We start from the raw sequence: 131212 nt of genomic DNA, 5'->3' as shown, positions 1-131212 counted from the left end.
TGGCATCTGGTCCCATCACTTCATGGCAAATAGATGGAGAAACAATGAAAACAGTGACCGACTTTATTTTCTTGGGCTCCAAAATCACTGCAGATGGTGACTGCAGCCATGAAATTAAAACATGCTTGTTCCTTGGAAGAAAAGCTATGACCAACCTAGGCAGCATATTAAGAAGCAGAGACATTATTTTGCCACCAAAGTCCATCTAGTCAAAGCTATGGGTTTTCCAGTAGTCCTGTGTTGACATGAGAGTTGGACTAAAAGAAAGCTGAGCAACAAAGAATTGATGCTTTTGAACTATAATGTTGAAGACTCTTGAGCGTCTCTTGGGCTGCAAGGAGATCCAACCAGTCCATCCTAAAGGAAATCAGCTCTGAATATTCATTGAAAAGACTGATGCTGAAGCTGAAGCTCCAGTATTTTGACTACCTGATGTGAAGAGCTGACTCATTGGAAAAGACCCTGATGCTGGGAAAGATTGAAAGCAGGAGGAGACGGTGATGACAGAGGATGAGATAGTTGGATGGCATCACCGACTCGATGAATGGGAGTTTGACCAGGCTCTGGGAATTGGTGATGGACAGGGAAGCTTGGCATGCTGCAGTCCATGAGGTCACAAAGAGTTGGAAATGACTGAGCAACTGAACTGAACTGAACTTGTCCCTGCCCACCTGTGACTACAAGAGATTAGCACACCCCTTCCAAAGGCTGACCATTCCCTTGGAGATGTTTTACAAGACTGAAGACCCTTTCATTTTGCTTCCCCACTGCCTCGCTCTTTCTATTCTGCCTTTTGACTTTAGTTCCTCATTGCTTCTTTCTCTCTGATCTATAAAATAACCTGGCACTCAGACCCCAATAAGTTGGTTATTTTAAGGCACTAGCCTGCCATCTTCTGGGTCATTTGCGTCCCATGTAAAGCCTCTTCCTTGCCTCAACACTTCGTCTCTCAGATTCATTGGCCTGTTGTGTGGCAAGCAGAGTGAGCTTGGACTAGGTAACAATACGGCAGGAAATACCCCATTTCACAGTGCCGATTCCCAGCTCAAGGTCCCTGCCGGTGACCCAGGACCAGCAGAGGCCCCTCGGAGCAGCATGAGCCCCACACTGGTTAGAACCCTTGGACTTTTCCTCTACCAGGCTGACCACCTCCTCCACAAAAGCCAAACCCACTTGTCACTCCCCCTACCATCAAGCCCTTCGGAAGAGAAAACCCTCTCCCTTTTAACACAATGGTGTTTACTGTGTTCTGATGACCGAAGTCTCGAAAGGAAATCAGGAAACCCAGAATTTGGAAACCACAGTGCCTGGAATACTGAGCTGCACATAGTAGATAATTGAGTGAATGAACATAAAGAGGAAAAGTAAAGGGTTAAGGGCATGAACTCTGGGACCAGGTGGCCTGGGTTTGAATTGTGGCTCGACCACTAAGTGACCTTGGGTGGGATGACTCAGTTTCCTTATCTGTAGTTGGGCTTAGCCATGGGACAGCAGGGCAAGAGGTCAGAGGTCAGGAAGAAAGCGGGTCAGGGCACTTCTTCCTGCTCTTTCTTTGCTTTGGATCTCAGTCTGGCTATGGCTGCATCATTCCTGACATCCTCTCCCCCTCGACTCCAGCATCCCCCCTCGCGCTGGGACACCTCACCTCCTTTCTTTGCTGCTTCAAGCCTAGGGAGGCTAGTTCCTGGAGGCTTCCCATCCTTCATGGGTTTCTTTCAGCCTGTCCCCCAGCTCTATAAATAGCCCCTTCATTCGAATCCTAAGAACCGTCTGAGCTGGATTCTGTTTCCTGCCTGGAGCCTGATCGACACAGTTGGGACACTGAGTATTTCAAGCAAATGCGGAGAGCTGGGGATTCTTCTCCGAGGTCAGCACAGGTCTCATGTGGGGACAGTAGCCTGTCAACGACAGAAGAGGACACAGCAACTTTACTCTGCCACCAAGGATGTCTCTGGGGGCCACATTCTGCAGAGAGCTGACATCCTTTTGGGCCTTGAAGGTCACATGAGGTTTTGCAGAGGAGAGAGCCAAGAGCTGTCCAGGAGAAGGATGCAGCAGAAACACAGAGCCAAAACATGTGATGGGCTGGCAGCTAGGAAGCCTGGATCCCTGCCTACTCCTGATGGTCTGTGTGACACAGGGGAAAACCACGGCCTTCTCTGATCCTCACTTTGCCTCTGAAGGCAGGGAAAGGTGTTAGACTAGGACAGCATTTCTCAGATTCTGGGGATCTTGTTTATTGATCTATCTTATTTTAAAATGTATTTTCATTGAGATGTAATTGACAAATTTAAGGTGTACAGCGTGTTGACCTGACATATTTATATACTGTAATAGGATCGCCACTGTAACATCAGCTGACACTTCTACCAAGCATACAATTATCACTTCTTTTTTGTAGTGGGAACAATTAAGATCTAGTCTCTTAGCAACTCTGAAGTTTATGATAGAACATTGTTGTCTGTAATTCTATGCTGTGTGTTAGACCTACAGGACTTATTTTTCTATGAGTTCCAAGTTTGGAGCCTTAAACACTGTCTCCCTAATTTACTCCCACCCCCGGCTCCTGGTAATCACCATTCAACTCTGCTTTTACGAGCTTAACCTTTTTAGATTCCACATATAAATGGCATCACACAGTTATTTACTTATATTTTGCTTAGCATAATGTCTTCAAGGTCCATGTTGTTGCAAGTGGCAGGATTTCCTCCTTTCTTACGGCTGAATAATATATCATTGTGTATATATGTAAACTTCTGCATGTAGAGATAAGGGAATGCTTATAGACTGTTGGTGGGAATGCAAATTGGTATAGCCACTAGGGAAAGAATATGGATATCTCTCAAAAAATTTTAAAAAAGACCTACCAAAAAAAAAAGTAGACCTACCATATGATCCGGCAATTCCACTTCTGGATATACATGCAAAGGAAATGAAAACAGAATGTTGAAGCGGTATCTGCACCCTCATGTTTATTACCCCATTATTCACAATAGCCAGGACATGGAAACAACCCAAGAGCCTGTCAGCGGCTGAACAGATAAGGAGGTTGTGGAATGCATAGATACGCCAGGGGTCTTGTTAATGCAAATTCTGATTCATTAGTTTCTTTTGGGAGCCGAGACTTTGTATTTCTAACAAGCTCCCAGGTGGCACCCATCTTGAACCGTACTTTGCAAACAAGAGACTAACTGGGATCCAAGTTCCCTCCAAGCTCAGGGATTCTACATCTCTGTTCGTTCTTTATTTTCTGAGCAGTTTTCTATGATGGTGCCTGCACTCCTGAGCACATCGACTCTAGCTGAAGAGAAGGATGTTGTGAAGACCTGCCATTCTGGATCTCTGTAGGGCACTTCAGAGTTTGATATTAATATTTATGGCAGCCTCCTCCTCCAACCTGGTTACTTGCAAATCTGTGTGTGCATGGAAACACACACACACACTTACACACATACACATGAGCCCCGAGGCATGTGGATTTACCAAAAAAGAAAAGAAATAGTAGTCAGTGACGTTCAGTTTGGTTCAAGACTGTGTCCCCTACTTAGGATGTCAGGACACCTCTGGAGCAGGAAGGCATGAAGGCACACAACTCCCCCCCAGGAAACTATAAGGAACTCAAAGACCCTCCTGTGTCTCCCTCCACCCCTTCTCTGCCTCTGCAATTGGCAGCATCTGAAATCCAATCTAGCCTCATTTCACCGGGACTTAATAGCTTTGGGGACCCTAAGGAGCTTCTGTTAAAGTGAAAATGTCTCAGCAAGAAAAAATTCTGTAATATTTGCCGGAGCTCACTTTATTGGATTCTTCTCGTGAAGTCCAGAGGGCCCTTGCTTTTACAGATGGGGAGGCTGAGACCAAGAGAGGGAAGACCGGCCACACAGTGAATCCATCACTGAACCCAGATTTCCAACCAGGCCGTGGTTCTGATTCTTGGGGTCAGGCAGCCAGCCTTGGCTCATAATTTGAAAATCATCACAAACTGGCTTTGAGCCACGCAGAGGTGGATTCAGATCTGGACATTTTAAAAATAAATGCTTATTGACTGTCAACCATATGGCAGGCATTGAGAATATACTGTGGCAAGTCAGATATAGTCCTTACGGTAGAGTGAAAATTAGTGGTTTGTTAATGTTTAATGCTGACTTTGATTACCGTTTGTCAGATCCCATAATACAGATTTCACACAGATCTGATTCTCATAACAGCTCCCCGAGGTGGTTATCACTATTTGTTGTTGTTCAGTCGCTCAGTCGCTTCTGACTCTTTGTGACCCTGTGGACTGCAGCACGCCAGGTTTCCCTGTCCATCACTATCTCCCATTATTACTATGATCCTCATTTTACAGATGAGAAGACTGAAGGACAGGGATTTAATTGCTCAAAGTCACACAGCAGATAAATAGCGGAGCAGGGACTTGAACCCATGGTGTCTGGGACCACGGCCCCTGCTTTAATCACCACATCACGAGCTTATCATTCTTCCCAACAGCCTCACGCCAAAGAGGAGGGCAAGGTTTTATCTCTACTTTACAGAGGAGGAAATAGAGGATCAGAGAGATCCATTTGGAAAAGTTGTGCAGCTCAGGACGGCTTGGGTTGACACCTCCCCTTCTCTAGGGTACCCCTGCTTCATATTTAAGTCAGAATTGCTGGAAGGAACCCCAAGAGGGCAATGCTTAACCAGAAGTGAAGCTGCTCTGATGATGAGCTTTCAGGCAGTCCAGAGAGAGCAATTCTTTTTTTTTTCCTTCCTTTCCAACACCTTTGTTGACATTCATCTCACACTCCGTAACATTCACCCATTTCAAGGGTAAGTTGAGTGGTTTTTACCGTATTCACAGGGTTGTGCAAGCACCACCACAATCTAATTTTAAAAGATTTTCAGCATCCCCCAAAGAAACCCCGTACCCATTAGCCACCACTTGGAGCGAGCAGTGCTCAGCCTGAAGGGAGAAGCTGCTCCAGTAGTGGTTTTTCAGGCAGTGTGGCAGATAATTGGGAGTGTCCTGGGGGATGCTCTTCCACCAGACCTCCAAACAACTGCCTATTTCTCAGCCATTAGCGAGACCTCCCCAGGGCACACTGAGTTCCACTCAACAGTGTTTAGATACAAGAGATAATTGCACTTATTTCTATAGATAGTGGGGACAGGGGCTGCCTGAATGTCTTGGAAAGCAGAGGGCAGGAATGGGAGCGGGCTGACCATCTCCACAGAGAGTAATGGGAGAGGAAGTGCTGGTTTTGGTGGGGGGTAAGGGGAGGCTGGGTTATGTCCCCTACTTAGCAGCTGTGCTCCCACCCCAGGCAGAGGGGTCTTTAAAAAATGTGATATGGAGCGTGTCCTTCTCTTGCTCAGAACTCTCCAACGGCTTCCCTTACTTTTTGAAACAAAATTCAGAGCCCTTCACTTCAGTTCAGTTCAGTCGCTCAGTCGTGTCCGACTCTTTGTGACCCCATGAACCACAGCATGCCAGGCCTGCCTGTCCATCACCAACTCCCGGAGTCTACCCAAATCCATGTCCATCGAGTCAGTGATGCCATCCAACCATCTCATCCTCTGTCGTCCCCTTTTCCTCCTGCCCTCAATCTTTCCCAGCATTAGGGTCTTTTCCAATGAGTCAGCTCTTCACATCAGGTGGCCAAAGTATTGGAGTTTCAGCTTCAACATCGGTCCTTCCAATGAACACCTAGGACTGATCTCTTTTAGGATGGACTGCAAGGTTGGATCTCCTTGCAGTCCAAGGGACTCTCAAGAGTCTTCTCCAAAACTACAGTTCAAAAGCATCAATTTTTCGGCGCTCAGCTTTCTTTATAGTCCAACTCTCACATCCATACACGACCACTGGAAAAACCATAACCTTGACTAGATGGACCTTTGTTGGCAAAGTAATGTCTCTGCTTTTTAATATGCTGTCTAGGTTGGTCATAACTTTCCTTCTAAGGAGTAAGTGTCTTTTAATTTCATGGCTGCAATCACCATCTGCAATGATTTTGGAACCCAGAAAAATAAAGTCTGACACTGTTTCCACTGTTTCACCATCTATTTGCCATGAAGTGATGGGACAGGACGTCGTGATCTTAGTTTTCTGAATGTTGAGCTTTTTTTTTTTTAATTTTATTTTATTTTTAAACTTTACATAATTGTATTAGTTTTGCCAAATATCAAAATGAATCCACCACAGGTATACATGTGTTCCCCATCGTGAACCTTCCCCCCTCCTCCCTCCCCATACCATCCCTCTGGGTCGTCCCAGTGCACGAGCCCCAAGCATCCAGTATCGTGCATCGAACCTGGACTGGCTTCTCATTTCATACATGATATTTTACATGTTTCAATGCCATTCTCCCAAATCTTCCCACCCTCTCCCTCTCCCACAGAGTCCATAAGACTGTTCTATACATCAGTGTCTCTAATGAGGCTCCAGTTTCATCCACCTCATTAGAACTGATTCAAATGTATTCTTTTTAATGGCTGAGTAATACTCCATTGTGTATATGTACCATAGCTTTCTTATCCATTCATCTGCTGATGGACATCTAGGTTGCTTCCGTGTCCTGGCTATTATAAACAGTGCTGCGATGAACACTGGGGTACACGTGTCTCTTTCCCTTCTGGTTTCCTCAGTGTGTATGCCCAGCAGTGGGATTACTGGATCATACGGCAGTTCTATTTCCAGTTTTTTAAGGAATCTCCACACTGTTCTCCATAGTGGCTGTACTAGTTTGCATTCCCACCAACAGTGTAAGAGGGTTCCCTTTTCTCCACACCCTCTCTAGCATTTATTATTTGTAGACTTTTGGATCGCAGCCTGAATGTTGAGCTTTAAGCCAACTTTTTCACTCTCTTCTTTCACTTTCATTAAGAGGCTCTTTAGTTCTTCTTCACTTTCTGCCATAAGGGTGGTGTCATCTCAGTATCTGAGGTTATTGATATTTCTCCTGGCAATCTTGATTCCAGCTTGTGCTTCTTCCAGCCCAGCGTTTCTCATGATGTACTCTGCATAGAAGTTAAATAAGCAGGGTGAAAATATACAGCCTTGACATACTCCTTTTCCTATTTGGAACCAACCAGTCTGTTGTTCCATGTCCAGTTCTAACTTGCTTCCTGACCTGCATACAGGCTTCTCAAGAGGCAGGTCAGGTGGTCTGGTATGTCCATGTCTTTCAGAATTTTCCAGTTTATTGTGATCCACACAGTCAAAGGCTTTGGCATAATCAATAAAGCAGAAATAGATGTTTTTCTGGAACTCTCTTGCTTTTTCCATGATCCAGCAGATGTTGGCAATTTGATCTCTGGTTCCTCTGCCTTTTCTAAAACCAGCTTGAACATCTGGAAGTTCACAGTTCCCCTATTGCTGAAGCCTGGCTTGGAGAATTTTAAGCATTACTTTACTAGCATGTGAGATGAGTGCAATTGTGTGGTAGTTTGAGCATTCTTTGGCATTGCCTTTCTTTGGGATTGGAATGAAAACTGGCCTTTTCCAGTCCTGTGGCCACTGCTGAGTTTTCCAAATTTGCTGGCATATTGAGTGCAGCACTTTCACAGCATTGTCTTTCAGGATTTGAAAGAGCTCAACTGGAATTCCATCACCTCCACTAGCTTTGTTTGTAGTGATGCTTCCTAAGGCCCACTTGACTTCACATTCCAGGATGTCTGGCTCTAGATGAGTGATCACACCATCGTGATTATCTGGGTTGTGAAGATCTTTTTTGTACAGTTCTTCTGTGTATTCTTGCCACCTCTTCTTAATATCTTTTGCTTCTGTTAGGTCCATACCATTTCTGTCCTTTATTGAGCCCTTAACAGTCTTAAAAGCCTCCTGGCCTCATCCCATGCTGTGCTCCTACTTGTCCTCTTCTTCCAACCTAACACGCTGCTTTTTTCTGTTCCTATACGGTGCTTCCATTAAGTGTAAATAGAAAAAGGTGCACCTTCTTGGGGGATATATTAGAGAAAGGATTTTGTTCCTTCAGCCTGGTGTCTTTTTACAGTGCACGACCTAGGCCCCCGAGCCCAGGAGTCCTGCCTTTAACATGCCACGCCCCAAACAGTCAAGATTTGGACATCTGGGAGGAGTGGAAAGAGCCTGGGCTCTGATGGCAGAAAGGGCAGGGATCCCAGCTCTGCCACTTGCCAGATGTGTAAGCTGGGACATGACTCAATCGAAAAGGATTGAACAGGTCCCACTCTGGGGGATGGAAAGTGTTGTGAGGATTAAATGAAATCATTAGTGTGCTGTGCTTGATCAATATCCCTCCCTTCCGCTGTGTGGCCCCAGAGTGTCTACCTCTATTAACGGAGAATCAATGCTGTTAGCAGAAGCATGTACATTTTTCTTTTTAAATTAAAAAAAAAAAAACCAGAAAAACCTTTTATCTGCTTTTTTTCCAGTACAAATGCTTCTTTCTGTTTTTACTACCATCAGCCTGGAAGAAGTCTGCATGACAACAGACTCCTAATTTGTTCCCGCCCCCTTCTACTCTTGCCTTTCCAGTGCTTTCAGAAGTCACAACTTTATAACTAAATCTGGTCATGTCATGCTAAACCCTGCTACCTGTGTCAAACTCTTCCTCATCCTTCTGGTCTCAGACCAAATGTCAGCAGCTAAGGAGGACCGCTTTATCACTTTCAAGTTAGAATCCATCTAATGGCCTAAGACCGCCACACCTGGTGTCCCACAGCAGAAAATGGCCCATGGTTTCCAAGAAATTCACCAAGAGTCCAAGGATGGTCCGGGCTGGTGACCTTGCTTTCTCACCAGCCTGGAGAGTCATGCGTGCATGCCAAGTCGCTTCAGTCATGTCTGACTCTTTGTGACCCCATGGACTGTAGCCCGTCAGGCTCTTTTTCGGTCCATGGGATTCTCCGGGTAATAATACTGAAGTGGGCTGCCATGCCCTCCTCCAGGGAGCCTTCCCCACCCAGGACGACTCCCGCATTGGCAGGCGGGTTCTTTACCACTAGCACCACCTAGGTATCCCCATCTGGAGAGTCATGGGGAAATGTTAATTTTAGCTGAGGATGTGATGGACTAAAAACTCCAATGGCGTCTGTCTCCTAGCCTAGTGTTCTGCTTTAGGCACAACGGCTGGGCAGAAAGCATGGACTAAGGGAGCCATCAAGGTGGAGCCCAAGTATGGAGCAGAGAGAACAGTCTGTGGGGGCTAGCTGCTCAACAGCGTCACCATGTGGCGGTGAGAAGAGCAGCAGTCGCAGTAAATACACAGGACGGTGGACTGTGAGGAATCACTGCTCAACAGCGACACCATCTTGCAGTGGCAGGAACAACACCCCAATGAACAGACTACGGACCGCGGCCTGACATTAGAAAGCAAGACGCACTCCTTTTGGACTAAGTAAATCCCAATTATTCTTGGGCAGTGTGGAATGAGGGGTGTCCTCAAAAAGGGACAGTGGGGCTTTCTGCTCAGGAAGGCATGTGGGAGCTCAAAAGGTTTATTAGAGAACTAAAAAGAGATGATTGTATCTTGGCCACACCAGGTACAGGCAATAAATGAATGAATGAACATAAAACAAGAAGAAACAACATGATCACCAGAATTTCAAAGAAAAAAAAAGGTTTTTTTTTGTTTGTTTTTTTTTAATGTAGTATGAAGCACAGAGAGAAATATTGTGATTACCACTGAAATGCAATTCTTGGAGGAAATGTCCCTGCAGCCTTAGCCCTTGGAAGAAACAATTCCTAAAATACACACCTCTCAGTTTTCCAAAAGACCAAGTTTCATGTTTGGATCATTTCTGAATCTGAGTTCAGAGAAGTTTGCAAGAGTCTCTGAGTCCTGAGCTAGAGAGGGAAGCCTAGAGAGGGGGCAGCCTGTGCCCCAGGGGCGTGTCAGGAACGGGTGCTGACAACCCTGCACCTCCTGATTGACAGCCCCCGGCACCCATGGGGTCTTCAGCTGTAGTGGACATCTGCACCGAACAGCAGGAAATCCTGGGGGAGAGATGAGAACGCCGTCATCTGCCGGAACAGTATCCCTCATTTGTGAGGGTGGGAATGCTGGGGTTTTTAGAAGAAAACTTTGGGAGCTTGCCTGCTGGGAAAGAGAGAGCCTCTCTGCTGACAGAAAGGCAAGAGTGAGTTGGGGCAGGGGGCTGGCATCCCACCCCTACGGTCTGCACATTAGCGGCTGCCCATGCCCGAGAATCTGTCAGCAGTTTCCCTGGCAGCTGTTTTCCGCTCAGACGTGGAGACCCCCGGGCTGCCGTGAAGGCCTTCATTTGTCATCCCTGCCTCTTGGCAGCTCCAGGGAGCCCTCCTTGCCATCAAGGCTACAAAACCACTTCTCTTTTGCTCCTTCCTGCCCTTCACTCAAGAATGTTCAGAAAGGAATTCAGTTGTGCCCAGGGGGTCATTTTTTATTTTAAGGATGAACTGGGTTAGATGTGGGGGATGTGGGGGATGTGTTTCCTCTGCTCACTCAATTTACTTCTCTATTGTCTCTTAGCCCTGGGAGTTCTCCAGTTAGGTTGAAAGAACTGGGGACTGGTGGACTGGATGTTGGGGGTGAGGGAGAGTGAGGAATCTGGGTGGGGGTTTCCCATGAGGGTCATCAGAAAGCCCTGGACTGAGGTAAGGAATGCAAGAGTGGGTGATGGCTTCCTTGTAGAGTTATCAGCTCTTTAGGACATAGTGGGTGTAAGGAGCTTTAGAGTGGAGACACTGAAGAAGCCAGTATGTGTACTTTGGGCACATAGAAGAGACTGGAACCTCAGCCGGGTCACACGGAGATGACTGTTGTGCTTATGCTGATGAAAGTGACCAGGGAGGAACTTCTTTGGTGGCCCAGTGGCTGAAACTCCATGCTGGTCAGGGAAATAGATCCCACATGTCGTAACTAAAGAGTTCACACGAAGCAACTAAAGATCCTGCATACCGCAACTAAGACCCAGTGCAGCCAAATGAATAAATATTAAGAAAAAGAAGACGACAGTGACCAGGGAAAGCAATTGTGGGGGAAGGGCAGAGGCCGGGGCAGGAACCCTGGAGAACTCTCTCTGGGAGGGGAAGAAGGAACCAGTAAAGGAGACCAAATAACACAGTGAGAGGTGGCTGGAAAACCTGGAGAGGGAATCGTCAAAGCTAAGAGAAGAAAGTGTTCCAAGGATGGGGAAAATAGTGTCAGATGCTGTTGGGGTCAGACCAGGGAAAAGGGAAGAGAAGGCTGTCCATTCCGGTGTCTTAATCTGCCAGACACTGACCAAGGGCCTGGAAGGATGCTGGATGCAAAGGAAGGCATGCGTCACATATCTGTCAAATATTTAAATGCATCCACCTTATAAAGGAAGCTTGGGGCCACTAAGTGAGTTCCATTTCTACCAAGTATTGTGTGGGAGTGGTACAAGTCAGGGGTTAAAAACCGGGACCTGGCTTTGACTTTGGACTTCATTTAATGGCGGTGTGGCGTCCCTGAGTCTTATCCTCTCTTCTGTTTAGCAACATACCCTGTGGGAGTGTTGGAAGGGTCGACAGCGCTTGATCCAGAGCTGGAGGAAGGTGGCTATCGAAGTAGGAGATTTGGCGAAGGAGACCCTGGGGACTCACCTGGTAAGGCTGAAGGGTCAGGTTGAAGAGCTCAATGTAGGCGGGCAGCGGGAGAGGGAAGCCTTTCTGTAGCTTCTCTGCATTGGAGGTTAAGGCAGAGGTTAAGGTGAAGGTACCACCTCTGATGGGAGGGGCCGGGGGAGGGAGAGGGTGGGGCCGGGACTCAGGCAGCCAGTCCGCAGCCTCCCTGGACCCTCTGGGAAGAAACCTAGGCAGGAAGAGGCCGCCCAGAGTCTCCTCTTCTCTCTCCTCCACTAACCTCCGGACACTGCGGACACAGGAATTCCGGCCCCCTCAGCCCCAAGACCGCCCGCCCGAGGGTACCAGCAGTGCTGGTGCACCCCTGGCCCGAGTGACAGCCGGGGCAACTGCTTGCTGGGGCGTGGAGGCCTGGAGACACCTGACGGATATGCACATGTAGCCCCTCGATGTTTCGGATGAAACCAGAAATGGGTGGTAGCCAGGACCAGCTCCCCCATCCCACCACACTCTGGCATGGAACTCTGGAGAATTCTAAGCTCCAGCCTAGTCCCTCAGGTCATTATGAAGCTGCACTTGTGAAGGCAGGAGGAGAAGCCAGAGTCTATATGTAACAATTCGTTGTCTTCATTTATAATTTCTAAGTGGCCTAAATCAGGGGTCCCCAACCTCCGGTGATGTGAGGTGGAGCCGATGTAACAATAATAGAAATAAAGTGCACAATAAAAGTAATGCGCGTGAATCATTCTGAAACCATCCTCTCCCACCCCGTGCATGGAAAAACTGTCTTCCATGAAACCAGTCCCTGGTACCCAAAAGGGTGGGGGCCGCCGGCCTAAATGTTCTCATCGTAGGGTGGGTGGGCCTCTATTTGCACCCTTGCACCCGGCTCTGCAAAGGTCAGGGGTTTCACCAGTGAGTGAGCTGAGTGGAAGTGTTGTTAGCCCAGGTTAGCCCTTCTTCCTTAGCCCTTCTCTCTTGGAAAAAGACCAAAGATTCTGGCTTCAGAGCTGGGATCGAATTCCAGCTTCATCTCTTACCTTCTCTGGGACCTGAGAACCACTCATTCTCTGATCTCCCATTTCCTCCCATGAAAACTGGAGGTATTATTCTCCGTCTCAATGGACGGTCTCACAGTTCACGAAGGAGGAACTCAACCCTTTTCCCCTCCCTTTTCTGGGCCAGGTGTCACTTGAGGTTCATTTGAGGAGACCACCTCCAGCCTCCACACCGGGGGCCCGATAACCCATGGCTCTAAGATCCACCCCCCTCACTGGGACTGAAAATCACTCCTTTCTCTAAAACTCCTTACTGTTAATCACGGGAAGCACGATGGTGGGCATAACGTAGTTGATGACAGACTGCAGCGACTCAACCTGGGGATCGGGAGGACAGGACCCACGTCAGGGCACTGGGGCATCAGCCGTCCTCCGTCACCCGCCCTCCCACCCAGAACAACCTCAGGAAGAACCGCTGAGAGACAGACCAAGGGGTGACCTGGAAACACTGCAGCTCAAGGTCACCAAAGCACTCTTTTGCTTTAAAGGTTCCAGATGCAAACCACATTCTAGACTTGTAGGGGGTGAGGCGGAAGCAAGGAAGGTCATCACAGAGCACTGAAATGTGAAAACTTTTGTGCAAGAACATGCACTCTCTCAGGCTAGGGGGGCAAATTCATTCAACCTTTCAGAGGGCTATTTGGTGATGCTCATCAGAAGCCTTAACAATGTGTGTGCCAGGTGGGCCAGCAAACATGCCTCCAAGGCATTTATCCTAAAGAAATGAGGTAGTGCAATAAATAGAACCAAAATGATAAAAGCAACCTGCAGGTCCAGCAATTGTGGAATCATCTGGGGGGTGGCCGGTAGGGGGCGGGCGGGCATGGTAGCACTTGGATAATAAGAGATACTATGTAACTATTTAGGGCTTCCCTGGTGGCTTAGATGGTAAACAATCTGCCTGCGATGCAGAAGGTTCAGGTTAGATCCCTGTGTCAGGAAGATCCCTTGGAAAAGGGAATGGCTACCCACTCTAGTACTCTGGCCTAGAGAATTCCACAGACAGAGGAGCCTGGTCCATGGGGTTACAAAGAGTCAGACACCACTGAGCAACTAAAACTTTCACTTTTCATGTGTAATTATTAACAATGATCTGGCAGAAATATAGCATCAGGGACTCAATGGACATGACTTTGGGCAAACTCTGAGAGATAGTGGAAGACAGAGGAGCCTACAGTCCATGGGGTAGAAAAGTACTGGACACGACTTAGTGACTGAACCCACAACAACAACAGAAATATATTGGGTTGGCCAAAAAATTCATTTGGGTTTTTCCATAACATCTTACAGTAAAGCCTGAACAAACTTTTTGGCCCACCCGAGAATTATCAACATAGACTTTTTTGTGATCTATTTTTGAGTTTAAAAAAAGCAGGCTAATGTATAACTAATTCACTTTGCTCTACAGCAGAAACTAACACAACACTGTAAATAAACTGCACTCCAATAAAAATTTAAAAAAAAGAAAAATCAGGTTACAGAAACCACGTAATTCCATCCTGTTATTAAACATGCATCGAAAAAAGTCAGGAAGGATATACACCAAATTATTAAGTAAGTGGTGAAAACAGGAGTGATTTTTATGTTTTGTTTTGCAAATCTGTAGGTTCTGACTGTTCTATAATGTACATGTTTTGCTTTTGCAGTAATAAAAAAATTCAAAAATAACGTAACACCTTCAAGATGATGGCCTGTAGTGGTGACATTTACAACCTGTCAATATGTACATTTTTGTTTCTGGAACAATTGAGTTTCCTTCCCCGGGCTGTAATTCCTGGGGCTCATCAAACGTGGTGCCCTTCTTCCCATGAATCTGGGAACTTTAAATTTTTATTTTCTGCAGAAGCAGAAGTTAGTTATCGACTGAGTCCAGCTGCTGCCAGGAGAGCCCTGGCATCAGTAAATCCATGAAAATACAATGAGGTTGCTTTGGGTCTTTCTGTTTGTTGTAATCTTATCAGATGGGAACGGCTGGCTGGATTTCCATCGGATTTGGAGGGGATGTTGGGACTGACTTCAGGGTTGGGTGATGGGGCTGCATTTCAGAGATCTAAGGAAATATTCTCCAGAGGTTTGGCAAGAGGCTCTCTGGCAGATTCCGGCCGTGAGCAGTAAGACACTGTGGGCAGAATTAGCATCTTTTAATAGAGAAGGAAACAACCCACTCCAGTATTGTTGCCTGGAAAATCCCATAGACAGAGCAGCCTGGTGGGGTCGCTTAGAGTCAAACAGGACAGGACTTAGCAACTAAATAACAGCAACAGTGGAAGTCACAAGAGCAAGGCTCATTCAGGTCGGCTGTTGAAGAGCATCTGACCTGCTGTTTACAAGGGCAGCTCCCCATCAGGGCCAGAAGGTATGGTAGGAGGAGAAGGAGCAGTGAACCTCCTGTTTTTAAAAATAGATTTTGGGGGGATGTGGACCATTTTTAAGGCCTTTATTGGATTCGTTACAATATTGCTTCTGCTTTATATTTTGTTCTGCTTTGTTTTGGCTGTGAGGCACCTGAGATCTTAGCTCCCCGACCAGAAACTGAACCCGCATCCCCTGTATTGGAAGGTGAAGCTGTAACCACTGGACGGACCGCCTGGGAACTCCCAGTGGTGAGTCTATTTGATGACAATGATTCCATGTAGTGGAATCATCTCTGTGGGCTGGCGAGATACCTGTCATCTCCCTCCCATCTGCCCTACCGTTCATTCACTTAGCTGCTCAAGTCAAAAATCTGGGAGTCATTCTTCATTGCCTTTCCCCCGCACCATGCACAGAAAATCTCTCACCAAGTTCTAATTCTGCTTCCAAAGTTTGTCTCCCATCTGCCATCTTTCTCTTCCTTCCTGGCCTCGTCCCAGCCTCCATCATCTCTCACGTGGACAATGCACCAGCCTCCCCAAGACAAGGATCCTTATGCTCTGACTCATCCCCCATAGTCCATTCCCCTCATTTCTGCAGGGGCATCTTTTATAAAGTGGAAATGGATCATGTCCCTCCCTGCATGAAACAGTTCGCTGGCTTCTCACTGCCCTCTGAACACAAGCTACTCTAGCCTAGAAGGCTCAGGGTGGGCCCACCCCTGCCTGCCCGCCTGCCTCTCTCTGCCCCCAACTTCTCATCTTGTTTCTCCAGCCACACTGCTTGCCCCCACTGCCCAAACAAGCCAAGCGGTTCACCACAGGGCCTTCGCTCATGCTGCTCCCTCTGCCTGCCACACCTTCACCTTGTGGGCTCCTTCAGCCCAAATATCACCTCCCCAGAGAGGCTTCTCCTGATCACAGGCTCTAACTGTTAACCTGCCCCATCACTTTCTACCCCACCTCCACTTAGTTTTTCAAAGCATTGATCTTGACCAAAATGATCTTCATTTCTCATTGTCTGTTTCTCCCCTACAATGGAAGCTCTAGAGGAGTTGTTTTCTTTTCTAACTCATCAGCACATCCCCATCCGTGGAACAGGGCCTGCCACATAGTAGGTACTCAAGAAGGTAATTCACTTGTTCATTCAACACACATCTGTTGAGCAGATTCTCTGTACCTGATTGTGTACAATTAATCCCATTTAAAACTCACTGCACTAACTCAGGCAGAAATTATTATCCTTGATTTGTAGGGAAGGTATGAAATTTGTTGAGTGGAAGTGACTTGCTCAGGGCCCATAGTTAGTAGATTTGGAGCTGCAATTCTAGCTCAGGTCTCTGTGCCTGCAATTGTGTGTGTGTGTGTGTGTGTGCGTGTGTTCGTGCACGCGCTCAGTCATGTCCGATTCTTTGTGACCCTATGGACTGTAACCCACCTGGTCCTCTGTCCATGGAATTTCCCAGGCAAGAATATTGGAGTGGGTTGCCATTTCCTCCTCCAGGGGATCTTCCCAACCCAGAGGTCAGCACCCTATCTCCTGTGTTTCCTTAGTATAGGAAAAAGCATAGTATATGTAGAGTTCCCTTCTATCTGTGGTTTCAAGCAACCCCAAGGTCTTGGAATATATCTGCTGTGAATAAGGGGGACTACTGTATTCAGTTAAGCTGTTCAAGAGGAAATAAAGATTTCATCACACAATTCATTGTGACAAAACCCTAGACTATCCCACTTTGCTCAAAGGCAGTATGACAGTATATATCTTTTATGATGCTACGTCTCCAAATGTACTTGTCTCTACTTGGTCGTAGAGACATGGAAGGCAGTTGTACACAAAACCCACAGTGCTCCTCCCCTCATTATTTCACATGCAAATTATATGCAAACTAATCAGTAGTCTGTTGAAATGATGTTATGAGCCCAGGTGGCCCTCAGGACAGTTATCTCAAGATCAGAGGAAGGAAGGAGCCACCAAGGGCCTCAGACTCACCGAGAAGGGGCCGATGTCTGAGTGCTTCAGTTCCAGGAGCAGCCTGTGAGAAGGGGAGGGGAAAGTTGAGACCACCATTTGCCTGACCCATATTAGAATTCAGTTACTGGGGAGAAGGGCTTCCCAGATGGGGCTAGTGGTAAAGAACCTGTGTGCCAGTGCAGGAGACATAAGAGATGGGTTTGATCCCTGGGTTGGGAAGATCCCCTGGAGGAGGGCATGGCAACCCACTCCAGGATTCTTGCCTGGAGAATCTCCTGACAGAGGACCCTGGGTTGACAGAGTCAGACACAACCGAAGCAACTTAGCACAGCATTGAGGAGAAGGGACACTCACTGGTGGGTGTTGTCTGCTCTTCCCATCCTGTATCCATTCCTCCTTCCTCTGGTGACAGCTCCCTGATTTTTTCTTTGGGACAGTCATCTGTTCCCTACATTGTTAATTCTGGGTTCTGGGGTGGGCTGGCCAAAGGGCAGAGTCTACCTCCGCTGCCATGGTGATTGCTTCGAGAATTGACCACTAACCCATGCTGGTCCAAGGACTTCTGCTGGAAATATTGGGAGTGAGGTATTCTCTTTTCTCCAGCAAAATTAGCTGGTGACCATTTTTGCCACCACTCGGTGACAGCCTGCTGGGAAATGAAGCCAGTATTGGGGAGAGCAGAGCCAAGAAGAGAGTCAGAGCCCTAAGGATATCATTGGAGCACCTGGATCTACCTGTGTCTGAAACCCTCAGACTTTGAATAATTTGAGCCCATAAACAATCCCCTGAAACGAGTCGCCAGTCCAGGTTCGATGCACAATACTGGATGCTTGGGGCTGGTGCACTGGGACGACCCAGAGGGATGGTATGGGGAGGGGGAGGGAGGAGGGTTCAGGATGGGGAACACATGTATACCTGTGGTGGATTCATTTTGATATATGGCAAAACCAATACAATATTGTAAAGTTAAATAAAAATAAAATCCCCTATTTATGGACTTCATGACATCTTAACAATGATCCAGGAGAAAGGTAAATAAATGGCTATTTAATGAATCCCTTTTATTCACTATGTTGGATGCTATATCCTACTGAATTCCTGTAACACCCAAGAGGCAAGGGCCATCACACTCCCATTTTACAGATGATGTCCTTGACAATCAGAGAAGACAAGCAATCTGCCCAAGGGCACGCAGTTAACAATCAGCCAAGTAGAATTTCAACCAGGTCTCCCTGATGCCAAAGCTTCTGTTGTCTCCAGTACCCTGCAAAGCTTGAAAACTCTTGCCCCGTGGAGTCTCACCACCCCCTATTCCTGTATATTTTAGGAAGTCTGTGCTCAGCCATCACCCAGCTGTATTTTCTCCAGCTCCTCTACTTGAGAGGCCCACAGGTGTTTCCAGGAAAATGAAATCCACATGTTTCCAAAGCAGTAACACTTGTCAAAATGATGCCAGGAGAAATAAGCAGCATGCAAACCTCTGGAGCCAAGCTCAAGGTTAAGAAGGACAGCTCTGTGCCAGAGAGAAGGCAGAAACAGACAGGAATGTGGGTCAAGACTCAATTTAAGCAGAGTGAAAGTGAAGAAGAGGTAGACGCCAGGTTGGAATTCGGGGGTCATCACGTCTGCTCTGCTCATCTCCCTCTCTCTCCCTCTTGCCTCCTTTGGTGTCTTTCTGTCTCTCTGACGGTCTCCCTATTACTGTGTCTCTGCATGCATCTGTCTGTCTTGCTCTACTTTCTTTCTCAGTGTCTCTCCCTGCCTTACTGTGTCTCTCTGTGTTTCCCCATCTCTTTCTGTCTCTCCCCCATTTCTGTATTGCTCTTCTGTGTGCCCCTCTGTCTTTCTCTCTTCCTCTTGCTTGTTGAGCACTTATTATATCCTTCAAAGCGTTCTAAACATCACAACACATATTAATACAATGATTACGGCTGGCAAAGAACAGTAGTAATTGGACTTATTTTACCAGCCAGGGAAAACGGCTGAAGTCTGAAGAGTTCTGTGCTTGCCAAAGGTGAGCCGCACTTGAAAGGCAGCCGCCTCAGCCTCCGAGCCCATGTTCCTAACCCCCACCTCCTCTGCTGGGATTCAAACCCAGGCACGGGTTCCAGAATCTCCTGGCAGGAGGTGGCTGATGAAGCCCCAAGGATGGGGTGTGAAGAAGTTGAAGTGGGTTTCCAAATGTCAAGGAAGGCCAGGGACGTGGGGTGGCTGGAGGCTGGAGCAGATTTATCAACTGGCACTGCCCAGTCATGAATGGACTAGGATAGGGGCGTGACCTGGGATGTGGGGGTTTCAGTGCTAAAGCTGGGTCACTGCAGCCAAGCCGAGATGGCTGATCACCCTATGACGGGTGGTCTTGGGTGGGTCACTTCATCTTTGAGCACCAGTTTCACTATCTGCAAAATGGGGATATTGTACGTACTGTGCTCTGTCTGAGGTTTAAATGGGATGAATGAACACGAAAGCTTGGAACTTGGTAAGGTCATTGTGAACTCACAGGCACCAAGATTGGATGGGAAGGACTTCTCCAGTGGTCCAGTGGATAAGAATCTGTCTGCCAATGCAGGGGACATGAGTTTGATCTCCGGTCCAGGGAGATTCCACATGCCATGGGACAACTACTGAGCCTGAGCTCGAGCCACAACTACTGATTCACATGCCCTAGAGTCTGTGCTCCCAACAAGAGAAGCCCGAACACCGCAACTAGAGAGTAGCCCATGCTTGCCGCAATTAGAGAAAGCACACTCGCAGCAACAAAGCCAAAAAAAGAATGGATGGGCAGTCCCCTCCTCCCATGCCCATCGCCCCACTTACTTGTCCAATCTGAGCTCTCCAATAAGTCTGTTGGACTTGGCACCAACAACCACAGAAAGGTTCAAGTTCTGCAAAGCAACAAGCCAGGGAGTGAAGTCCACTGACCCAGAATCCTGGGGCTCTGCAAAGCCTCCAAGACCAGAAGGTCTGCTTCACGAAGACCCAGCAGAAGAGCCCACATTGCTGGGTCAGACCCACAGAACCCACAGAAGGGAGGAGTCTTCCTTTCGTCAACTTTGTGCTTGTTATGAGTCCTGGACTGTCAAACAATTACCATTTTTCTCCCCTTGCTTCTGGGACCAGTTCAGATTCGCAGGCCACTCCCATGGGCTGTAGGAGACAGGCTGTGAGGTAGGTGTCCAGGCCAGCTCTATTTCACATTCATTCATTGAGTCATTCAACAAATGAGGTTCCCAACCTCAGCTTTCCTGTCCACTGTCTGTGTGACCTTGGGCGACCCCCTCAGAACCCACTGAATCTGCAAAGTGAGGAAAATGGGTCTCAACTTGAGGCTGGACAGACCTGAGTACCTGCTGTTGGGGAGAGTCTGGCCCTCACCTCCAGTGGCCAGAGTGGGTGTCACCAATATTTGTGGAGTGACAGAGTGATCAGATGAATGAATGTACAAGTCAACAATGGGATGAAAACTTAAATAAGTGAAGGATTAAATGCACAAAGGAAGGAATAAATAAAGATAGGCATGGATGAATACATGATTAATGAATGAATGAACAAATACACAAAGGAATGATCCATTGAACAAAGATATAATAAATGAATAATGGAATAAATGCATGTATGAACCAGCAAAGATACAGTAGATTTCAAGTTAGCAGTTGAATGAATAATTGAATGACTAAATAAATGAATGAACAAACCCACAGGTGCATAATTGAATGGCCAAAGATATGCATGAACAGATTGGAAATAGTATACCTATTTCAAGCCAACCACAGAATGAATAATGGAATGAATGAAGAAATCAGAAGACAGTGGCTCTGGACACACACAATGCAGGTTTGAGTCTGGGTAGGCTTTACGCCAGTCCCCCTGGCTCTCAGGGCAGTGCTCTGAGCCCTGTCCAGGGCTGCCTGTCTGCTCAGACCTGGGATCAGCTTACCATCTCAAGCAGGAAGAGGGGGTCCAAGGAGGAGTTTGGGAGGATGGCAAAGGCCTGGGTGTCCAGGACAAAGATGAGGTCAAGGCCGCTGGGCTTCATGGTGAGTTTCGGAGGCAAAGAGGCCCAGATGAAGAGCTGCATCTGCATGTCAGGGAACATCTTGGCCACCTGCAACCCACAGGGGACGACCAACAAAAGAGGCCATTGATTAAAAAGTGTCTAAATCCTATCTTGTCCTGGTCCTGCAGAAGCACTTCCAATGTCTTCCCACTGTTGTTTTTTGGCAGTGCTGGATCTTCAATGCTGCAGGAACTACTCTCCTCTGGTTGTGGTGAGTCGGGGCTACTCCTCTTTGTGATGCACAGACTTCTCATTACAGTGGCTTCTCTTGTTGCAGAGCACAGGCTCAAGGGCACACGGGCTTCAGTACTGTGGCTCCCTGGCTCGACAGCACAGGCTCAATAGTTGTGGCGCACGGACTGAGCTGCTCCGTGGCGTGTAGGGTCTTCCCAGATCAGGGATCACTGAACCTGTGTCTCTTCCATTGGCAGGCAGATTCTTTGCCACTGAGTCACCAGGGAAGCCTCCCCATTGCTTTCAGAATAAATTGTAAAGACTGTATAATTCAGCACCTGGCACCCTGCCAGCCTCACCCCATGCCCACCCCCTCCATCGCTTCTACCACTTGCCCTCTAACTCCACCCACAAGGGACTTCTTTTCCTCAAATGTGACTTGCTGTCTTTGTATACATCAACTCAATTAATCAATTGCAGCTTTATGAGGTGAAGTTGTTATTACTGCATTTTATGTATGAGAATACTGAGATACAGGCAGAACATGCTCAGGAACATAAAACTAGTAAGTAAGGACCAGAGTTCAAACCCAGATAGATCCCAGGAAGAGATTTATAATTCAAAACATCTTTTTGGATGGAATAAAAGTATCCTGAAATTAACTAAAAAAATTGCACTCTACTCTCTTTCTGTCTAAAACTCCTTGCATTCTCTGTTCCCTCTCCCTGAGTGTTGATCCTGTATTCCTCCTTAGCTTGGCTCTTTCCCTTCCTTCAAGTCTAGAGAGCAGTGGTGGGTTCAAGGAGGATCAAAGGAGAGCTTTGACAACACCCCCATCTCAGCTAGCCTGCAGTCCTCCTCCAGGTAAACTCACAGTCTGAGTAAAAAGAATGCAATTGCTATGCAAATTAAGTTTCCCTTTCCCTTTCCCTGATCCCTCTACGCGTTGCAGCTCCTCCATACCAGTACTGCCTATATATAAATTTCTGGAAGTGTCACCATTAAAGAGGCTATTATGGACTGAATGTTTGTGTCCCGCCTGCTCAGCAAATTCATATACTTAAGCCCTAACCCCCAGCATGGGCATTCCAGGTGGCTCCGAGGTAGAGAATCTGTCTGCCAAAGCAGGAGCTGCAGGAGACACAGGTTTGATCCCTAGATTGGGAAGATCCCCTGGAAGAGGAAATGGCAACCCGCTCCAGTAGTCTTGCCTGGGAAATCTCATGGACAGAGGAGCCTGGAGGGCTACAATCCATGGAGTTGCAAAGAATATGACACAATTGAATGACTAACACTTTCACTTTTTCACTTATCACAGTCTGTTTTCTTTATTGTTTCGGGTGTCTGAACAATAATTTTCTCTCTCTCCACTGGACGGGAGCTCCAGGAGGGCTGGGATATGATCTGTTTTGCTGGATGCCCTGCACAGGGCCCCAGAAATGCAGTGGGCACTCAGAAACTATTTGTTGAATGGATGCGCCCTCAGGATCTACTCACACCTGGTCACATGAGTGCTTGGGGCCTTTCTCCGCACTGGGGATGAGCTGCACAAAGCTGTGTCCACAGGCTCAGGCTGGGTTGCCTCTTGATCTGGACAGGGGCAGCTCTCAGCAGAGCTGTTCTCAGCTCCCCCCAGGCCTCCTCACGAGATGACTAAAGGGGAACAAGTCCTTTCTCACCTGGGGTATCAGGATTCCAAAGAATTTGGTTGTCAGGCGGAACTTGGATTCCTTTGGAATCTGTAGCGAGGGAGGAAGAGAAAAGGATCTTGGAAGATTATGTTATAGATTGGGGGGCAAATTCTATATGAGGGGTGAGAGAATGAACACATAAACAAACCGTGGCCAGATCATGTATGACCGAAGAATGCTGACCCAGAATGGTCAGTGACTGCCAGCTTCCCTAACACTGGAAAAATCAAATATGCTTTTCAAACCAATCACATAAGATGTCTGGCTTCTGTTAGTCCCGCCTCCAGCTTGCCCACACCAACAACCTCTGTAAGAGCCTACCCAGCCCTTTCCCTTTATTTAATATAAAGCGTTCCCACCCTTCGCCCCCCCCCCCACCGTGTGCCTTTGAGTCTGCCAAAGGCAAGAGTTCTCATTGGGATGGTCTTTGTTTATCTCCACAGGGGGACAAGTCAGAGCTCAGCATCTCTTTGATACCTCTACAGAGGGGGAGGATCTGGCATCTCTTCTGAGAGCAGCAGAGGAGGAACCCCGTGTGGCTGGTGAGCAGGGTGGGTCCTGTTGCCCCTAGACTCTGGGGAGGATGGTCATTTGCTCATTCTATAGATGGGCAAACCGAGGCCCAGAGCAGGACTCAGCCACAGATACGGACACAAAGACATGGAGGATGATGACCATAATGTTGATATGATGGTAAGACTGGATTACAGACAGACACACAGCAGGGACACGGTCAATGTTAGCTGTTATCATTAGGATGCAGGGGACTTCCTCCACACTCATAAGCCTGTGCTGGGGCTGCCCAAGTAATCATATCTCATTCAACCTTCCTTACACCCTTTGGAGGAAGATACTATTATTGGTGTTTTACAGATGAGGTTCTTAGAGGCTGAATAACCAACCTAAGGTCACCAGGATGGAAAAGAGGGGATCTGGGGTTTGAACTCAGGTCTGGCTGACTCCAGAGTTCAGAACTCGATGTTCCTGGCTGTGAACCAAGACTCAGAACCAGACCATCTACTGCACTCTCTTCCCACATTCACTCCCATTTGGCCTTACCATGTCGTCTCTGAGGGTCAGATTCAGGGTTCCAGCCTTCTGATACACGAACCCGGCCGTGTTGAAAAAATACTCAGAGATGCCCAGGTACACCATGCGGTCGTGGTCTGAGGGAAAGGCCAGCGCTGGCGGGGCAAAGGGCGGGGGGCTGCGGTGGGCCAGACTGAAAAACTCCCCCTGCGGGCAGAGGCAGTAGAGTGAGCCTGGGCATCCTTCAAGAATTACAATTCAATGTCTCCATTCCAGGAAAAAAATGCGCTAAGGATACTAATCATGGATTCACAGAGGAGAAAGCCATGGCCTGAGACTAACAACAGCATTGCATGCCTCCTTGTGCTAATTTCTAAGTGCTTCTCCACCAAGGCTGTGTGGTAGACGAGATCACCCGCATTTTACAAGACAGGATGCTGGTTTCCCAGGTGGCTCAGTGGTAACGAATCTGCCTGCCAATGCAGGAGATGCAGGTTTGATTCCTGGGTTGGGAAGATTCCCCTGGAGAAGGAAATGGCAACCCACTCCAGTATTCTTGCCCGGAAAATTCCATGGAGGAGTCTGGTGAGCTACAGTCCACGAGGTCACAAAGAATCGGACACAACTGAGTGAGTGAGCACACAAACACACTCTGAGGCTTGGGAAGGTGAAGTGGCTTGCCCAAGCTCACTTAAAAGGGTGAGTGCCAGAGTCAGTGATTGAACCCAGACATCTGGATTCTGGCAAGCACATTCCTAACCATGCCATGGTCTCTGCCTCAACCTTGCAAATAAGTGCAGAAATTCTCCTAAAAGAACAAGGAGAATTCTGTTTGTTTTCACTTATCAAATTAGCAAAATATTCAAGAGAGAGGTAAATTGTTTTAAACGTATGTGTATTTTAAACTGATACTATCCAGTTTTTGGTGAGAGTATTCATGGGCTCCTGGGGAATATGTTTACATTTCTGAAGAGCAATTTGGCTACGCATTGCAAAAAACAGATCATTCACTTAGCTGAAAAACAATAATGTTGCGTTATAAAATAGCAAATTGTTGATGGATACATATGTTAGAATACCATTTATGTAAATTGTGCTTTAGTCACTAAGTCGTGTCTGGCTCTTTGTGACCCCATGTACTATAATCCACCAGGCTTCTCTGTCCATGGGATTCTCCAGGCAAGAATATTGGAGTGGGTTGCCATTTCCTTCTCCAGGGAATCTTCCCGACCCAGGGATTGAACCCGGGTCTCCTGCATTGCACGCAGATTCTTTACCGACTGAGCTATGAGGGAAGCCATTTATGTAAAATTAAAGGCCTAGAAAACATACTATATAAGAATTATTGACACCAGAGATAGATAGCAAAAGTATAAAAAGTCAGGCGAGGACACACAGGGACATCATCCACGTGATTCCCTGCGGGGTAGAGGGTCCCCAAGGGGGCCTCAGCTATTTACTTCTACAGTATTTCATCTCAAGAAATATTAAAGGTAAATACGACAAAGTAGTAACACTTCTAAAATCTGGGTAGTGGGTATGTGATAATGTGTAATATTCTCTGTACTTTCGGATCATTATTTGCCGTTAATGACCATGACACCCATCTTATAGAGTAAATATCATAAGCAACTCTTAAAAATAGCTGCAAAAAAGACAAAAAATAAAAATAACGGGTGGACTTATGTACCAACCAGGAACCATCTCTAATATATATCACTAGGTGAGAAAAGAAAGTGAAGAACAATGCAAACAGATTCTCAGTAAAACTAGATGGGCTTTCGTGTAAGTGTATATGAATGCTCAGGACCAGATTAATACCTGCCATGGCTGACAGCTATCACCTCTGGGCAGGAACCCCGAGTGGGGGTGGGGGGGGGGCCAGTAAACAGGACATTCTCATTCGCTAGGGATAATCAGGTATTGTTTTAATCCTTTGTTCCATCTTATCACTTAGATTTTTTTACAAGTATGCTATTTGGTCCAGCAATTTCACTTCCAGAAAGTAATCAAAGATGGGCAGAGACACAGCTACAAGGATACTCATGGCAGTTCTGGTTACACTGGTGGAAAAAATGGAAAGAGCTCAGACATCCCAAGAGGGGGCACTGTCTACGTAGCTTATCACAAGCTATCCACTCAAAGACCCAAGAGCCAGTGAAGGGACTAGGGGAGGACATTTCACTGATGGATGTATACCTTGCACCGTTCTGGTTTTAAAAGTTGTAAAACATGACTTGTATACATATATATGTTTATATATGTTGTTTCTGTGTGTATTTGTTTCCAGGCCTACATGTGTGTATTTTTGTTTCTGCCTCTTTTACATGTGTGCATGTGTGTGTGTGATTTTCTGTGTCTAAGCAGAGGAAAGGATTGGCGGGTTGGAGAAGTGTAATTTGTGTGTCAACATACAGGCCTCAGTCATATTATTAGGGTAATTTCTCTTTCCTTCTCCCCTTCTTTCCTCCCTATTTATTTCTTCTGCTCCTATGTGGTTTCTACATTTTCTTCCAGACTTTAAATGTGTTTTAGAGAAAACAAGCAAAAATAGTAAACAGACACACCAGTTGTGGAGGGATTGAGGTACATCCGGAGGGGATTCAGAAAGTGGGACTTATTCCAGCTGAGATGGGGGACGGCTGCTTGGGGAGTGACATCCCAGCCCAGACCCACTAGAGGATAAGAAGAAGATGGCTGGGAAGAGGAGGGGAAGGAGGAGAGGGGAGTCCAGGCAGAGGGAATGGACAGGATGAAGGCCCTAAGGCGGAAATTAGCTGGAAGTGTTGAGGAGGTACAAGGCCAGTGAGCCTGATTGGAGGGTAGACAGTGAGAGGGAAAGTGGCGTGAAATGAAACTCACTCACTCCATCCATCCATCCAACCATCTAACCATCCATCCATCCAATACACATTTACAGAACAGTTATTACACGCCAAGCATAGTTCTAGGTGCTGTGTATGGTAAAGAACAAAACAATCATAGCCCCTTCTCTTTCATCGTATTGAGGGAGACAGGCTTGTGACTGCGGTGTGTGTACATGAGTAATAAGTGTGGCTGAGAAAAATAAAGCAGGATATAGGGGAAGAGGAGGGTACTGTTTTAGCAATGCTGGTCTGGGAGGGCTTCTCTAGGGAGAGGATACTTGAGCAAAGACTTGAAGGAGGGAAGAGAGAGCTGCTGTCGATATCTGGGTGAGAGCCTCCTGGCTAGAAGGAGCAACAAGTGCAAAGGTCCTGGGGAGGCAGCAGTCATGGTGCATTTCAGGACTAGCAGGAAGGTCAGTGTGATTGGAGCCAGGAGAAGGCATGGAAGGTGGACTGGGGAGAGTGGTGAGGATGGATAGGAAGGGGGTGGGGTCATTGTAAGATTTGTTTCCAAGGACGATGGGAAGCCGCCAGGTGTGGGGGTTCTGAGGCAAAGGCGTGAGGGTGTATGATTCTTGATATGAGTCTCACCTTCAGCAGCCAATCCAGGTTATTGGCTGTGGCTCTTGGAGGTGCCACCAGTGAGTAATCGACCCCAGCCACTTTGTCTAGTTTGGTTGTCACTAAGGGAAAAGAAGATGGACCATGAGCTGGCTCCCCATGGCAGCATCTTTGGAGCCTGGGATGCAGACTCAGCATCTCCTAAAGTTAAATACAGACCTGCAGTGCTAATTCCATTCCCACTGCCTCCAAGGAGCCCTCCTCCCTGCATGCCCTTCAAAGGAAAATGAGCCCACACCCCACATTCCCAGAATCATCAGCTCCCTCCCTTCTTCCAACAGCCCTGAGACATGGCCAAAGCAGAGTCAAGGAACAGAATGACTTGGGCTTCAATTGAACTCTGTGTGACCTTGGACAAGTCCTTTCACTTCCTCTGAGCCACTTGTTTTCATTTGTAGGATGGGGTACTAACGACTTTGCAGATGCCCTGTACATGTTAGGGGCTCAAAAGCCAGAAAGAGTCATTATTGCAGTGATAACATCCCAGGCAGAGCCCAAACTGGCTTCAAGTCTGATTGGTTTCTCTGTTTCCAGCATTAATCAATGAGGATTAAATGAATATTGGTTTCTCCTTTAGCCCTGCTTTCCCATGTTAGAGGGAATAAACTGAGTCTCAGAATACGTAATTAGTCCTGGATGGCAAAGTTTGTGAGTGACAAGGCTGGGACTCAAACCAAAATCTTTTTCCTGCCCGGTGAGGATAAACCTGGGACCCTGAAACTGCGTTGAATACACCCAGGATGAGCTCTGCACCTGGAGGGGCTGGGACAGTGCCCGGAAGAAGGAAATGTATCTGAAATGGACAAGTACCACGTGCAGGCCACATTAGGCTCTGTGGGGAGGCAGCCCTGGTAGAAGTTTGGGGCACAGGCTCTGGAGTAGGAAAACCTGAATTTGGATCATATTTCTGCTTCTTACTGGCCCTGTGAATTTGGGCAAGTCATGGCTCCTGTTTCCTGGTGTAAATTTGGCAGAAAACAGTGATCTCAGTGTGGCATTGGGAGGCCAAGAGGAAACATTACTGCTGGGTACATGACACATGTTGACACTTGGCCAGATGGGTCTTCCTGCACCTTCTGCAACCCTTCACAATTTACTGAGCACTTGGGGAAAGAGAAGATTGTGTCCATTTTAAAGATATGGAAACTGAGTCCTTGAGAGGGCAAGTGACCAATCTCAGATCTCAGATCAGCTATGTATCTCTGGCTTCAGGGGGCTGTGGGTACTTGTTGTTTGTAGGGAAACCTTGTAGGGTTTCTCTTCCATTTAACTCCCAGACCTGCTACAAGGACCTGGCCCCAAGGGATCTGATACTAATTACCATTTGAAAATAACCTGCTCTACTCATTCCCACCCAAGCCTCGGCCTGCCTAGGAAACTTGCTGGCTCCATCACACTCTCCCTATCTCCCTTCTATCCCAACTTCCCCTTCCCCCTTCTACCCCAGGTTCCCCCTCCCCTTCCACCCCAGCCTTCTTAGCCCTGCCCATTTCTTACCTGGCAGCGTCTGGAAATAAGGCTGCAGCTTGGAGGACACGGTACTAGTCACCACCTCGCAGATCTTGGGAGAATAAAAGAAAAAATCAGCGAAGGCTTCCCATAGTGGACAGTGTCCTTTAGGAATAATTATCTGGACAGGTTTTGCTTGTCTTGAATGTTTCCTTGAAAATCATGTAGCTACTCAAGCTTCCCTTTTCTCTTTGGCCACCAGGAAGCTCAGAGTCCAACATATAGCTTGGAAATAGTAGCTGTATATGACTGTATGGGGGCTTCCCAGGTGGTGCTAGTGACAGAGAACCTGCCTACCAATGCAGGAGGTGCAAGAGACGTGGGTTCTATCCCTGGGTCGGGAAGATCCCCTGGAGAAGGAAGTAGCAACCCACTCCAGTTATCTTGCCTGGAAGACCTCATGGACAGAGGAGCCTGGCGGGCTGCAGTCCATGGGGTCACAAAGAGTCGGACGTGACTGAACAACTGAGCACACATATGACTGTATGAGATGCATATCTGTGTTTTATTTCCTACTCAGATTCTAAAACCCATTTTATAATCTACTATGCTGTGCATTTTGACCACCATGCATGGGTATTTTTTTCTCTTAATATTTGACAGAGTGCTTTCAGATAGATGGTTGATATCTCCTTACCCACATTGTCAGCGTCTTTGACTGGAAGACCAAGGTCTCCCATCTGGAAGACTGCACAAGCCTCCTTGGTTTCCCCAAGACTCCTGCCCTGCTCTTGGCCCCTCCAGCCATTCTCACGGCAGCTAGACTAATTGATCTAAAGCACAGATCTGGCCAGGTCATCCCCTTGCCTAATACCTTCAATGGCTCCCCACTACCCTCTGGAGAAAACCCAAGCTCACTTGGCTTGGAAGACAGGCTCTGGGGTTTCCTGGAAGCTGATGGTTTATTAATGGGAAGCTAGCTCAAGAAACTACCCCTTTTCTCAGCTGAAGAGGTTGGCTTGTAGGGGATGGGGGTTAGAGTGAAAGCAGAGCTGGGGGGACACACTGGTCTGTGTCTGTCCTTCATACCAGTTCCAGCCTCAGGACATAGCTTGGCTACACTCTAGTCTAGCAGCTTCATCAGCTGCACGTTTTCTGGGTGGGGCTTACCACCAAGGTGGAGAAGGCAATGGCACCCCACTCCAGTACTCTTGCCTGGAAAATCCCATGGACGGAGGAGCCTGGTAGGCTGCAGTCCATGGGGTCGCTAAAAGTCGGACCTGACCGAGAGACTTCACTTTCACTTTCGTGCACTGGAGAAGGCAGTGGCAACCCACACCAGTACTCTTGCCTGGAGTATCCCATGGACGGAGGAGCCTGGTGGGCTGCCGTCTATGGGGTCACACAGAGTTGGACACGACTGAAGCGACTTAGCAGCAGCAGCACCACCACCAAGGGGGTTCTGGGGTGGGGGATGAGAAAGGAGGCCGGAGGGATATGAGGGTTCAGCAGGAAAGAACAGTAGTTTCTCTGCAGGGAGGGACGACGTCAGGGAAGGCAGAGGTGACTCAAGTGTGGGGCAGTTTGCTGAGGGTGCGTGACATGAACCTTAGTCTCTTGCTAGATTCCCAGGAAAACTGACATGACACATTGTAGAGCTGGACTTGCGCTCCCTAAGGGCTGTAGGGGACTGCTGAAGAGGTCTGGATGAGAGCGAAAGTGTCCCGCGATGCGTGAGGTTTGCGGACACCGCGGGCCCCACCCACCGCGGGCCCCACCCACTTTGACGGGAGCGGGCTGAAACTCTAAGTCCCTCTTACCTTTCTGGTCATGGACTTTTGGAGCAAAGACTCGATTCGTTTGCGGAAGAGTTGGATCAGCCACCTGGATTGACATGTGGGGACAGGCGTGAGGCTTTCCAGGTACTCCCCAGGCTGTGTTCAGAAGGCTGCCTCATCTGGGAAGCCTTCCTCCCTCTCCTGAAGAGGCCTAACCGCCCTCATCCCTGGGCTCCGACTCTGTACACCCCCATCAGACCCTTCTTCTGCTGTATTCAGTGACTGGTCATGAGGTTATTTCTTACACAGGTGCACAGCGGGAACCCTGCCCCGTCCCAGCCTCATTCCTCACCACTCCCTCTCTCTCTGTCCTCCAGCCCCAGCTCGGCCATGTCCTCCTGTGTCCTCTGCTTCCTCCCACCACAGGACCTTTGCACACGCTGTTCGCTCTGCTCAAAACACCCACTGTCCCCAGTCTAATTAACTTCTTCTTCTTTTCATCTCAATTCAAATGTCATTTCATCAAAGAACTGGGCAACCGCCAGACTAGGTCAGAACCTTCTGTTCTGTGTGTTCATCACACGTTGTACCTCTTTTTCCTACTTCTAATATCCTTTTGTAATTCCTTGTGAGCCATTCATTAATGCAATGATTTGATTAATGTCTGTCTTCCCCACAGGCTGAAGCTTCAAGAGAACCGGGACTGTGAAGCTAAGAATCTGGGGGCTGGGAGTCCTGGATTGAATCCCTTCTCAATTCTCATTAGGTATGAAAACTCAGGCTACTTCCTATTCTTTCTGTGCCTTGATCTTCTTCTCTGAAAGTGGGGTAATAATAGACTAACCTCGTAGAGTCTTTGTGTGGACAGGATGGGATAAGGCTCATGTCTGAACAGTGCTAGGCATCCATCAACCCTCCAATCACTGTCAGCAAGGCCAGATTTTTAGTGACCACTGCTTTTTCTTGAACACAATGAACAAGCCTCATGCACAGCAGTTTCTTAGTTGATATTTGTTAGTTGGATGGAGAGATGAATGCCTACAGGCTTGTGATAAGGATTAATAACTTGGTGCACTGAAAGTGTTTAGTGCAGAGCCTGCAGCATAATAAGTGCTCAGTAAAAGTTTGCTGAATGAATATTGAATGAGCAAGGGACCCTTCAAGGCAGGGAGGGGGTGTTCCATCTGTGAACCTTTGTATCTTCCTTACATCTGAGACCTTTGGACAAGGCTGACATGGAAGTGGCATTTGGGATGTGCTTTCTGAATACAAGAATGATTAGGATAATCCTGTCCCTCCTCCCAGGACTTCCCAGGTGGCTCAGTGGTAAAGAATCCACCTGCAGTGCAGGAGATGTGGGTTCAATCCCTGAGTCGGGAAGATCCCCTGGAGGAGGAAATGGCAACCCACTCCAGTATTCTTGCCTGGAGAATCCCATGAACAGAGGAGCCTGGTGGGCTACAGTCCATAGGGTCTCAAAGAGTCGGACATGACTGAGTGATTGAGCATGCATACACATTCATCCCTCCTCCCATCCACAGCCCCAGGAGGTCATACCCCAGGCTGCTGCCAGAGATGTGTATGCGGACGGTGTTGATGCCACTGCTGCAGCTGGAGCAGGTAACAGTGGAGTGGCCCGAGGCAGGGTCATAGCCCAGATTCAGACCCGCCAAAATAGAGATGCCCTCCACACTCAGGTCAAAGTTGCCACCGAGTTTGCTGAAGGGAAACACAAAGACAAGACTTGGAGCAAGCATTTTCTCCCCTCTGCCAGTCAAACTTCACACCAATGCTGGAAGGTAGGTTTTGCTATTATCCCCACTCAGGATGAGGAGATGGAGTTCAGAGAGGGAAGGCCGCTTGCCCAATGTCACACAGCAGCTGAGTGAAAGAACCAGAATTCCAACTCAAAGTTTGAAGCCATGTCTGCCTGGCAGAACCTCCTCTTATCCACTGCCTCAGCCTCTGCTGTGTGGCACTGGGAGTGTTTCTCAACCTCTCTGAGCTTCAGTTTCCTTACTCAGACCTTGGACCAGCAGTGGGACACTGGTTTTGCCACTAGAAAGCTGAGTTTTGGGGAGGGACGTGTCTTTAATTAATTAATGACTTGGTTCATTAAATGGGGTTAATAACTACTCCCTCCTGAAGTGAGTTTGGGATAAGACAGTGGATGTGAATGTAATTTGTCAACTCTTCTAGAACGTGAGGAAGTATTGCTATTTATTTGTTTATGATCAGTAAGTGAAACGATAGATGTGAAAGAGCTCACATGAAAAATTAAGCAAGTCCCTCTGCTGTATAACACAGGGAACCCTGCTCAATGTTATGTGGTAGCCTGGAATGGGAGGGAAGTTTGGGGGCGAATGGATGCATGTATATGTATGGCTGAGTCCCTTTGCTGTCCACCTGAAACTATAACAGCATTGTTAATATAAAATAAAAAGCTAAAAAAAAAGAAAAATGAAGCAATGCTTATTGTGGGGAATGCCAGATCAGCAGTCCTTATAACGAAGGGCAGACCTACGCCTCTATCCTCATCAAAGGGTCTGTTTGCTCCCTGGATTCCCCACAAAGGAGAAGTTGCTAACGTGACAGGTCAGTCTGGGCCACTGTCACCACTGCACAGTCACCGCAGTGAGAGCCCAATATTTAGATTCACAGTTGTGGTTTGGATGATTGGCCCCAATTTTCACCCTCCCTGCGTCCATACCCTCTCCATTGCCTGTCTTGGGAGGATACATGTGTAATTCCATGTTCTTGACTTTGGACTTGGGCACGTGACTTGTTTTGGCCAATGGTATATGAGTAGTGACTATGGACCAGTTCAAAGTCTAGGGCTTAGCATGCTTCTGGTTACCCTTTTTGCGCCTCTGCTGTCACTAAGAACATGCTCTGTGTAGCTCATTCATTGGTCCAGGGAAGACGAGGAGATACATGTTGAACAGGGCCACCCCTAGCTGAGGCCAACCTATGGCAGGGAACCCCAGCCAACACATAGATACATAAGTGAAGATATATGACTTGCTTTAGGTCACTGAGTTTGGGATGGTTTGTAACACAGCAATTGCTAACTGATAAAGGGGTAAAGTAAAGGTCCCACTTAGCCTTCCCTCCTAAGCCATATGTACCAACTCAGCCTTGCTGGTGTCCTGCATTGAGATGTGGGAACATGCTCAGCTATTAACCAAGAGTTATGTTAAAACTTCGGAGAAGGCAGTGGCACCCCACTCCAGTACTCTTGCCTGGAAAATCCCAGGGACGGGGGAGCCTGGTGGGCTGCCGTCTATGGGGTTGCATAGAGTCGGACATGACTGAAGCTACTTAGCAGCAGCAGCAGCAGCATGTTAAAACTTCTTTTGTGAAAAATTTTCCCAGTAGCTCTGAGGGGGCAGATGGTATTTGGCCAGGCAAAAATTCGGCATGCTTGAGATCTTGGCTCTCCTCTCTTCCAAGTATCACCAAGAGCTTACCCCCACACTCAACAAACAACAAGCTTGGAAACTCACATGAAATTCTTTCGTGCCTTCCATTTTCCTCTGATCTTGATACTGGCATCTCTGATAGAGAGATCAAGGCCCTTATCTGGCAACGGTCTTATCTGGGAATTGGGAAGATTGAATCCTTGAATAACCATGCTGCAAGGAAGAAATGATCAGTTAGTCTCCTTGGGGTCCCCACAAGGACTCAGTCAATGGTCAGTGCAGACTCATTCCCCTCCAGCCTGGTCCTTTATCCCATCCATTTTAAGAGAGCCCAAAAGTTATGATGAGAGCAGCCTTGGGAACTCTGTGGCTAGGCTTTAAAGTCAGACAAATCTGCATTTGAATCCTGCTCTTCAATTTACTTTTGTGTGATCCTGGCCACATCGCTTAATCATCCTGAGTCTCAGTTTCCTCATTTGTAAAGTGGGCACAATAACTTCTGTCTTGCAGGGTGTGTGATAATCAGTGAAGATAACAAATGTAATTCCATTGACTACATGTTCTGTAAGGGGTGGAATGTGTCTGTCTTTTTTTCCCTATTGTACTATAGCAAAGCCTGCTGAATCAGACACATAGTAGGTGCTCAAAAATATCTGCTAAGTGAGTGAATAAAATTCGTTAGAGGACATTTATGGGTTTTCTCCCCAGCACCCACATCCCTCTCTTGTTGATAACAGAACTGCCATTTTTACTTTGGAGGAACTCTTCCCCACATCTAGCCCATGCTGCTCCCAAGAAAGTTGACTTCACAGGTCATCTTCAGGGGGTGGAGCTTGAGACTTCAGTACAAGCTCATTCGTGTTTTCTATTCCCTGGCCACAGTGATTGGCCCAGCAGTGTGTATGGACCTAAAATGGACCAATCAGAGTGAATCTTAGGAGTTTTGCTTGAGTGGTAAGAAGATGGTACCTTCCTCCTATAGGGCTGGAAGTGCTGAGAAGATGCTGATGGCCTCTTTATAGGGACATCCTACCCGAGAATTAGCCTTTCCAGAGGGAAGAGATGCTGAGAGATGGCAAGAGAAAAACAGGGTCCAGTGATGTTTGAGCCTTCCTCAAGCTGAACCTGAAGCCAGATGATCCCAGGGACATCTCAGTCCTCTGAGCCCCTACATTCTGGTTAAAGTAATTTCTGATTAGGTTTTCTGTCATAGAAACCTCACCTCTGCCCCTAATCCCAATTAACATAAGGGCTTGGCACAGAGTTTGGGGATTTATGACATCCCCTCGGGAGTCACAGTGAGTGTCTGAAAGACAGTTTGGGTGGTTTCTTCCACACGCAGCTTGGGGACTGTATCCCCTCGGAATGATGTGAACATTAGCTTTGGGATCCTCTAACCTCTCTTAGTTTAGGAATTTGTGGGTCTATGAATCTATGTCTTGGTGGCCCCAACACACGACAGTCCTGAACACGGAGGACTGAGCAGGACAGGGCTTACCTGAAGAAGCTGTATTGCCCTTTCCCGAGGTACTTTATCTTAAAGTTTCCTGAGAAATTGGGAATTGTTATCTTTTCCAACTCCTTCTGCAGAGTAAGCACTCCCTGCTGGCAGGCTGAGAGGAGAGAGAGGAGGCAGAGGTCAGAGGCATGTAGCTGGTTCATAGCAGAGACGATGGGATTGGAAAGGTCAGTTAAGGGCTCTTGTCAATGTCCCGATAATAAATATTTTCTGCTTTTTAGATCTTACTGTCTCCATCACAACCACTCAGCTCAGATGTTATTGTACAAAAGCAGCCATAGACAGTAAGTCAATGAATAGGTATGGCTTTGTTACAATAAAACTTTACTGATAGAAAATGAAATTTGAATTTCACATCAGTGTCACTAGTGGTAAAGAACCCGCCTGCCAATGCAAGACACATGAGAGACATGGGTTTGATCCCTGGGTCAGGAAGATCCTCTGGAGGAGGGCACGGCTACCCACCCCAGTATTCTTGCCTGGAGAAACCCATGGACAGAGGAGCCTGGCTAGCTGAAGTCCATGGGGTCGCAAAGAGTTGGACACTGAAGACTGAAGTGACTTAGCATACACAGCACACACATCATTTTCACACGGCCTGAGACCAGATTCTCCTTTTGATTTTTTTTTCCAGCCATTTAAAAATGTAAAAGCCATGCTTAGTCCCTGGGCCATACAAAAACGTGGTGACAGATTTGGCCTACGGGCTATTGTTTGCCAACACTTAGTTTGAAATATCACCCACTTCAAACACCCAGTCATGCATCCTATGGGTGTTTATTGATCATCTGCTCTGTGCTCTGCCTTCACAGATACTGCGTCTCTCCAGGTTTTGGACTCTCTTGCCACAGGATCTTTGCATGCACCTTTCCCACTGCCTGGGAAACCTTTTCCTCTCATCTTCACCTGGTCAGCTTCTAGTCATCATTTCTTCTAGGAACTTTCTCTGGTCTATCAGAAGAGTGCTATCCTTGTTATCATTCTCACGATGCTGTGGGTATCTCTTTTGGAGCTCGCATTACCTTTTGTAATTATGCAACTATTAATGTGATTTTCTGATTAATATCTCTCTCCCCTACTAGATGTAAGCCGCCCAAGGCCAGGGACGGATGTCACAGACATCCGCCACATTTACCACAGGGACTAGAACCTAATACCTGATGGATGACTAAATGAATGAATGTCCCCAGGGTCAGGAATTCTGCCATCTGTTATTACGTGGTTAACAGTGTCAGAGAACCAGTTAGATGGCAAACACGTTAAATGAGAAGAGTAAGCAGTAAAATGATGAATCCCAGGATTTGTGTTTTTCCAAGAGCCAGTTAAGCATACTAATAATAACAATAGTAATAATAATAGTAACAACAACAACATTTATCAGGTCCTTACTCTGTTCCTGGCACAGTTCTGGGCTCCATGCATGTATTAAGTTACATACGTGTAACTGAACATACGCGAATCTGAACAATCCTGGATAATAGGTCTTGTTGAAAAGAACTGATTTGGAACCCGGGTCTCCCACACTGCAGGAAGTCTTTACCAACTGAGCCACCAGGGAAGAAGCCCAGTGGGTCTTGTTACACCTCCCAATTCACAGACGAGGAAACAGACTCAGAAAGGTGACCACACAGCTGACAGGTGAGGGAGGCAGCATCTGAATTCAGGCCTTCTGTTCCCAGAGCCCATGCCCTGGGACAGGCCTTCTGGGGGTCCAAAAGTAAACCAAGCACAGACTGGCACTGCCCAGAGAGAAATGAAAATGTGGGATGGCCACGGTTTGTGGAGCTGCAGGGGCTGGGTCTCGAAGGGTCTCTAATGCCAAGCCCAGGACGCCTTCTGAAGGCACTCTGGAGCCACTGAATAGTGTCAGTAATGAGGGTCCTGAACCGATATGCTGCACCTCAGGACACTCACTGGTGGCTGAATGGGGTGTGAGTAGAAGGAGGGACTGAGGCTGCTCTGACAGAATGTGAAGACGTTTGGGCTTAAAGGCTGAGCCCAAGTATCTGCTCCCGGGAAGCAACCAGAGGCACCCCAGGTCTGGGTACAGGGCAGGGGCATAAACCTTTCTCCTAGCTCACGGGGAGCCTTCCGTCTGCAACCCTGGGATTCACAGGTGTCCTGCCTGGGCTGGGGCAGGAATTCAGGGATGGAATACCAGGTCTCCTTGGTCCTGTTTGGGGCTTCCCTGATAGCTCAATTGGTAAAGAATCCACCTGCAATCCAGGAGACCCTGATTCGACTCCTGGGTCAGGAGGATCCTCTGGAGAAGGGATAGGCTACCCACTCCAGTATTCTTTTTTTTTTTTTTTTCCACTCCAGTATTCTTTTTTTTTTTTTTTCCACTCCAGTATTCTTGGGCTTCCCTTGTGGCTCAGCTGGTAAAGAATCCACCTGTAATGCAGGAGTCCTGGGTTCGATCCCTGGGTTGGGAAGATCCTCTGGAGAAGGGAAAGGCTTCCCACTTCAATATTCTGGCCTAGAGAATTCCATGGACTGTATAGTCCATGGGGTTGTAAAGAGTTGGACATGACTGAGCGACTGTCACTTCACTTCGGTCATGTCCTGATTCCTCTGGGGGTCCACTGCCCCTGAGAGCCTGCCTTCTCCCGGGTCTGATGTCTCTGGCACCGGCTGTCCCCAACTGTTCTGCAGGTCATCTCTCTGCCACTAAGAGGCAGCATTGAGCAGCCCCACGCCGATACTTCACAGACCAGAGCTCAGATCCAGGCCACCCCCTTCCCCCTCCCTCCTTCCAGTCTGTCTGCTCATCTGTAAAGGTCACTAGTAACATTTTGTGCTTTTAGCATAGTGCCTAGACTGATATGAACAGGTCAGGAGGCTGCTTCATAACATTCTCTGCTGTGTCTGGGCCTGAGGGAATGGCCTGGGGGGATCCTCTCTGTGGCACCCGGGTGGCTACTGTGCAGAGTGTGGCTGCCAAGCACCACCGCTCCTCACGGAGCCTGAGCTCGGCCCACGCTGAGGACTGAGCCAGGGGCTGCCAGATGAGTATCAGGGCTGAGAACCAGCTAGGAAGGAAGTGAAGGGCCCAAGCCCGAATCGGTTATTGGGTAGAGGGAGGGGGACCCTGAGGGGCCTGAGCACTGGACTCAGAGTCCTCCAGACTAGGGTTCCATCCCCCCTGCTGCGGCCTCCCAACTCTGTGACCTTGGGTAACTCACCCTGGCCCAGCTTCTTGCTCTGTAAGACGGGGTGAGAGGGCCGCCCTGAAGGAGCAGTGAGCAGGCCATAGCCTGGATTTATGGGCTGTACACGGCAGGTGCTCAGTCAGTGATGGGAGAGAAGGAAAGGAAGGCAGCCAGTTACCGTAGTCCAGGCCCTTCTGGGTGATCCTGGCCACGATGCCAGGGTTGGTAGTCGTCACCGCCGTGCCCAGGGCGGCCAGCAGCACCAGGGTTGCCCACCTCCGTGCGGTGTCAGGGCCTCTGGCCATGTCTTCGTCCTGCAGAGCTGCCAAAACCTTGAGGTCTTGGAGGGGAACCAGGGACCTATAAAGGAGGCAGCTGTGGAAATGCAAGTCAGGAGAACGGAGAAAGGAGGAAGGAACACGAGCAGGGGCGGAAGAGGGGGTGGGCGGCTGCCTGCCTGCGGTTCCCCACCATATGGTGGGGCCACAGCCCCAGAACAGCCAGCAGTGGAGCCTGGGAGCCCTGTGTGTGTGTGTGTGCTGTGTATGTATGTATGTGTGGCATGTGTGTATGTATGTGTGTTGTGTGTGTGGTTGCGTTTGGTGTGTGTGGGGTGGTATGTTGTATGTATGTGTGATGCGTGTATGCATGTGTGGTGTGTTTGTGTGTGGGGTGTGTGTGTGTGTATGCTTGGGGTGTGTGTGGTATGGTATATGTGTACGTATTGTGGTGTGTGTGTGTATGCATGTGTGATGTGTGTATGATGTGTGGTGCATGTGTATGTATGTGTGGTCTATGTGTATGCATGTGTGGTGTGCGGTGTGCACGTATGTGTGTTATGTGATGTGTTTGTGTGTGGTGTGTGTGTATATGTTTAGGGTATGTTTGGTATGGTGTGTGTGTATGTATTGTGGTGTGTGTATGTATGTGTGGTGTATGTATGCATGCGTGATGTGTGTATGGTGTGGTGTGGTGTATGTGTATGTATGTGTGGTGTGTGGTTGTGTTTGTTGTGTGTGTATGTATGTGATGTGGTGTATTGTGTGTGGTGTGTGTGTATGTATGTGTGGTGTGTGGTTGTGTGTGGTGTGGTGTGTTTGTGTGTGGTGTGTGTGTATGCATGTGTGGTGTGTTTGTGTGTGGTGTGTGTGTATGTATGTGTGGTGTGTGTTTGTGTGTGGTATGTGTGTATCTATGTGTGGTGTGTGGTTGTGTGTGGTGTGGTGTGTGTATGTATATGTGGTGTGTGTGTGTGGTGTGTATGGTATGTGTAAGTCAAGACCTGGCTCTGAGCGTCATTCCCCTCCCCTTCCCCGCTCCCTGAACCCTCCACCCAAATCCCTCCATCCAAGGACTTCCTGGAAGCTGGGTGGCAGGTATAGCAGAGTTGATTATATTTTTGTCTCCTTTTTTTATGCTCTACTGAGGTATAATTGGCAAAATTGTGCACAGTTGCTCCTTGAACAGCGCAGGTCTGAACTGTGCAGGTGCGTTTGTATACGGATTTCCTTCAATAAGTACGTACTGCCGTCCTGCACCACCTGTGGGTGGTTGAATCCAGAGATGTGGGACCTCGGATATGATGGAACTGCATATATGGAGGTCTGACGCTAAATTATACTCGAGTTTTTGACTGCTTGGGATGTCAGCACCCCTCGCCCCTGCATTGTTTAAGGGTCAAGTGAACATTTAAAGTGTACAATGTGATAATTCGGTATACGCATACATTGTGAAGAGATTGCCACAACCAAACTAATTCGCTCATCTCTCTCTTCACGTGGTTATCATTTGGTGTGTGTAGGGAGAATGAAGATTTACTGTCTTAACAGATTCCAAGTATATAGTATTCTTAACTGCAATTATCATGCTATACATTAGATCCCCAGAACTTACTCATTTTGTAACTGAGAATTGTATTTTTCTTTCTACTTTTGATTTCTTTGGTATTTTCCACAGTAAAACCTTTAAGGAAACAGAGCCTGAAGCATTTTCTTGTCCTGAGAGGCAATAGTGGTAATAATTAAATGCTTGAATTTTGAGTCTGGTATTTTAACTGGTTTTAAAGCTTAGCTTTGCCACTCTGTGGTGGTTTGACCTTGGTCAAGCCCCGTAACCTCTCTGAACCTCAGTTCCTCTTTGTAAAGTGACAATAACCAGAGTACACCCCCCACCTCGAGTTATTGTGAAGACATAAAGGGCTTTAAATCATGTACAGCACTTAACACAATACCCCATGCATAATATGCTCACAAATGGTAGCTATTACTGTCACTCTGACTTTCAAAGCAATCCATGTTCACGGGCCAAAATTTGAGAAAGAACCAAAAAAAATATAAATAAAAATTACGTGCAATCCCCAGCTCCAGAGAGGACAAGCAGAAGTGTATTTTAGAGTATTTCTCTCCTCGCTCCCCACTTTTGGTAAGCGTAGATCAGGTGTGTCTTTCAACACAGAAATAAGTAATCAACGCCGGTTTTGTGAAGTTCCCTTTTTTAAGAACAGTATGTGCGGTTCTCTGTATTTCATTGCTTCCTTACCCTACAGTTTTTTTCACCAGGCTTTTGTTCTTATACCTTTTCCCCTTTCCTTTGACATATGTGAAGCCTGAGGCTTCGAGAGGGGAAGTGTTCTTTCCACAGTCACGCAGCTAGGCTGCTAGCAGAGCTGGGATTCAAGCGCAGACGCATCCCACACTAACCTGAGTCCTTCAGCATCTTGGGAGCTGGGGCGGGGTGGGGGTGGGGGTGGCATCAGCACACACACTCCCCACCCTCCCTCCAACTTTCCAGACGGAATTCTGTCTGCTAGGCCCCTGCCCCTCCCTTTGCAGCAGCCTCAGGCCCAGTGTGGGCGGGAACCCCACCAGGCAGCATGGCACCGTCTCCATGGTGATGAGAGGAGGGGTGGGGCTGCAGAGAGGGAGGCCAGCTTCTCTCCTGCTGGGTCCTCATCAGCCCCCTGACGCCCTGTCTCCCCGACTCTGATTTGATGAAAATCTAATGAAGCCCATTGAGCCTGGAGGACATGAGACTTTCTGAGTTTTTTTTCTTTCTTTTCTTTCCACTGTTTCTGAAAGGATCTCCCTTCCTGCCGCCACCCACCACAACCGAGAATCCTTCTGGCTTGCTGTAGAATGAAAACAGTGGCTATGGACAGAGCATCTACTATGACACTTTATTTATATTGTCTTCAAGCCTTTAAATAACCAGTGAAAAGTGAAGAAATTGTTAATCCCTCAGTGTGTCCCATGGATAGTAGCCTGCCAGGCTCTTCTGTCCATGGGATTTCTCAGCCAAGAACATTGGAGTGGGTTGCCATTCCCTGCTCCAGGGGATCTCCCCAACCCAGGGATCAAGCCCGAGTCTCCTGCATTGCAGGTGGATTCTTTACCGTCTGAGCTACCAGGGAAACCCCAAATAACCTGTGAGAGAGGAATAATTATCCTCCATTTTGAAGATAAGGAAACTGAGTCACAAGGCAGTTATGTCCCTGTCAAGGTCGCAGTGCCTTTCATGGAGAGAAATATTCTCCTCTCTTCTTGGGGTAGTTTCTAAGAGAACTTGTCACCCTGGGTCTTCACCCTAGCTCTGCGTTCCTGGGCCCCCAGATTCCCATGTCTGTATCCGTACAAGGAAGACACAGGCCAAAACACACAGACTAATGACTTGTCAGAAAATCCATTTTTTGAAAAGTTATCTTACACAGTTTGGAATACCTGCAGCTCTAACTGCCCCAAATTCCTGAGTCCCCTGGGTCCAGGCAGATATTGCCTCCCTGAGGATATCAGACAGGAAAGGGGTATTACAAGGAAACTCACAGAATGATAACTTAAATTGCCACAACGTAAGAATCTTAAAACCAACTGGCAATAAGCCAGCCCCACTGGCTTCTGATGCTTATGCTCAGTCAAATCCAGAAGCGTCCATCAGCAAACCTCTGACCTCCTTTTTGGTTCTGCCCCTGGCCATGGTGGGGCCCCACTGCTTCAGACCTGACTCTTTACTTGGTGTGAGCGACAGTGTCTTCAACCCAAGCAACAGAAATCCTCAGCTCACATTGGCTTCAACAGTCTACCCATATCTCAGAGATGAAGCCCAGAGAGAGAGCAGGTTTGAGGATCTGATTAATTCAACAGCTAACAAGACTTCCTGGCCATCCAGTGGTTAAGACTCTGCACTTTCACTATAAGAGCTGTGGATTTGATCCCTGGTTGGGGCACCTTTATGATCCCACATGCTGTTTGGCCAGGAAAAAAAAAAAAAAACCACCAAATTTGCAACAAAAATGCTAATTTAAAAAATTCATTAATTAACAGGCATTTACCATCTCTCCACACCTGTCTGCTCTGCCACCCTAGTATCTCAAATTTACCCTTACACTGGCTTCTTTCATAGTTGTGTGAAATAAAATTCATATTTTATGGCAAGACAAGAAAAATTTAAACATAAAAAACTTATTTCTGTCCTTTGGCTTCCTCTTTCCCTTCTACTGTGCATTGTGTATCTGCATTAGGCATCGACTAAATCTTCGCTGTTGGCAGAAATACCAGCTCAGCCCTAAAGAGAAGCATTCTCCCAGCATCAAGAAGACAACTCTTCTTGATGGAAAGGTAACATTCCTTCTTGATCTTGTAAGGGGATCACATCATCACCTTGTACTTGCATATCTGAATTGTGTAAAATGTCAGTGATTCATCATGTAATTTACAGTCCTCTGTCTCAAAAAACTTATGTAACTGTGTTTTGACTTCTCATGGTAGAACAGCCCTCAGAGCTTTCTGAGATGCTGTTCCTGTTTTTGTTTGAGATTGAAACAATACAAGTTTTATTCAGTGGCCAAAGAATGGAGAAGGGGAAACTAAGTTCACAGATTAATTTCTCATATTCCTGGGTTATAATCCTCAGTTTGGCTCAAATAAAAATCTTCATTTCTTTCTTAGATTGACTGAGTAATTTTTCATTGACAGTTGCAAGATGACTGCAGCAGCTCCAGCCATTGCACCTAAACAGGCTTTTTCCAGTGTCTCCTCCTTCTCCTCTTCTTTTTCTTCTTCCTCTTTTTTGGCCTTTTTGTTATTATTGTAAAATCTTTCAAATATAAAGGTAAGAACAGACTACCCAAATTTGTAAAATCTTAACATTATGCCATATTTACTTCATATAGTTTCTTTTAGCTCTATGAATCGTTAATACACGTACAGCTATGTATAACCAGGATCACCATAGAAATATAGAATATTTCTGTCATCCATTCAAACTCTCTCCTGTTGTCCCAACTCACAACATAGGAAAATACACTACCTCAGCAGAAATTTAGAGGTGGGATGGGTCAAGAGTGGATGATTCATGGGCTGGTTCTTTCCGTCTTTCTAATCCATGCTCCTTAGGATGTTGATTTTTTTTCCAAAAGAAAGTGCATTTGGCTTGGAGCCCTGAGTTTATAGTTCCAGCCAAGTTATTTGCTCTGGTCAAGTTATTTGACCCTTCTGAAATTTGGGTTCCTCATTTAAACATGGGGAAACAATGCCCAGCATGGGGGTTGTTCTGGGGGTTAAATAATAGGCGTGAATCGATTGGCATGGAGAAAGTGCTCAAGAAATAGTCCTAATTTAACCATCCTGGCCAGCTGGTTGGAGAGTCCTGGACTCCCCAGGAAAACACACTAGGGCACCACGCACTGAGCCCTCGCTTGTCAGGTCTTTGGGTCTGGGCTGGACCTGTGCAGAGGGAGAGGTCTAGTGCTCCCATGGCCTCTGTGAGCTGCCACTCAGCCAGGCACTGTGGGGAGAAACACCCCCTCCCAGCACAGCAAGGCAGTTAGGAGTGTGGGCTGAAACCTTATGGACCTGGGCACAGATCCCAGCTTGCCACTTACTTGCTTTGTGAGCTTGACTTTGTCGCTTAACCTTGCTGCACCTGTCTCCGTCCCCACACTCATCCTTGGGGGCAGCTGTTCTTCAGGCCCCTCCCAGTGTTAGGATGAGGCCATCCTGTGGTTAGTGGAAGTCCCGGAAACGACTCCCTCCCCCTCTGCCCCTGATCCTCCAGCTCTTTCCCTCCTGGCCCCACATCCTCTGGGTGTCTGGCTTCCCGTGTATGTTGTCAGTTATTTACTGACCCTGGATTTGGGATGCAGGAACAGGAAGGGGTTCGTGGAGGGTCCTGGGGGGTGGAGGGGAAGGGAGGAATAGGACTTCATGGAGATCAGGCCTCAGGGTGTGTAGTATCTAAAAGGCAATCATAGGACTTCCCTGGTGGCATAGTGGTCAAGAATCCACCTTCCAATGCAGACGACAGGGGTTTGATACCTGGTTAGGGAACTAAGATCCCATGTGCTGAGGGGCATCTAAAATCTGTGCACTGCAGCTACTGAGCCTGGGCTCTCTAGAGCCCGTGCTCCGCTAGAGAAAGCCCTTGCACCATGACGAACTAAGACCCAGAGCAGCCAAAAGAAAAAAAAGATGTTTTGTACTATGGCGATAACCTCTTGCTGGAGAAGGGCATGGCAACCCACTCCAGTATTCTTGCCTGGAGAATCCCACGGACAGAGGAGCCTGGCAGGCTACAGTCCATGGGGTTGCCAAGAATCGGACATGACTGAGCGACCGAACAACAACAACAACCTCTTGAGAGGGTGTCTCCCCTACCTTGTTAGCTAACAAAAGTCTCTTCCAGAGCCTTGAGTCTCATAAAAAGGCCCCTTTGGGTACCTTGTCTTAGAGGTGAATGTAAATCTTTCTCTTATTATTTTATTACTAGTGCAGTTCTTAGAGTAGATCACAAGATATATTCAGTAGTGAGTAAATGAATACAACAAACTAGTGAATATAATATAAAAGAAGCAGATTCATAGAGAACAAACTGGTGGTTACCAGTGGGAAGGGAGGAGGGGTAACAGAGAGTGGGGGAGTGGGGGGCATAAACTACTGGGTGTAAGATGGGTTCAAGGATGCACTGAACAACATGGGGAATCTAGCCAATATTTTGTCATAGCTGTAAATGGAAAGCAACTGAGAGGGTAACAGGCAGGAAGCCCAGGGGTCTCCAAACAGAGGACATAGGCTGCAAGTGTCAGACATTTTTTATCTCTCTCTCAGGCGGCAGGAGGAAAAAAACAAGTATCAGATTTTTTTTCCCCTTCTCTATACAAAATTAAAAGGAGGTTTCTCTTAAAATATGTGTTGCCATGATACCTGGCTCCACCTGAACTTAACTTTTCTCAAACCTTGAGCTAACCAGTGTGTGTCTTTCTTATGGAAATGTTTGTCTTAAATCTATGTTAATGAACTACTTATTTACCCTGCTGCTGCTAAGTCGCTTCAGTCGTGTCCGACTCTGTGTGACCCCATAGACGGCAGCCCACCAGGCTCCCCCGTCCCTGGGATTCTCCAGGCAAGAACACTGGAGTGGGCATGTATTTACCCTAGACTCTGTCTTTCTCCAAGTCAGTTCCGCTTAAGATGCAGAACCCATAAGTGAAGTGAAGTGAAAGTGGCTCAGAATACTGAGTGGGTAGCCTTTCCCTTCTCCAGGGTATCTTCTCAACCCAGGGATCGAACCCAGGTCTTCTGCATTGCAGGTGGATTCTTTACCAGCTGAGCCACAAGGGAAGCCACAGAACCGATAGTTCAGTCGCTCAGTCGTGTCTGACTCTTTGTGACCCCGTGGACTGAAGCACACCAGGTGTCCCTGTCCATTACCAACTCCCGGAGCTTACTCAAACTCACATCCATAACGTCGGTGATGCCATCCAACCATCTCATTCTCTGTTGTCCCCTTCTCCTTCTGCCTTCAGTCTTGCCCAGCATCAGGGTCTTTTCCAATGAGTCAGTTCTTCGCATCAGGTGGCCAAAATATTGGAGTTTCAGCTTCAGCATCAGTTCTTCCAATGAATATTCGGGACTGATTTCCTTTAGGATGGACTGGTTTGATCTCCTTGCAGTCCAAGGGACTCTCAAGAGCCTTCTCCAACACCACAGTTCAAAAGCATCAATTCTTTGGTGCTTAGCTTTCTTTATGGTCCAACTCTCACATCCATGCATGACTACTGGAAAAACCATAGCTTAAACTAGATGGACTTTTGTCTCTGTTTTTTAATATGCTGCCTAGGTTGGTCATAGCTTTTCTTCCAAGGAGTTAGCATCTTTTAATTTCATGGCTGCAGTCACCATCTGCAGTGATTTTGGAGCCCCAGAAAATAAAGTATGTCACTGTTTCCACTGTTTCCCCATCTATTTGCCATGAAGTGATGGGACTGGATGTCATGATCTTAGTTTTTTGAATGTTGAGTTTTAAGCCAACTTTTTCACTCTCCTCTTTCACGTTCATCAGGAGGCTCTTTAGTTCTTCTTCACTTTCTGCCATGAGGGTGGTGTCATCTGCATATCTGAGGTTATTGATATTTTTCCTGGCAATCTTGATTACAGCTTGGGCTTCATCCAGCCCAGCGTTTCTCATGATGTACTCTGCATAGAAGTTAAATAAGCAGGGTGACAATATACAGCCTTGACGTACTCCTTTTCCTATTTGGAACCAGTCTGTGGTTCCATGTCCAGTTCTAACTTTGCTTCTTGATCTGCATACAGAGTTCTCAGGAGGCAGGGCAGGTGGTCTGGTATTCCCATCTCTTAAAGAATTTTCCACAGTTTGTTGTGATCCACACAGCAAAGGCTTTGGCTTAGTCAATAAAGGAGAAGTAGATATTTTTCTGGAACTCTCCTTTTTCAATGATCCGACAGATATTGACAATTTGATCTCTGGTTTTTCTGCCTTTTCTGAATCCAGCTTGAACATCTGGAAGTTCACAGTTCACATACTGTTGAAGCCTGGATTGGAGAATTTTGAGCATTATTTTGCTAGCGTGTGAGATAAGTGCAATTGTGAGGTGGTTTGAACATTATTTGGCATTGCCTTTCTTTGGGATTGGAATGAAAACTGACCTTTTCCAGTCCTGTGGCCACTGCTGAGTTTTCCAAATTTGCTGGCATATTGAGTGCAGCACTTTCACAGCATCATCTTTCAGGATTTGAAATAGCTCAACTGGAATTCCATCACCTCCAATAGCTTTGTTCACAGTGATGCTTCCTAAAGCCCAACTGACTTTGCATTCCAGGATGTCTGGCTCTAGGTGAGTGATCACACCATCATAGTTATCTGGGTTGTGAAGATCTTTTTTGTATAGTTCTTCTGTGTATTCTTGCCACCTCCTCTTAATATCTTCTGCTTTTGATAGGTCAATACCATTTCTGCCCTTTATTATGCCCATCTTTGCATGAAATGTTCAACCGATAAGGGCCCAACAAACCTGTATGTTCTACTCATGCATTGTTCCCCTGATCTATGTTAATGAATCTCCATATTTACTTGGAAACCTGCCTTTCTTCAAGATTTATGTCAATCGTTTTAAGGCCGGGGATGACTCACCTGGTGCCGCTGTTATCTCAAAGTCCATGTTGTGGGTGAGGGGCCTGGTGCCCCTCTGAGTTTTGAGACCTCGCCTTTCTCTAATTAACAGCTTGCTGATAGGTATATAACATCCTGCTAAAGGAGAAATATCAATAACCTCAGATATGCAGATGATACCATCCTTATGGCAGAAAGTGAAGAGGAACTAAAAAGCCTCTTGATGAAAGTGAAAGAAGAGAGTGAAAAAGTTGGCTTAAAGCTCAACATTCAGAAAACTAAGATCATGGCATCTGGTCCCATCACTTCATGGTAGATAGATGGGGAAACAGTGGAAACAGTGGCTGACTTTATTTTTGGGGGCTCCAAAATCACTGCAGATGGTGATTGCAGCTATGAAATTAAAAGACACTTACTTCTTGGAAGGAAAGTTATGACCAACCTAGATAGCATATTCAAAAGCAGAGACATTACTTTGCCAACAAAGGTCCGTCTAGTCAAGGCTATGGTTTTTCCTGTGGTCATGTATGGATGTGAGAGTTGGACTGTGAAGAAAGCTGAGCGCCGAAGAATTGATGCTTTTGAACTGTGGTGTTGGAGGAGACTCTTGAGAGTCCCGTGGACTGCAAGGAGATCCAACCAGTCCATTCTGAAGGAGACCAGTCCTGGGTGTTCATTGGAAGGACTGATGCTGAGGCTAAAACTCCAGTACTTTAGCCACCTCATACGGAGAGTTGACTCATTGGAAAAGACCCTGATGCTGGGAGGGATTGGGGGCAGGAGGAGAAGGGACGACAGAGGATGAGATGACTGGATGGCATCACCAACTCGATGCACATGAGTTTGGGTGAACTCCGGGAGTTGGTGATGGACAGGGAGGCCTGGCGTGCTGAGATTTACGGGGTCCCAAAGAGTCGGACACAACTGAGCGACTGAACTGAACTGAACTGAAAGGCTAGCAGGGGGCACTCTTTCTGCCCCCTTCTGATGTCTATGTCTGAAGCTTTCTCTATCTCTTTTATACTTTGATAAAACTTTATTACACAAAAGCTCTGAGCAATCAAGCCTGGCCCCAGATTGAATTCCTCTGCTCTGGAGGCCAAGAATCCCAGCATCTTTCATGGCTCAGCAACAACCTTTCACAACCTTTAAAATTTTATAAAAATTGAAAGTTTAGGAGAATTCCCTGATGGTGCAGTAGTCAGGACTCAGCGTGGCAGTTTAAACTGCTGTAGGCCCAGTTCAAGCCTGGTAGAGGAACTAAGATCCTTGCAAGCAATTTTTAAAATTAAAATTAAAAAAAAATATATTGTCAGTAAATGAAAGAAGAGTCAGAGCCCAGAGAATAAATTCCAGACAATAAGTTGTTTGGAGCCTAAGGAGAACAAGTGCAGCCTGACAATCCTCAGAGGCTTCCTGGAGAAGGTGAAAATTGACCTTGGCCATGGAGGGGCAGCCTTGGGGTTGAGAGAAGCAGGCCACTTCTGAGCCTGAAGGTATTGGCTTTGCAGGAGGGACAGTTTCTGGAGAGAGCTGAAGGCTGTGGGAAAGGGAAACAGAAAGCAGAGAGGTTGTCCTAGGGAACAGAGGGGAGGGAGTGTGTCCCTCTCACTTCTCATTTCTCTCTGGAAGCTGAAACCCTTCGCCAGGGTTACAGTGTTGGCTCCAGCAGGCTGGGCCTCCTCCAGCCCCAGGGACAATCACAGGAAGTAATGCAACACATAGTTGCCAAATGTCCAAGGAACACCCAGAGCCATTTCCCCCCAGCCAGGTTGGGAAATAGGTGTGTACTCAGCCAGCTCTGGAGCCTGCTGCTGGTAAGGAAAAAACCATTGCCAGCCTGGCCCTGCTTGGTAGTGATGAGAGCATGGGGCTGGAGACCTGGGCAGGTGGGGATCAGGGGTGGCCAGTGAGGACCGGGGCCAGGCTTTTAGCCCTGGCTTTGCCTCTACACGGCTATGCGAACTTGAACGAGTCTTTGCACCTTTCTGGGTCTCAGAGTCCTCATCTGCAAGAGCAGCCCTGTCTTTGGAGGATGTAAACGAATCCCTCGGCAACAACCAAGCCACACCCTTGGCTAACATTCTCTTTTAATAATCCTCACCTGTCTCTGAAAGTAGGTATTATTGGCTCTATTTCACAGATGAGAAAATTGAGGCTCAGAGAAATTAAGTAGCTTCCCCAAGGCCACACAACTGAGAAGTGGCATGTGGATATAGAGGACCTCAAAAAGAGGGAAGGGAGCACGTCCTGTTAGGTTGCATGATGAAATTGACTCTGAAATGTCAGGACTCCTGCAGAAGCACATCCCCTTAGACCCCTGGGCATCCTCCATGGACTGTGTGGGGGAAGGGTAGGCCAGGTGGAGGTAAGCAAGGCATGTTGTGGTCTTGTTCTCAGAGCCCAGTGTCCCCTAAGTTTTTCAAGTATGAAGATCCTCATGTGATAATAATTAAGTTTGCATCCAGTAAGTTGAAAAAAAGCCACTGCAAATCTAGAGACTTTTTAAAATGAATTTGCATTTTTCAAACTCAGGGTTTAGAGACATTCGAGATGAAGAGGCAGGGGCACATTTGGATGATATTTAATAGTTAGGCTATGCTATGCTATGCTAAGTCACTTCAGTCGTGTCCGACTCTGTGTGACCCCATAGACAGCAGCCTACCAGGCTCCCCTGTCCCTGGGATTCTCCAGGCAAGAACACTGGAGTGTCCTTCTCCAATCCATGAAAGTGAAAAGTGAAAGTGAAGTCGCTCAGTCGTGTCCGACTCTCAGCGACCCCATGGACTGCAGCCTACCAGGCTCCTCAGTCCATGGGATTTTCCAGGCAAGAGTACTGGAGTGGGGTGCCATTGCCTTCTCCTATAGTTAGTCTAAGGGGCCTCTAAATGACTAAAACTTGCCTGACCAGTTCCCCACCCCCTGGCCCCCTCTGCACCTGGGGAACTGAACTCAGACTGTCACACTCGGAAGCAAAGTAGTGATTCATCGTCAGTTGGGCCAGTGGCCAGTGGCTGAGGCTGGCCTGGAACAGAGGTGGGGGTGGGGGTGCAGGTCTCATCCCCTCCCAGCCCTTGGCTGAATGCGTGGGGGTGAAACCCCAATGGCTGGCTTGGGTGGAGAGAGGGAGAGGGAGAAAACCAGAGTGAGCTTTGGTTAGGCTTACTGGTCACGTAGCACAGAGCAGAAGAACTGAAAATGGGCACCTGGATGTGTACCCTTTAGCCCCCGAAACTCCTGCCCACTATCAGACAAGAACCCATTAGTGTTCTAGAATCCAGCCAATTGGAGTAGCAATTCCAGATTCCTAGGGGGAGGGTCGGTACTCTTGCCTGGAAAATCCCATGGATGGAGGAGCCTGGTGGGCTGCAGTCCATGGGGTCGCTGAGTCGGATATGACTGAGGGACTTCACTTTCACTTTTCGCTTTCATGCATTGGAGAAGGAAATGGCAACCCACTCCAGTGTTCTTGCCTGGAGAATCCCAGGGATGGGGCAGCCTGATGGGCTGATGTCTATGGGGTCGCACAGAGTCAGACACGACTGAAGTGACTTACCAGCAGCAGCAGGAGGGGAGAAGGATGGTGAGAGCAGGGAAGCAGGTGGGGTTGAGAGCATTTCTTACCCTCCTGGGGAATGTGTGCTGGCTTCCAGACAAGCCTTCCTGAACTATTTGGATTCCTAGATCCTTTGAAAGAATTCAGATCCTCCACCCCACCCACCACAGCCTGAGGCCAGGACTACGTTGGTGACAGGAGCTATTAAAGGATTTTGAACAGAGGTGTCACATGAAAAGGTTATTCTTCTCTTAGCCATTATGGAGCACTGTGAGCGGCATAATACTGTGTGTGTGTGCTAAGTCGCTTCAGCTGTGTCTGACTCTTTGTGACCCCATGGATTGTAGCCCGCCAGGCTCCTCTGTCCATGGGCTTCTCCAGGCAAGAATATTGGAGTGGGCTGCCATGCCCTCCTCCAGGGGATCTTCCTGCCCAGGGATCAAACCTGCATCTTTTATGTCTCTTGCATTGGCAGGCGGGTTCTTTACCAGGCTTCCCTTGTGGCTCAGCTGGTAAAAAAGCCACCTGCAATGCAGGAGACCTGGGTTCAATCCCTGGGTTGGGAAGATCCCCTAGAGAAGGGAAAGGCTACCCACTCCAGTTTTCTGGCCTGGAGAATTCCATGGACTGTATAGTCCATGGGGTCGCAAAGAGTCAGACAGGACTGAGCGACTTTCACTTTCATTCTTTCAGTGTCACCTGGGAAGTCCAATACTATGTGTGCCTCTCAATTAATTTTAATTAATTAATTCACTCTGCCTTCATAGTTAAGGCATAGAAATTCCTGTGATTGCATAAGCCAAACTTCTATCTTTTTTGTACATTTCTTTTCCTGCTCCAATCAGCACAGCTGCTTTCTGTTGCTGCCATTAGGAACAGTGGTTAGAACAATACCCATACATGTGTGTGTGTGTGTGTGTGTGTGTGTGTGTTGTACACAAGCTTGCATGTGTAGATATGCAGTGACCCCAGTGATAAGAACCACATGAGTCAGTGTCTCGGATTCTGTTCCCAGGTGTCTGATAGTCTGAAAGTGGAGGCTTCTTTTCTCAGAGAAAAGGGCAGACAAGCATTAACAAAATGCTTCCAGGTACTACATTTCACTGAATCCTGTCCACTCAGGAAGGAGTTAACATTTGTATTTTTACAGAAGACACCGAGGGTCCAAGAGTCTGGAAGGCTGCCAAGGCTTCAGAGCTACTAAGGGGTGGAACTGAGGACAAGTTCAAACCCTGGCCCCCTCCCACTGTTACCCATTGCCTTTCCCCTGGAGCTCAAAATGAGTGGGAGATTGGCCAGTTGGGGGTCTTCAAAAGGGGTGGAGTGCTCTGCCAGCATGGGGTACTGATCTCTATAAGCACACAGCAAACCCCTGCTCCACACGCCGCCCCAGCACATCAGTGGATTCCAACGTGGGCCATCCACGGCCCCTGAAAGAGATCTGTCCAGGGGCCGTCTTCGGGGGCTCTACTAGCCACCAAGAGCCTACTGTACATTTTGCCCAATGCTGTACCTTCCCTGAGGAGTGAACAACAGTGGGGAAGTTGCTGCCTGGAAGTTGCTGCCAATCCAAATGGGACTGAGATGACCTTTGCAAAATGAGGCCACCATGGCTAAGCCCCTCCTGTGCTGGCTGGACCTGGAACTCTCCATTTGTAATGGATGTGGCTGTTGATGACTGGAAGTGCCAAGTCCTGCCCAGTAAGGAGAGTCTGGCTCAGCTTCATCCCGTCCCCCCACTCTCTGAGGAGGGGGCTGCAGGGGTTTGGGAGTTCTGAGTGGCAAAACAATGAAGAAGGGAGGGTGGGGGGAGAAAGAGGGAAATGATAGAGGTTCTAGGGCAGGGCTAGCTCTGGGGGCTGGCTCTTAATCTACATATGGATAAAGAAGTTTCTTATCTGTTTTGCTCCCAGGTACCTCGGTTGGCTTCTGGCACACAGTAGGTGCTTGTTGGCTGAATTAAGGGAGTTTGGAGAAGAGAGACCTCCAAAAAGCTGATAGTGATGGTGGTGAGGGATATGAACAATCGAGGACAGGGAAATATTGAGAAGTATTAATATCTCGGGCTTCCCTGGTGGCTCAGTGGTAAAGTATTTGCCTGCCAATGCAGGAGAGGTGGCTTTCATCCATGATTCAGGAGGTTCCCACATGCCGAGGAGCAACTCAGCCTGTGCACCTTAATTCTAGAGCCTGGGGGCTGCAAGTACTGAAGCCCCCACACCCCAGAGCCTGTGCTCCAAGCAACAGAAGCCCGTGCACTGCAACTAGAGAGTCGCTCCTGCTCACTGCAACTAGAGAAAAGCCCTAGCAGCAGTGAATACCCAGCACGGCCAAAAATAATAAAGAAATAAATGAAATTTTATATATATATATATAAAGAAATGCCTCAGGAGGTGGTGCTTATTCCTTTCAGAATGCTCTAAATTACAAGTGAAGGACTTGAGTTGTTTAAAAATTATTTGGGGGGTGTCAGGACAGTGACCCTGTGAGCGCCACCTGCCCTGAGATGGGACCAGTAGGCTCATACATCTATCAGCAGGATTTTCACAGCAAGGATGCTAATGCTTAGCTAATGCTAAGCACTTAGGTGGCAGGCATTGTTCAAAGCCGTTTGCACATGTGTGCATGCTTATATACACAGACGACATCCTGATGAGCTAGCCTCCATCTTTATCCTCATGTTTCCAGAGGAGGACACGGAGACACAGAGAGGCTGAGTCCCTGATGCAGGGACACAGTGATTAATAAGTGACTAATTAATTAATAAGTGATTAATTGGGCATCAGTCAGGGTGGGGGGCACCAGAGCACACCCTCCTGACCATACCCCTCATGTACTAGAGCCTAGGTCACGGGGAAGGGGCGAGCAGGTGTGAGCCACTGCCTCTGAGATGGTCAGGCTGCCTTGTGGCAACTGAAGGGGGCTTCTGGGTCTGAATTACTGCACCCCCTCACCCCTGCCCACTGTTGCGCAGTCTCCTGCTTTGTCTACTCAGGGAGGAAAAATAAACATTGACGGGACAGGGCTCAGGGTTCATCTGGGGGCTGCTGTTTTCCCAGCTGTGGAGTGGAGGCCTCCTCCCAGGCTCCCAGAGCCAGCCCTGGACTCCAGCGGTTCCAAGGAGCCAGGACCAAGTGTGGTCTTTGTGGGAAAATCAACCAAAAGAAGAGCAAAAGAAAATAAAGATCAGCTGTGATCCCTCCACTCAGAAGGATGTGGACACCGTTTCTGGTGTTTAGCTAGCAGTGAGTCTTCCTACCAGTGTGTGTGTGTGTGTGTGTGCACGCACATGTGTGTATATACACACATACACACAAGCAGATGAAGTCTGTTACACAGTTGTGTGGCATGGATATTCATTTGGCAATATTGGGAACGTTTATCCATATCATTAAATATTCTTAGCATATTTTTCTCTAGCTTTCACATGGTTGGCTTGTTTTAATTTATAAAGGTATTATACACCTTTTATACTTTGCATCTTTTTATTGAGGTGTTGTTTGCATATAGGAACACTTTGCATACAGTCACACTTTCTAGTGTTTATATCTGAGTTTTGACAAACCCATAGTCTAATCACCGCAGTAATCAACATACACATTTCTTCAACCCCAAAAGCTTCTTTGTCCTCTTTTGTAGTCAGCCCCTCCCACCACCCCCACCACTAGCAACCCATGATATTTTATTTTTCTGTATGTTTGCCTTTTCCCAAATGTCTTATCAATGGAGTATACAGCCTTTTGAGTCTTGCTTCTTTGATAGCACAGAGCACTGAGGCATATCCGTCCGTCTGTAGTGTCTTTCTTTGCTGAGTAATATTCTATTGTATGGAAACACCACAGTTTGTCATTCACCACATGAAGTAACCTGCATTGCTTATAGTTTTGGGTCATTATGAGCAGACCTGTTATAAACATTCACATAATCATGTTTTTGTTTCTCTTGGATAAGAACCTAAGAGTAGAATTTCTGGGTCCCGTTAATGTATGCAATATTATTTATTTTTTAACATAGGAAAAGCGAATTGTGTTTTATTTATGTTTTTCTGACATCACTATGAAAAACGTGAACAAAACACATAAACTGCTGAATTCATTAACTTGAAATGTTTCATTTTCTCTAATAGTAATTTTTTGATGTTCGGACTACCTGGTTTTTGTTGCAAAAATTCCTGTATATCCTGGTTTCTCCATTACCTCTTCAGAGCAGTCCCTCAGAACTATCTGACAGGCTGCTTCCCAGGCTTAAGTCCTCAGCAAATCTGCTGAATAAAACAGAATTCTCAGCTTTTAGATTGTGCATTTTTTTTTTCAGTCACCACATGTCACCACATTAAAACCTACTACATCTTAGATTACAGCGTTCCTTTGTATGGATGTACAATAATTTATTTAAACAATCCCCTCTTGTTGGATATATAAGTAGACTTTTTGTTTTGTTTTTACATCTTATAAACAAAATCTTTGAGCCAAAAGTTGTGTTTTTTGGTTTTTTTTTTTGCATTTATAGGTATTCCTTTAGGATAAATACATAGATATGGACTTGCTTGGACAAAGACCTCCATGCCACTTTATTTCATTCTACCTTTTCCTTAATATTTTTCCCTCGTGCATATATGAAAAGTTGGTATATAACACAGCCTACATTGCAAATGCAGATGGAAATATTGGTCTTTCCAATAAACTGCCAGAATAGCTGTCTATTCATAAGGAAGAAAATGAAAACCATTCTCTATCTCATGTCATATATTAAAAACCCATTCCAGGTGAATTGAGAATTTAAATGTAAGTGGTAAATCTTATAAGTTTAGAATAAAATGTAGAAGAGCATCTTTATGGAAAAGTCCTTTAACCAAAGCTTTTAAGAGCAAGATACAAAAGGTTTAAACCATAAAGGAAATACATAAGTTTGACTAATTGAAAACTGAGAACTTCCATTCATCAAAAGGCCCCATGAAGAGAGTGAAAAGACAAGTCACAATTGTCTGTATTTGTAACACATAGAACTAACCAAAGAGCTGTAAGATATGTAGACAAACACCTATGAATCAATAAAACAGACTAATAAATAACACAAGAGAAAATGAGCAAAAATACAAACAGAAATTTCAAAAAGGAAGCGGAAATGATCCATAAACGTGAGTAAAGACACTCCACCCATTTTGTGCTCATCTCAGTCTATCAATAAGCAATGTGGTTGGAACGGCCTTTGTGGTTCTTATTACGATTACAAGATGCCCTTAAGCAATAGCCATTAGGAAACTGAAAAAAATGAAAGTTTAATACTTACAAGTCCTGGAAAGTACACAGCACACTTGAGGCCACACAGCAAGGTTGCAAGTAGAAAGAAGAGAGAATGCATGTGAGAGCCGGAGGCTCAGCTTTTACTGGAGAAGAGTGTGAGGCCCTTGGGTATCCTGGGCTCTCTCTCTATTGGCAAATTTAAAATATAACAGATTCCGGCTGTTATATAAAGTGCAGGAAGAGAAAAAACAGGTGGCCCAAACGGTCATTTATTAAAATCAACCAAGGTCTCTAAAACAAAGGCCCCTCAGTAGGGAAAGCTGGCTTGATTCTTCACCTAATTGCTTCTTCAAGATAGACCTGATTGAAGTGGGTGCTTGGGTAATCAAAGCTTAAGGCAAACACTTCCATTCCAAAAGGAAAAGTCATCTGTCAAGGTTTACACTACAATCTACCCTGTGATGTGGAGGCAACAGAATTAAAGGTGAGTCAACTAATTGCCTGGGTAGACAGTTGCTAAAAGTTAAGGGTAAGTCAGGTTGTAACCCAGAAACTGCACACCTAAGTAGGATCATAGTAGCAGAGCCTACAATAATTGTATAGGCAATAGTCTGAAACCCACTTCATGGCCATTGTCTCACACTTGAACGGCCTCATGATGAAACCAAGTCAGTGATTTGGGAGCCCTAGCAATATCTTCAAAGATTAGAGTCATATTATGAAATATTTTTGAGCTTTCCAGGTGGTGCTAGTGGTAAAGAACCTGCCTGTCAATGCAGGAGACATAAGAGATGTAGGGTTCGATCCTGGGGCCAGGAAGATCTGTTGGAGGAGGGCATGGCAACCCACTTCAGTATTCTTGCCTGGAGAATCCCACAGACAGAGGAGCCAGACAGGCTATAGTGCATAGGGTCACAAAGAGTCAGACAAGACTGAAGAGAGTGCATAGGGTTACAAAGAGTTGGACAAGACTGAAGAGACCTAGCACACACGCACGCGTGAAATATTTGAACATCTTCAGCCATTTGGTATAAATATGTTTGAATCTATCCTGATTTGGTAGATTGCTCCATATGTCATTGAATTGGTCTCTTAATCCTGACAAGTTGCTTTAGTTAAAGGGTTGTGTCTTATTTCAGTTGAGGAAATCAGTCCTGATTATTCAGTGGAAGGATTGATAGTGAAGCTGAAACTCCAATACTTTGACCAACTAACTCATTGGAAAAGACTCTGATGCTGAGAAAGATTGAAGGCAGGAGGAGAAGGGGACAAGAGAAGATGAGTTGGTTGGATGGCATCACCGATGGACATGAGTTTGAGCAAGCTCCGGGGAGATGGTGATGGAAAGGGAAGCCTGGCATGCTGCAGTCCATGGGGTTGCAAAGAATCAGACACAACTGAGCGACTGAACTGAACTGAACAATGAAGCTGAGCTCTCCAGGTTAGGCCTACACAGTGCATGTATTGGCATCAGGTTATTTAGTAAGAGGCATTTCTGTGGAAGCAAAAGATTCTGAGTTTTGAAGGCAATCAGTTGAGAAGATTTCTGGATGCCAAGCTTGAAGTATCTTCAGATGGAGTGAGGGCAGGCAGTGGTGATCTAATAGAATTTCCTTGTTTGCAGTTTGAATGCCACTGGTGATCTTTCTGAGGGTCCCACACAGCAATAACTATGAAGATCCTCCATTTATGAGCTGGTGTGGTGATTTCTCTAAAGTTTATTTCAAGTTGTTCCACTTTAGCTTTCATGCCTTTGGGAAAAGGGCAGTTTTAGTTCTCAGTGATTCCAAGTCAGAAAGAAGGAGAGATATTGGAAACATTAGTTTGGAGAGTTGGAGCCAGATAGCAGAGAAAATGAAAACAGTTCATATCTAGTCCCGTTTACAGGTAGAAAACAAAACCACAAAGACCACTAACAGAGCTAGACTCTAATATCCACAAGTGTGTATTATAGTTTCTACTGAAACATAGTTGTTTTTTTTTTTCCCCTCTATAGTCACCCCTTTTCTATCGGAGATAATCAAAGTAAGACTAATTTGTTTGCAAAAGAAATCTAGTCTCATTAAACTTGATCTTACTATTCACACAAATGCAGTAAGAATAGTGATTGACCATACAGACTCTTTTATGTCTGATTTGCTGAAACTTTTCATAAGGAATCTTGGATTGAACTTTTAAAGGCTAGATTTCTCTGGTGACCCAATGGTTAGGACTGTGTTTCCACTGCAGGGAGTGTGGGTTCAATCCCCAGTTAGGGAACTAAGATCTCATATGCCCTGAAGTGCAGCCAAAAAAAAAAAGAATCTAAGAAGCAATGCCAAACACTTACCATCAACCTTTGCCTGCAGTACCTATAGATTTAGATGAATTCCTCTCTTCTCAAGGTCTTCCAAATACCCTGAGGTTCCTGGGCCTGACCTTTCTTACTCATCTGGTAAGGCTACTGGGAAATCTATATGTGCCAGGCTGATTTTCCTAAGTGGCTGTTACTGAGCAAGGGCTCATGTACCCCTAGTGCAGAAAGCCAAATGCTAACAGGCAATGTTTGCAACAAAGTAAAGGTTTATTTGCAGGACACCAGCCAGTGAGAAACAAGTCTCGAATCCACTCCAACTTGGTCTTTGAGTTAGGGATGTATTGAAAGGGAAGAAAAAAGGAATTGGGAGTGATCATCATCTTGAGACATTTCTGTGACATTTCTATTTTTTGTTTGTTTCAAAATAAACATTTTATTTTAAAAAGGTTATCTGATATTTTATTTTGACAATTAATTTTTTTAAACAGAGATAAGAAAAATATTTGTATAACCATAGAGTTACAATAAGTTTGGTTATAGCAAAATCATACAATACAAAAAAATTTGGTAATAGGAAAATAATATACCTGACAGGGTGAGCTGACCCTCCTGACCCTCTTTAGATTCTAACAGAGGAATGTGAGTGAATAGCCACCAATCATCCAGGAATGAAATTAATGTTTGCATCAGTACATAAGGGGTTAACTTGGATTTAATGGGATCTTCTTTGGAATGTAGAAAATCACTTGCATCTAAGCAATTCTGTGACATTTCTTAATCATAGTTTTGGGAGTAGGAATTCTTCCGTTTACAATTCTCAGGCCAGGTGGTCCATAAAATGGGGGTCTCTTAGGTCATCTTGCCTTGGAGAAACAACTTGAATTTGTATATGAATGATTATATCTAATAATGGCAATTTTAGTACATTAATGATGTTATCGACCACAGCAATCTTAGTCATCTGATTCTGGTTGATTAGTGTTCAGTTAGCACAGGATTGAGGTCAGAGGAGATCAAAAAGGGATTGAGGTCAGAGGAGACAAGCAAGAGAATAAAGTTTTGGATAGAGAAATTAATCATACACTCAGTAAGGGCACTTGGTTTTAAGGGAACTTGGTTTCTGGCTTTATTGGCTCCACAGAGTCAGCCTTAGTTCTTTAACCCTGGTCGTATGTATGTTTATGCACATTCTCAAATATGATGTCCCAGCCAAACCCTTGGTAATATGCCCAATGATTCCAACTGTGTCCTGTCACAAGGAGAACAGATTCTTATTGAATTTAGGCAAATAATTATATTGCTGTGAACATAAGAATATTTAATAAGAGTTTCTAAATTCTGGAGGGATCAGTAGTGAGAAAAAAAATTCAGTTGACCAACATGAGTTTGAACTCTGTGGATCAATTTATAATCTTAAGTTACCTCCTAGGGTGTTTAATTTCATCTCCATTTGTTTGTTCAAAGACATGGTAAGAATTACAGCTTCAAGGGACAGGGAAAGAATGTAAGTTTTCTCCTAGGAGTTTTCATGCCCTTTGGATGATTTCAGCAGTCCCAATAAAATGTAGTAGCATTGCCCTGAAATTAGGGGAGGTATCTGTTAAAATAGGGCTTTCCTGGTGGCTCAGAGGGTAAAGAATCAGCCTGCAATGCAGGAGACCCAGATTTGATCCCTGGGTTGGGAAGATTCCCTGGAGAAGCGAATGGCTACCCACTCCAATATTCTTGCCTGGAGAATTCCTTGGACAGAGGAGCCTGGAGGGCTACAGTCCATAGGGTTGCAAAGAGCTCAACATGACTGAGTGACTAACACTTTCACTTTCTGTTAAAATAATTCCTTGGATTCAAGGTCAAATGGGGCCTCTTCAGGAGTGGAAGTGAGGAGGGGGTCTTTTGGGTCACTGTGGTCATGGAAAAGATAAACCCATTGGATCAGGTCAACTCTGGAATGGGAGATGGGTCTCATCTTAACGTTTTTCATTCACTGAGATATTTAGCAGTGATCCTCATTGAAGGCCTCAATAACCCCGTCAGCTTTTCCCTTGGTGGCAGGGACTTCTCATGAGGTGTGTTTTTTAATCTTGTCCCACTCAAGGGAAAGATGAGAGGACTTAGGATCTCTGGTGTCTTGAAGGCAATGAGCATGTAGCCTGGATAGATCTTTATGGAACTTATGGAACTTGGGGTCCTCAGAGATACCCATTGATCAATGTGTTTAGAAGCCAAGAATAATAATTCAATATCTATAATGCATGTGCTCAGTCATGTCTGACCCTTTCTGACCCGGTGGACTGTAGCCCATCTAGGCTCCTCTGTTCATGGGATTCTCTAGGCAAGAATACTGAGCTGGTTGCCATTTCCTCCTCCAGTGGATCTTCTTGACCCAGGGATCAAAGCCCATGTCTCTTATATCTCCTGCATTAGCAGGCTGATTCTTTACCACTGAGCCACCTGGGAAGACTCTTCAAACAAATAAAACCCCACAATAATCAATGAGTTCCTAGTTCCTTTTCCTCCTTCCTGTTGCATAAAACCTTTAAGAAAGATTTGAATTTTAATAATATAGCTTCTGATTTCAGTTTTTACTTCTCTTTTTTTTTTGACTGTGTCTCATAACTCTTGGAATCTTAGTTCTCAATATTAGTTCCCTAACCAAGGATTGAACCATGCTCCCTGCAGTGGAAGTGTAGACTCCTAACCACCGGACTGTCAGGGAATCCCTAGTTTTATATGATTTTTCCTGTTACTTTAATCTTCTGTGTTGCTACCAGCAAATTTTGGATGACGTCATTGTGAGCCCTCTTTGTAGGTGGCAACAATTTTTTTCCCCAGGGTGTCCCAAGAGAACTTCTAGGGATTGGCTTTTGCCAGCCACATCATATCAGAAATTGAATCCACAGTAAACAGAAGAGCAATGAAGAATAATGGTTGTGGGTGAAGTGGTGGCCCAGAGCCCGTAGGCCTGTTACATTTTCCTTAAGGTGTTGCCATTTGTTTCAGGTTCCGAGACTATTTTACTTCCGGATTAGGACATGCAGTCCAGGCACAATTTACCGACTCCATGCAGGCTGAGTTCTCCCACCTTCCCTGCCCCCCTTACTTACGGGACTCGTTTTCTTGGTATATTTAGCCCAGAGCCTCTCCCTGGGCAGTGACAACAGCCCTGGGATCCAATCCCCTCCTCCTTAACTCCTCTTAGTCTTGAGATGTAGAAGGCCCTTATGCACATTTATAGTCAATTAAAGCCTTTGTAATTAGTGGTCTAATTGTCTCTTGAAACCATATGGCCTTGATCATGCTGCTCTGGGGAGACCTTTTGGATGATTACAGTAGCCTTGGCATTTTGGGTTAGCTACGCAGGCAACACACGGCTGAGAGGGCAATATGCAAAAGCACTTAGCAACATGACAAGCCCAGCAAGTGGTGCTCCTTTCTCAGATGGAGTCCCCACCTGAGTTAGGTGACTAGTAAGAAAAGGTGGCAAGAATACACAGAAGAACTATACAAAAAAGATCTTCATGACCCAGATGATCACGGTAGTGTGATCACTCACCTAGAGCCAGACATCCTGGAATGCAAAGTCAAGTGGGCCTTAGGAAACATCACTACAAACAAAGCTAGTGGAAGTGATGGAATTCCAGTTGAGCTCTTTCAAATCCTAAAAGATGATGCTGTGAGAGTGCTGCACTCAGTATGCCAGCAAATTTGGAAAACTCAGCAGTGGCCACAGGACTGGAAAAGGTCAGTTTTCACTCCAATCCCAAGCATAGGCAATGCTGAAGAATGCTCAAACCACCTCACAATTGCACTCATCTCACATGCTAGCAAAGTAATGCTTAAAATTCTCCAAGCCAGGCTTCAACAGTATGTGAACCGTGAACTTCCAGATGTTCAAGCTGGATTCAGAAAAGGCAGAGGAATCAGAGATCAAATTGTCAACATCTGTTGGATCATTGAAAAAGGAAGAGAGGTCCAGAAAAACATCTCCTTCTCCTTTATTGACTATGCTAAAGCCTTTGACTGTGTGGATCACAACAAACTGTGGAAAATTCTGAAAGAGATGGGAATACTAGACAACCTGACTTGCCTCTTGAGAACTCTGTATGCAGATCAAGAAGCAAAGTTAGAACTGGACATGGAACAACAGACTGGTTCCAAATAGGAAAAGGAGTATGTCAAGGCTATATATTGTCACCCTGCTTATTTAACTTATTTGCAGAGTACATCATGAGAAATGCTGGACTGGATGAAGCCCAAGCTGGAATCAAGATTGCCGGGAGAAGTATCAATAACCTCAGATATGAGATGACACCACCCTTATGGCAGAAAGTGAAGAAGAACTAAAGAGCCTCTTGATGAAAGTTAAAAAGGAGAGTGAAAAAGTTGGCTTAAAGCTCAACATTCAGAAAACTAGGATCATGGCATCCAGCCCCATCACTTCATGGCAAATAGATGGGGAAACAGTGGAAACAGTGACATACTTTATTTTGGGGGGCTCCAAAATCACTGCAGATGGTGACTGCAGCCATGAAATTAAAAGACACTTGCTTCTTGAAAGAAAAGTTATGACCAACCTAGACAGTATATTAAAAGATGGAGACATTACTTTGCCAACAAAGGTCCATCTAGTCAAAGCTATGGTTTTTCCAGTAGTCATGTATGGACATGAGAGTTGAACTATGAAGAAAGCTAAGCGCCGAAGAATTGATGCTTTTGAACTGTGGTATTGGAGAAGACTCTTGAGAGTCCCTTGGACTGCAAGGAGATCCAACCAGTCCATCCTAAAGGAAATCAGTCCTGAATCTTCATTGAAAGGACTGATGCTGAAGCTGAAACTCCAATACTTTGGCCACCTGATGCAAAGAACTGACTTATTTGAAAAGACCCTGATGCTGGGAAAGATTGAGGGTGGGAGGAGAAGGGGACAACAGAGTATGAGATGGTTGGATGGTATCACGGACTCAAAGGACGTGAGTCTGAGTAAACCCCGGGAGTTGGTGATGGACAGGGAAGCCTGGCGTGCTGCAGTCCATGGGATCGCAAAGAGTCAGACATGACTGAGCTGAACTGAACTGAAGAAAAGGTTGCTTCAGGCATGCCAACTCTTTCTGACCCTGTGGACTGTAGCCTGCCAGGCTCCTCCGTCCACGGGATGCTCTAGGCAAGAATACTGGAGTGGGTCGCCATGCCCTCCTCCAGAGGATCTTCCCGAATCAGGGATCCAAACTGCATAGCTCTTGTGTCGCCTGTATTGCAGATTCTTTACCCCCTGAGCCACCTAGGAAGCCCCAAAGGGGCATTCCCCTTGGCTAATTGCAAGGGCAATCATGGAATCCAGCCAACTCGCCTGCTGGTCTCAGCCCATTAATAAATGTTTGAGTTGGATCCACCCTTGTTGTTCCTATGATTGCAAGATGCCCTTCAACACGAAAAAGATAAAAGTTTATTACCTGCAGGACCTGGAAATTATACAATACCCCAGGGGCCACACAGCAAGATTTTGAGTAGAGAAAGTGGATGAGGAACTGAGGTTCTGTGCTAACTGGGGTCAAGGAATGGGACCTAGGGTTTCTCAGGCTCTCTCTTTATTGGCAAATTTGAAACATAAGAGCGGGAATTTTAAAGCACAGGAAGAGAAAACAACAAAAACCAAGTAGCAAAAGGTCAGTTATTGAAATCAACCAGGATCTCTAAAACAAAGGAGTCTCAGCTGGGGCAGGGGGACCTGGTTTTTCCCTAGTCCCGTGGCCACCAATGTGTTTATTCGAGACAGCCCTTTTTGAAGTGGCGGTCTGGGTGATTAATGCTTAAGTCAGGCAATTCCTTTACAAAAAGAAAAGCCAATGGTCAGGATTGATACCTCATTATCAATCAAAGAAGTAGAGATTAAGACTCAATGAGAAGACTTCCCTGGTGGCCCAGTGGTTAAGATGCTGGGGACACAGGTCTGGGAAGGTTCCACATTCACAGGGCAACTAAGCCTATGCACCACAGCTACTGAGTCCACGCTCTAGAGCCCATGTTCTGCAACAAGAGAAGCCACCGCAAGGAGAAGCCCGTACACTGTAACTAGAGAGTAGCCCCTGCTTGCCACAACTAGAGAAAAGCCTGCAAGCAGCAACGAAGACCCAGCACAGCCAATAAATAAGCAAATATACATATTTTTTAAAGGATTCAAAGAGATATCCTTATATACCCACTGGATTGACAAAATTTTCAAAGTCAGATGGCACCAAGAGATGATGAGGGCCTGAAGGGAGCTAGCAGGCTGGTAAACTTTGAAAAACAGCTTTCTATTATCCACAGTAATGCTGAAGGTTCTGGGCTTTGATGTGGACATATCTGTACATGCCTTCCCACTGATTGTTGTCATTGCTCAGTTTTGTCAGACTCTGGGACCCTGTGGACTTAAGCCCGCCAGGCTCCTATGCCCATGGGATTCTCCAGGCAAGAATACTGGAATGGGTTGCCATGCCCTCCTCCAGGGGATCTTCCCGACCCGTGGATCAAACCTGTGTCTCTTGCATTGGCAGGTGGATTCTTTACCATTGGTCCACCTGGGAAGCTCCCTGCTAGGTTTATCCAAAAGAAGCACATCTGTATATCAGCAATTTCTGCTGCTGCTGCTGCTGCTAAGTCACGTCAGTCGTGTCCAACTCTGTGCGACCCCATAGACGGCAGCCCACCGGGCTCTCCCGTCCCTGGGATTCTCCAGGCAAGAACACTGGAGTGGGTTGCCATTTCCTTCTCCAGTGCATGAAAGTAAAAAGTGAAAGGGAAGTTGCTCAGTCGTATCCGACTCTTTGCGGCCGCATGGACTGCAGCCTTCCAGGCTCCTCCGCCCATGGGACTTTTCAGGCAAGAGGACTGGAGTGGGTTGCCATTGTCTTCTGCAGGAATACTCAAAGAAACATTGTTCACAACAGAAAAACAACAACGACAAAAACCTGGAGGAAACACAAGGATCCATCCACAGTAGAACACAGATACATTGGGTAATATGTACTGTATACTGTGTAATATGCATTGTACAATGTACACAGTAATATGCAGATGATGCAGTTCTATACAACAGTGAAGGCAAGTGAACTGCTGCTGCTTGTGTTCACGCAAATGAATCTCAAAAGCAGAAGGTTTGGGATGGGGTGGAGGAGAAAATCACAGAGAAATGTATTCAGTATGACTCCATTTTTACAAAGTTTGAAAGCAGACAAAGTAAAAGAAAATTTTGTTTCACAAACTGTAAATAAGGTTTAAAACTATAGATAAAAACAAGGGATTGGGTTTTCTGGGGTGAAGAGCATGATCACGGGATGTGTTTATGAATCATATTTTTTATTTTCTGTATCTTGTGGTGTTCTGACAGCTTGAAAATCTTGCTGGCCCAAGAGAGGTGGCACTGCAGGGTAACCGATTCTTAGAGATGGCCAAGGATTCCATCAGGAGTATGCGTTTTATGTGCAAACCAGGGAATCCAGAGACCATACCCACTACTACCTACTGGGGTTGGCCAAAAAGTTCATTGGGGTTTTTCTATAAACTGCTATAGAAAGGGACATCCCTGGTGGTCCAGTGGTTAAGATTACCAGCTTCCACTGCAAGTGGTGTGGGTTCGATCCCTGGTCAGAGAACTAGGATCCCGTGTGCTGTGTGGTGCAGCCTACAATAAATAAACTTTTAAAAAAGATGCTATAGAGAAACCTGGGCAAACTTTTTGGCCAACCAATACTTTATCTAATTTTCACACACCAAACCAATACTTCCCCACCTTAAATCATCCCAGGGTCAGCTAACCTGGCAACTAAAAACCACCCCTACAGTCATGGTCGTTGTTAGTCGTTCAGTTGCCAAGTCCGACCCTTTATGACCTCATGGACTGCAGCACGCCAGGCTCCTCTCTCGGAGCTTGCTCAAACTCATGTCCATTGAATCAGTGATGCCATCCAACTATCTCATCCTCTGTCATCCCCTTCTCCTCCTGCCTTCAATCTTTCCCAGCATCAGAGTCTTTTCAAATGAGTTGGTTCTTCGCATCAGGTGACCAAAGTATTGGAATTTCAGCTTCAGCATCAGTCCTTTCAATGAATTCGGGACTGATTTCCTTTAGGATGGACTGGTTGGATCTCTGCCAAGAGACTCTCTTCTCCAATACCACAGTTCAAAAGCATCAATTCTTTGGCACTCAGCTTTCTTTATAGTCCAACTCTCACATCCATACATGACTACTGGAAACTCTACTAAAGGCTCTTAAACTCCCCACATCCTTGCTTCTGCCTTCTAACCACCCAGATGTCTTTCTCATGTGCCCCTGAGTGGTGTGGGATGCCTCCTTCCCTTGAAAAGTATTAAGTCATCAGTTCTTTTTTTCAATGACTTTAGACTCTCTGAGTCATCCCTCGGTCACCTCCATATCTGTGAGTATAATCATTGAGATAGGGAGATTGGTCAGGGAGGGGCACCCAGAGATCTTCAAGGTAATGGTAAAATTCTATTTCTTAAATGGACTGCTGGGCTCAACAACATCATTGTTATTCTTCAAACTGCACATACATGCCTTTGTAATTATGGTATAGTCCACTATAAAAATTAAGAAAATCCATAAGCATTTTATTTACTACAAAAGTAGCACATCATTGTAACATTTTTTTAAAGTGTTCATTTATTTGGCTACACCAGGTCTTAGCTGCAGCCTGAGAGCTCTTAGTTGCAGCATGTGGGATCCAGTTCCCTGTCCAGGGATTGAACCTGGGCCCCCTGCATTAGGAGCACGGAGTCTTAGCCACTGGGCTACCAGGGAAGTTCCCAACGTTAATGTCTTAGTTTCGTTGTTTTCTTTTTAAACGTTTTGGCTGCACACATGGCATGTGGGATCTTAGCTTCCCGACTAGGGATCAAATGTGCACCCCCCTGCAGTGGAAGCACAGAGTCTTAACCACTGGACAGCCAGGGAAGTCCCTTCATCTCTTAGTTTTGATAAAAGTACTATGACGATGTAAGATGGTAACATTAAGGGAACCTTGGTGAAGGATATGTTAAAATTCTTTATATTGTCTTTGCCACTCTTCTGCAAACCTGAAATTATTTCAAAACAAGAAAAAGGTTTTTAAAAGTACTGCAGAAGCCAAACCATGCAGGATCCTCCTTGGAGGCCACTCTGGTGTGTTTGGATTCTGTCCTCTGAACAACAGGGCGTCACTGGAGGGTTTTCAAAAGGTGGGGCGGAGTCCAATCATGTGAAAAGACAACGCACAGCTTCTCATAAAAAGATTTTTTAAAAAACCCAGAACACAGCTTCTTAAGAATTTCAAAACTGTCATAGATGTGGAGGCCATCTTCCCTGTGGCCAGATGCAGATGGCCTTGACTGACCCCGGCGGTGAGGTCCTTGTGACAGTGGACACGTTGGGGGTGGGGGGCGCGCTGGAGAGAACACAGCATCCATTGATGAACAGCGGTGGGAGGGAGTGTCATAGGAGGGTCCTGGGGTGACGGGGAGGAAATGAGAAGGACAGAGGCTGCAGGGCTTGGTGGGAGATTGGTGGGGGATTTGTGGGGGATTGGGAGGGAGGCCTGTGAACAGAGAGGGCTGCGGAGACCCCACCTGCAAGCTTCCCATGTCCCTCAGCCAAGCTCTCAGCCTCCTCCTCACACCACCCTTCAGCTCCATCAATAGGCCTCCTCCTTCCCCTCCTGTCCTCCCGTCCCCCACACTTATGCATATACCCCGCCTCTTCGACCCATCCCTCCTTCCTCAAAGTTCCCAGAAAAGTCCCAGCTCTCCACCTGGGATCTGCCCTCTTCCTTGAATTTTTTTTTGAGTCTTCTCAGCTCACAAAATTCTTCCTCATAAAGATTAGATAAAACTTCCCTTTGATCCCAGGCCTCCCTCCAGCTGTCATCCTCCACGCCTTCTTCAGCCAAACCTCCTCAAAGGCCCGATTGTCTCCTTGGCCCAGACTCCCACTTCCTGCCCTCAAGCCACCCCTCCCCTCTCAGCCCCAGGAACCTTTCCTCCTCTGTGTGAGACCCCATGGCTTTGACCTCTCATCCTCTAGTCCTGCGAGTCTCTCTCCCTCACACACCTCACCTTCTAAGGCAGCATATGCTTATTTGTTTATCGTCTGTCTCTCTCACTAGGTTTCATAAGGTGATGTTATGAGCTGAACGGTGTTAAAAGTGTTAGTCGCTCAGTTGTGTCCGACTCTTTGTGACCCCATGGACTGTAGCCCGCCAGGCTCCTCTTGTCCATGGGATTTTCCAGATAAGAATACTGGAGTGGGTTGCCATTTCCTTCTCCAGGGCATCTTCCTGACCCAGGGATCGAACTTGAGTCTCCTGTGTTTTTATGTAGAGTCCTTCCCTCTCAATGATCATGAACCAGCTCAAATGACCAATGGGTCCAGCCTCTCTGCAGCCCTTCATTATGCTATCAACTCCCTGCCCCCCTCATCTCAGACTCCATCTCAGATATCTCTGGAGCCCCAGATTGTCATCCTTTTGGACAGGGGCATCCCACAGGAACCCCAGGCTCGGGAGTTAAAAGCTAAGTGTACTTTCCCCCAGTCCTGTGCATCCAGGTCCAAGGATGCCTCTAAGAGATGACCCTGTCTCCCACCAATAGCAACCAGTCCAGCCTTGTGGATGTTGCTTCTGGAGAGTAAGTTTAGCATTTTTTTTTTTTCTCCTCCACCTCACCACTACCACCCTCGCCCCACCCCGGCCACCATCTCCTCCCACCTGGACCACCAGAGCAGCCTCCTCAGTGATTTTCCTTGCTGTCTGCTCTGTTGTCTAAATGGTAGTCAGGAGGACCTTTAAAATATACATTAAGGACTCCCTGGTGGTCCAGTGGTTGAGAAGTTGCCTGCCAATGCAGGAGACACAGGTTCGATCCCTGTTTAGGCAAGATACCACAAGCTGTAAGGTAACTTAGCCCGTGCCCCATAGCTGCTGAACCTGCAGTCTAAACCCCACATGTGCTCTAGAGCCCACGTGCTGCTCCCCCATACTGACTCTATATGCCTGGAACCCATGCTCTGCAACGAGAAATCAACTGAATGAGAAGTCTGCACACCACAACTGGAGAGTAGCCCTCATTCTTGGAAACTAGAGAAAGCCAGCATGCAGCAGTGAAGACCCAACATAGCCAAATATAAATTAAAAAAAAAAAAATCTGCATTTAAGCTCCGTCCTCTGCTTAAATCTTTTGCTGATTTACACTTTTACATATAGAAGAAAAACAAAATTCTTAGCATGCTGCATAAGTTCCTCCTTGACTTGGTCCCTGCCAGCTTTTCTCCATCTCACTTGAGCCTCAGGACCTTTGCACTTGCTATTCCCTCTTCCTAGGACATGTTCCACTCAAATTCTTTATGACTCACTGCCTTGCTTCTTTTAAATCTCCACTAATGACTGTTTTTCTTTAAGAGGACTTCTTATCTGCCTCTCACGAACTAGGCACCCCCAGCCTCTCACCTTGCTTTCTATTCCTTCTCAGCATTTATCACCTTATGCATGTTACATGCTTGTTTGCTTACCAGTTTGTGTTTTTCTCTCCTTCCTACTAGAACGTGAGGCCCAGGAAGGCAGGGATTTCGTTTGCTTTGTTATCTCCGCCCAAACCCAGCACCTGAAAAAGGTCCAGCATACAGTAAGCACTTAATAGATATAACCAGTGAGTGAAATTTCTAATTCCTCCCGCCTCAGATTTGGGGCTTCAGCAACACTGAGCTGCTTTTGGCTGCCCATACACATCACTGGAGAAAGAAATGGCAACCCACTCCAGTATTCTTGTTTGGAGAATTCCGTGGACAGAAGAGCCTGGCAGGCTACAGTCCATGGGGTCACAAAGAGTCGGATGCGACTGAGCAACTAACACTACTTCACATCATGCTGTTTATCACCTCCAAGCCTTTGCTCAAGCTGATCTACCTTCCTGGAGGGCCCTTCCTCTGCTAACGTTGATATTCCGTAGACTCTTCCTTGAAGAGTCTGCTTGGGTTATCACCTCCTTCAGGCAGCCTTTCCTGATTACTGCCCCATTGCCTGGTTAAGTAGCCTTTGCAGGGCTCCTGCAGTATCTTGGATGTCTCAGTGGTCAGATTTATCACTGTGCTTTTGAAGGACCTGTTTATTGCTCATTTGCTTATTGTGAGCATCTTGTTAGCAAACCTTTCTGGTAAATCCTTAACATATAGCCTGATAGAGTCAGTGCTGAGTGAATGCTTTTATGACTGAATGAATGAATGAGTTGGCTTGGGTCTAGCCATAAAAATTGCTCTGTGACTCCGAGCAAGTCCACAGCTCTCTGTGGACCCCAGTTTTTCTCAATCTGTGTAACCAGGTGTCTCACAACCAGCTGTGCTTATGAAAATATACAGTTTCCAGGCCCAGCCTTGGAGGTTCTGATTCCGGAGAAGAAGAGACAGTTTGCATGTAATGCACCCCTTTGGGTCATTCTGATGTGCCGACAGCTGGACACCATGGCTAGGTCCCCTGCTCACTGTGCAGACCTAAGATTCTGCCTTAAAGAGAAACCAGAAGGGGAAAGTGGCACTTGATGGCCCTTGGAGGACAGTCCTGGGGGATCCCCTGGGGCTGGGGGGTGGAGCGCATGCAGGAAGAAAGCGACCTTCCCCCGCACTGACTTCCCCCATCCCCTATCAGGGCTGCAGATTGAAAGGAGGGCAGCGGGGATAAGCACAGCTGCACAGCACAATTTAGCCCTTTCATTAGGAGCTTAGTTCTTGGCTGGCTGCTGGGGAAAGGCCGCAGTGTGACCCCAGCCCCATGGCCACAGCTCCGTCTGCCCAGTTTTTTCTTGCTGCTCAGGCCTTTTCACCCCAAGAAGTCCCTGGGTGTCCTTGGGTGGCCCTAGAGCCTTAAAGTGGGGCCACAGAGGGGAAGGGGCCATTCTCTTGAGAAAAGAGGGAGAAGGAACTAGAATCTGGGGGACAGAAATATTTTAGTGCTGAAAATTCCAGGGATGAAGATCAATCAGGCTAAAGCTGCGGATGTTGAGGGCATGCATGACTTGGGGAAGCCCATTTCCTATTTTTTCGCAATTCTGACATTCCAAGGTGATGTGGAAGAAATTCAACCAACCCTTCGAGCCCCACTTACCCTCTCTATGAAATGAGTGTTCGATGGTAGCAGCTGTGATAATACTGTAAACAGACCTTTTAGGTGCTTCCCATTTCTAGCACTCTGGAATTTAGGGGTAGATCCCTGGGCTAACAGTCAGGATAGTGGGTTTGAATCTTGATTCTGCCATGGACACGCTGTGTGGCCTTGTGGAAAACTATTGGACTCTCTGGGCATCTTTGCAAAGTAAGTGGGAGTAGAGTGCAGTGTGCCTAAGACAGTTGGTAACTTAACTTCATTACCTTATCCTTGTATGTATCAAGAGCATTTACTCCCAAGAGGGTTTATCACTGTTGATGTTGACCTTGATCAATTGGCTGAGGTAGTGTTTTCCAGGTTTCTCCATGTAAAGTTACTCTTTTTTTTTCCTTTCCATACTGAGCTCTTTAAAACAAAATCACTATGTGCAGCCCACACTTTGGTGAGAAAGTAAAAGTTAGTCATACAGTCGTGTCCAACCCTTTGCGACCCCATAGACTGTAGCCCATGAGGTTCCTCTGTCCATGGAATTTTCCGGGCAAGAACACTGGAGTGGATTGCCATTTCCTTCTCCAGGGACACTTTAGTGAGAAACTATGCTCTATCTCCTTGAAGGTGACATATCTACATAAATTATTTGGAATTATTCTGCAAGAATATTTATCTATTCTCTCCCACTTATTTATTTATATAAATATAATGCTTTATTTTCTTGCTTGCTCAAATTATTCCAGCTTTGGTCTTTAAAAGCTCTTTCAGTTGGATTCTGTGTCCCTTTGACATGCTGCCATCATTGTGGATTTTTATTTTAGTGCTTCCTTACTTGCTGGGGCTTCCCTAGTGGCTCAGTCGGTAAAGAATCTGCCTGAAATACAGAAGACCCAGGTTCAATCCCCAGGTTGGGAAGATCCCATGGGGAAGGAAATGGCAACCCACTCCAGTACTCTTGCCTGGAGAATTCCATGGACAGAGGAGCCGGACAGACTGAAGTCCATGGACTTGCAAAGAGTTGGACATGACTGTGTGAATAACTTTCACTTTCACTTACTTGCTGGCACTGCAACACGATCCGGGCTTATCTTGTGTATTCCTATCCCAGTCCTGGAAGAATCCATTTCTCCAAAGAGCCCTGGTTCTTTTATTGGAGAATGGCATTAGAAACCAAGATGTGGATATGAGGTGTGCTTATTGCTACTGGGGTGTTTTTGCTTCAAACCCTCTCAGCTGATGGAGCAAGGAAATACATGTGTATAGGCTAACTTCTATGTATACACATATCCATAAAGATTTCTATCTATATCTATCAATCTACCAACTATCTATATCTGTATCTATATTAAGCTAAGTATGAGTTCATACTGTCTCCAGCTCTGAACTATTACCACCTGGATCATTCTAGTCCCTTGCTGGTCTGTAACTTCTCATTCCAATAGTGAGAAACCTGCACCATTCTTCTTTTGATCATCAAATTGTCTGAACTCTGACTAGTTGAATTCCCTTTAAGTTGGCTCCTTTCACTTGACTTCACCATTCTTTGAGGGCTTTCTTTCTTCCTGACACGAGACATTTCAGGTTCACCTCGCACTTTCTCTGAACAATCCAGGAATCAGCCATTTCTCTAGGGATGTGAGTCTCTTTTACTGGGGAATGGTATTTAGGGACCAAGATCTGGGTACTAGATGTGCTAATTCTATGGGGTTGTTATGGTTCCTTAGCCTACTCAATGGGCAGAGCTAGAGAATGTATGTGTGTGTATATGTGTGAAGCATGAGCTCACACTGATGTCTCCAGCTGAACTCATAGCTGCAGATCCTTCTTCTGTGCTATGTTTTTAATTTTCATTTCCCGTAGTGAGAACCCAGGTTCCCAAGTCATTAATGTATTTATTTATTTCTTCAATCAGACAACAGAAATAGTAGTTTCAGAATTACAGCACCAATACTTTTGCCAAGTGTGGTTAATTCAAGTTCAAGACTTCTTTGTGGTTCTCTTTATTCTTAGAATATATCCTATTAAGAGGCTAGGAGTCAGAGTCCTGTGGCCAAACTTACTTAAATTAATTGTTTTCTTTGTGTGGTTATATTATAAACTTGACATGCAATTAAGCTCATTTTCCCCCCTTTGTTTTCAAGTTTAGGATTTAGGTTTTCATCTTTTAATTTATGTTATTTTTGAAAATGTAAAATGTTTACATGGTTAAAAAGTCAAAACTGTATAAAAATATACTCAGAGAAATCTTGCTGCTGCTGCTAAGTCACTTCAGTCGTGTCCGACTCTGTGCGACCCCATAGACGGCAGCCCATCAGGTTCCCCCGTCCCTGGGATTCTCCAGGCAAGAACACTGAAGTGGGTTGCCATTTCCTTCTCCAATGCATGAAAGTGAAAGTGAAGTCGCTCAGTCATGTCCGACTCTTAGCGACCCCATGGACTGCAGCCTACCAGGCTCCTCCGTCCATGGGATTTTCCAGGCAAGAGTACTGGAGTGGGGTGCCATTGCCTTCTCCGAGAGAAATTTTACTCCTATCTTTTTCTTCTCTACTGCATTACTGCCAGTTCCTTATGAGAAACTGTTTTTAATAAGTTTCTGATTTATCCTTCTTTGGTTTCTTTTGCATAATCAAATAAATAAGTGTATGTAGAATAAATAATTTAAAAATTTTCTTACATGAAAGGTAGCATACTATGCACAATCCTCTACATTTTGTTTAACAATGTATGTTTTAAATCACTCCACGCAGGTTCATCGAGTTCTTCCTCCTAGCTTTTATGGCAGCATAACAATCATTGCATGTCTGTGCATGTGTGCCCAGCTGTGTCTGACTTTTTGTGACCCCGTGGACTGTAGCCCGTCAGGATCCTCTGTCCATGGAATTTTCTAGGCAAGAATACTGAAACGGGTTGCCATTTCCTACTCTAGGGCATCTTCCTGAACCCAGATTGACCCCTGGGTTCTTACGCATTGGCAGATGGATTCATTACCCCTGCACCATCTGGGAGGCCCCAGACATTCATTATATAGAAATAAAGTTCATTTTGTTATTACAAATAACAATGAATGATCTGTATGGAGATTTTTAAATATTTGTGTAATTATGTCTTTACGATAAACCCTAGAGGAATCCTGAGTCAGAGGGTACAGCCTATGTCATTCTTCTAGATATTACTGAATTCCCACCAGTGATGTGTAAGGATGCCTGTGGGCTCCAAGGCTATCAGCATGTGTCGTCAAGCTTTTGAACTTTCCCCTAATTGATGGATAAGAAATGGCACTTCAGGGCAGTCTGATCTGCATTAAAACTTAGTTCCATCTGTATATACATTTCCCCAGAAGTGCTGGGCCATTCAAACAACCTCGGTAGACTGGACTTCAGGGTTGTCCCAACCACAAGTTTGGTTGGTGGCTGTGGCTCCCATCATGCCTGGGGGCCAGTGGGATCTCCACAGAGAATCGCAGCTCCTCACCCCCCATCTCTGGTTCCCCGAGGCCACTGACCCTCCTCCCCTCAGCCCCACACTGGGCAAGGCAGCAACTGCTTCCTCAACACAAAGAAGACTCTGAGTGAGGAGGATGACTTGGCCTCTGAGAAATGCTGAAGTCTTGACCTCCTCCACAGCTCAGAGGGCCAGCTGGGGCTGAGGAACGATGAAGGCAGGACCTCAGGGTGCAAAGGACTGGGCCGGGACTGCTCTTTGAGGACGCTGGATTGGAGACACAGGGCACCTAATCCCCCTAGAATGCTTGACACAGCCTCTTACTTACCTCTTAGACTTAAGGCTCTTCCACTCTGTCCTCTCCTACCTGACTGCCTGTGGACATGCCTGAAACTTAGAGGTGACCATGTGCGTGCTAAGTCATTTCAGTCATGTCCGACTCTTTTCGACTCTATGGACTGTAGCCCGCCAGGCTCCTCTGTCCATGGAATTCTCCAGGCAAAATACAGGAGTGGATTGCCACGCTCTCCTCCAGGGGATGTTCCCGAGCCAGGGATCAAACCCAGGTCTCCTGCGTTGGCAGGTGGGTTCCGGTTCTTTACCACTGGTGTCGCCTGGGAAGCCCAGAGCTGACCACGGTACTCCTGTATTACAAACTTTTTTGGTTTTCTAGTTCAGATCTGATCTTGACTCGCCTTCTGAAGGAAATCTCCCTCTCTACCTATGGATGTCAAGGTGGAAGCTACAATGTCTTTTATGAGCTAGTCTCAGAAGTCACACATATAACTTCCTCTACATTTGATTCTTTCCAGGTGAGTCTAGACCCAGCACACACTGAAAGGGGCTCCACTTTGGGAAGGGAGGAGTGTCAAGAAATTTGTGAGTATGTTTTAGAATCACCATGCTATCCATCCACCTAGCCAATGAACATTAATTGAGCACCTGTTACACACCTGGCCTTGTGAGCAACTCACGGTCTAGAACCTTGAAAAGAGTGTCATCTGGACATGAGTGCAAACTCAGTCATCCCCAGGGTCCAGGAAATAGCGTGAACAAGTGAACCAAATGGGGACTCGGGAGAGCTGGCTACCCTTGATGAAGGGAGAGGTTTCTGGCCAGCTTCAGAGGCTTATGTAAAGCCTCGTTCTTTTTAGACATTGACAACAAATTCAGTTGTTGTTTAAGAAACTTTCTGTCTGTCTGGTTTGGTCCATATGCCACTAGTTTGCAGCCACACTGAATTTCTCAGTGTTCTTCTCAAACGTTCATTTATTCATTTCACAAACTCCTATATGCACGGGGCCCCTCTCACACATTAAAGAAATGACCTGCAATCAGCCCCTGCACACCCCATTTTCTTGGCCTGGAGTACCTTCTCAACTTTCTCCCTGCATTGAACTCCTATTCCTCCTTCACAACCCAGGTGCCAGTGTCCCTCCTCCGGGAAACCTCCTGGACTCCACCTCTAGTGGGTGTTACTGGTTCTCTCCTGTAGGGTTCTAGTATATTTTCATTCACAGCTCCATTATAGAACTTTTTTGCTTCTTTCACCAGAGAGTAAGCTCCTGAGGGTTAAGTGAAAAGACAGGTGCTGCTGAGCAGAAGGGGGAAGATCACCTGGGGCTACTGGGCAGGGCTCCCCAGAGGAGGTGGTCCTGGGAGGATGAACAGGACTTGCAGAAAGGGGATCCCCTGGTGAGGGCAAGAGGATGAGCAAAACCACAGAGGCAGGAAGGCGTGGGTCGTGCCTGAGGCTGGCAGAGGCCCAGCTCCTTCCTCCTTGGACCTCCCTGCAGCTGGCGGGCTCTTGGCTGCCTCCCCAGATGGTGAGGGGTGAGGTCTGCAGGCCCCGAGAAGCTCCAAGTAGCCGGGGAAGGGGAGATGGCTGGAACAAGAAACCCAACTCCTAGATGAGTCATCTGTGGAGTCAGTCCTACAATAACACGAGAGGGAGGGCTGGACTAGGAGGGAAAGGGAGGGGCAGGGGGCTAAGGGATGGACTGAGGGAAGCAGGAAGGTCCTTAGTGTCCCCACCTTAGGGTCTCCAGCCCCAGGTTCCCCTGGGACCTTGGCTGCTGGTTTCCACTGCCCCTGGAGCTAGACTCCTCTCCAGCTCTCTGCAGCCTCCTTGCTGGTGGGTCTCCCTGCAACCCCTGCCTTCTTTTTGCTGTATCCTCCATCCTGTAGCTAGGAAAATCTTGGGAAAAAATCTGATCACATTACTCCCTCTGTAATTCCCTCCATGGCTTTTCATGGCTCTAAGAGACAATTCCCATTCTCTGTGACCTGCAGACCTTGCCCACCTCTCCCACTTCTGGTCGAGTCCCAGCCCCTTCACTCTGTCTCTAATGTGCCTCCAATCCACTCTCCTGCCACAGGACTTTTGCATGTGCTGTTCCCGCTGACTGTAATGCTCCTCCCTGACTTCTTTCACTAGTTCATCCTTCCTCTCTTGTCAGATCTCAGCTTAAGCCTTCAGGGCAGCCCTCCCAGACCTAGAATCCACTGGGTTCCTTTGATATGGATTCCTGTTTCCTTTGAACAACCATACCTGCACCTGTGTGGTGCATTCATTACTAAGATGTGATCTCTTACCATACTATGAGCTACACAAGGGCAGGGACTGCCTGTTGTGTTCACCCTGCCACCCCAGCACACACATTGTCCCTGGAATAGAGCGGGTGATCAATCAGTGCATCTCAGAACCGCTATCCCCTGCAGGACATGACAAATGCACATGGGTGTTGCCTCATAGCAGTCAGAGAAGGGAGCCAAAGCAGAAGTTATCAGTTCCATTGTACAGTTGAGAAAAACTGAGGTTCAGAGAATTTAGACAAACCCTCATGACACTGCAGGGAGGTAGTGGAAAGGCAGGAACTTGAACCCAGGGCCCTTACTCATATATCATGGGCTCCCCTACCATGAAGCAGTTTTTTTTTTTTTTTTTAATATTGATTAACTGACTGATTGATTTGGCTGCTTCAGGTCTTAGTTGCGGCGTGCAGGATCTTTTGTTGTGGTGCACGGGTTCTCTAGTTGTGGCTTGCAGACTTAGTTGCTCTGTGGCATGTGGATTTTAGCTCCCTGACCAGGGATTGAACCTGCATCCCCAGCATTGCAGGCAGATTCTTAACCACTGGACCACCAGGCAAGTCTCCATGAAGAAGTTTTAAGAGCAGACATGGTAGTTGTCCTGGCTGGGCAGTGTGACACTGCGTGAGTCAACCCCTCTCAGGGTGGATCTCCCTGCTGTAAATTAGGACAATTAAACAAGTGAAGTTTTAAGTCTCAGGGCCACTGAGACATTTTGTTCTCATAGATTTCTTTCCCTGTCCCTGCCACCAGATTGTGGGCATCCTAGGAGAAGGTGGGACAGTGTCTGGGGTACCTGTGTGTCCACAGGAGTCCTCCGCTCCGATCCCAAGACCTGGTATCAGAGAGTTCAGTTAAACATCATATTTCCCCCCTGTAAGAAGAGAAGGTCATTGAGGGAGAAAACAATGTCTTTTTTCTTCCTAGTGTTTATGAAGTGGGCAATGATCATCAAAGCTTTTGTTGACTTAACCTGTGTTTCCATCTCCCTCCTTCTGGTTTCTTTGAGAAGTTCTCCCCACTCCATGCAGTCCTGGTAGACCTGTCCTCATGTGTTCCCACTGAGGGGTGAGCATAGAATCTGTTCTGGCCAATCAGAATAGCCTTATTACTCTGGCCATAGTGATTGGCTCAGGAATAGACATGTGACCTAAGCAAGGCCAATCAGGGTCTTCCTTAGAGTTAGTGGCATATAGAGGCAGGGGGAAAATGTTGTCATTGTACTAGGACTGCTGACTGAGACCATGTAACCCTGAAGTTCCTGGAGACCTTCTTCCCTGGCCATGGGAGGGAAGCCACCTGGAGAATGATGACAGACCTCTGGCACTAGTTCTCGCTTTTAAGATTCTAAAGTCCCTTTTCTCACTTAAGCCAGGTTGAGTTGAACTTCTGTCATTTACAATCAAGAGTCTTTGATGGGTCAGGTCAATTTCATCCTGGAGAGGCCGGGGGTGATGTTCTGTGTGCCCTTCAGCCTCCCTGTTCCGAGTCACTCTTGGCCCCCAGCCCTCACAAGCATTTCTGTGCCACCCTCCTACAGACACCACCAGAGAAGAGGAGCAAACCACTCCTTTTCAACCCAGGCTTTTACAGTTCAGTGCTGTGTTAGTTGCAGCCTCTGAGAAACAGAAACCAAAGACAGAGTTAGAAGTGCAAGAGATTCACTGGGGGTGATGCCTGTAAGGATAAAGGGAAGAGGGAGCCAGGAGAGATGAGGACTGTACCGTAGGTCCGACAACTACAAAAGGAAACGAGGAGGAAAGGAGGGCTGGGCAGAAAGAATTTCAGTCTGTGGCATAGCACTGAGGAAGTCTCACCCAGCCCAGTGGGGAGCTCTGGCATGGGAACTGTTTAGAGAAGAGTCCCACATCAGGCAGAAGGGGTGAGCCCTTGTGCACAGTGTGCTTGGCCAGGGGCTGCCCAGGTAGCACGTGGCCTTGACCACAAGCAGTGTCCTGAGTCATCCAGGGCTCATGGAACTTCCTGCAACAGGCTCTCACTTGAAGGGAGATGTAAGGGGCACACTCCATGGCTGGTACAATGCCTCAATACATACTCATTTTATTTTTTAAATAATTTTTAAACTTAATTCTAATTAATTGATTTTTAAAACATTTTCTGGCTGTGCTGGGGCTTCATTGCTGCCCCTAGTCTTTCTCTAGTTGTGGCGAGTGCGGGCTCCTCTTGGTTGCGGTGCGTGGGCTTCTCATTGTGGTGGCTTCTCTTGCTGTGGAGCAGGGGCTCTAGGGTGCATGGGATTCAGGAGCTGCGGCTTGCAGTCTCTAGAGCATGGGCTCAGTAGTTGTAGCGCATGAGCTTAGTTGCTCTGTGGCGTGTGGAATCTTCCTGGACCAGGGATTGAACCCATGTCCTCTGCATTGGCAGGTGGATTCTTATTCACTGCACAGGTAAGTCCCCTACTCGTTTTAATAAAGATGTATAGGGGGCAAGATTCAAACCCAGGCCTTCTGCATCCAGAGTCTGTCTTCTCCAGTGTCAATCTTCCTTATACATGAGGGACCACAGGTAGTAAATAAGCTTCATCTCTAGTGCCGGCTTATATTGATTGGAAGCAGTTACCAGGTTGTTGGAAGCAACAACCTGGATCTGTGTTGAAGAGAATTCTGAGGCTGCTTCTAGGTTCAGCAGGAAGTTCCATGATTGATTCATGATGTTTGTGGTGGGTAGGAAGCGGGTGAATATATGCACGTGTGCCAAGTACTTCTGCTGATAGTAGGAACAAATAAATATTTACTGAATAAATAAATTCTGAATCCCATGACTTTAAAAAAAAAAATTAGGCAAGTGAGACTGCTCCCTGATGAGATGTCCTGGCACCTGGCCCTGGGAATCTCAGAAACATAGATAGAGCTGCCATTTGCTGGAGACCTATTGCATGCCAAGCACTGTGTGAAGTCCTCTCAATGCATTAGCTCATTGGATTCTCACCAAAGTCTCATGAGGAAAAGATTATAACCTGTGCTTTATGTTGTGGATACTGTGGCCTCAATCTGTGCAAGGCTGCACAGCACATCAGAGCAGATCCCATTTGCACATCCCTCCCCGGTTCACTCTACTCCACTGTGTGTAAGAATGGTGATGGATTTTGTTATTTCTCCAAATTTAGTGGAGCAATTGCAGCAAGATTCAGTTATTCATTTACCAAAAAGAGAGGAAATGAATACTTGAACAGTTCTTGGAAAATCCTCTGGAAAGTTCCTGGGAGATGAACCAAATCCAATGGAGCATTTAAGCCCGTGTATTTAGAGGTTGATTTCACAACCATTGGTCCCTAACATAAACAACACCATTTTAGTGTTGAAATATATTAATTCTGCCATGTACCAGAGACAGTGCAAAGCACCTTACACTCATTAACTTATTTAATCCCCACCACAGCTCTGTGAGGAAGTAAATATTATTCTCTCTGGCTTACAGAGGATAAAGCTGAGGCACAGGAAGGTGAACTTGCTTGAGGTCACACACAACATGAGGCCAAGGCTGTATGGGTATGTGTGTGTACATTTACGGTTGCATGTGGAATTGAACCATAAAATAGAAAGTATTTTTGGAAGAATATGGGATGGGAATAAAGTGGCCAAGGATGTCAGTGGAGCCAAGCAATGGACTTTATAAAGAGCGTACTTGTGGTTTATATGCCATTTCAGATCCCTTCCCACCCTTTGTATGCAACTTAATTTTCTTTTGGGTGACCCATTGATCTGAGATGTTCGGGGTTGGTGGGACCTTGGGCACATGGCCCAATGAGAATCTCTCTTTTAAGTCAAGGGGAGATACACAAAACTGTCAGGGAGAGATACACAGTTCGGGATTCATTGTGGTAGCAAAAAGGAGCTAGTTTATACCATTATTCCTAGAAATGGACAGCCTTGTCCAATTTTGGTTTCCCAAGTAGGGCAGTGGTAAAGAATCCACCTACAAATGCAAGAGATGCAAGAGACACAGGTTTGATCCCTGGGTCGAGAAGATCCCCTGCAGTAGGAAATGGCTACTTATTCCAGTATTCTTGCTTGGAAAATCCCATGGACAGAGGAGCCTGGTGGTCTACAGTCCATGGGGTCACAAAGAATTGGACATAATTGAGCACGTCCAATTTTGGTTTCCTCAGTTAACTCCTATCCAACTTTGAACAAACTGCATAACTTCTCATTATCTCAGGTTTTTTTCACCTGTAAAATGAGGACAATAATAGAATTTACATCGTAATTCTTTCACACTTTCCGCCTGACACACGGAAAGCTCTACTTTGGTGTTTGTCTGTGTTGATGTAATTCCATCGGTCATCAAGAGTTTACAACTCATTCCTGCCAGGACCATCCCACTTACCTTGTATGTTTCAGAGGATGGACTCTGGCCTTCTCACTGATTCTGTGAGCACCCCATACTCCACTAATCCTTCATTTTTTTGCCTAACTCACAATCAGTCTCCATTGCCTGCAAATCCTGAACACTAGATGTCATGTCATGTCAATTCTGTTTCCCTGCAAAGCTGGAACTCTAGAACCTCCAGCCTACGATCCCCTCAACTTCCAGCAGGATCCTGCCACCTGACATCAACAAGTCTGTTCTCTCCAAAGCTCGAGTCTGGAGTAATGATACCAAAACCATCCAGACCGGCTTCTTCGGGTTGGAGAGGATTTGACTGCTGAATACATACCATCAAGAGATCCCCCGGGCTGGAGCTATTAGAAATAGAGGATTCTTAGTCCTGAATTAACAACGAACAAACAGAAGTCCAGGGATGTAAAGGGACTTGTAAAAGTTATACAAACAAGATGAGATGGCTCCTAGCTTGGGTACTTTCTGCAAAAAGACTGGTTGACTTATGTGGGTTAGGAGATGGGCTGTGAATGATGCTTGGACTTTGAACTTAAACCCTTACTACTATACTTGTCCGTTTTCATTTCTTTGCTTAGTCCCAACTTCTTTAAGCTTAGTATTACCTCAGGGCCTTTGTACATGCTGTTCCTTTTGCCTGGAACTCTGATTCTCCCACTCCATCTCTACTCTTCACCTAATTTCTTCCCCTCTTTCAGATCTAGGCTTCTCTCCCCCTTCCTAAACCACCAACTCTAGGCTGATCCCCCTACTGTGCCCAGCATTAACATTTGTCTGTTTCCTTCTTAGCAGTTCACACACTCAGGTATTACTTTTTTGTGTTTTATGCCTGTCTTTCGCACTAGATTGTACATTACCCAAGGACAGGGGCTCTGTCTTGTTATGGCTCAGTGCATGGTACAATGTTTGATAAAGGACTGGATGAATCCCAGAGTCACCCAACAAGAATAACTAGCTATCATCTAGTTTCCCAGTCTCCCTCCAAAACTGAAGCTTAGCTGGGAACAGTTGTTTGGCCACAGTCACAAAACCGGTCACTATTTGAGAGAAATAAGACTAGTACTCACAACCGCCATCTCCTCTAAGCCTTGAGTTGGGTGGTCCTGGTGAAGCATGGGTGGGCTTCACAGGGGAAAGGCCTTGGGACATAATTCTTGCCACCAAATCTAAGAGGCAGGTACTATCGTCACCATTGTCACCATTATCACTACCACCATCATCATCCCCATCTTCCAGATGAGGAAACTGATTTGCGAGAGTTCCTGACTTGCTGGAATCCCCCAGCTGGCAAGTAGACGAGGTTCACTTCACCGAGCATCAGGACAGCGCCAGAGCCTCGTTCTGTCAGTCTGTACAATGGGCGCTTCCTGGGGTGGGCGGGGTGCAAGATGACTGAGGCAGGAGCTCGGCGGCGGGAGGAGTGAGGAACAGGGCCAGATCAAATTCCCCTTGGCAGCCCGCGGCCCTGGGCCGGGAGGGGGGCGTCTGGTTCTCATCACAGGCGGCGGCGGGCGGGGCGGGGGCAAGGCGCCGGCTCCGAGGGGCCGCCGTCGGCCGCCGGGTCCCACGCGGGGAGCAGCCCCCGCCCCGCCCGTCCCGCCCCTGCGGCCGCCGTCGGTGGTGGCCCGGCCCTCTCCGCCCGCGGCTCTCCCCTTCTGTCTCTGTCTCCAGTCTCAATCTCCGTGCGTCTCTCCTGCACCCACTCTGTCTCTCTGCCCGAATCCCCGGCTCCCCTCGCAGATGAGGCGGGGTCGGCGGCGCCCGGGGGCCAGCCCACCCCGCCCGATCCAGGGCTAGGCGGAGGGTCTGAGGCTGCATCCGACAGACGGAGGCACCGACGCGCTGACCGGACCCTCTGAGAGTCACCCGGGAGAGGAGCAGCCGCCGCCGAAGCTTGTACCCCGTCACCATGGTAACTCCTGCCAAGGCCTGGACCACCTTGCTCTGTCCCCTGTTGATGGGCACAGCCCTAGAGAGGGATGTCCAAGGCAGATTCCTTTTACGTTGAGACCACCTTCAGTTCCTGGCCAGGGGTCTGTGCTTAACTGCCCCCACCAGCAGGGGTGGGGTGGAGGGTGCAGAAACCCATCTCTGGCGATGGCTTCCTTCCCTCCTCTCTGGACCTGCTTCTGTCCTTGTGTGAAGTGGATGCATTAAGATTGGATGTTTGGTAAACTCTGATACTGCACCATCCCATTGCACAGACCAGAGCTGAAACCTAGCTCTGAACCCTGGACAAACTTGGGGTGGTGTTACATTTCAGACCTGAGGCTGAGGGTCAGATATGTGCATTGTTGTCACCGTGTTTGGATGGGGAAAGTGTTCAAGTCCCCTCTTAGCCCAGTCGGGCACCACAGGGCAAGGTGGGTTAGGGTACCAAGGGGAGAGGAGGGACTTATTCACCCAGGCTTGGCGTGGTGTTGCTGCTTTCGACTCAAAGAAGCAAAGTCAGGTCTACTCATTGGTCCAAGAGGAAGTGCTCCCATGGGAACTGGGTGGGGAGGTAGGCCTAGGGGAGTGGGAGAGAGAGAAGGGAGGGTTATACCCCCATGCCATGTCTTTCGGAGCTGGCACCTTGAGAAGGCTGGGGTGCTGTGTGTGTGTGTTTGTGCCAATATCTGGAAACAGAATGAAAGAAAAGCTTGTTTTCAAGGAATCTCAGCCCATTTTCAGCCAGGAGCCCCGGGCTGGTTCACAGAAGTGGTGGGGATTTGGAAAAGGGCTCCAGGGACAGGTCACAACTTTAATCCCTGACTGTGATGAATGAGGTTGAATCTGTGTCAGTTGAATTTGTGCACATGCAGACTTCCATACAGACAGGTTCACACATACACACACAGAGCATGCAAACATTCTCACACCACTGAACACACATGCCCTCTTGAACCCGAGCCTTGTATGCTTGCTCCCCCAGGTTGCTAGAATATGAGCATAATCACCTGCATATACACCACAGACATACTGTAAAACCAGACTCCTAAATCCATGTACCACAGGGCAGGTGTACACACACGTCGCTCTTGGAACTGTTTGACAATAGTCATTATAAGTTAACAGATCTTCACCTCTCACCACAGGCAAGGCTCTGAGCTGAGCAATTTACATACAGGAGATCATGTAACTCACACCTCCTCCAACAGTAAACCTGCTGTATCTCCACCCCACAGATGGAGACCCAAAGCTCTGGGAACTTAAGTGACTGCCCAGGGTCACTCTATCAGGAAGTGGCAATTAGGACACCCTGAATTCTGAACTTGCACTGGATGGTCTTGGCCACCCCAAAGCCACTTTTTCTGGCTTCAGACTTAATGCAGTTATTTGTTTTAGAATCCAGATGCCCTGCTGAGCCACAGACACCTCAGATCAAGGCTCAGACACTGAGTGGCTCCTCTCAAAGGGTGAACAATTCTTTCCTGAATGGGAGTGAGGGATGGATTTTCCGCTTATCTCTGTCTTTAAATATTAAATGTTGCCACTTGCCCATCTTTTCTGGAGTCAGCGTACTCCAGCCGCTCTGACTTTGGTTTCGAGTTTTCATGTTTCGTGCTCTCTTCTGCCACGGGGCCTTTGCACAACTGCTCCTTCCAGGTGGAACACCTTCCTCTAAATGAATTCCTATTCATCCTGTGTGTCTCCACCCGATGTCACCTCCTCAGGAAAGTCTTTCCCGATTCTTCTGCCTTTCACTCTAGCATGCTATGTATCTCTACATCCTGGCACCCATCACAGCTGTAATGTTTGTGGGGTGATTTGATTAATGGCCATTTAGTGTTCTGGGCAGCCCAAGGTCACAGAATCTTATGACAGGGGCTTAGGGCTTACCTAGTCCCACATTTCTTAAATTTCCATATCATTATAATAATTTTTGCATAACTACTTACTGGATAAGGTGTAAAGAAATTACAAAATGTACTACTTATTATTTACTTAATATTTTCTTGAAATCAACTACTTTGTAAGTTTAAAAATATATTTAAATAGGAAATCTTATGCCCATGAAAAATCAGTATTCATTGTCATTAATAGAAAGTAACTGAACAAATAAATGCAATGAAAGTGAATATATATTAGAAAATTGTGGCTGGATCAAGTTGGATGTAGATGATTCTAAGCCTAGGACTATTTTCTTTCTCTTAAAAGAAGTAGTAGCTAAGTGTCTGAGAGGTGTTCCATGTATATTGGCACTGAGCTTTCTCTTTGGTCTCATAAAGAGGACTGGGAGAGAATTAGAATAACTTTCTTACTGTGATTTCACATCAAGTTCATGTCCCCCCAGATCATCCCATGGGCCACCTGTGATCCCACCCCATACTTTGAAAAATGCTGGTTGAGTCCAATTCAATTCACTCAACATTGCGAAGTACCTATCTTTGCAATGGTGGGTGGTCCTCCAAAGCACCTACTGTGTGCCAGGCCCTGTGTAAGGATCAGGGCCTGGAGATGAGTCAGCCCTGGTCCCTGCCTGGGGGGCTTGCAGTCAATGGGGAAGGCAGACCACTCCCTGGGAATTCTGTGCTGAATGATGAGCAGTGGAGTCCATCACTTTGCCTGGAAGCACACATATCATGAAAAAATTAAAGTTACGGGTCGGGGGAGTTCTTTGGTGGTCCAGTGGTTAGTACTCAGGGCTTTCAGTGCCCTGGGTTCAATCGTTGGTCAAGGAACTAAGATTTCCACCAGCAGCACCCCCCCAAAAAAAAATGCAGGTGGAGTAGGGCTCTGAAGGAAGAGCTCACCCAGTCTGGGGAGGAGCTTGTGGGAGTTCAGGATGTGCTTCCCAAAGTGGGGACTCCACAAAGGGTCCTGGAAGGGGAGACTTCGATGGCACTTAGATGAGCATTTCTCATTTTACAGCTTTTCATCTTAATGAGTGTTGCTGCTGCTGCTAAGTCACTTCAGTTGTGTCCGAATCTGTGCGACCCCATAGACGGCAGCCCACCAGGCTCCCCCGTTGCTGGGATTCTCCAGGCAAGAAGCAGGAACACATGATAATAAATACAAATAAATTCAAGTTGAGAATGAATTGACAGAAAGATGAATAGGAAGTATTGGGCTGGCCAAAATGTTTGGGAAAACCCAAACAAACTTTTTGGCCAACCCCATAAATAATGGATATTAAACAATAAATTAGGCTAGGTGAACAGTAAGAAAAACTCATGAATGAGATACATGGGTCATTGGGAAGCCCTGAGCTAGGGTGTATTGTGTATTAGACATAGGAAGGGGATTCTGGGGAGATTAATGGGCCACTAATGCCAGGCTTGGAGAAGGAAATGGCAACCCACTCCAGTATTCTTGCCTGGAGAATCCCATGGAGGGAGGAGTCTGGTAGACTACAGTCCACGGGGTTGCAAAGAGTCGGACATAACTGAGCTACTTCACTCACTCAGTGCCAGGATGAGCTGCTCAGGCATTGGGGAGCTTCTCAAGATAGTTGAACAGTGGAAGGTACAGTTGAGTCTGTGTGTTAGAAAGACCATCATGGCCAAAGGGGAGCCTAGCCAGGTGGCAGGGAGCCGGGGGAAGAGGCAGAAGAACTGGTAGTTATGTGGGCAGGTTCATATGTGGCTCTACCATTGACTTGGGCTCAGTTTCTTAATCTGTAAAATGGGAATAAATATACCCATCCCATAGAATTGTTGAGAAGATGAGATAAAAGAATGTATGGAAATGTTTTAGCATAAGACATGCCACAGAAGACTTGCTCAGTAGGAAGAAGCTCTAGTTATAATAGTTATTAACCTTATGTGGTTTGGGTGGAAGATGAACCCCAGGGAAGAGACAAAAAGGCCAGGAGGGAAAGGAACAAACATAGAACTAAGGCCCAGAGAGGTGAACCAAATTGCTCAAGATCACACAGATGATACACAACAAAGCTAGACTTGAACGTGGGCCTGCTGACTCCCACTTGCTTTTTAGTTCACTGCATCTGAGTTGTTTTTCCAGTTTCTGAAAGTTTTTTTTTTTTTTTTAATAAGGAGCCAATTCTCACTCATACTTCCACCCACACAAAACTAAAAAGGATTCAAAGCAGGAGAAGCTTTAGATGGATGTGAGCAATAACTTCCTGGCACCCAGAGCAACAGAACACTGGTTAGATTTTCCTGCCTGGAGGAGTTCAAGGGGTGGGTCCCAGGTAGTTGAGCCTGGTGGTCACAGCTTGATACCCACCAGGCTGCATCAGGCTCATAGATGTATTCGGTTTGGCCAAACTTTAAAATATTGGGAGGTTTTACTAAAATGTCAGTGGATCTGGCAATGCTGGGCAAAGGCAGCACTGGGCTGGAGCTGATGAAATGGGGCATGTGCCCCAGGAGCCACAGCTCCCTACGGCTTCCCTGATTCTGAGGCCCACCATAAGGGGTCACTCGCCAAAGGGCTAGAGGGGTTATTTTCTCACACAGAGACCAATTCCGTCTTCCATGTCAACTCTCAGGCCTCTGTAGGCATTTGCATCTGTGGCTGCTGGTTTAGACCTTCCCTGGACCTGAGTAGGAAAATGGATGAGACAGCCCTTTGTAAACTTTCTCACTACCTGTGGGCTAACTGACCCCATTGGGAAACCACATGCCAGGTCCAATCCTTCCTGGATCTGATTATACCTTGAATTCTAGAAAGGCCCCACTTGGAATGGCCTTGGAGATAGATAAGCCCAATGCTTCCATTTTACAGATGGGGAAACTGAAGCCAAGATGACTCGGTGAGTCAACGGTGGAATCTTATCTTCCCTTGGCATTTCTGCCACAGAGGGGAGTAGGGGTTGAAGGTCGTAGCCTGAGGATACTGCTTACCTCAGCTTTCCTCCACCCTCTCTTTTCCCAAGCTTGGAGGTGCCGATACTAGGTGATGCTAAAATCTGTGCCTGTCGGAGCAAATGTGTAAAGCTGGACCTTTAAGAGCTCAGCCCACCTCTCAAACGGCCCAGCTAACCACAGCTGGTGAGACCATTTAAAAAGGGAACCAGACTTAGAAACACACACACACACAATCACACTTTTATATCCCCGCCCCCCAATTATAAAATCTCTACAGGCTAGTTACAGAGTGTTCGGAAAATCCAGCGACTGAGGAGGAAAATTAAAACTGCGGCTTACAAGCCCCTGCCCCTCACAGCCCTCAGGGGTAACTACAGTTAACACTTTATTTCATGGCCTCTCAGCTTACACACATTTTTACACAGTGGAGATCACACTGCATGGGAATTTTTCTTTAAAAAAATTCTAATAGTCACAAGAATACTTACCGCTGGAATAGGAGAGTGGTCTGGGTGGGGACCTCTTTCTTGCAGGGAGGGGCGTGGAAATCTTGACCTTTCAATTCGGGTAGTGGTTCCAGGGGTATGTACAGAGCTAAAAATGCATCAACCTGTGCCTTTTATGTTGTGTTAGCTGTTCAGTCATTTCCGACTCTCTGCGACCCAGCAGGCTCCTTTGTCCATGGAACTCTCCAGACAAGCATACTGCAGTGGGTTGCCATTCCCTTCTTCAGGGGATCCTCCCAACTGAGGAATCGAACCCAGATCTCCTTCATCGTGGGCAGATTCTTTACTGTCAGAGCCACCAGGGAAGCCCGTGCACTTTCTGTTTGCTTACTTGATAAAGACAAGACTTAAGATTACAATAATAATAGAGGCTCTTTGCAAAGACATTGATCAGAAATTTACAAACACCCATACTCCCCGCTCGTCTTATGCCCAGACAAGACTGCCGGGAACAGACACTCTTCTCTGTCCTTTGGCATCATACAAGGTACCATGGGTCATTCCAGAAGGTCTGTGAGCATTGTACAGGTGCCAGCCTTGTGGGCCGATCCGGCCAGGCCCATTGGTGTTTCCATCTCTGGCACTTGGTCACAGGGGAGGGGGCTGGAGGGCTACAGACAGGCTCTGGGCGGTGACACCCTCTTCTTTCTCAGCTTCAGGCTGTCTCCTGCCTCAGATTCTGTCGAGGAGCAGTTAAAGGTGCAGCCAGGCTGTGCTCACAGGGGAGGAATGGAAACATGTTGATTAAGTTTCACGGAAATCATTTTGAGGGGCCCACGTCTAGCCGACGGTGTTTGGGTTCCTGTGGTCCCAGGCTGGGCTGCTCGGTTGATTTTGAGTGGAGAATGGCCAATTTTCCTCTCTGCAGCTGCCTGGGCCCCGTCACTGTGTGCTTCCCCCAATACTTGGACAGCTTATGAGCCCCTGGGGTTCAGGCCTGTAGCAGGTAGTGCTCTGGCCAAGAGCTCAGAATCATGTTAACTTAGAACATTCTTCCTTTTTACTAGCTGCTCCATATATGGTTAGAGTGTGCGGCCAGCTGAGCCAATGTGTAAAAGCCAAGGCCTCCCAGGCTACAAGCCTCTGACCGTGAGAGGTAAACAGAGTCTTTAGGCCCCACTCAAAACAGGGCAAGACAGCTGGGAAGGGTGCCCCCAAGTCTGGTGGCTGTTGGGGGCCCCAAGGCAGACTCCCAGTGATGAGGCAGAGGGTGGATTTGACCCTCCCAGACCTGGGTTGGATCCTGGCTTTTTCTCCCCTTCTCTGTGACCTTGGGCCAGATCAACCTCAGTTTCTTTATCTGCAAAATGGGATGTTCCTATTTTGCCCCTAGGATGGTTGTGTGTGGCCAAGCAGTGTGAGTAGAGAGTGTGGTTCACAGTAGGTGCCTGGAAACTGTTGTTAGTATGGGGGTGATCCTTGTGGATTCGGGAAGGGACCAGATGTCTTCATATAGAGGCCAGGACTTGAGCTTTGTTCGACAGAATGAGTAAAAATAAATAACAATTAATAACAGTAACAACAACAGCAACAACTTTTACTTTTCTTATGACTTCCTACATCCCTTATCTCCTTCTATGTCCAGAATAGTCATCTGAGCAAGACAGGCAGGGGACTAGAATTCATATTTACAGATGGGGAACTGAGGCTCATCATTTTTTTCCCCCCAGACATTGGGATGCAGACTGTAGTTGAGTCACAGGTGGTCCTAGAGTGAAACTAAGTAACGTGGAATAGTGTGGTTAGAGTCTGTCTCTTTCAAACTCTCCTCTGATCTGAGCACCCAGGGAGTAAGCCTCCCTCTGTGAAAAGATGTCTTTAACACCTTTCTAGAGTGTGGTGATCAGAGAGTGTTCTGACCTTCAGGAAGTCACCAAATGTCCCTAGAATTTAATGGCAGTATTTGTTTTCATTGTTTACTGTTTGTTTTCAATATTTTTTAAAAATATAGTTGACTTACAATGTTATGTTAATTTCTGCTGTGCAGCAGGGTGGTTCAGTTATACATATATACACACTTTTTATTATTTTCCATTGTGATTTATCAGAGGATATTTTTTAAAGCAAGCGCTGCTTTCTTAGAAGTTTATTTACTGTTTTTATTTTTGGTTGTGCTGGGTCTTTGTTGCTGTGCACAGCCCTTCTCTGGTTGTGTGAGCAGGGAAGGGGCTCCTGTTTGGCTGTGGCTTCTCACTGTCGTGGCCTCTCTTCCCTACTTCGTGCTGTCGTGGCTACGGGCTCTAGGGCACACGGGCTTCAGTATTGCTGCATGCGGGCTCAGGAGTTGAAGTGCAGGGGCTTAATTGCTTCATGGCATGCGGGATCTTCCTGGACCAGGGATTGAACCCATGTCTTCTGGGTTGGCAGGTGGATTCTTAACCACTGGACCACCAGGGAAGTCCTACCATAGGGTACTGAATGTAGGTCTCTCTGCTACACAGCAGGACCTCGCTGTTTATCCATTACCTTTTGTTTTTTTTAATTAAATTTTACTGAAGTATAGTTGCTATGCAAATCCATTACTCTTTTTTTTTAAATGGTTTATTTTTATGGAAATTGAATAGTAAAAATAGATTTTATATGATAAATGTGTAATTATTTTATAGTTATATATTAAATTATTTGCATAAATATACACTTACAGAGGGGCTTCTCCAATGGTTCAGTTGTAAAGAATCTACCTGCAATGCAGGAGACACGGGTTTGAGGTCTCAATCCCTGGGTTGAGAAGATTCCCTGGAGGAGGGCATGGCAACCCACTCCAGTAGTCTTGCCTGGACAATCACACGGACAGAGGAGCCTGGCAGGCTACAGTCCATAGGTCACAAAGAGCTGGACATGACTGAAGCAACTGAGCACACAGTTACATGAGATATACATATATATGGCTATTATAATAATACATGTAAATATACTTATGAATAAATATAAACGAATGCATATTTCAATACATTGAAAAAATAAGTATCAGTTCAGTCACTCAGTCATGTCCGACTCTTTGCAACCCCATGAATCGAAGCACGCCAGGCCTCCCTGTCCATCACCAACTCCCAGAGTTCACTCAGACTCACGTCCATCGAGTCAGTGATGCCATCCAGCCATCTTATCCTCTGTCATCCCCTTCTCCTCCTGCCCCCAATCCCTCCCATCAATAAAATAATATAAAAACTACCCAATGCATCTTTGGTTTATTTTTGGAGTTACATTCTAGTTAGGCCAACTTATATTGATTTTTCCATTTAAAGTAGTGATATAATAATAATTGTAACCTGACTACAAAAAAAGCAGTGATGGCTGTCGTTTAAAGTGCTTACTAAGTGCTAGACTTTGGCAGAGAATCTACGTGTACTCTCTCACTCCCTGTCTCAACTCTTTAACGCAGGTAGGATGATAGTCTCCAGCTTTAAAGATGAGGAAATGGAAGCAAAGAGAGTTAAGTAACTTGCCAGGTCACGTGACCAATAAATGGCAGGGCTAGACAAACCGACAAAGATCCAGCACAGCTGAAAATAATAAATAAATGATTTTTTAAAAAAGATGCAATTATGTATGTAAGTTTTTAAGAAGTAATAAGCGGAGGGACTTACCTGGTGGTCCAGTGGTTAAGCCTTTACACTTCCACGGCAGGGAGTGTGAGTTCCTTCCCTTGTCTGGGAACTAGAATCCTGAAGCGTGACCAAGAGATTAAAAAAAAAAAAAAGTGAGTGGATTTGAAGAAAAGTAGTAAATGATGATAGTACAAAAGGTATTAAAAAGAAAAGGTATTCAGATACGCTAATATTCATGAAGGTGACAATAAATGATTAAATTTCCAAAAACAAAACAAAACATAGCTAGCCCAACTCCATGTGCCCACGAGGAACGAGGCCCAGCAAGGAAGTGCCTACTCCAGGCAGCACAGCAGAGTAGGACCTAGGAGAGGGGAGGGACGGGTGGCAGCCTGAGTTAGGGTGTCTGTGTGTTCATGGGTGTCAGACAGGGTCCCCCAACTTCCTCTCCCCACTGCTGGCCTCAGGATTAGACGGCCAGGGAGGAGAGGTGGTATTGGGATTACTGGGTGTTGGCCAGGGGAGGCATTGAGAGAGGTCCCCAGGCCAGATGAGCTTTTCCTTGTTCTTCGAAAGCAAACCCCATCCCCATGCTAGTGTGAAAATAGCGCCTCCTAGGCTTGTGCACTGCTGTGTGTGGGGGTGTGTCCCCTCTGAGCTTCCTGCTGTCATGCCAGGACCCTCCTTCCTTCAGAATGGGGGCTGTAGACATTCTTTCATTCGTTCTACAGAGAGCAGTAGAGGGCCTCCCTTGCACTCAGCTCTGTGGGTGCTGGTGACCCAGCAGTGACCCTGACACTTGTCTAAATGCCCTGAGCTAGCATCCCTTGCTTTATAGCCTCCTGGCATTGGAATCTTTCTGGGATGGAGAAATGCATTTTTCCTTCTCCTCAAAGTCTCTATTTTATTCCCTATCTCCAGGGACCTCATTTAGAAAAATGATTTTTCTGCCCTAGATAGGCCTTCTTTATGTTGAAGTCTTATTTATTCTCGTCTTCCTTTACACCCCTCAACAATAGATGGACTCATAACGGCACCCAATCTGGAGCAACCAAAAGGGCTTTCATCAGGCTTTTGAAGAGCTGAAAATCACAACCCACGGATCCCACCAGACCTGGTTGGGAACCTCTGGCCTTGTTCCACTTGCCCATTTTACAGGTGGAAAAGCTGTGACTCAGAGAGGGACACTTTATTCATCCCTCCACATTTACTGAGAACCCATTTTATGCCAGGAACGAAGACCCTAGATGAATAGGAGCCAGAGCTGGCTGTGTTAGTTTCTGTTGCTGCTGAAATAAATGACCACAAGTCTAGTAGCTTACAGCAACATGAATTTGTTATCTTGCATCTCTATAGATCAGCAGGTCCAACTCATTGGGCTCACTTCAAGGTGTTGATGGGCTGCATTCTTTCCTGGAGACTCTCAGTGAGAATCCGTTCGCCTTCCCCAGCTTCTTGGAGCCGCCCACATTCCTTGGCTCTGCCTCCATTTTCAAAGCCAGCAGCATGTCCTCTCTCGGATGCTTCTTCCACGGTCACATTTCCTCCTGACTTTTGCCTCTTCTGCATTCTCTTCCACTTTTGAGGATGCTTGTTACTGGATTGGGCCCACTTGAATAATCCAAAATAATCTCCCTATTTTAAATCCAGCTGATTAGCAACTTTTATTCCATCTGCAATTTTAGTTCCTCTTTGCCACGTAAGGGGATTTAGTGACAGGTTCCACAGATTAGAATGTGGGCATTTGGGGGCGGGGGGCGTTATTCTGAATACCACTCCTGTCCTCAGGGAGCCTGGGCTCCACCAAGGGAGACAAAATCAGTGTGGCGTTCGCCATGGAGGCTGAGAAAAGGGGACACATGACCCAGCTGGGATGGGAGCGGGAGGTCAGAGAAAGTCTGGAAGAGATGATGGACTGGCTGGGATGTTGCATATGAGAAGGAGTTAGTTTAGTGAGCATGGAGGTGGGCGGCATCCCTGGAGGAAGGAACAGCATGTGCGAAGCCTGGAAGTGAGGAAGAGAGTGCTGTGTCCTTGTGGCAGAAGCCTGGGGAGAATAGTGAGGCTGGAGGCCAGGCTAGCTGCTTTCTGAAGCCAGTGAGAAACCTGTGAGCAGGTTTTGAGCAGGAGACTTGCAAGGCCAGGTTTGCATTAAAAAAAATATATATATATATATTTATTTGGCTGTGCTGGGTCTTAATCGTGGCACATGGAATCTTCGATCATCATTGTGGCATGCGAGATCGTTGGTGGTGGTGCTGGTTGCTCAGACGTGTCCAGCTGTTTACGACCCCATGGACTGTAGCCCCCCAGGCTCCTCTGTCCATGGAATTCTGCAGGCAAGAATACTGGAGTAGGTTGCCATGCCCTTCTCCAGGGGATCTTCCCGATCCAGGGATCCAACCCAGGTCTCCCACATTACAGGCAGATTCTTTACTGTTTGAGCTACCTGGGAAGCGAGATTGTTAGTTGCGGCATGTAGGATCTAGTTCTCTGATCAAGAATCAAACCCAGGCCCCTTGCATTGGGAGTGTGGAATCTTAGCCACTGGACCACCAGGGAAATCCCCCAGGTTTGCATTTGAGAAAGATCACCCTGGGGTCCTGTTGGAGAAATGGCTGGGAAGGAGACTAGAGATGGGAAACCAGTGACAATGTGATTCAGTAAAAGAAGTGATGGGGACCTGGATCAAGGCAAGGAAGGGGAACAGAGCAGAGGGAGTGGGTTGGTGAACTGTTGGAGATGAGAAGACTATAGGATACAGTTGACGGTTGCCTGTGGGCAGGAGAGGCAGGAGGAAGGGGCAAGATGATGAGCAGATTTCTGGTTTAGGAGTCTGACTGGATGAGGGGGCCAATCACTAAGGTAGGGTTGTGGAGAAGGAGTAGGCTTAGGAGGGTATGTGTTGATGGTCTGTTCCCAAGAAACACCTAGGGAAGGCATCCTCCATATATGAATATGGGCGCTTGTATCAATTATACCAACTTGTATCTGTTGGTTATAGCTGTGTAACAAACCACCCCAAACAAGTAGTATAAAACAGCAACCACTTATTATCACTCATGTGTCCACATATGGCTGGGGCTTGCCTGATCCAGGCTAGGCTTTGCTGGTGGCTCACCTTCAAACTGCAGGCTTGCAGGTCAGCTAAGTAGCCAGATTTGGGATTGTTGACCACCCCTTTCCTTCTGGCCCTGACCTGAATGCCTTCCCTTGTTCTACTCTACCTTGGACCAGCAGATGATAACCGAGCAAAGAGCTACAGGAGGGGAGGGAATCAGGATGTCTTAAGGAGGAGCATTCTAGGCAGAGGCAACAGCCAGTACAAAGGCCCTGAGGTGAGATTTTGCCTAGTGTTTGAAGAACAGGAAGAAAAGCAGTGTGGCTGGAGGGGGTGTGTGAGTGGGAAGGGGTAGCAGAGGAAGTCAGAGTTAGCCAGGACCTTAGTCACATGGGGCCAGGAAGGTCTTGGGAAGTGGCCACTACTCTTATTGTTATTGCTGCTATCACCTTCCATCCTCTTCTCCTGTCCCCCGCAGGACCCCCCATCCCTGGATGCAGCCATCCAGCACGCCCTGGCGGGCCTCTATCCCCCTTTTGAGGCAACAGCACCTACCATCCTGGGTCAGGTGTTCCGTCTCCTGGAATCTGACTTCCAGGGCGATGGACTGAACTTCCTCCTGGATTTCCTGATCCCTGCCAAGCGCCTGTGTGAACAAGTGCGTGAAGCAGCCTGTGTAAGTTGAAAGGGACATGAGGTCGGGGTACAAGCTCTCCCAGAAGGGCTGGAGGTGAGCAGAGAAGGAAATGGGCTGGTGTGTGTCTTGTTGAAGAGCACGAACTGAGGATGTGGGATGGTTTTCGGGTGTTAATTGCTTGCCCCTCAAAAGACTTAAGCCCCATAGATGGACAGGAAGGTCCCTTGGGCCTTTACCCTCTGACATCTAGGAGTCAATCACATTTGCACTTTAAATAACAAGGAGGGAGGCCTGGGTAAAGCATCCATGTGGATTCTCTGGCCCCCAGGAATTGATACTGTGGACATCAACTGGCTATCTTGACTGAAGTGGGAAAGCTTCAGTAGAAATAGTAGAGAATGTCCTAGACCTTCCTTGGAGCCCTTGTGGCATCAGAACTCTTGCTTTCCTCCCTGGATGATGAATGAACGAATACCAACTTTGATCAATTAATAGGGACTGCCTAGAGCACCTGGTTGGCTCAGTAAGAAGGGATTCTATGAATGGTTAATTATGTCTTCAATGTTTAAGGATGCAATAGACATACTAGTGCTTGTCTGACTCTTTGTGACCCCATGGACTGTAGCCTGCCAGGCTCCTCTATCCATGGGATTCTCCAGTCAAGAATACTGGAGTGGGTTGTCATTTCCTCCTCCAGGGGATCTTCCTGACCTAGGAATTGAACCCATGCCTCCTGCACTGGCAGGAAGATTCTTTACCACTGAGCCACCTGGAAAGTCAATGAGACTCCTTCAAACCCAGATCTCAAGGAGCCCTCTCCTGAAGCAAAGTGGAAAGAAAAGTGTTTTAGGCAGAACTCATTGGCTGCAAATGACAGATCCTTACTTAGGTCAGGACAAGATGATCCTGACATGAGTCTGAGGTGATCCACTAATCAGACCCCTTCAGGACTCTGTCTCTTGTCTCTGCTTCTACTGCTTGTCAGGATCATTCTTACAAGCTAGGTGTTTCCTCAAGGGTGGAGCCCAGGGCAGCACCAGGATCAAACCCTACTCTGAAGAAGAAAATGAACTCTTCCCCATCAGTTGCAGATAGAAAACCACAAGGGAGAATCCTGATTGGCTGGGCTTGAGTCTTGCACCCGTGCTTGGACCAATCATTGAGACAAGAGGAATGAGGTACCAGGATTGGCCAGGTTTGGATCCTGTGTCTATCCTTGGACCAATTATTGCAGCCAGAGGAATGGATAGGAGGACTTTGCAGACTTGAATCGTATACCTCCCTCTGTGCTCAGAGGGTGGAGATTGTTTTAAGAAAAGGGTAGGGAGAGGTCTTTGGAGACCAAAAGCTTCATGGAACTTACCCTCATCCTTCAGAGTTGCTGATTCTGCTCTGCCCTTCTGTTATTCAATGCCCACCCCTAACTGCTCTAGCCTCAAGAATTGCTAAGAGCATCTTAGGTCCTACTAGCCTTTCCTGAGTTGCTCATATCTGTCAGGGACCTGGCATATCAGGAACAGAAATAAATGGAGGAATTATGTGCATCATTTCAGTGATAGAAAAGAATTGAATGCAGTTCAGGCTTAGGAGGCTAGAATAAGAGATGGTTGGAACTGGAAGGAAATAGGTCATTTCATTCTAGGTGCTTAGCACGGTGGCTAGCACATAGAAATAGCTCCATACACATTCACTGTTCTTGGACGAGAAGAAAGAGTCTCGCTGAAACATTGCAGCCAATTTCCACATATCCATGTTGACATTATTTAAGCTGTATCCTCCCCATCCTTCCCTCCCGGCTCAGTAGTAAAAAATCCGCCTGCCAATGTAGGAGGCACAGGTTTGATCCCTGGGTCGGGAAGCTCTCTTGGAGGAGGAAAAGGCAACCCACTCCAGTATTCTTGCCTGAAAAATCCCATGGGCAGAGGAGCCTGGTGGGCTACAATCCATGGGTTGCAAAAAGTCGAATATGACTGAGCCACTGATCACACACAGAGTGGTTCCCCATCTTTATTTCTTCTCCCTAACAAACTATACATCTACCAGCTTCTTTTATTTGGCCATTAAAACTGCATTTGCACTGTTCCTTTCCCATTTATTCTGGGGCAAAGATCACAATAGTTAGATTTTTTATATTTTAAATTATGGACAACTTTAATTGTAATTATAGGTGAATTTGTGTCACCACAGAGCAGGGAGTGGTGGCATGGAATTAATGTATGCCCCCAGGGGTCAGGTGCCCAAGGTTCAAATCCAGTCTCCATCACTGTGAAGTTGGGGATCCGTGTCTCCTCTCTGAACTTCAGTTTCCTCATAAGGAAAGCAGGCATGTTAATAACACAGGATGTACATACCTCACTGAGATGATACACACAGCTTAGCACAGAACCTGGCATGAGGAAATTGTTCAGTAGCTGCTGGCTGTTACTTTACCACTGTCTCCTTTCTCCCTATGAACTAAGAATGCTCTGGCCTCAAAGTCTTTCTTTGTAACCACCAGCACCCAGACAGACAGCCACAATCAATGAAGCCTAGGGAGACTGGAGACAAACATATGGCTGATTCTAAATGTGAGCACAAGTCCTCCTTTTGCTGCTTTTCAGCTGTGTGATGACGAGGCTTTTTTTTTTTTTTTACCATCTCTCTGAGCCTTGATTTTCTCATCTGTAAAGTGGGAATGATAGTTCCTGAACTGCCTGCACTCCTGAATTACTGTGAGTCAAATAAGATGATCATAACAGTCATTTCTATGGTGATTTGCTATTTGCAAAATACCACTCGGCTGTTTCATCTCATTCACTGAGAAGTGGAGGGAGGGGGAAAGATGCTGTAAACAGCAGAGGACTATATGAAGAGGGTGAAATAACGCACAGACTTGTGGTTTATGGATAGAAAGTTTCTTGGAGACAGCCAAATCTGTCGTGTAGCTGAAATGAATTGGCTTATCAACAAAGCAGGTACAGGTATGGTCAGATCTCATCATTCCCCCAATTCATAATTCCAGAAAACACCTGCTTGATTCACAGGAAGTTCAGTGTCATTCTCTAAAAGTCTCCCATACACTCATCCAAATTACATGAGATTATTGGAGCTTATTCGATCTGCGGGAATCAGACTCTTTCCCAAAAGTCAGGAAGAGAAAGACCTGTTTTCAGTTTGGTGGAGCTGTTGTTTCTGTTGATGCCACTAGGTGTCACTGTTGAACACTGGGCCTGCACAGCGCCGACTAAGTGCCTGAGCATGCACGAACATCTACTCATTATATTTTATGCATTGCATTGTTTTTTAAAAAACATACATGTATTTATGATTTCACTTAATCCTCAAACCAACCCAATAATACCAATGTGTGTATTGGTATCTGAGCTCAGTCACTCAGTTGTGTCTGATTCTTTGTGACTCCTTGGATTGCAGCCAGCCAAGCTCCTCCATCCATGAGATTTTTCCAGGCAAGAGTGCCTGAGTGGGTTGTCATTTCCTTCTCCAGGGGATCTTCCTGACCCAGGAATTGAACCTGCATCTCCTGCATTGGCAGGCGAATTCTTTACCACATGGGAAAGTCCTAATAATACCAATATGTATCATTATTCCTATTTGCAAATAGGGAAGCTGAGACTCAAAGAAATTAAGTCATTTGCACAAGTTAGCAATTCAGACCTTGGAACCCATGTCTCCCTGGCCCTAAAGTGGAGGGTTCAACTTGAACTGGGTTGAGAGGAGTTTTGATGGTTGGAAAGGAGAAGGCAGCCAGCAGGACAATCCTCATGGAAAAGGCTCTTGCTAACTGGTGCCTGGCGCTCAGAGCTTTTCTCCCTTGGCCCAGTAGGTGAGCAAGTATTGGTATTTTCAAGGTCAGGGCCAGGACTAGGGGGAGCAAGAGGCATGGAGGGCCCAATGTTTAAGGAGGCACTCCTCTCGGGGCTGCGTGACTTGCGGGATGCTGAGAGTGGGGCCTCCTTGGATGCTGTGTCCTAGGCACCTTTCTTGCCTCACCTGAGTCCTCGACCTGTTCAACGTTCCTTCTGGGAGAAGGAAGGAAGAAACCCGTGGGTGGGGCTTTCAGAGCCCGATTCTCTGATGCTGTCTCCTCCTCTTTGCAGGCCCCCTACTCACACCGCCTCTTCCTGCACGAGGGCTGGCCGCTGTGCCTGCGGGATGAGGTTGTGGTCCACCTGGCACCCCTCAATCCCCTCTTACTACGCCAAGGTGACTTCTACCTCCAAGTCGAGCCCCGGGAGGAGCAGTCCGTCTGCCTCACGATCAAGTGCCTCTCTGTGGACCTCCGCACAGTGGACACGAAGCCTGTCCCTGAGTCATCCTATCCTTTACTTTTCACCCAAGCCTGGCTGGAGGCCATCAACAGTGACTCTGAGGGCAGTCCCCTACACAACTGCCTGGTAGCTTCAGAAGATGGCATGGCCCCTGTGCCCTGGACCAAGATAACCAGCCCAGAGTTTGTGGATGACAAACCCCCAGCAGTGCATCTCCTCTCCCCAGCCTGGGAGTCCCTTCAGTTAGAGGCACTGGATTTGAGCAGCTCTCAAGAGCTGCACCAGGCCAGGTGCCCAGACAGGCAGGTGCTGCTTGTCCAGAGTTTGGGCAAGGGCAGGACACACAGGAACAAGTACCCAGGACTCATCAAGGTGGAGCAAGCTGGACCTGGGGAGGTGGGCTTCAGGGTGGACAGTGTGGCCAGCCAGGACCTGGAGGGAGAGTATGTGGCTCTTCTGGACTTTTCCCAAGAGAGCAGAGAAGGGTCTCCCAGTAAGGAGGTGGTGACGCCCAATGGGTATCCTTTGGGGGCACCAGAAGAGCTACCTGGAACCAAGGAAATCCCTTTCTCTCAAAGGATGCTTCCTCTGTCAGGGGCCAGTGGAGAGCCTTCCTTGGAAAAATGGGCTTGTGAGAAGCCTGAAAGCTTGGGGGAGAAACCCTGTGTTTGGGGCTTGAGGAGAAAGGCTAATGATAAAGTCCCTACCCAAGACTCAGAACACCAGCCCCGAGAGCCACACCTCAGCATCTTTGTAAACCCACTGCGTTGTGTGTCTGGCCTCGGGACAGGTGGCTCAGAAGAGCCACCCGCCTCCAAGACACAGGGCATTCAGGGAAACTCAGAGAACGTGGTCCAGCTCAAGCCAGGACCAAAACAAGCATCCTCTCCCCGGCTCTGCCCAGCTTCTCCTCTTGCTGCTCCAGCCTCCAAAACCAAGATGGAAGAGAGGACCAAACAGGGCAATGGGAGACTTGCCAAACCTGTGACCAACCCTGGTCGAAACACTTCCTCTTCTGGGTCGCCCACTCCTGGGCTCAAATTCTCATTCTTAAAGGGGCAGAGGCAAGCCCCTGCGGCCCCAGAGAAAGCCTCACTCCAGCATGATGGGCCCTGGAAAGTCTTGTGTTCACTCTACTCACCCAAACCCAACCGAGCCAAGTGCTTAGGGAAAGGTAAGATGCCTGCATGCTCAGCTGGAGAGGGCAACTGTTCTCTGGATGTGATCAGGTGACAAGGTGGTGTAGGATGTCAGGGACGAGATTCATCTGGGCTGGGTCCATCTCAGAGGCTTAGAGCACGGGGTGGCATGTCAAGAAGCTTAAGGTCTCTTGAGCCTGTAATTGAGCAAGATTCTGTGGTTGTGTTGAGACAGCCTGAGTCTATACCCCAGTTTGGCCATAAACTGTCTGGGTGACCATGATCAATGACTTAACCTCTGTAAGGCCAGGTCTCCCTGTCTGTGCAGTGAGGATCTCGTCTGCCTCCTCGAGTTGTTTTGAGGTTCAAAGACAACACCAGTAGTAAGGAGCTCAGCACAATGCCTGCCACATAGGAGATCGATATTGTAAGTGCTTATCGTTAGGCAGAATGTGAGAAAACATTTTCCCTGGGAAAATCCATCTTCTGCAATATTCTTTGTTGTTTATCCGCAGCTGGAACAACTCAGACCGAAACATCTGGCCTAGACGCTGACTCAGACCCAGTGACTGAGGAAAAGGCTGACTTCCCAGAAGCTTCTGCCGGCCCTCCAGAAAAAAGCCCCGCTCTGGACGAGGAGCCCCCAGGGCTTGAGCCCAGGATTGGGGCCCTGAGCGTGGAGATATTCCATTCCAGGATAGCATGCCTGCCAGGTCCTCAGGGGCTGTAGGGGCGAGTGGAGGTGAAGGGGAGGGAGCGGTGGGGGTGGGGATGGAGTAGCTGAGAATCTTCAGATGTTGGTGGGTGTGGGGGAGCAGGGAAGGTCCTAGATGCCTGTGTTCTGGACCAGGCCTCCCTGGGACTCAGATTCTTCATCTTTCCAATGAAGGAGGTTAAAGTAATTTCTAGGTATTCATTCATCCATCTATCCATTCCTCCCTCCCTCCCTCCATCCATCCATCTGTCTTACTTCCAGTGAGACTATCAAGGTGAATGTCTTAGGTCAGGTTCCCTAGAAGCAAAGCCTAAGACAGGGATCCTTGGGGTAGTGATTTATTTTCCTGAAGGTTGCTTTCAGGGGAAGGGGAGTGAGGGAGGCAGAGCAAGGCAGGGGAGAAGCTAAGCCAGGATGTGACCTGATTCTCTGAGGGTGGGGCAGCTCTGGAGCATGAATTACATCACAGAGATTGTTCTATCTTAAGGTTCAGGGGCTGACCTGTTGTACACCTGGATCTATGAGTCATCAGCAGCAGGCTGATCCTGGATGAGGATGCAAGTGAACCCGTGACCCAGTTCAGTGGAGGGCAATTCTTCAGACAAGGGGACATCTCTGGGCCAATTTACAGCCTGTAACTACAGCCTCTGGGGGATGAGTGCTCTGACCTGATAACGGGGGTCTGATTGGGGTGTCAACGTCATCCAGTACTGAGAGTGTTATCACTCTTGTTTAACATTTTTTCATCTTTGCAATAAAGATTTATTGAGCACCTACTGTGCGTCAGACCCTGGGCTTAGCACTGAGGCTTCAGCAGAGAACCAAGCCTGCTCTCAGGAAGCATATTCTGGGAGTAAATTCAACAGGTTATTACAGTAGGTTATTATAATTCACAGTAAAATGTGACTCTGTGGCATTACAGGGGACTTTGGGAGGCGCGATGAGGCCCCTGGGCTGCTTGGGGTAGAGGAGAGGTCAGGCAAGACTTCCTGAAGGAAGTAACGTGAAACTCAGTCCTGTAGTATGAGTAGGTGTTATCTGTGTAAAACGGTGGGGATGGTGTTCCAGGCACAGAGAACAGCATGTGCAGAGTTCTCCAAGCAAGAGAAACCACTGTGCTTTCTGGGAACTGACTGTCCTGCAAGTCTGTTTTATTTCATAGACATCTAAATTTCTGCGGACGTATCGGGGGGACACTGATCTGTCATTTTGTTTTGTTTTCCTTTTTAAAAATATTTACTTATTTATTTGGCTGCCTCGAGTCTTCGTTCTGGCATGTGGGTTCTTTGTTGTGGGCGACTCTCTAGCTGCAGCACGTGGGCTCAGTAGTTGCAGTGCTGGGGCTTAGTTGCCCGTGGCATGTGGGATCTTAGTTCCCCAACCAGGGACCGAGCCCCTGTCCCCTGCATTGGAAGGCGGATTCTTAACCATTGGACCACCAGGGCAGTCCCTGCTCTGTCACTTTAAAACTCCTGGAGGACATTGTCTGTCTTCTTGGTCATCTTTGTTGAAGCTCAGGCTGTTTGTTCCTATATTGGTGCTAAGTTGCTTCAGTCGTGTCTGACTCTTTGCGACCCCATGGACTGCAGCCTGCCAGGCCCCTCCATCCATGGAATTCTCCAGGCAAGAATACTGGAGTGGGTTGCCATGCCCTCCTCCAGGGGATCTTCCCTACCTAGGGACTGAACCTGCGTCTCTTATGTTTCCTGCATTGGCAGGTGGGTTCTTTACCACTAGCACCATCTAGGAAGCCCCGCCCCCATGTTAATTGTTCACAAAGTCTCACGATCCTTCTGTGTTCTAGATGGTTGCACCCGTGTGTTAGGCAACACTTGCGAAGGTGGTTAAGTTTGTTGAAGGCTTCATGAGCTACAAAGGGTCTCCCACACTTCCACACTGTGGAGGGTTGTACCTGCACGGAGTCGACAGTGCTCACTGAAGGGTGGCCTTGAGTGAGGTGACTCTGGGGGTCAGGGCTGTGAGTCCAGAGTGCAGGACAGGCCCAGTTTCCAGTGGCCAGGGCCTCTTTCCCCCTGCTAGACTTTCCCTTCCCCACAGTGTAGACAGACTGTGCTGACCCCCTGGGCCTCAGACTCTTGACCCTTGTGGGGAGCATGGGGCACACTGTCTGGATTCCTGGAACAGGAAATAGTCTGTGGAGAAATCATGGTTAGATGTCTGCAAGAATAAATAGTGGGACTTCCCTTGCGGTCCAAACTCTGCGTGCAGGGGGCACTGGTTCAATCCCTGGTCAGGGAAGATCCCGTATGCCGCGTGGTATGGCCAAAAAAAAAAAAAAAGAGTAAATAGTGACCTGTCAGCTGTGGAATGCACACTCACTACATGGGGGCTGAGATGAGGACAGAGATAATGGCTATTACAACAACTGCTGTTTATGAGGCCCTTGCCCTGTGTTAAATGTTTCTCAGGAACTGTTTCATTTAGTCTTTGAAATAGCCTAATCCGCTCAGTATTGTATTCTCCCCATTTAACAGATGAGGAAACAGGCTCAGAGACACACTGACTTGTCTAAGGACACAGAACAAGTCAGTGCAGAACTGGGACTTCAGTTCCTGTCTGTGTGATCCCAAAGCTCATTCTGTGAGCTCTGTTCTGCCCAAGGTGCCCAGGGCAAGGGGTGCCCAGAGAAGGGTGAGGCTGCCTCCGCATGGAGGATGGTTTTGGGGATGACTTTTCTGAAGAAGTAGTTTTTGAACTGGGTCTTGAGGGATGAATGGGAGTTCAGATGGAGAAGAGAAAGGGCATTCCAGACAGAGGGACTAGTACAGGCAAAGCCTAGAGGCCACAGAGTAGGTTCCTATAGAAGGGGCTCCACCAAAGTGCTCACTGCTCATGTGTGTGCTTTCTCTTCCAGGCAGTCGGGACAGGGCGGGGCGGCCCCTGCTCCTGGTGTCGACCACCAAGGGCCCCTGGGAGGCGCCGTGGTGCACGGCCTCGGAGGTCACCAAGCTGTTTTCTTACCTGTGCACCATCCCCAGGTAAGGGGCTGGGCCAGCCTGACCACCCCATGCCCCCTCGGCCCCTCAGCCCAGAGCCCAGCACCAGGTACCATATGAAGAGACATCACATCCTCTTGGTCCTGAGCCAGATGATGGGAAGAAAGCAGGACAGACCAAAAAAGCAGGATAGTCCCTGACACGGGGGCGTTCCCAGGCTGGTGGGGGAGATGGATGGTATGCAAGGAACCAGCCACGGACCAGCAGCTCTCGGGAGTGTTAGTGTGGTGAAGAAAACAGGGATATCGTAGATCAGTGCGGTTCTCAAACTCAACAGGCATCGGAACCATCTGGAGGGCTGTTAAAACAGATGGTTGGGCCCCACCTCCAGAGTTTCTGGTTCAGTTGACTGGTCTGCATAAGACCTGACGATGTGTATTTCTAACAAGTTTCCTGGTGATACTGATGTGGGTGGGCTGCAAACACATTTTGAGAGCCTCCCTTGTAAAAGGAAGGGCGAGGGGCGGTTAGTTTCAACTGAGAAATCAGGGAAGGCTTCCCCGAGGAAGTGATACTTGAGTTGGTGATGTACAGGGAAGCCTGGCATGCTGCAGTCCACAGGGTCGCAAAGAGACAGACTGAGCGACTGAACTGAACTGATCTGAATTATAAATATTTGTTGAACAAATGAAGGAAAGGGTGAATGGGTGAAGGAATGAATAAGCGAGAGAGCAAAAGAATGAGTGAGTGATGAGGCTCACTCATCACTGATGATGAGTGATGACCAGACTTATTTCTACCACCGCCCCTTCCCTCTACCTCCCATAAGACTTCAGGTTGGACTGCCTGGGGAAGAGATTCCATCTTTCCTCTGAGTCGCAGTGCCCAGGCAGAGGTGGGCTGGGGAGGGACTCGGGGGACCCTTTGGAACCTCCTCCTCCAACTCCACCCCATGGGAGCCAACGCTGCCACCTGCTGGCCACTGAGATTTTTCTACCCTTTGTCCAAAGAGGAGTGGTTTTTCCAGTCTGAAGGGGAGATGGAATCCACCCCCGCCCCCTACCAATCTGCTGTGTGACCTGGGAGTGGTAACTTTGCCTCTCTGAAATGCCCCCTGAAAAAGGGAGATGACCAAGTGGGTTGTGAGGACCAAGCATGATCACAAAAAGGGAAGTGAGGTGCAGTGTGAACTGCGCATTTGTTGTTTTTCAGTCGCTCAGTCATGTCCGAGTCTTTTCGACCCCATGGACTGCAGCACGCCAGGCTTCCCTGTCCTTCACCACCTCCCGGAATTTGCTCAAATTCATGTCCATTGAGTTGGTGATGCCATCCAACCATCCCATCCTCTGTCATCCCCTTCTCCTGCCTTCAACCTCTCCCAGTACCAAGGTATTTTCTAATGAGTCAGCTCTTCGCATCAGGTGGCCACAGCACTGGAGCTTCAGCTTCAGCATCAGTGCTTCTAGTGAATATTCAGGACTGATTTCCTTTAGGGTTGCACCTGGGGATTTCCTTTAGCACTGCGCATGGGGTTCTCATATGCTGGGCTTGCCTCTTCATTCCTGTTGTGAACCACCATTGCTGGGCACCTGCCCTGAGACAGGCTTCGTACTGGGTCGTGCTGGGGACCCCGATCCTCCTATATTGGGCCTTGACCTCTATGGGTGTCCAGGCTGGCAGTGGAGGCAGGGGTGGAAATGAACTTCTCTCCCAGTATGGGCACAGCCAGAAGCAGGTGAGGACCTGAAGTCAGAGCCCTGGCCTCACCTCCAAGAGCCTCCTCTCACTGTGTGCTATGTCACTGCCCAGCACCTCAGTTTCCCCTCTCACGACAGTGATAACAGCAGACATTGACATCCCTGTTTCTAATCCATCAGTCCTCATCACAGCCCCCGGAAGCCTACACTATCATTAGCCCCATTTACAGCTGGGAAACTGACTTCTAGAGAGGTGAAACAACATGCCCAGGTGACTGCCACAGCTCCACATCTCACACTGGCCACCTCTGGCTTTGGTCTGTGACTTGGGTGGTTGTAAGACTTGAAGGCAGTTGGGGGTTACTTTCCCAGTCTGATCGAATGGCCAGGGTAATTGGAACCACAGACTGCCTGGCTCCACCCCCTACCCACTGGACACATTTCTTGGAGGACGAGCAGGGGTGGAAGTGAAGCATTCTTACTGACAATTGAAACTGTTTGGAAAATCCCAAGGTAATCACTGAAAAGCACACTGTGAACCGGTGAGGATGTTTGGGCTGCAAGTAACAAACTCCAACTCAAAATGTCTTATCTGATACGGAAATGTAGCAGTCTTTGTCTCTGCCTTATAGCTCTTTGTAAGAACATTTTAAAGGAAAAAATGTCTTTCCCAGAAGTCTCCAACAAACATCTCCTCACATCTCATTGGCCAGAAAATGTCACATGGTCCCTATCTAAACCAATCATTGGCCAGGGGAATTGGGTCAGCTGTTGGCCTCAACCAATCAGAATCCAGGCCGTGGGGGCGGAAGGGATGTGGTTATAGGAAGAAAGTTGGATTCTTGAACAAAATGAGCCTTCTCCCCCAACAAAAGGGGTGAATGAAGGTTGGGTGACTCACCTACTGCAACTGGGATAGTAGCATATAGTTTATGATTATTAGGGTGTCTGAGAGAGCTGTGTGAGGTACTGTAGGAGGCCTGAAGAGGGAGCAATACGCTCTGCCTGGAGAAGAATCATGGAGGGCTCTCTGGAAGTGGTGTGTGTTGGGGGCTTGGGGAGGCACTGGAAATTTGTCTTGTAGGATGAAGAGTGCAGTAGTACCCAGGTTTTTGGCAGCCAGTTTCCCTCACCTTCCACTGGGTCCTTCCCCTTCGAGGGCCTGATTCAACCAATAAGACTGCCAATTCTGTTTACCACCCACAGGCCTGAAGATAAAACTAAGGGGTTGGCAGTTGTGATTGATGCTAGGAAACAGCCCCCACATCCCGGTCTGGTCAGTGCCCTGCAGGCCACCCAGGTGAGTGGAAGTGGACAGCCTCAGCCTACCAAGTTTTAGAAGCACTGGAGGCCTTTGGATATTCACAGATCCTGGGGATGCTCAGAGCTAGGACTGGGACCCCAGGCAGGGAACCTTAGTTGCAGATAATAGAAACCCCAGCCCAGGGGATTTCCCTGGTGGTCCAGTGGGTAAGACTCTGTATTTCCACTGCAGGGGGCTTGGGTTCGTTTCCTGTTTGGGGAACTAAGATCCCACATGCTGTGCAGCAAAAGAAACCCCAACCCAAACATGCTTAAAGACAAAGGTCATTCATTGGTTGATGTGACTCAGTCTGGAAATTAAATCCAGCCTCAAGTATGACTTGATTTGGGGGTTCAGATATTGTCCCCAGGATCTGGTTTCTCTCCCCATTTCTGGCTCCATTCCTCCGGGAGAGTGCCATTATCAGCCAGGACCCACTCTTTTGGCTGTGCGGTCCCCACCGTCTCTAATTTCATATGATCTGTCATTTAAATCCAAAAGAAAAGAGCAATTCTTTTCCCAGAAGTCCCAGCAAAAGCTTTCTTGAGGACCTTCTTAGCCCCCGTTGGCTCAGGTGTCCATCCATCAGTCAACCTCTGTGGTCAGGGGACTGTGGCACACTGATTGGCTGAGGTTTAGCTCACGTAAATCTCACCAACTCAGAATGGGGCAGGGAAGAGATTCATAACTCACCAGTACAGGCAGCAGCATAAACGGAAGCTTGGGATAAGCTCACCTTGTGGTCTGACCTCCACCCCATCTCCTCCTACTTCTCCCTTTCTGGATGGGGAAACTGAGACCCAGAGGGGGCGGGGCACCCAGAAAGTTTGCAACCCAGCTTGAACCTGCTGTTCCCTTGACTTCCGATGACTCCCAATAAATCATTTGACTCATCCTCCAAATAAGGATCCCAGGCCTCCCTTCCATGTGGATCCCAGGCATGCGGAACCCTTACCCTGTCCCCATGGCCCATTTGCCCGCATCTTAGAGGGGAAGCTCGGTGAGGGCCTAGGCAGATCAGCTCTGAAATGGTTCTCTCTGACAGGCGCTGGTCCCAGCCTCCATCCGTGCCATGCTTTTCCTGGGGGAGAAGGAGGCAGCTCTCCAGCTGGAGGCATTACCTGACATCCAGGTAAGGGGAAGGCAGCATTGGTTGAGGTGCAGAGGAGTTGGGCTTGCGCTGAGCTGGGGTGAAGAATGGTGGCCCTGGAATAATAGAGTGCAAGTCAATTAGATATGAGGCCTGGATGCTACAAGGCTCCTGCCCAGCCCCCATGGTGTGCAAGTGTGCTCAGTCACGTCTGATTCTTTGCGACCTCATGGACTGTAGCCTGTCAGGCTCCTCTGTCCATGGAATTCTCCAGGTGAGAATACTGGAGTGCCATTTCCTCCTCCAGGGGATCTTCCCGACCCAGGGATTGAACCTGTGTGCCCTACATTGGCAGGCAGAATCTTTACCACTCAACCACCAGGGGTGCCTACAGATTTCTTGGGGAATCACTGGTTCCCCAAGTACTGATTAAGTGGTTCTGGGTTGGGCCTGGGATTCTGCATTCTAGCATGTTCCTAAAGTGCTGCTGGGACTGCTGGTCCGTGGAGCACACTTGAAAAACCAGGGATGAAAAATGGGCTCCAGAACCCCACAGAATTCTCCCCATCCCACACTTAGGTGTGTGGAGCTGTTTGTACTATAAACCTCAAGCTTCACTACCTGGGAAAAACAGTCAACTAGTCCCTGCTCCACATCTTAGTGGGTACCGTTAGGATTTGGCGACTTTTCTCAACATCCCCAAGAACATCTCCATGGGTCTCCAGAAAATGGTACAGGACTGCAGAGGAGTTGCACGACAAGGGTCAGCTTTAATCGGTTTGTGTAATTGCCTGGACAACTGTGCTGGAAAGAGCCCAGCTCAGAGGGAAGGAGTGCCGTGATCGATTAATGATGTCTGCCCCCATCACAGGCTAGGAGAGTGGCAGTATGAGCGCTGTTTATTTGCTATTCCTTACACAGGGTCTGGCTCTCAACTTTGATTTATCAGAGTTTCCAGAGAAAATTCTTTGCCCAGAAAGCAACTCTTAAAGCCAGGGACAGTCTTACCCATGGGAGGTGGAGAAATGCTGGGGCATGGATCTGGGCAGGACCTTCTCAGACATTGGTCTCTTCACTGAGTTCCCTCGTCAGAATGACTTTTTTTTTTTTTTTTTTGGTCTGCAGGTAGAGGTGCTGACCTCACTGAAGGCCCTGAGCCACCATGTGGACCCCAGCCAGCTCCCTACGGCCCTGGAAGGCCCCTTCCCCTACTGTCATGGCGAGTGGGTGCAATTCTTCCAGGTGTCTATCATCACAGCCTTCACCCCACGCCCTCATCCCTTCTCTTTCCCCATTCTCTATCCCATTCCATGGATCCACCTGAGCTTATCTGGTTCAAAAACAGTCATTCAACAAACACTGATAATGAGGGTGGAGAGTGGAGTGAAGAAGAGCTCAGGCTCTGGGGCCCGAAGGCCTGGCTCCCACCCCCAGCTCTGCTGTGTGACCTTGGGGAAGTTATACGCCTTCTCTGAGCCCTTTTCCTCAATGACAGAATGGGGGTTAAGAAGACTACCTCCTCCTGGGGCTAGTGTGAGACTTGAGTTAAGGTGGGTAAAGAGCTTAGAAGAAAGGGTGTCTGCCACATGCTAAGAGTAATGTGAGTGTTACCCACAAATACATTTACAGGCATCTGCTTTGTGGACACACAAATCTCGGGGAACTCGGGGTCTGGTGGGGGAGGCAGGCGTGCTCCCTCCTGTAAGAGAGAGGAAGTAAGGAAGCTTCCAAGGGTCTGCTGCTTTCCCATGTGACCTCAGTCCCTACTCACCCCAACCCTGCAAGGGGGCATCTCATGCCTGGTTTAGCACATGAGGACGCACAGGATGGGCACGACTTCTGTAGCAACACAAAGGTGCTTATGGGCTTAAGCCACTCGAGGACCAGTGCTGAGAGCCGGCCCTGGGCTTTCTCTAGCCCAGGGCAGCTCGACTTCAGCACTGTTCCTACTTGGAGCTGGATAATTCATGTTGGGGGTGAGCTGTTTGCACACTGTCACACGATTAGTACCAACCCTGGACCCTACCCACTCTGACGATAACTTCCTCCAAATGATGACAACCAAAAATGTCTCCAGACATCTCCCTGTGTCCCCTGGCATGGGAGACCAGCCCCACAGAGACCCACCGGTCTCTAGTCTCACATGGCCGTTTGCTTGCTTGCTTTTGGCCTACGTTCTTCTTTTTAATTGGATCTATTTTCAAACAGACCGTACGTTCAAAATTCAATTAGTACAGAAGGGTATAAACTGAAAAATCTCTTATCCTACTCGTCCCACAGGCTCCCAGTTCCCCTCTCCAGAGATCTCCAGTTCCTCTAGGGGCTTTTAAACTATATTTTTGCTTTAATGCCTTCCCTTTAAATTGAATCTTACCTATAGATCCAGCCTATAGAGGCTTCCCTGGTCCTTCAAATTGTAAAGAATCTGCCTGCAGTGCAGGAGACCTGGGTTCGATCACTGGGTCAGGAAGATCCCCTAGAGAAGGGAATGGCAGCCCACTTCAGTTTTCTTGCCTGGAGAATCCCAAAGAGAGAGGAGCCTGGTGGGCTACAGTCCATGGGGTCGCAAAGAGTTGTACACAACTGAGCAATTAGCATTTTCACTTTCATAAAGCTAATAATGAAGATGATTAAGGATGCTATTCTAAGTGCCTGGAACAAATAAACCCATTTAGTCTTCACACAAGCCTCTAAGGCAGGAACTACTGTGCTCCCATTTTATAGAGGCAGTGGAGGCACAGAGAGGTTAAGAAACTTGCCCAAGGCCTCACAGCTAGCAAGTGGTAAAGCCAGGCTGAAGTGGGACCCAGAGAGGATGGCCTCCAACCCTGCCATCTCACCCCTCCTACCGTTCCCTCCCCCACCATATCCCCAGTGGCCTGGGAGTAGGTCAGACCTGTCCTCTGTCTTTTCCCCTCTCATTTCCATCATGAGTGGTTCTCAAACTGTGGTCCCTGGACCAGTAGCATCAGCCTCACCTGGGGACCTGTTAGAAATGCACACTCTCATGACCCACTGCAGAGAAACTAAACCAGAAACTTAGGAGGAGGGCTCAACAGCCTGGATTTAAAAAAAAAATAATTCTTTTGATATGGACCATTTTAAGATTCTTTATTGAATTTGTTACAGTATTTCTTCTATTTTACGTTCCGGTTTTTTGGCCAAGAGGCATGTAGAATCTTAGCTCCCCGACCAAGGATCAGACAGACCTGCATCCCCTGCATTGGAAGGCGAAGTCTTAACCACTGGCCAACCAGGGAAGTCCTGCAGCCTGGATTTTAACTGGCTTTCCAGGCGATTCTGATGCAGCTAACGTTTGAGAACCACCAGCCTGCATGTCCTCCTGGTGGGTGGAGGGGAGCGGCGTCCTCTTCGCAGGCTGACACCCCCACTCTGGGCCTCCTGTCCTGCAGAAGCTGGATCCTTTCCTCGTTGACCTTCGCCAGGCCTCCTGCCTGCTAAAGGCTTCCATCAAAGAGTTTGAGAAGGGTGAGCCCCCTGGAGGGGTGCAGGTGAGCCAGGGGCCAGAAGTGGGGAAACCACAACACACCCCCGATTCCATGGACTAAGGGCTCAGTGAAGGGCCCTTAGTTTTCATTCATTCATTCAGCTGATGTTTATTGGACAGTTAATATGTGTCACGCCCTGGAGACCCAGCCTGGGGTCCCTGCCTTCATGGGGCTCATGGTGCAGTGTGAGAGGTCATTAAAAAAAAAAAAGGAGACAGAAATGGACATGTCACTACAAGTAATGCTAAAGGCTATGAAAGTAAGATTGAGAATAATGGGGAAGAAGGGTATTGAAGCTGAGCCTTGAAGGATGAGATGGAACCCTGGGAACAGGAACAGGACTGTGCTCCAGGTAGAGGGCAATCATGTTCAAAGGCCCTGAGGCGGGGCTGTGCTTGGTATATTTGAGCAAGGAGGCCAGTGTGGAACAAAGTAAGGGAAAGGGAGGAGACCTTCTGGGTCCACAGCTGTATTAGGGAGAAGCTGGGTTGGGATTTGATTCTAAATGGGAAGGGAAGCTGCTGGAGAGTTCTAAGCAGCAGTGGGATGATCATATGGGCCCTTTGAGATCTATCTGGTTGCCATACAGAGAACAGACTGCAGGGGGAGCCAGGGTGCTATGGGGAAATCAGCAGAGCCCTGGGATGGGTGTCCCAGTAAGAGATGATGGTGCTTGGACCAGTGAGGTTGCCATGGTGATGAGAGGAAGGTTGGTTTGAGGAGATGTTTTAGAGATAGAAAGGATGGACTTTCCGTAAGACCTTGAATGCCCAACTGGGGGAGTCAGATAGGATCAGGGTGTGGGGAGCCCTGGAAGGTTATAGAAGGAGAGTGGGAATTGAGCCTCAGGCTACTTCCCTACCCTGGCAGGAGGCCTCCAGGTGTCTGAGCAAGTCCAAGGAGCTGATGGAGGCAGTGCTAAGGGACCCAGGCCTGATGAGCCTCCAGCGGGAAGGTGGAGCCACCCTGGCCAGGCTGAGACAGGAGGGTAGCAGGCTGAACTTCAACCCGGACGTCAGGTACAGGCCCCAGGCTTTTCCTCCCCAACCACATTATGTTCCCTGGGCTGGGACTCAGAGCTGGGGCCACTTTGCTGAGGGGTTACATAGGGTGGGCTCCGAGGATGTACAGAATGGGGTGTTTGCAGTGCCCATATTCCAAGCTGAGGCTTGTACCTCGGCAAGTCCCTTCTCTGTGGTCTTCCTAAGCCCAGGCATTGGAGGACAAGCTCCCCCTGCTTCCGGTCACCATCATAGACCAAGCACTATCTCTGACCTAAACCCTGGGATGAGTGCCTTCAAGAGCTTGTCTCTTATTCCTCATAAGATTACATGAGGCCTGCCTCCTCCTATTTGGCTGATGGATGCTGAGGCTGAGAGAAGGGAAGTAAGAGCCAGGCCACATGAGCACTAACCCCCGAACTGCCCTGCCTGCCCTGGCAGGGGCCTGAGAGAACTTCACGGTGTGTTAAGGTCTCAGAACCAGAGAGCAAACTGCACATTCCTAGAAAGTACCAATTTTCTTAAAGTTAGGGATGGGGTGGGGTGCAAATCAGCAATTAAATCAGCCAGCAATTGTAAAAATTTTGTCTCTGTTAGAACGAGCACAATTACAAAGTTTGCATAAGCTTCCAAGAACGTTTTGTTTATTTAACCAACTTCAAACAGCACTTAGTATGAGCACAGCATTGTTCTAAGGGCCTCGAGAATGTTAACGTGTTTAATTCCCACCCACACAGTGTATCCTAGTACCGTCCTTATTTTACAGTGGAAGAGCCTGGAGCTTGGAGAGAGGATAAATGACTTGCCCAAGGTCACACAGCCAGGACATGAACCCAGGCAGCCTGGCCCAGAATCTTGAACACAGCACCCTGAGCTGTGCCCACAGACAGATTCATGCAGATGCGAGCGCTGGGCAGCGGCTCCTGGAGGTGGAGTCATCTCCCTGCCCCTCACATGGCCTGGTGGGGCTGGCACTGCCTTTCCCAGCACGCCCCTGCCTGCCTGGTTGGGCTCCGGGGCCTTTTTGGTTCGCCATAGGCCCGTCCAGATCGCTGGCCACCAGAAGCTCCACCAGGGGGCGCTGTGGTCCCACGTGAGCCACTCTGCGCGTTGGTTCTGCAGCTCCTGCCTGTCCCCAACTTCCTCCCTCCCTTTGCCAGACTGCCTGGCATTTTCCATCCTGTTCACTCACCCGGGGCGCTCACCCATTCCCTGGAAGGGTAGTGACCCGTGGGAACCTGCGGTCAGATGAGGCTCCCTCCAGGAGAACAGACTCTCCTTCCCTCTCCTCTTTTACCTTTTCCTTCCAAAGGATCGCTAGGGCAGAGGAGGGCGCAACCACCTTGTGAGGTGGGTTCTGTTACCCTACTTGTTATAGCTGAAGAAACGGAGTCCAGAAAGGGTGAGGAATTTGCATAAGCTCCTCTTACTGGAAGGTAGCAGGCCTGGGGTGTGAACTCAGATCTGTCCACCTCGGTTCCTACCTTCCTGGGGAAAAACAGGGTCATTTGGTTTCCCTCTGTGGCCTCTGGTCCTCCCAGTCGCACAGAAGGCCGAGGCTGAGGCCCAGAGAGGTGTGGGGACCCGCCCAAGGTCACATAGCAAGTCAGCAGCTGAAGCACCCAGGCCAAGGCCACAGAGTTGGAGGGAGTTAGGGAGGCAGGTCTATGCTGGGCAGGAGTGCAGGGAGTGGGGGGCAAGGGATCAACATCTTGGGTTTTCGCTCACCCTCTGTGGCCTCCCAGGAGCCATCTGGCAGAAGCTGCCGCCCTGTACAGCCTTGTGGATGAGCAGCTGCACGTCCTGGCCACTGTGTCCAACCACCTCCTGAGAAGGCTGGAGCTCCGTGTCCGTCTGGGCCGCCTGGAAGCTGCCATCCACCAGGTGAGAGTGGGGAAGGAGGAGGCTGGCCCAGGAACCTGAGGGTGGAGGTGGGGCTCCTGCCGCTCCAGGCCCCGCCCCAGCCAGGCGCTTTGCTCTGGTATAAAGATACCAGGTTGGCACTTCTTGGAGAGCCAGGTAGGGGTTCTTGGAGCATACAACGTGCACTCTGTAAGTGTGCTTGGTGATTGAGGACATAACTCAAGACACTGCGTTTTTTATATATGTATATAATTTTGTATATTTATTTATTTCTGGCTGTGTTAGGTCTTCATTGCTGCTCGGGTTTTTCTCTAGTTGCGGTGAGCGGGAGCTACTCTCTAGTTACGATGCACAGGCGTCTCGCGACGGTGGCTTCTCTTGTTGCTGGCTCTAGGTTTGCCGGGCTCAGTAGCTGCAGCTCCTGGGCTCTAAAGCACAGGCTCATTAGTTGTCGTGCACAGGCTTCGTTGCTCCGAAGCACGTGGGATCTTCCCCAACCAGGGATCAAACCTGTGTCTCCTGCATTGGCAGGCAGGTTCTTTACCGGTGAGCCATCAGGGAAGCCCCCCAGAAGCTGCATTTCTTAAATACCAGCTTTGTCCCAAGCCCTGGGCTGGAGCCTTTGCGACCATCACCACTTTTCAGCCTCATCCCTGACCAGCAACACAGGGAAGACTTTAGGATTTCGCCTACTCACTGATGAGGAAACGGGGTCTGGGAGACGTTATGTCACCTGCCCTTGTCGCACACCTGGGGGTCTGATCCTGGAGCCCACACCGGGCACCATCCTGTCCAACTGCCGGTGCCTAGAGCCACCACCTCCCTGCATGCTCGGGGTCGTGGAGCACAGGGTGCCCGGAGCCAGACGGCCTGGGTTCCAGTACCGGTTCCAGCACTTACTAGTGGTGTGATCTAGACAAGGTGCTTAACTATTCAGTGCCTAGATTTCCTCATCTGTTAAATGGGGGATGAAATTAGTGGCCACCCGGGGCTTTGTGAGGATAAAGTAGGTGAGTATGTGCCCTTTAAGACACCCCGGAATACGAAGAGGACTCGTGGGATCGAGAGCCATTTTACCCCATCTGTCCCTCATTGAATCCTCATGTCGCCAGAATCGAGGGCGGGGGGTTTCAGGCCAGGTCAGTGGGCCCCCAAATGACTGAGGACAAGACCTCAGCCTCTCACGAAATCGGGAGGCTGGCCAAGGGATATTTCCTCAGCAGTCCCTCACATCCAAACCTCCCTCCCTGCTCCAGGTCAGCCACTGGATGGAGCAGGAAGGAAGCCGGTGCCTGCAAGTGCTGACCCCCAAGGACGGAAGCTTGGACACAGTGGAGAAAGCCCACGCAGAGTTTGAGGACTTCTTCCTTCAGGCTGCGGTGCGTTCCTGAGACTGAGGGACAGGATGGGAGCAGATGGAGAGGACCAGAGCAGGGTGGGGGTGGCACTGCTGGGAAAAGTTGCGAAGGTGGGGAAGTACTAGAAAGCTGCTCAAGACAGTGAGGGAAGAAGCTTGGATCACAAAGGGCTCGGCTTAGATATTGTCTCTTCCAGGAAGCTTTCCCTGACTACCAAGTCCAAAGATGACCGATCTCAGAATCCCTGACGGATTTCTTAAAATACAGATTCCAGAGTCCTACTCTAGCCCTACTGAATCAGCCTGGGAGGTGGGGGAGTCTGCCTTCTGATGTGCTGGGTCCTGGGGCCCAGGGCAATTCAGCCCCTGTTTTAACCCCCAGGGAACTTCCAGGGCAGTTTTTTTTTTTTTTTTGGAGGGTGGGTTGGAGGGGCAATGGGGAAATAGTCAGAAGGGGAACACCGTGGTAACATAGATGAGAAGCCTCTAACTCAGACTCTGGAGTCAGGGAATTTTTCCAGAAGAAGGTGACACTAAGTAGAGTCTCAGTGGGCAAAGTGAACCCCGGATTCCCATTTTATAGATGAGGAAGCTGAGACTCAGGAAGTCTCATATCTTGGTAGAGAGGCTGGAGCTGAGTGGACACCCTCCCCTCCCCACTCAGGCCCAATACCGCCGCGGCCTGGAGCTGTGCAAGCAGGCGGCCCAGCTGGCAGCAGCAGCCAGGGCTGGGGAGGCAGGAGGGACCGAGCTCCCGGAGCTGGCAGCCTTTGCCTTCACCCAGCGGGCCTTCCAGGCGAAGCTGACCCACTTCTACATGGCGGCCGAGCGGCAACGCACAGACCTGGAGACGCTGCTCCACCTGCACCACTTCTGCAAGAAGGTGAGCCTTCCAGCCTAGGCCTCCCACCCCTGCCCCCAGCGCCTGGGAGGAAGGGTGGGCAGGAGTGGCCAGGCGCAGTGCTAGGCTCTCTTCATTCCACAGTCATTTCCATAGCAAAGAGAGTTAGCTGCATTTTCTGAAAGGGAAGCAAGGTTTGCAAGATGAAGTTACCCCCCTAAACCAGGTCCGGCTGATCTCTGAACCCGGTTTGTCCCACTACACAGGAGCCTCCCCGGGACACGAACTCTCAGAGGACCCTCGGAAAACATCTGCTTCTTAAGTGATGGGTTTAGGGGCACGTTGTTGTCGTTCAGTTGCTCAGTCGTGTCAGACTCTTTGTGACCTCATGGACTGCAGCACGCCAGGCTTCCCTGTCCTTCACCATCTCCCAGAGTTTGCTCAAACTCATGTCCATCGAGTCGGTGATGCCATCCAACCAGCTCATCCTCTACGCCCCCTTGTCCTCCTGCCCTCGATCTTTCCCAGCATCAGGGTCTTTTCCAGTCAGTCGGCTCTTTGCATCAGGTGTCAAAGTATTGGAGCTTCAGCTTCAGCATCAGTCCTTCCAATGAATATTCAGGGTTGATTTCCTTTAGCATTGACTGGTTTGATTTCCTTACTATCCAAGGGACTCTCAAAAGTCTTCTCCAGCACCACAGTTCAAAGACATCAATTCTTCAGTGTTCAGCCTTCTTTATGGTCCAACTCTCACATCTATACATGACTACTGGAAAAACCATAGCTTTGACTATCTGGACCTTTGTCGGCAAACTGATGTCTCTGCTTTTTAATATGCTGTCTAGGTTTGTCATTGCTTTTTGGAGCCTGGGGATTTCTGAGAATCTGAGCAAAGTCATAGACTTTCCCTCTACATGTAGACCTTTGCAGGCAACTTCATGGGGTGAGAACCAGGCTGAGAACCTTGATCTAGTCCCACCTCTCTGTTGCAGAGCTGGGGCAACAGGAGGAAGAGGGGTAATGCCTCGTGGGTTAAGGGTATCTGGAAGCTTCTCTCCTCTGTTTACTAAATTTAGCCAGTTTCATCCCCATCAACCTTCTCTGGAGAAAGCAAGCTAGCTCCAGCACTGAGGCCTTTGCACTGGCTGTTCTCTCAGGCTGGAAAACTTTTCCCCTTGACGGGCTGGCTCCTTGCCTTTGGTAAGTCTCAGCTCGTATGTCCCTTCCTCACAGAGGTCCTGCCTGAGCCCGCAGCTCCTGCCCCACCCACCACATTCTCTCTCATCACCCTGTGCTGATGACTTCATGGGGCTCTTTGCAATCAGCTTATCCTGTGGCTCCATCACCTGCTCGCCTCTCCCTTATCTGTCACTGTGAGCTGGGCTCCTCCAGCAGGGACCAGGTCCGACTGGGTCCTGGTTCTATCACGGTGCCCAGGGCAGGGTCAGCACCCAGAGGAGGCTCAGTAATTGGTCGCGTGAATGGAGGAAGAGTGAGGAGTCTGGTGTAGGGAGAAGGGCTGGGGGGCGTGCAGGAGCCCAGAGTCTTTCGGAGGTCGTACAAGACAGGAGGGGATGGCCTTAACCTTCATTCCCACCTGACCTGTCTCTCAGCATTCAGCCTGGGTGTTCAGCCCCGTTCTCCTCTCCGGCTTTGAATTTTAATCCGCACAATAAGCAGTGGGGCAAGATGGTTTCTGAGGTGCTGTCCACCTCTGTCCGGCTTGGCCTGGAATATCTGGTCCCAGACAGACAGACAGCCGGACGGCTCAGTGCTGGGCTCAGCCCCAGATGGAGAGCGTGCGGGCGGCAGCTTTGGCACTAAATAATAATAACACGATTGTACCGCTAAGGGAGATTTATGGAGCCCTTTCCCAGCCATGAGCTCAGTGTGCTTCCGCGAATATGAAGCCATTTATCTACAGACAAGTTCCTTTAATCCGCGGAAGGATGGTCTCCTCGGAGAAAATGGTTCTTCAGTCCCCACCGCCTAACGACTCGCTGTCGGCTTCTAAATTAATGGAGAGAAAGATTATGTTTTTCACGAGCTGCTGGAAATGTGTTGGCTCTTTGCGGCCTGCAGACATTTTGTGGGTGACGTGGGGGCAGGCAGAAGCCCCAGAGAGGGCCTGACCAGAGTGAAGGGGCTTCCAGGCCAGGTCTGGCTGACAGTCTCCCCATGGAATTGCAAGGGTGTGGCCCCACCTGGGCCAGTTTCTCCTGTTCAAGGAGGTGCTTGCAAGATACCCTCTTGAGGCGGGACAGTTGAGTTCAAATCCCAGCTTCTCCCTGACCTGAGGCAAGTGACTTCACGTCTCTGAGCCTCAGTTTCCTCCTCTGTAAAATGGGCCACTGGTTCAGTGAGATCCTACATGAGATGCACAGAGGCTGGCAGACGGTCAGTGGTTCAATCAATATTAGCCAGTCTCCTCCCTCAGCACCACTTATAAGGGGTTCATACCCTCTGAGAATCCACATTATTCAGCTCCCCAATTTTCATGATTAGTTACCACAACCTCCACTTTACGTAGGGGGAATCTGAGCCCTAGAGAGGGTTGAGTCCTTACTGGTCCAAGTCTGGAAGACTGTGCCTAAAGATCTCAAGGGTGATGGGGATTGTTTCTGGTGGGTCCTTGGGGAAGAAAGAGGAATATTGTTATCATCAGCAGCAGCAGAGAGAACCACAGCCATGCTGGGTGGGGAGGGGCCTAACATGGATTGGGCATTTTTATTAATTCTCTCTAGCTAGATTCATTATTGAAGCCTCCTCTCTGCTCAGAGGGAGTACATCCCTATCCTCACCCCACCTCCTCTTTTCTTGTCTCCCAGGTGACCTGGTTCCACATGGACTGTCAGGACCTGATGGCCCAGCTCAGGCTGGGCAAGGCCCAGAGGACCAGCCCTGGGGACCAGCGCCGTCTCCACCGCTACCTGCAGCGCCTGGCGTCCGAGTTTCCTGCCGAGAAGCTCACAGCCATGGGGCTGCAGGTGGCCTCGCTGAGCCGGGAGGGCCTGGGCCGGGACCTGTGGGAGGAGGCCCAGGCGAGACACGAGGACATCCAGATGCTCCTGAAGAAGGCGCTAGCCCACTGTCCGTGCCCAGCAGGTTCCCCGGCCCACCCCACGTGCCCGGAACTCAGGGGGGCGGCTGCCAAGGACCAGGGCCTGAATGGGGAAGTCACTTCCAAGGGCAGATGGGACCTGCCCCTCCAGGACTCACTGGGTTCAGATCGTTCGCCCAAATCCCGTTGGCCTCCTTGGGCCCCCAGGCGCGGACAGAACAGAAATCTCCAAGCGGCCCCTCCGACCCAGGAAGCTGGCCAGGCTGTTGAGGCTGATGAAGGCAGAACCCCCCATGGGCCCTTGGACCCCGCTCCTGAGCGTTTCCTCACCACCCTCTTCTCCTGGCAGCGACTCCCCAGGCAGACTCAGATCTCCCAGCCTGCTGGGGACAGCTTCTCCTCAGAGGGGACAGGCTCACAGACGTCTCTGGAGGACTCGCCCCACACAAGTCCCCCTGCTTCCCTCTAGCTGGGAGTTCCCGTCAATCATCAGACTCCTGAGGGCGGGGTGCGGGGAGTGCTTGGGGTGGAGCCCAGCAACAGATGGGGAGCCCAGGATGATCCCTCAGAACATAGTTACTGAGTTTGGCCCGTGCTTGGAGGATGAGAACCCGGCACCTGCTCCTGGCCCCAGGTAGCTCCGGGAAGCCCGACTCACATTCGGAATAATGAGAGCGCAGGGCAGGGCAGGACATGGGGAAGCGTGGCATTGGCTCCAAAACCCCAGAGACTCGTTGTGGAAAGAGCTGATGGTACATACCTTTCCAGAGGTCTCTGACTTAGGCGGGCCAGATGCCCGCCTGGAGTTCTGGGGTGTGCCAGCTTCCTCTTGGAACACGAGGGGCAGAGCTGCCCTCATGATGGAACCCAGGGTGGGGAGATTGGGGAGTGGTTTCTTGTCTTAGGGGCCCACAAGGAAACAAACCCTACACAAGGATTCGAGTGCACATTTCTTTGGCTTTGATCCCAGGAACTACTGGCAAAGGAGCAGAGGGAGTGAGTCTGGGAAGGGAATAAAGGGTGTGCTGTCAAGGGAATTATCGCATGTAATTTATTCACTGGTACCGCTGGCCTCAAGCAAAGAGAATCACCTGCTGGAGGCCAGTTAGTGCACAAAAGAGGGGTAGGGAGGTGGACTGTCTGCCGCGTCTCTGTCACTTGGCTTCTCCAACCGATATGAACATCAGTCTGAAGTTCAAGGAACCCCAGAGAGGACCCCTTCCTTCTCCTGTATCTCTGTCTTCTTCCCCTCCCCAGCACAGGTCCTCAGACCCTACCGTCCGCTCTCCCCACCCTAAGCCCCACCTCTCTCTAGGCACAGCCTCTGGTGTCCAGTGCCATCAGGTTTTGCTGTGGTAGGGAGCCACATCCCCAGCCAGCAGGTGGTGCGAGGAGACAGTGGGAAAAGACTCAAGAGGCTCTGAGATCAGAGCATCCAGAAGAAAGCGGGCCTTTCACAATGCCCGGAGTGACCCCGGCTGGCGCCTCCCCTGAATGTCATTATCCCAAGAGCGTGTGCCTGTCTGTCCTAGGATGCCTCACCAAGGTGGCCTCTGGTAGCTTAGCCCTGGAATTTTCCTGGCTCCGGGATGAGGGTGGGGTACACGTCCTCCCACAAGATGAGGCTCTAGAAGAAGTGGGGGAGGCAGGACCGGAGAACAAACAGGGTTTCTCAAGAGCTGTCTCAGTAGAGAGAGCTGCACAAATCTCCATGCCCAAAATATCTTTGGGCATCTTCCGGGGCTCAAGATTCCGTCAAGAGTGGTCTGAGGCCTCTCTGCCTGAGAACCACAAGCAGAGCTGTTCAAAGGCAGTTTCCTAGGGGATCCCACCCCAGATAATCAAAACCAGACCTGTGGGGCGGGGTGGCTGGAACTTGCATTTGTAACCAACTGCTCAGGCAACACAGTGAAGTGTGTGTGTTGTTGGGAAACACTTGGGGCTGAGACCTGAGCCGGTGCCCCCACCTCAACCCCAAGCCAGCTCTGATCTTTCATTCCAATCTGCCTTCTGTCCAGACAGCCCTGAGGATGCAGGAGGCATTTGATTGCCCATCTCCATCCATGCCTGTTGCCTCAGAGTGGGGCTGAAGGCTCTTAAAATGCTGTTGCCATAGCAACAGCATCCAGCCAGTGGGGACCACAGGCAGGGAGCCAGGGTACCTGGGGTGTAAGGATGAAAACTGAGTTCTGAGAGGCTACAGCTACTGCTAGGGCTGAGGGGGGCTGAGGAGGGGTATGGATAATCCAGGAATCCTTGGGAGGGAGGGTCTCCAAAGCCGTCTCATACATCCCTCTGTCTCCAAAAAGAACCGAACCCCAACAACTTGTTTATTCACAGCAGCCCAAAGGAGAGAAAGGGGTGCAGAAATGAAATATAGTAATTAATAATAGTAAGGCTTTCTGGTGGCTTGGTAGTAAAGAATCTGCCAGCCAATGCAAGAGACACAGGTTCGACCCCTGGTCTGGGAGGATCCCACATGCCAAGACGTAGCTAAACTGGTACACCATAACTATTGAGCCTGTGCTCTAGAGCCCGGGAACTGCAACCACTGAGCTCTCATGCTACAGGTACTGAAGTCCGTGTGTCCTAGAGCCCATGATCAGCAACAAGAGAAGCCACCACAATGAGAAGCCCAAGCGCCACAATTAGAGAAAATCCTGCATGCAACAACAAAGACCCCAGCACAGCTAAAAAATAAATAAAAATTTTAAAGATGATTAATAATAATAGTTAACATTTATTCTGTGTTTTCTTTGTGTCTGGCTTGGTGCTAAGCCCTTTAAAAGCTTTGCCGGCCTTGTTGAATTTTTCACAACAATCCTACGAAGCCAATATTGATTTCACCCCATTTTACTGAGGAGGAAACTGAGACTCAGAGAGGTTTGGTGATGCCTTGCCCAGTGTCACATAGCAAGTGGCAAAACTGGGACTCGACACAGCACTGATGCTTCAGACTCATCTTCAGACAAGCTGGGCTGGTTGCTAATTCTGCAGTGACCATGGGCTTTGTCTCTTCAGCAGTCCTGCTGTGCCAGGACACTGCCATGCAGCCAGGGGCTTTGGCTGGGCGGGACTTGGCCCTTTAGGTGGCACTTTCTCTGGTCTCCAAAAGCATCCAAGGCAGCGTGGCTTGGTGGTCCTTCACATGGATGGACTGGGTTCCTGCCCAGGCTCCATAAATCACAAGCTGTGAGTCTTTGGCCAGATTATGCCACCTTTCTGTGCTTTGATGTCCTCATCCTTAAAATGAGAATCACCAGACCTCAGAGGCTTGCTGTGAGTACTAAATGAGTTACTATGTGGAAGGTCCTTAGAAAGGCTCCTTAGTAAGTGCTCATTAAGTGATGTGTAGTGCTATACTCTGGCACCAAGCCAGCCCAGCCCCTGATTTCATTACCCAACAAATCAGGGAAGAAATTCCTTCAAAGGACGTCAACGGATTCCCAAAGGGTCTTTTGCTCTCTGAATCATGTGGATTCCCTGATTAGTATTCTGGATCCCCAGCTGTCTCCTGAAAGCCAAAGAGAGCTGATTGATTGACTTTGCCCTGATCTGCCCATGGAGGAGGCATGGTATGCCCCTCCACCCCAAAAGATTCTCTACTAATTCCCAAATTCTGTTCTGAGGCTGAGGAGGGGCAATGTCTCTCTGATGGCTCTCTTAAGAAAGTTTGCAGCCTGTTCTGGTGGGAAGAAAATGGGGCTGAGGAGGAACCTCAAGTCTGCCAGTGACATGACTGTGATTATCCCAGTATGATGGGAAACTCGTTGCAAGCTCCAGGAGTGGTGGGCAAGGGCTGGTAGAAGGAGCACAGCCTGGGAGTCAGGGACCTCACGTGACCCTTCCGCCCTGCTGCCTGTTGGCTGCTTTCATGACCCCAGGCAGGTTGCTTCCCCTTTTTGGCCCTCAGTTTACCCCATCTGTCCCATTGGGTCACTGAATGGATAAGGATCTTTCTCGTCTTTGGATCAGAGAGCCCAGGCTTTGAATTCAGGCTTAACTGTCTGGTGACTCTGAGCAGATGGCTGCCTCTCAGTTTTTCCCATCTGTCCAGTGGGTGTGTCAAGCCTGCTGGGCCAGGATAATAAGATCGCGGGATCCTTGAGCTCCACATTACGCCTTTTCCTCCCCAGAGGGCTGAGAAATCCAGACTGTGAAGTCTGAGAAATCCACTGGGCAGTGGCTGGAGGCACAGGTTGGACCGAGCCCAAATAGAAGTTCAGGCACTTTACAATTTACAATGTGGTGGGGTTTTTTTGTTTTTGTTTTTGTTTTTGTTTTTGTCCATCCATTTCTGCATCCAATATTCCCTACCACCCTGAGTGCATGAAATTCACACTCTAGTATGTTTCCATTTTACAGATGAGAAGACTGAAGACTGGAGAAGAGAGGCTACTGGCCCAAGGTCACACAGCAAGGGAAAGAAGGACCAGAAAACGGGAACCACAGAATTTGGATTGAGCTCTGGTGCATGCCCACTCCAGGAGAGCAGATGTGAGCCACTCTGAGGTGGGCACCCCACACCCTCAGGTCTTCAAGTTACCCACATCAGACCAAGACAGGGCACCTGGCAGCACAGGCTGCCCTCCGGGTACAGCAATGTTCTGTTCTCTGTGAGCTGCGAACTGGCTTTCAGCCCAGGACAAACCCATCAGGCCCAAAACCCCACTCTCTCCCAGCTGCAAAATAGCTCTCTGAGGCCAGAACCAGTGGGCTCCCTGGAGAATAAACAAGTCCTCTGGCCAGGTAACAGGACCTTTGGATCCCATCCCCTGCAGTCTGGGGCATGATGGGGATTTGGGTGAACCACTGCACTTCCTCAGGCCTTATTGTCTCCATCTGTGAAATGGGGGGATTGGTCAAGACCAGAGATGGCAAGGGGGTGTCATCTGGCCTGTGGAACCCTCCCAAGTCTGCCTCCTTCTCTGAGTACCATCCATTCAGGCACCCTGGTTGGAAACCGCAAGTTGTCCTTGAACTGCCCCAGAGGCCCCAGATCCACCCTCCTCATCTCTCTCTAATCTACTTCTTTCTCTTTCCATCCTCCCATCCTCATCCCAGCCTTCATCTTCTTTCCCCTGGACAGTTGTAACAGTATCCTCAATGGTCCTCCTGCAGCCTCTTGGGCCCTTTGATCTGCCCTCCGCACAGAAGTTAGAGGGACCTTTGCAAAATGTCCCTCTAAGGGCTTCCCTAGTGGCTCAGACGGTAAAGCATCTGTCTGCAATCCAGGAGACCCGGGTTTGATCCCTGGGTTGGGAAGATCCCCTGAAGAAGGAAATGGCAGCCCACTCCAGTATTCTTGCCTGGAAAATCCCATGGACCGCAGAGCCTGGTAGGCTACCATCCATGGGGTCACAAAGAGTTGGACACGACTGAGCGACTTCACTTTCCTGCAAAATGTAAACTAATGGTAGTCCCCACTTAACACAGCCTAGTGGCATCCCATGGCACTCCGGGTAAACCCCACTGTGCCCATCGCTGTGATCTACAAAGTTCTGTGTGGTCAGGCCTCTGCCCATCACTTGAGCCTCACCTCACTCCTCTATCTCCATGCTGTCTGAGTTCCAACAGCACCTACCTTCCTCTTAGTTCCTGAGCTGTTCCAAGCTCTTTCAAGTTCCCCTGGAAGCAGACCTGGCAACAAGGACTAAGATACTGGTGATTTGCTGAAGAGGAGATCATGAAATCAGGGAAAGGAGAAATAGGACAGAGAAGGGAAGCAAGCCAAGGTACAATTTCAGATCTAGCCTCAGTCTCTGCCTAATTACATGGAGATTGCTGAAGGGTATTTTCCCACTGCAGGCCTCTGCAAAAGCCTGCTGCACAAAGCAAGGCCCAGGAACCCTAGAGCAGTGCTTGCTTGGAGGGTTATAAGTGTGGGCCCATAGAAGATAATATTCTGTATTACAATACATAGCAACTTCTCACCACTAAATTATAAATTTTTTAAAGTTCAACTGAAAAATAGGGAAAGGAGGGACTTCCCTGGTGGCCCAGTGGCTAACACTCTGAGCTCCCAATGCAGGGGGCCTGGAGTCTGATCCATGGTCAGGGCACTAGCACACGCCACAACTATGACCTGGTGAGGCCAAATAAATAAATTAAAATATTAGGAAAAATGGGTAAAGGATATGAATAAGTTTCTCTAGATAAGATACACAAAATTACAATAAGGGCATGAAAAAAATTCTCAACATCATTAGTCATCGAGGAAATGCAAATCAAAACCACAATGAGATATCATTTTACATTTATTAGGCTGGCTAGAATTTAAAAGTCCAGTAATGTTGGCTGGATGTGGAGAAATTGGAACCTTCATACATTGCTGGTGGAAAATGTGAAATAATGCAGATGCTTCAGGGAAAGATCTTTAAATAGTTAAACATCAAGTTATCACATGACCCAGCAATTTCCTTCCTAGGAATTATACACCCAAAAGAAATGAAATCATATGTCCACACAAACATTTCTACATGAAGGTTTAGAGCAAAATTATTCATCATTGTTAAAAGGCAGAAGCAATCCAAATATTGGTCAACCAACAAATGGATAAACAAAATGTAGTATATTCATACCATGAGATATTATTCAGCCATAAAAAGGAATGAAGTCACTTCCGAACTTATTCTATGAAGCAAGCGTTATCTTGATACTGAAGCCAGATAAATATATCACAGGAAAAGAAAATTACAGATCAATATTACCTTATGAATAGAGATATAAAAATCCTCAACAAGATACTAGCAAACCAAAGAATATAGCACATTAAAAGAATTATACAGTGCACATGTCATTGACCTGCTTTCTCTCTTGTATGTGAGCAGTGTTATTTCTTCTGTGCTATACAAATAATTGAAGGCTAATTAGCAGTATAACTAAATAGTAATACTGCCAGTCTCCTTCAGACAAACAGTTTTATTAAATGTTCAGATAAATTAGGTAAGTAGCAGGTCTCTATCTACAAATATGTGACCATTTAGGGTTTTTTGTTTTTACGGAACTAGGATTTGAAAGGATTATGTGATGGTTTGAAATATGGCATAATCTTTTCATTAGCCTTGGATTTTAATTCTGGCTCCAGCAGTGCAAGTTTACATACTCTGAGCTTCAGTTTCTTTTCTTTGAAAAATAGGCTAACTTTCTAACTTTCTACTGTTCCACGAGACTCCACGTAACAATGGCTGAGTAAATGATAGCTATTATTACTAACCTTGTGTTTCTTATGCAGTTTATTTTCATTTTTTTATAAATTAATTAATCAAGATTTCTATTTATTTTTTAATTTTTTAGTTTAAAAATTTTTTTAATTAAAAAGAAAGAAAAAAAAAAAAGAATTATACAGTGTGATCAAGTGGGATTTACCCCAGGAATGCAAGGGTAGTTAAAGATAAAAGAAAATCAATCAATACAATATACCACATCAACAGAATAAAGGAAGAAAAAGCATGATCGTCTCAATTGTCTCAGAAAAGACATTTGACAAAATCCAACAACCTTTCATGATTAAAAACAAAATAAAATAAAAACAAGAACAAAAAGAAAAAATACTACTCCGAAAATAAAAGGGAACTTATTCAACATGATAAATGAAATTCATGAAAACCCAACAACTAAAATCAAATGAGTGGTGAAAGACTGAAAGCTCTCTCCCTAAGGTCAGGAGCGAAACAGGATGCCTGTTTTCACCACTGCTATTCAATATTGTACTGGCAGTTCTGGACAAGAAAATTAGATAAGAAAAACATATAAAAGAAATTCAATTAGACCGTAAAAAGAGCAATTAACCCTCCAAAAGAAAAAAAAGGCTTCCAAACAGAAAAGAGATGAATAAAATTGTTTTTATTCACAGATGACACGATTCTGTATATAGGAAATACCAAATAATCCACAAGAAAGCTACTAGAGCTAATAAATAAATTTAACGAAGTTGTGGGTTACAAGATCAACACACAAAGATCTGTGTTTCTACACACCAGCAATGAACAATCTGAAAAGGAAATTAAGAAAGCAATTTCATTTCCAAAAGCATCTGAAAGAATAAAACACTCAGAAATAAATTTAGCCAAGGAGATGAAAGACATCATATTCATGGGTAGGAAGGCTTAACATTGTTAAAATGTCAATACTATCCAAAGGGATCTGCAGATTCAACATAATCCCTATCAAACTTCCAACAGCCTTTTTTTGGGCAGAAACAGAAAAACTGATCCTCAAATTCATGTAAAATAGCAAGTGGCCCCCGAGTAGACAAAACAACTTGAAAAAGAAGAACAAGCTAGGGGAACTCTCAGTTTCCAATTTCAAAACTTACTACAAACCTACAGTAATCAAAAGAGTGTGGTACTACCATAAGGATGGACATCTAGACAGAGGGAATCAAAATAAACCCATACATCTACAGTCAATTGCTTTTCAGCAAGGCTGCCAAGTCCATTCAATGGGGAAAGAATGAGCTCTTAAACAAATGGTGCTGGAAAAACAGAATTTCTTCTTGTAAAAGAATGAAATTGAACCTCTTCATTTGCATAAGCTTCACAGCATATAAAAAATTAACTCAAAATGGATCAACAACCTAGATTGTAAGGGATAAAGCTGTTAAACTCTTAGGAGAAAACATAAGGGTAGACCTTCATGAGCTTGGATTTGACAATGAGTTTTTAGCTATGACACCAAAGGCATGAGCAGCAAAAGTAAAAGTTGATACATTGGATTTCATAAAAATAAAAAACTGTACATCAAAGCATATTATCAAAAAAATGAAAAGACAACATACAGAATGGGAGAAAATATTTGCAAATCTTATATATGATGAGGGTTTAGTATCCAGAATATATACACTCTTGCAACTCAGCAAGAAAAAGGCAAGTAACTCAATTTAAAAATAGGTAAAGAACTTGAGGAGAAGGCAATGGCACCCCACTCCAGTACTCTTGCCTGGAAAATCCCATGGACGGAGTAGCCTGGTAGGCTGCAGTCCATGGGGTCGCTAAGAGTCGGACATGACTGAACAACTTCACTTTGACTTTTCACTTTCATACATTGGAGGAGGAAATCGAAACCCACTCCAGTGTTCTTGCCTGGAGAATCCCAGGGATGGGGGAGCCTAGTGGGCTGCCGTCTATGGGGTCGCACAGAGTCGGACACGACTGAAGCGACTTAGCAGCAGCAAAGAACTTGAATGAGACATTGCCCCAAAGAAGATATATAAA

The 131212-nt window shown here is 47.7% G+C and overlaps 2 protein-coding genes, 1 long non-coding RNA gene and 1 other non-coding gene across 5 annotated transcripts; 2 read left to right on the top strand and 2 right to left on the bottom strand.

Annotated features, from left to right (window-relative positions):
- Positions 1-9572: 9572 nt before the first annotated feature.
- BPI (bactericidal permeability increasing protein) lies at positions 9573-57088 on the bottom strand. Of its 2 annotated transcripts, none has more exons than XM_061437561.1 (16): positions 56936-57088; positions 38867-39048; positions 35516-35630; positions 34102-34230; positions 32153-32314; positions 30638-30701; positions 28866-28929; positions 27339-27430; positions 23911-24087; positions 22840-22899; positions 20867-21034; positions 19747-19814; positions 16948-16990; positions 12861-12924; positions 11570-11646; positions 9573-9958 (listed from the first exon to the last, which is right to left on the bottom strand). In XM_061437561.1, the coding sequence occupies exons 2-16, from the start codon at positions 38991-38993 to the stop codon at positions 9920-9922; spliced, it is 1449 nt and encodes a 482-aa protein (XP_061293545.1). In that variant the 5' UTR covers positions 38994-39048; positions 56936-57088; the 3' UTR covers positions 9573-9919. The 2 variants fall into 2 exon arrangements, with proteins under 2 accessions (XP_061293545.1, XP_061293544.1); XM_061437560.1 differs by having other exon boundaries at positions 38867-39063; positions 56936-57083.
- A 27043-nt stretch (positions 57089-84131) lies between these two features.
- Positions 84132-123034, top strand: KIAA1755 (KIAA1755 ortholog). The gene is made up of 14 exons (XM_061437558.1): positions 84132-84601; positions 97038-97235; positions 101294-102638; positions 103119-103316; positions 106194-106317; positions 109179-109272; positions 110321-110407; positions 111491-111607; positions 113779-113877; positions 114745-114893; positions 116621-116759; positions 117995-118117; positions 118760-118978; positions 121765-123034. The coding sequence occupies exons 1-14, from the start codon at positions 84599-84601 to the stop codon at positions 122464-122466; spliced, it is 3597 nt and encodes a 1198-aa protein (XP_061293542.1). The 5' UTR covers positions 84132-84598; the 3' UTR covers positions 122467-123034.
- On the bottom strand, positions 97118-116692 carry LOC133259710 (uncharacterized). The gene is made up of 3 exons (XR_009740491.1): positions 116604-116692; positions 110231-110481; positions 97118-97205 (listed from the first exon to the last, which is right to left on the bottom strand). It is a non-coding gene; the product is annotated as an uncharacterized LOC133259710 (long non-coding RNA).
- A 5750-nt stretch (positions 123035-128784) lies between the features above and the next one.
- Positions 128785-128914, top strand: LOC133259933 (small nucleolar RNA SNORA19). Its single transcript, XR_009740601.1, has one exon. It is a non-coding gene; the product is annotated as a small nucleolar RNA SNORA19 (small nucleolar RNA).
- Positions 128915-131212: the final 2298 nt, after the last annotated feature.

The sequence above is a fragment of the Bos javanicus genome, chromosome 13, assembly GCF_032452875.1.
Source record: "Bos javanicus breed banteng chromosome 13, ARS-OSU_banteng_1.0, whole genome shotgun sequence".
In the NCBI taxonomy this organism is placed as follows: domain Eukaryota; kingdom Metazoa; phylum Chordata; class Mammalia; order Artiodactyla; family Bovidae; genus Bos; species Bos javanicus.
The sequence above is the reverse complement of the archived record's forward strand: the minus strand, read 5'-3'. Positions and strand labels throughout refer to the sequence as shown.

What these genes read in the sequence shown, in the direction of transcription:
- BPI (XM_061437561.1), bottom strand. Translation starts at nt 38,993, where the DNA reads ATGGCCAGAGGCCCTGACACCGCACGGAGGTGGGCAACCCTGGTGCTG. An exon ending in ATCTCTGGCAGCAGCCTGGG is followed by an intron (nt 30,702 to 32,152) that starts GTATGACCTCCT and finishes ATGTCAATCCAG; the next exon opens with GTGGCTGATCCAACTCTTCC. An exon ending in TTGGAATCCTGATACCCCAG is followed by an intron (nt 21,035 to 22,839) that starts GTGAGAAAGGAC and finishes TGTGGGTTGCAG; the next exon opens with GTGGCCAAGATGTTCCCTGA.
- KIAA1755 (XM_061437558.1), top strand. An exon ending in AGCCAAGTGCTTAGGGAAAG is followed by an intron (nt 102,639 to 103,118) that starts GTAAGATGCCTG and finishes GTTTATCCGCAG; the next exon opens with CTGGAACAACTCAGACCGAA. An exon ending in AACTTCAACCCGGACGTCAG is followed by an intron (nt 114,894 to 116,620) that starts GTACAGGCCCCA and finishes GTGGCCTCCCAG; the next exon opens with GAGCCATCTGGCAGAAGCTG.